The sequence below is a fragment of the Coregonus lavaretus genome (genome assembly GCF_964263955.1).
Source record: "Coregonus lavaretus genome assembly, chromosome: 23".
In the NCBI taxonomy this organism is placed as follows: Eukaryota; Metazoa; Chordata; class Actinopteri; order Salmoniformes; family Salmonidae; genus Coregonus; species Coregonus lavaretus.
Window position 1 is genome coordinate 39,559,154 of NC_140010.1, and position 144,179 is coordinate 39,703,332.

A 144,179-nucleotide genomic window follows, 5' to 3' on the forward strand; every position below is an offset into this window, starting at 1 on the left:
TTCTCCCTGTATCTTGGTCAGTAAATCGGATGGAACAAATAGATTTTGTACGGACTACCGTAAGGTAAACGATGTCACTAAGCCGGATTCATTTCCTCTTCCTCGGATGGAGGACTGCGTTGATCAAGTCGGCGCAGCTAAGTTTGTGAGCAAATTTGACCTGTTAAAGGGGTATTGGCAGGTGCCACTGACGAGTAGGGCACGTGAAATCTCTGCCTTTATTACACCTTTTGGTCTGTACTCGTATTCGGTTATGAGTTTCGGACTGCGTAATGCGCCTGCCACTTTTCAGCGACTTATGAACAGGGTTGTCTCTGGTCTGGCCGGGTGCGCTGTTTATCTGGACGATGTAGTGATATATGCAGATACTTGGGAGGAACATCTGTCCCGTATTCAAGCCTTGTTCGGACGTCTGGCTGCGGGTCGCCTCACGATAAATTTGGCTAAATGTGAGTTTGCTCAAGCGACTGTTACATACCTTGGAAAGGTGTTTGGGCAGGGTGAAGTGCGTCCTGTTCGGGCTAAAGTGGTAGCTATTGATGCTTTTCCACTACCAACTACTAAAAAGGAACTGATGCGTTTCTTGGGAATGATTGGGTATTATCGTGGTTTTTGTAGGAACTTCTCTACTGTGGTCACTCCCTTGACAGATTTGCTGAAAGCTAAGGCTGTGTACGTATGGTCTTCTCATTGTCAACAGGCTTTCGAAGATGCAAAGAGGTTGCTTACTTCAACTCCGGTACTGGCTGCTCCTCGTGTGGATTTGTCATTTACCTTGCAGGTGGATGCTAGTCATGTGGGGGCGGGTGCAGTTTTGCTGCAAGCAGATGTGGCTGGGGTTGAGAGGCCTGTTAGTTTCTTTTCCAAAAAGTTTAACCATTATCAGTTGAACTATTCGGTCATTGAAAAAGAAGCATTAGCACTTATATGGGCGCTACAACACTTTGAAGTGTATGTTGGGTCGGGTGTAGTACCTATTGTGGTCTACACCGACCATAACCCTCTCACCTTTTTGAGGTCCATGAGGTGTCCAAATCAGAGGATAATGAGATGGTGTTTATTTTTACAATCCTTCCATCTAGATGTGCGGCACATCCGGGGGACTGATAATGTGATTGCTGATGCGCTCTCTCGTGCGCCCTGTTCATGAATATTGATGTGACCGACCATTGTTTGATTTTGTCATGTTCTATCTTTCCTGTTTGTCTCCTCCTAGTCTTGGGTTCTTCTTTCCTCTTAAAGGTTGCTTCCTGTGTAAAGGTTGCTGAGGTCTGGAGAGGAGGATGATGGGTGGGGCAAGTGGAGGTGTGAACATGTACAATTTGTCGGTTTGGGACGCAGGGGCTGGTACGTTGGTCCGGGGTCCTTGTTGGTCCCCGGTCTTATGGGGGGGGGGGGTGTGATGACCCTCCCACTCTGTCTGCCATATTCTCTCTTTGCTCTTGTTTCCTTATTAGGATGCCGGTGGGCGGAGTTGGGAGGGTCGTCAGCTACATGGGAAACACCTGGGCCGGGTGTGTCCCAGCATAAATGGACCTCTTCCACATTCATTGAGGAGACTCTCTCCAGGCAGATACTTTGACTTTGGTTGTGGTATTTTTGTGGCCTTTTTGGTTGTTTGCTTTGGCACCTCTCAACACTTTTCCATATTACATTTATGCATGCAAACACTCACTTGCACTACTGATTACACACACCATTGTTATTTGATTTAGTTTACTTCAGTTAATAAATATATACTTTGAGTATTCCTTGTCTCCACGTGTCTCCCTTTTGTTACGAACTTGAGCCGGTTCGTGACACATGGCAGCAATAATGTCCATTTTTAAATGGTATTAAATCAACAGGCTTTCATAATGTGTAATTGAAATCAATAGGCCTATTCAATACCCTCGCACCTCGTCAAGGTATTAAATGGATAGGCTACATGCCTATCTAATAGAATTGTTACAAATTATTTTCGCATGAGGCTATTCAGTTGTTGCAAACATTCTCAACATTAAATGTTCATATCAGAGTGAATGTAAAAACAGAACCAAGTCGATAGAAGGTGAACTCACCCTATGCATGTTTGGATGGATCAATCCCTCTGCTGTCTGGATATAGGCCTATGCCGACAGTCCGACACCGACCTCTCAAATTCGGTCGAACCAAACACACAAAACATATAATTCCCGGAGTTGTAGGCCTAGTGTCTTTTGACCAATAATTACACTATGCACCAGTAGGTTTGATTTAGTATTCCTACAAGGCCCATAATGCTCTTAATGGGGGATTTAATATGGGAGATGTAGTGCTGACTCAGAAAGAGGCGAAGCGAAAAGGATAACTGGGCCCAAAATCGGTCTTCTCCAGCAGGTGGCGTTTTGTCGTTTTTTTTTTTTTCACTCACCAAGCGAGGAGTTTTTGTTTGGAGGTCAATGAGAGAGTGTCGAATTTGGTCAACAAAAAATGTTATGGCTTATTTGATCGAATAGAAGTGTCGTAATGCTTAGGTTGTTACGAATGTACTGATATATGTAGGACAGGTGACATCCCGGCAACTTTGAGAAAAAAACCCACTTTATATCTGAGTTGTGCCTGTTGTTCACACGCGTACCTGCCCTCTCATTGGCTAGAATGGTCCCACCTGCTCTTGCCTCCTCCCGACTGCCCTCCATTTTTTAAGAAACGAATTTTCATTGTTAGAGCGGCCACTTGAGTATCTCTGTCAATATAACGGATCATCTGTGGCTGACTGGAACAATTCAGTTTTGCTTACCTTTAAAAAAAAGCATATCTTTTTGATACACACGCACAAGGACAAAATGTTACAATGTAGCATATAGAATGCAACAAAAGCACTGGATAGGCTACTTTGTATCACTAGACCGGATTGTATATCACACTTCATCACTTTTGGGTTTAGGTTCACGAGCGATTATCGCACTGAAATTCAATTGGTCCACAACTAATCGATGTAGCATTTGAACCAATCACAGTTAACAACGAGCCCCCAGATCGCGTATCATTTTGGGACGGTTATAAAATCGAGGCCAGAAATCTCACAATACCAGGCGTGGAACCCCTTTCTCACCACACGGAAAACGACAAAGCTTTGGTTCGTTGGAAAGAAAGAAAGAAAGAAAGAAAGAAAGGAAGGAAGGAAATGCAGAGGGATGTAAGATGGCAGAGCTACAAATGTTGCTAGAGGAAGAAATTCCAGCCGGTAAACGAGCGCTCGTGGAAAGCTACCAAAATCTGTCGAGGGTTGCAGAATACTGTGAAAACAATTATGTACAGGTAAGGAAAATACATCGCTGATAAAATGTTGAATTATATGCGGAATTCGTCAGATTAGTAATGTTATAGAACTGGGTGAAACCGGGGACAGGAAATGTGGCTCTGAGACCCCAGACCACTGAACATGGACATTTAACTCTTACGGAAACAGGCTTTTGGCAATGTAAAAAAAAAAAAAAGGCTACCTCATCATTATAGGCTGAAACTGTGGTTACAGTCGCGGGCTCTATTCTCATATAACAGCCGTGTTCGGATGGTTGCATACTCTTACGACCATTCTAAACCAGCTATCTGATATAAATGTACAAAGCTGTTGAAGACTATTCAGAGGGTGTGTCGTTGTTATTACCAAGGCTTGTCACTGACTGCATTCTCTTTGATAGATAGGCTAGAACTGTAGCCTAGGCAATGCTATTCAAATTGTAGCCAGGGCAACAACCAAAAAAATGTATCGCTTTCCAAACCTAGGATATCGAATAGGTCAAATGGATTGAATCGTTTCTTCATTATAGGCTCATTATGGGCCTACTATCTATTGGCATCGTTGGGTCACTGAATGGTGTTACAAGGGCAATTCTGGTCGCTCTAGTGCAGTTTTCTTCAATGTATGCCTTGGAGAGCAGCACAGTAGAGCAAGCAAAGTAGTTCCCATCAGTCTGTATCATGCATGTAATAAATGCGTTGCTGGTCTTTCTGTTTGTTGATAAGTATAGCCGTATAGGCAGTTTATTAGCCCTGGATAGGTTTATGTGTGTATAAACGACCATTTATCCAATTTATTGGCCGACTTGGTTGGGCTACCTGAATTGTCATTATCCGAAAGAGGGGACTGCATTTTGTAAGTCGCTCTGGATAAGAGCGTCTGCTAAATGACTTAAATGTAAAATGTAAATGCATTGTGGTAGGCTACCTGTCATTCCAGATTGATGGATAAAGCATAGGCCTATGCACTTGTTTCATCCTCCGTCTTCCAGATAATTTGCTATAGTTTAATTGCGCCCCAGTAGTGGTCTAATGAAATGGTGGGAGCTGTTGTCACTGTACAAATATGAAATATTGTATGTATTTCCTGATCAACAAAACTGAATGAATAAGGCTTGAAACGACATGTATGCTTTCTAAATATAGTATAATCAAATTATAAAACGACTAACTATACGATTTAATCTTCCTTTTAACTGTAAAATACAAATGTGTATGTTTAGTGTTAGAGAAAATGTGCATATTTTCTAAAGGTCTCTATTGATCAAAACGTCTGTCCCCATCGTTGTGAACGTCTCACAGAGCTCTAGCTTGGCTTTCTGAACTCGTTAGGAACTCTCCTTTCATATCATATGACAAACAGAAAGTGTTTTTTGTTTAAAATCTATGAATTATTTTAGATTAATGGCTATAAATTGACCTCTGAATGGGCTACCATGATGAAACCACTCGCTCCTGCTGAGCTGTAAAGATTGCAGGCATGTGCTTTTTCAGTGGCTGTGATGTAGGGTTCAGCCGGGAGTGGATAGACAGTCAGAAGAGCGAATGAAATGGTACGAGGGACATCCCAGCTTCAAGTGGTTTCAGATTTCACATCCTACCTAACACAGGCTCAGAAAATATACTGTGTCTGTGGGAACCAGGGGTATCGCTCAATGCAAGCCATTTCGATCGACGGTGTCCACAGATCGATTCATAAGCAAAAATGTCAGTCGGACCCGGTACCAGAACCATGCAGGTCTTTACATCTAAGAGTATCCGTGTAGCTCAGTTGGTAGAGCATGGCGCTTGCAACGCCAGGGTTGTGGGTTCGATTCCCACGGGGTGCCAGTATGAAAATGTATGCACTCACTAACTGAAAGTCGCTCTGGATAAGAGCGTCTGCTAAATGACTAAAATGTAAGAGGATTTATTAATAGCCAGGCAATGGCACACTTTTCAGCAAATAATTGTTTGGTCAATAGGCTGTTGGTCGACTGAGATTTCTTTAGTCGAACAGTCGCAATTTTCTTCCCGCGGCGCACAAGACACCTGTCTGATTCGTGCCCGTCTCAATGGAGTAATCCATTGTGGAGGCCTCAGGGATGGCGCAGTCCATCACTCTAAGACGTGATACTGAAATTGCATATGGTTATATTATGTTAAAATAATGGTGCACTAATAAATCTAATATTATTTTATAACAAATGCGCTTTCTCCCGTGTTGGATATGGTGAGTTCGCGATTCTGAAACATAATCTTCAGTGCGCTGTAGAATTGGCGCCTTTCCCTATGTTGCTATGTGCATAATAGCAAAATTAACCATCATATTGGGATTGAGAACAATGCGGCGGAGGCAGCAGCAGAGACGAGGAAACAGCCCTTGCCTTAAACCCTATTCGGACTGGATTCGTTTTACTGGGGGTGGTCGGGTAATGTTATTATGTGCACAAGCACAAAACACCACATCTGTCATTTAATCACGTCCAAATCTGCCATGTCAGTAATGGCAGGAGAGTAACAATTCCAGCCAGAATAACCTACTGTTTTTTGGCGAACTCCAAGGTCCTCTGATAATACTAGTCCCGTGCCAATCGACATCCCTGTGTTTTGAGAGGAATGTCTGAGTTTGACAGCTGTTTTGATACATTTATTGACGTTCTGTGCATAGCCTATAAATGAAGGGCCTACATGTATCAACTTTTACAGTGAATGCTTTTGTTAATATGTTTTGTGCGTATAAATGTAATATTGCCAAATGCATCAGTAAAAAATATTGTGCCTATTTAATGTAACCCTTGCTGTTAATAGATCGCAAAGCAGCATTCAACTGACCTAAACGTTTGGAAATGATAAGTGCACATAGCCTTAAAACGCATCTCAAGTGCAAGTGCACTGTTTAGCTCACAACTGAAGGCTGGGGGGCATTTAGGATGTCTACTGTGGATCGCTAAAATATCCTAATGATTATGATCACACTTCCTCAATAAAAATATTATGGCGACACTATACCAAAGATGGTTTGGTATGGTTTAGAAACTTGGGAACCAAACTCGAGTTATCAGTTATCAGCCCTGTTATTGCCTGGACTTGTTGAAATATCTTCACGCCTAGAAAAAACTCCAGACTTCCGTCATAACTGTCAATTTATTGGGGAAAAAAGAATTACAGGGGGTAGTTTGGAAAAACGAATCCTGTCCTAATCGTCCTGTGGAATAACAGACATTCTGGGGTAATAAATACATGACCAACGTTCTCTAGTAATACTAGTCCCCTGCGAATAGGGCTTAGCCTAATTGTCGAAGAAAATTGAGGCGAGAGCAAACCCCAACTTAATTAGGTCTATAATCAATAGTCTAACTGTTAAACGTGTTTGGCTTTATAAATCGTCCATATATATCTACAGATATAAGACATATCTTTCTTCTATTGCCTGTTTGAGTGTTTGTTTAATAGCCTACTGATTCTGTGCACATCAAGCGTCTGCTTCATGCAATGGCAAAATGTCGGATTAAGCAATTTCACATATTTGGCTGTTTTTAATATTTGCTATGCTGTAATAAAGGCTTTACTATTTTTCTTGTTACAACGGACTGGTATTACTTATTTATTTAGTGTTGTTTACACTGTTCCAAACAGGCAGAAAAATAATATTGTAATCTAACAGCACCTGTTTGTCACACATAATACGCAGCTCTCACTCCTATACCCTTTTTCCTGATTTCCCTCTTATTGTTTTTATTACAATTATTATTATTATCATCATTATAATAAGTCATATCGTTATCATTAGTAGGCTTTGTATAGTAGCCTTGTATAACCACCATCGAGCTGTAGGCCTAAGAGTGCGTCCTGTTTAGTCTTAATACCGTAACTTACTTAGGCCTATATTTCAATATGTAGGCTACTGTATCAATCAATCATTTATTCGTTCATGCCATCACACAGCATACGAGACATTCATGCTTTGAAATGCAATCAAGCGTTTTAGTTTTAAAATTAAATAATAAAGGGAGCTTTGAATAATTAGCCTAAACAATAAATAAACCGCAATTCACGAATGCATGCGACTGTTTTTTTTTTAGTCTGCTGTAATAAAGGCTTTATATATATATTTTCCCCCGTTAGAACAGACTCTCTGGTAAACTTATTTATTGAGTGTTGTTTACACTGTTCCAAATGGTCAGAAAAAATCATAATATTGTAATCTAACAGCAACAGTTTGGCACACATAATTGCTCCTATACCCTCCTTTTTCTTGATCTCCAGTAGTTTCCACAACTAAGTCAAATGTCTTCCACAGATCTGACTTCCCCTTTCCCTCCTGAGCAAGAAGTAAACATTCGCCTGTTTCGAGTTTCTTTTTCATGTCCGCCGCACAGGGACGGCTTGTTCAATAGGGCGATATGGGCGACGCACTGCCAAACGGGAAAAGGAAGGGATTTTTTTTCTAATCAATTATATCACGGCAACAGCAGTTATCAGTGTTCACGTCTGATCTGCCAGCCACTAAATGTCAAATCAGGCTAAAGTCGTGCTTCAAATGGCCCCGCCCGTTTTTGGGGCGATTTCAGTCAAGTTGAAAATCGCCCAGAAGTCTCTCATAGCCTGTCATGTAAAATCTATTTTTTTCACATTTCAAAGCTTTCAATACATTCTCTATGGGTGTCTGTGGGCTTGCACTTACGCGCTTTCGTCATACGTGACGTAACGTTGAACGTAACTAAGACAATGGCGGCTAGAAGCGTCTCTGTTGCGACCTGCAGTGCGGCGTTATTTTATGTTTTTAATTTGTAGACTTAGTTTACAAACATTCTGCCAACCATGGATTTCCAGTGGTTGGTTTTGGACTGATCTTGTTGATCGTGTACATACCCGCTACGAACGGACTAAATAATGAAAACGCTGCTGGCAGCTGAATCCCAATACAGCTGGGAGACTTGGCTGGATGAGTCCCGGACAGAGAAGTGGAGCCGGCCACCTTCACCCTGGTCAGAGCGGACCGCGATCCTGGTAAGAGAGCGACTCTGTACCCCGACATTGAACTGCTTTCTGTGTCATTGCGACCTTACTATCAATTCAATTCAATTTAAGGGCTTTATTGGCATGGGAAACGTGTGTTAACATTGCCAAAGCAAGGGAAGTAGATAGTAAACAAAAGTGAAATAAACAATAAATATTAACAGTAAACATTACACTCAGAAGTTTCAAAAGAATAAAGACATTTCAAATGTCATATTATGTATATATACAGTGTTGTTACAATGTGCAAATAGTTAAAGTACAAATGGGAAAATAAATAAACATAAATATGGGTTGTATTTACAATGGTGTTTGTTCTTCACTGGTTGCCCTTTTCTTGTGGCAACAGGTCACAAATCTTGCAGCTGTGATGGCACACTGTGGTTTTTCACCCAGTAGATAAGGGAGTTTATCAAAATTGGGTTTGTTTTCGAATTCTTTGTGGATCGCTGTAATCTGAGGGAAATATGTGTCTCTAATATGGTCATACATTTGGCAGGAGGTTAGGAAGTGCAGCTCAGTTTCCACCTCATTTTGTGGGCAGTGTGCACATAGCCTGTCTTCTCTTGAGAGCCAGGTCTGCCTACGGCGGCCTTTCTCAATAGCAAGGCTATGGTCACTGAGTCTGTACATAGTCAAAGCTTTCATTAAGTTTGGGTCAGTCACAGTGGTCAGGTATTCTGCCACTGTGTACTCTCTGTTTAGGGCCAAATAGCATTCTAGTTTGCTCTGTTTTTTTGTTTGTTCTTTCCAATGTGTCAAGTAATTCTCTTTTTGTTTTCTCATGATTTGGTTGGGTCTAATTGTGTTGTTGTTGTTGTTGTTGTTGTTGTCCTGGGGCTGTGTGGGGTCTGTTTGTGTTTGTGAACAGAGGCCCAGGACAAGCTTACTTAGGGGACTCTTCTCCAAGTTCATCTCTCTGTAGGTGATGGCTTTGTTATGGAAGGTTTGGGAATCGCTTCCTTTTAAGTGGTTACTATCTGCCCCGTGAGTTCCCCCAATTGTTTGTTACCGTTGTGTACTGTTGATAATCACAAGTTTACTGGAGAACTGAGACCAAGTAGAGACTTTGGACAGGGTGGATATGGTATAATAAAGGCAGTTTATTCAGAGGTAAAGATATCTGGAATCGCGTGCACGGACTCGTGCACGTGTGTAGGTCACCTAAATCATCAGAAAAATTGCCCCTCCTGAGAATTTTTTCAGGAGCCGCCACTGCCGCCGCATCCATTTTGCTGTCGACATTACTGTGTTGGGATTTTGTAATAACCAATGTATTGATGTGATTATGATAGGCTATAGGTCAGGCCCTATTGGTCACATGCATGCGATGCTGACAGAGAGCAAGGGTTGAGGGAATAGGGAATGTTTTTCCTGAACAAATTAGGGATTTCGGTAACAGAACCTTTCAGTCAGAAACAAGTAAGAAACTAAATGGCTGAAATGATGTTGCAGCTTCAGCACGGACAGCGCAATAAACACTTGCTGTGCTGTGGTGCCTTTTCACTGCAGTAGGGAGGAGAGCGAGACAACGTGCGCCAGTCACACAGGCACCCGCTGCCATTTTTAAAAATCTGTGTGACCATCAGGCTCTTTCTTGAGTCATTTGTGTGTCTTAATGATTTAATCAAACGGTGGGGTTCAATCATCAGACAAGCTCAGTGCATATGTAGTTGGTTTTATTCAAACACATAGGGTGTGTCTGTCTATATATGGATAAATACGTTTAAACATTTCGACCAAACCATTGGTCGAAAGAACAGGACGACTCTCGGTTGACCAAGATTTTGTATAGTCGGGGACAGTCCTAAAAGACACTCACTTTCAAAAAATTATTAACACTCAACACAACCAAAAAAACTGAGTATTTAAATTGTAGTAAATTTGACTAAATTACTCACTCAAAATGTACCAAGTATAATATATTATACTTATAAATATTATTTACATATCAATAAAAAAATGATCTAAAATGTGACCTGAGGACAAAATTGAGAAAGTATGTCAAAACCCACCCAAAGTAGGCTATTTGATTGACAATGATTCTTCTGTAACAATGTAAAAATGCAAACAACTATTCAGAGACTATTTCAAAATGTAGGTAACCTCTCTCAATAAGATTTAATACAGACCAGGCCTGACACAAAAGGTAGAAATAGTAGCCTACTTTGACAACAATTCAGTGAATGCAACAAGTATTAGATAGAGACAGATAGAGAGAGAGGATACAAAACACAACAACTGTTCAGAGACAATAAAATATTTATAGGACAAATTCATAGTTCACTCTGTCACTTTAGTGTTTGCATTTAGCCTACAACATGTCATGGAACTTCTGGAAGCATGGCCCCATCCTGCAAAGTGGTACAGAACACGTAGAGCACCCAAAGGAGGTTTCTACACATCTCCCACTCTTTGCCCTGCGTCCACTCCGGATGCACACCACACACACTCTCTTGCTCTGGAACAGATATAAGTTCCGACCACTTTAAAACCAACTCCAAAACCCCTGCCAATGTCACTTTAGGCTCAGGCTGTGTGGTACAAGGGTGAATGGTGGGACTTGGGGCAGACACTGCTTTGTCCTCTCCCTCCTCCTCCTCTTCCTCCTCCTCTCCATGTTCCTCTCCATCCACTCTCCTCTCCTTCCTCTTCACTCTACTCTCCCTCCGCTCTCCTCTCGGCTCCACATCTCTATCCCTCCAATCATCTCTAACTCCTCTTCCTCCCTGCCTTTTGCTGCTGAGCCCTGACTCTCCACATCACTTCCTTCGGTTTCACTGACTTAGAGGAACAGAGTAACAGAGGGAGAGGAGAGGAGAAACAAATAGGAGACAATAGTAGTCAGGAACATAATCTCTCTCTCCCTCTCAAACTGTCTCTCTCTTCCTTCCTCTCTTTTTCTCAACCATACACATACTACTTCCTAATAAGGGGTTTCCATAATAAGTTGTGTGATACAGTTACACGCCTCCCATTCCACACACACACACACACTCTCTCTCTTTTCCAATCAACTCTTGCTTTCTTGCCTGACAGACTAACTACAGAGTTTGCCAATGTTAGCTGATTAGTCACGAAGCAGGGACAGTTTCCAAATTAATTGCATCGGTAGAAACAGAACAAAACAAGCAACTTGTTAGCTGGCTGTGTAAACAAATCTCCAACTCATCATATGAGCTCCACTGCACGGGCATCTACTACCCTAACATGACAGCTAAGCTGTCTAATAATAGGAATACTAGGCAAAGTATTCAGACCCCTTGACTTTTTCCACATTTTGTTACGTTACAGCCTTGTTCTAAAATGGATAAAATCTTTTTTTTCCTCATCAATCTACACACAATACCCCATAATGACAAAGCAAAAACAGTTTTTTTAATAGATTTTGGCAAATGTATATATATATAAAATATCACATTTACATACAGTACCAGTCAAAAGTTTGGACACACCTACTCATTCTAGGGTTTTTCTTTATTTTTACTATTTTCTACATTGTAAATAATGGTGAAGACATCAAACATAATAACACATATAGAATCATGTGGTAACAAAAAAAGTGTTAAACAAATCTTCAAAGTAGCCACCCTTTGCCTAGATGACAGCTTTGCACACTCTTGGCATTCTCTCAACCAGCTTCATGAGGTAGTCACCTGGAATGCATTTCAATTAACAGGTGTGCCTTGTTAAATGTTCATTTGTGGAATTTCTTTCCTTCTTCATGCATTTGAGCCAATTCAGACCCTTTACTCAGTACTTTGTTGAAGCACCTTTGGCAGCGATTACAGCCTCAAGTCTTCTTGGGTATGACGCTAAAGCTTGGCACACATGTATTTGGGGAGTTTCCCCCATTCTTCTCTGCAGATCCTGTCAAGCTCTGTCAGGTTGGATGGGGAGCGTCGCTGCACAGCTATTTTCAAGTCTCTCCAGAGATGTTTGATCGGGTTCAAGTCTGTGCTCTGGCTGGGCCACTTAAGGACATTCAGAGACTTGTCCCCACCTGCATTGTCTTGGCTGTGTGCATAGGGTCGTTGTCCTGTTGGAAGGTGAACCTTCGCCACAGTCTGAGGTCCTGAGCGCTCTGGAGCAAGTTTTCATCAATGATCTGTCTGTACTTTGCTCCGTTTCATCTTTCCCTCGATCCTAACTAGTCTCCCAGTCCCTGCCGCTGAAAAACATCCCCACAGCATGATGCTGCCACCACCATGCTTCACCATAGGGATTGTGCAAGGTTTCCTCCAAACGTGACGCTTGACATTCAGGCCACAGAGTTCAATCTTGGTTTCATCAGACCAGAGAATCTTTAGGTGCCTTTTGGCAAACTCCAAGCGGGCTGTCATGTGCCTTTTACTGAGGAGTGGCTTCCGTCTGGCCACTCTACCATAAAATGCCTGATTGGTGGAGTGCTGCAGAGATGGTTGTCCTTCTGGAAGGTTCTCCCATCTCCACAGATAAATTCTGGAGCGCTGTCAGAGTGACCATCGGGTTCTTGGTCACCTCCCTGACCAAGGCCCATCTCCCCTGATTGCTCACTTTGGCCGGGCGGCCTGCTCTAGGAAGAGTCTCGGTGGTTCCAAACTTCTTCCATTTAAGAATGATGGAGGCCACTGTGTTCTTGGGGACCTTCAATACTGCAGAAATGTTTTGGTACCCTTCCCCAGATCTGTGCCTTGACACAATCCTGTCTCGGAGCTCTACGGACAATTCCTTTAACCTCATGGCTTGGTTTTTGCTCTGACATGCACTGTCAACTGTGGGAGCTTGTATAGACAGGTGTGTGCCTTTCCAAATCATGTCCAATCAATTGGATTTACCACAGGTGGACTCCTGTCATGCTGTAGAAACATCTCAAGGATGATCAATGGAAACAGGATGCACCTGAGCTCAATTTCGAGTCTCATAGCAAAGGGTCTGAATACTTATGTAAGTAAGGAATTCTGTTTCTAAAATGTACCTGTTTTCGCTTTGCCATTATGTGGTATTGTGTGTAGATTGATGAGGGATTAAAAAAAAATGTCATCCATTTTAGAATAATGCTTTAACGTAACAAAATGTGGAAAAAGTCAAGGGGTCTGAATACTTTCCGAATATGAATATCTGCACCAAGCAAACATGACAAACCATAACCTAAGCCCAACGGATAAACACAAATTACTCTAGCCTTCAGTTCGGTGGCTAGTTAACTGGTTGTCTGTATGGCTAGCTAGTGAAAGTGACAGCTGAGGTTGATGCTACAGCGCAGCCCAAATATACCGCTACACACAACTTTTAGTTAGCTAGCTAGCTAGCTATAGGAAGCCGTTTCCACATGAATTACATTAGTAGAAACAAGACAAAACAACCAACTAGTTAGCTGACTATATACAGCTAAACACTGCAACTATTTCCATGAGACAGAGAGCAATCATTTGAGCTCCACCGCTGATGTGCTCGCCTGTACCAACCAAGTTATCATGACATGACAGGACTTGCTAATCTGAGAGCTATTCCCCAACTTTCACAGCATCAAACATCAACAACACCAAACATATATCTGCTGTTTACTTATTTCACTCACCTCGACATCTATCTATATATCATTGCTTTTCAAAGTTCAAGGATGTGTCTGAATCCGTATCACCAACCAATATAGATACAGCCTCTTTCACAGTGAAAAGTCATGTGCGCTTCAGCGCCGTCATTTTGAGTAATTAAGTTTTTAAAAAACATTGAAAAGCCACGCGAATACGACACAGATATTATTGTTAGAAAAACAAGGCCGTTCGCGGCCGCTATAGTAATTTTAAAGAAAGGCCGTCGACGGCCGCTATGTGTTCTAAAGAGTTAAAGTATAATATTGTTGAAAGTTCTAATGTTACTGTCCCCCACTACAACAACAAAAATACTTAAAGGGAAATTTCACCACTGTTCTATTTCACTATATATGTCAGTTAATATGTTATTAACATATCATATGTGTCCTAAAAAAATAATATTTCCTCACTACACGCAAATATCAGCGCACCAGTAGAAACAGGCCAACTACATTTCCCGGTTGTAAGCAAACCACATTATCCAGAATTCATAGCGATTTCAGGATGTAGTACCGCCCCGTGAAGGTGTATCCAGTTGATGTGAGAAATATCAAAGACAGAGGATTTCGAAAAGGAACTGAATTCTCAACTGATGGGGTTGCCATGTCGTCGAACATTGAAAAGTGATGCTGTTCCATCGATTTTCAACTTCACTTCAAAGAGGAAGGCATCCGATCAGCCAACATCAGAGCAGCAGAAAAGAAGTCAAGCTGAGGTAACGTAGCTAACGTTACCTAGCTAACTAGCTAGCGAACTACATTTGTTTACGGTGCCTTCAGAAAGTATTCATACCCCTTGATTTTGTTATGTTACAGCCTACATTTAAAATTGATTGAATTGAAATATTTTTTCACTGGCCTGCACACAGTACCCCAAAATGTCAAAGTGGATTCATGTTTTTTATAAATTTTTACAAAATAATAACCCCTTTGTTATGACAAGCCTAAATAAGTTCAGGAGTAAAAACAAGTCACATAAGTTGCACGGACTCACTCTGCATGCAATAACAGTGTTTAACATGCTTTTTGAATGACTACCTCATATCTATACCCTACACATACAATTATCTATAAGGCCCCTCATGTCGAGCAGTGAATTTCAAACACAGATTCAACCACCAAGACCAGGGAGGTTTTCCAATGCCTCTCAAAGAAGAGCACCTATTGGTAGATGGATACAAATAAAAAAGCAGACATTGAATAGGAAGGAAACTGCTCAGGGATTTCACCATGAGGCCAATGGTGATTTTAAAACGGTTACAGAGTTTAATGGCTGTGATAGGATAACTGAGGATGGATCACCAATATTGTAGTTACTCCACAATACTGACCTAATTGACAGATTTAAAAGAAGGAAGCCTGTACAGAATAAAAAATATTCTAAAACATGCACCCTGTTTGCAACAAGGTACTAAAGTAATACTGCAAAAAATGTGGCAAAGCAATTAACTTTTTGTCCTGAATACAAAGTGTTATGTTTGGGGCAAATCCAATACAACACATTACTGAGTAACACTTTTCAAGCATAGTGGTGGCTGCATCATGTTATGGGTATGCTTGTAATTGTTAAGAACTAGGGAGTTTTTCAGGATAAAAAAGAAATGTAATGGAGCTAAGCACAGGCAAAATCCTAGAGGAAAACCTTGTTTAGTCTGCTTTCCACTGGACACTGGGAGATTAATTCACCTTTCAGTAGGCCAATAACCTAAAACGCAAGGCCAAATCTACACTGGAGTTGCTTACCAAGAAGACAGTTAATGTTCCTGAGTTACAGTTTTGACTTAAATCTGCTTGAAACTCTATGACAAGACCTGAAAATGGTTGTCTAGCAATGATCAACAACCAATTTGACAGAACTTGAAGAATTTTGAAAAAAGTTATGGACATATTTTGCACAATCCATGTGTGGAAAGCTGTTCGAGAACTTACCCAGAAAGACTCACAGCTGTAATCGCTGCCAAAGGTGATTCTAACATGTATTGACTCAGGGGGTGTGAATACTTATGTAATCAAGATATATTAGTAAAACATTTTTCATGTTTTTTTTTTTACACTATAATTTTTCTTCCATTTTGACATTGCAGAGTATTTTGTGTAGATTGTTGACCAAAAATGACAATTCAATCCATTTGAATTCCACTTTGTAACACAACAATATGAATACTTTCTGAAGGCACTGTATCTAAACCAAAATCTAGCTAGCTAGCTTTCATAATACGCTGACTATACATTCCAAAGCATATCAATGTAATTAGCCAGCTGCTGTCTGGCAATGTGATTTGTAACTTTTGCAAGCGAACGTTAGCTTCGTTAGGTTACGGTAGCTAACCTTTAGCTAGCTACCTAACTACCGCAGAGGCTAATGTGACTGTGTTCTATTTAGAGTCCGATCCCATCAACATCTGCATAGACATCAACATCAAGCTCAGCACCAGGAAATAGTGTAAGTCACCTTGAAAAATCTTACTAAAATCTACTAAATCTTTCCATGACTCTATGATGAGCAAATATACTGGAGCTAGGGATGAACATGGTCTGTGTCTTGTTGTCATAGTTGGTGTGTTAACAAGTAGGCTACAACTTCTACGGTAGTTTTCTCTGTGTTATGGAGGCTTAGTTGATTGTTCATGCAAGGTTTGAAGTCTAAGTTGGAGAAAAGGAGGTATTAGTAAGGAGGGGATGGTGTGGGTGACTGGTGTCTGTTGGGGGTTGGTATTGTATGTGAAGGTTAGTATGCATGATCTATTGACATGGGGGAATGGGTGGATATAGTACCTTGTTTGAATGTGTATTAATGGGGACAAAGTAGTAAAATGTTGGCTAATCACTGACTACTGTGTGTCCTACAGACTAATCCTGCTGCTGCTGATGATGACCTTTAGTAGTACAGAGCCTGTAGACCCATTGGATCGAAGCTTTCAGCCTGGAATAAGCTCAAGCTCAACATCATCTGTCTTAGAAACAAGCCAGGACAGCCAAAGGTATTTATGAAAGCACACTACCCTCTTGAGAAAACAAAATCACCAATACACTAAACTGTCTACAAGACAAGTGCTCTTCAAACTTTTCACACCGTTGCAGTCAGTTCTTTGGCATGGGGGAGAGGGGCCGTTAGTATAGTCTTCTAACCTATTCACTCTATTGTTGGCAGTGCTTGTCTACTGAACCACACAACTAGAGGTCGAAGCAGTTGGAGGTGAAGAAAGTGTACGAGAGGCTTGTCCACCTGGCTGTGGAGTGCAGAAAGGACCAGACGGTTGTCTACAAAGAGCCTGATTCACAGCTCCTCAAACCCAACATCCCTGCCAACATTGCCACAGCGCCAAAGCCTGCTAAACCAGCTGCCATTACCCAACACAAGAAGAGGTTCACCAGCTGAAGAACATTCTGGAACCTGCCTGGAACATTCAACCAACATAACATCCATATTCAGTTAGACTGATATAGTAGTATAATATAAAATGCCTAGTATGCTCACACCTGCACTGTGGTATAGATGTTGTTAGCTGTTGTACATATGTATCTAATTATGTTTTTATATGCTTTTTTAAATTTTTATTCCAGCTGCATCAGAAAGCAATAAAGTGTTGACTTCAACTTCTGGATCAATTCATTGTGATATTTATGAAATGTATTTGGATAAACTAGCTTCAGTCTTACTGCTAAAACAAATAATGCAGGGAGTTGGTGTGTCATTTAAACTGACATTTGTTGGCAAGTGAACATGCTTCAATATAACAGTAGATTAGTCTGTCAATATAGTAAATAAGTAGACATGGCTTGTATTCAAGACTACGTTTATTTGCGCTTGAGACTGATGTGAGTTTACACAGCAGTATGCAGGAACAGTTATGGCAATGTATGACATACATACAGTAGAAGAAAAATATACTACTAACGCTTATAATAAATACTACAGTTCTACATAGGGAATACTTGCATATGGTGTGTTTGGTGGTGCAATGAGGTGTTCGAAGTCACTTTGTTACAAGGGGAGGTTGTTGTTATGGGACTTTTCACTTCTCTTGAGAGTCATCAACTTCTTTGTATCCAAGCGGTATTGTCTGTGAGAGAAAGACGAAAACGCTAGTACACATTCATGGCCAATCATTGTGTCCTGTTTGTATTCCTACTGTAGCAGCATGGTGTAGAATATGAGACATCTCCAGACACAGGTTAGCTAGCTAGCTACAACACACCGTTATAGTTACTCCAAGACTAAAATGAGTCATAAAACCAAAGTCATTCCTTTACTCTAAGCCATTATCAAAAAAATTCTCCAGTTTTGCTCTTAATGAGAGGCACTGAGGCTAGCTAGGCTAGTTATCTAGCTAGCGATAATGTTAGACTACAGTATATTTTAGGGATAGCAAATACACAGCTAGCAAGCTAAACGTGTCTAGCTTGCCTTGTAGTGGTACTAGCAAGCCCTGTCATGGACGAATCAATCACCAAATTGTACTGTACTGAACAACACTGCTTCGTTTAAAAAGTGAGCTTATATTGCTAGCTAGATACCGACAGCAAAACAACTTACTCGTTTGTCATTTGCCCTCCTGAGTCCTGGTCCAGCTGGTCTAGGCTGCCATCGCTGCTTGCTGGTCTCGCAATTATTTTTCTCGCCGTCTCAACTCCTGTTCAGTGGATTCTGGCTCAAATAGATAGGGCTGTATGTTCTTATGTAAAAGAACATCAGAAAATGTTTTGTCCTCCAGCTCTTCTTGGAAAGACGAATCATCAGAAGCAGCCATTGTAGCTCATTATTTAGCAATCTCGGATAGACAGTGCATGGTAGCATACTGTAGCTTCTGTAAAATAGTGGGACCCATCTCGTCCAAAAAGTTGACTCAAGTTTGCCAAAAAGCACCTGGATGATCATCAAGACTCTTGGAAGAACGTTCTATGGACAGATGATTCAAAAGTATAACTTTTTGGACGACATGGTTCCAGTAATGTCTGGCGAAAACCAAACTCTGCATTCCACAGTAAGAACATCATACCAAAGGTCAAGCATGGTGGTGGTGGTGTAATGGTTTGGGGATGCTTTGCTGCCTCAGGACCTGGACGAGTTGCCTTAATAGAAGGAACCATGAATTCTGCTCTGTATCAGAGAATTCTACAGGAGAATGTCAGACCATCCGTCTGTGAGCTGAAGCTGAAGCGCAGCTGGGTCATGCAGCAAGACAATGATCCAAAACACACAATCAAGTCTACATGAAAATTGCTAAAAAGCAACAAATTGGAAGTTTTGGAATGGCCTAGTCAAAGTCCAGACCTAATCCCAATTGAGATGTTGTGGCAGGACTTGAAACAAGCAGTTCATGCTTGAAAACCCACATGTCACTGAGTTAAAGCAGTTCTGCATGGAAGAGTGGGCCAAAATTCCTCCACAGTGACGTGAGAGACTGATCAACAACTACAGGAAGCATTTGGTTGGAGTCATTGCAGCTAAAGGTGGCACAACCAGTTATTGAGTGTAAGGGGGCAATTACATTTTCACACAGGGGAATTGGGGGTTGCATAACTTTGTTTATGAAATATATATGTAATTGTTGTGTTATTTGTTCACTTATGTTCCCTTTATCTAATATTAGGTTTTGGTTGAAGATCTGATAACATTCAGTATCACAAATATGCAAAAGTAGAGAAAATTAGAAAGGGGGCAAATACTTTTTCACAGCACTGTATTATTGTGGCTGTAGCAAAATGCTTGCGTTCCTAGCTCCAGCAGTGCAGTAATATCTAACAATTCACATCAATACACACAGATATAAAAGTAAAATAATTGAATTAAGAAATATAAATATTAGGATGTATCTCAAAGTAAATTGTATGCATTTTGTTTTTAGTGGATATAGGCGTTTTTTCCATGTCCCTAGGTGCTATTCATCAACTTCTATGAGAAATATAAGCCATCATTATTTTATAATCCTATTTAAAATCTCTCTTCAAAAACGTTTTTTTTAAAATGATGATTGTATTTATTGTTATTGTATTTAATATTTTCTGTGTGTCCCTGATTTGACTTTCTACCCTGTTAGTTTGTAGTACCACCTTCCGGAGACACTTGAAACCCTACCTCTTTAAGGAATACCTGGAATAGTATAATAGTGATCCTTCTACCCCCCCCTTTACTACCACTGTCTTTTGTCTAAACTAACACCTGACTTATTTAACCTGCTAGCACTTACTTGTTTAAAGAAATTGACTTATTGTGATCGAGATGTAGTTGTCCCTGATTGCACTGACTTTGCTCACAGCTGCTTGTTTGAAGAAGTGTACTTACTGTGATCAAGATGTGGTTGTCCCACTGGCTATCCTAAGTTGAATGCACCAATTTGTAAGTCGCTCTGGATAAGAGCGTCTGCTAAATGACTTAAATGTAAATGTAAATGTACTCTTCCCACAATGACATCATATTCAGGAAGTGTCCACATTTTTGGGGTGGGAAAACAACAGAGCAAAGCTAAATATAACCACTCAGTTTTATCTAGATGATTTATCTCCCCAGAGACCAAAGAAAAATCCTGATTGGATCTTTTTTTTCTCCTCAGTTTTCTCAGACATTGATATTCAAAAAATACAACAATTATTAGAAGGCCTTGATGGTTCCCCACTGATATACAGTCAGGTCCAAAATGACTGGCACCCTTGACAAAGATTATCAAAAAAGACTGTATAACATTAATAATACAAATATAGAGCTACAGGTAACTGTCAAAATAAAGGAAACACCAACATAAAGTGTCTTAATAGGGCGTTGGGCCACCACGAGCCAGAACAGCTTCCATGCATCTTGGCATAGATTCTACAAGTGTCTGAAACTATATTGGAGGGATGCAACTTGGTGTTTTGTTGATGGTGGTGGAAAACGCTGTCGCAAGCACTGCTCCAGAATCTCCCATTATTGTTCAATTGGGTTGAGATCTGGTGACTGAGACAGCCATGGCATATGACTTACATCGTTGTCATGCTCATCAAACCATTCAGTGATCACTTGTACCCTGTGGGGTCATATCCATGATAGCCAAAATAATGGCCTGCCCAGCCAATACATGACCCTAAGCATGATGGGATGTTAATGACTTCATTAAGTTAGGAACCACACCTGTGTGGAAGCACCTGCTTTCAATATACTTTGTATCCCTCATTTACTCAAGTGTTTCATTATCTTGGCAGTTTCCTGTATATTGTATGCTCAACATTTTTGGAAAATAACATTATTTTATACTAATACAATTGCTCAGAGAAAGAGATTTTGTTCAACAAGAAAAATGTACATCTCAAAAAGATAGGGGTCAAAATTTGTTTGTCAAGGGGGTTCAAGTCCAGAGACTGAGATGGCCATTGTAAAATGTTGATTTTGTGGTAAATTAACCATTTCTTTGAGGATTTTGATGTGTGTTTGGGGTTATTGTCTTGCTGGAAGACACACTTGTGGCCAAGTTTCAGCCTCCTGGCAGAGGCAGCCAGGTTTTGGGCTAAAATGTCCCGGTACTGGGTAAAGTTCATAATACCGTTGACCTTAACAAGGGCCCCAGGACCAGTGGAAGTGTATCATATTAATAAAACAAATTATGAAAAAAGTGGGGGCAGGATTAGGCACTCAGGAATGCCGTTTTGTTCAGGCTACGACAATGACGCTAACTTAATAGCAATTTGGAGATGTAAGGGTCACCCAATGGGGGCACCAGATATGCCATATTGTATAATCCAGATAAATCCAGCTGTGCAGTTGGATAGCTCGTCATCAGTGACGTCATTGGGGAGCACTACAGGTCATGTGGCCTGCTATAACACCTTTATAACCATATCATAAAAGAACACAATGCCCATTGATAAATGCCATAATCCACAATGACAGGCAAACTAGCATAATAGCTTTCTCCATAGACTTCCAGTTATTGTGCTAGTTAGCAATTGCGCTAATGCTAGTTGGCAACTTCCTTCAAACTGCACGCAGAGACATAAAGAAAATCATTGCCAAAATCCCGAACTATCCCTTTAAGGAAGGAAACACACAAGCAACAGTATTTGTCACAGCTGAGTCCCCACTTTAAACCCCCCTTCACATGAGTTATGAGTTTGTGGCCTTCAAGTCTTTTTCAGATAGTAGCAGCAGGCCAGGGGCCAGTATAAAAAAAATATGTATTCACTAACTGTAAGTCGCTCTGGATAAGAGCGTCTGCTAAATGACTAAAATGTAAATGTAAAATGTAGTATCATTAGATGATGGGGTACTAGTTCAAACGTACCAGGTTAGTATAGTGTGGGTCTCCCATCATAAAGTAGGCTACCAAATACCAAGATAAAGACTGGTTAGCCTTGGTAAAGAGTTGAAAATGAAGAGCTATAGGAGTTGGAGATTAGGAGAGTTGTACCATGTGTGTCTACCATCATAAAGTACCACCTACCATTAGTGATGGGGGAAAAAATTGATAGTTACATATCACAATATTATTGTGGACGATATTATACTGATACTTTGAGGGGGGGGGGGGGGGTGTTTTTGCTAGCTAGCGTTAGCAGGCGACCTGTTCGGAAAACAGCACATGAAATTAGTGGAACATTTGATGAGACATGAACACCACAGGTCAGTGAATCCCTGATACAACTATTGGTCTACAGGATACGAAGAGGATGGGAAAGGGGGTCAAAGAGATGTTGAGTGGGATGGTTTTTCCTGTCAATTTCCCCTGTGCAATGGATTCAGACCAAGAAGTGTTGTGTTGTAATCTACTATCTCTTAGTGATCACTATCATGAAATTACTTCAGTTGATAAACGACTTCAAACAATCGTGTCCCCTGGAGAATATTTGTATATTTTAATTACTATTAACTACAGTAGGGAGCTTTTTGTTGTGGTTTTACCTTCTTTCGTCCTATGTATTAAAGAAGTGTTGATGTATACCATCACCTACCATGAGGTTGTGACCCTACTGACTGCTCCAAACTCTTCCAATGTTATAGAGAATGTCCTCTTTGACCCTTGGATTACTAGGCCCATCTCCAATAGCAGTTCGCAATAACCCCCTTTTGGCTCTGTCACGCCTGCTCCCGCTCCCCCTCCCTGGCGCTCGAGGGCGCCAGGCTGACCATCATTACGCGCACCTGTCACCATCGTTACGCGCATCAGCGCTTTATTGGACTCACCTGAACTTCATCACTGCTTGGTTACCTCCCCTATATCTGTCTGTTCCTCAGTTTGATCCCAGTGTCTGCATTCATGTTGTTTCGTTTCCGTTGTCCAGACGCTGTCAGTGTTTTGTTCCTGTCTGATTTTTCCATTAAATGTTCGCTCCCTGCGTCTGTCCTTACAGGCTCAGCAGCAACAGGGCTAAGCTGCTCTCCATTTGGGCAGTCTGTACTCCACCATAAAAACAGTTGTACTGCAGGTCAAGTAAGATCAGTGTTCAATTTGCACTGCTCTACCTGTTCTGTGCCTTGGTGTGTTGGTTAATGGAAATATCTAACATACAAAATCTTGGGCCTACCCAATCCAGTTTGAGATGTTAGGTAATCCCACCACTGCCACCAAATGTGAGTACTTCTGTAACGTTGTGTGTGGTTTCTAAACACTCAAGCTTTGTCAAAATAGTATTTATACACTCTAAATGCACTCAACAGCCTAAATACAACATGATCCCAAATGTTTCAACAACCAAAAATTGGGACTGTGTAGCTTTTTTAGGACGTTGGTCTATGTTTAAAAGGTGTTAACACAACCTAATCCTTCTCTCTCCAACACTAAGATTTACCACTTGTCCTCAATTACCCCGAATTAGAGGTGTGGCCCCTTGCCTTGTCGACAAATAAAGCCACCAATGCAGATGAGACAGACATTCTCCCAAATTCATTCACTCAACTCAATTCACTCAGCGCCGACTAAGTTGCTTCCAATGATAACAAGGCTTTAGCCATGGTTCGATTTCTAACAAGTGCATAATGTAAGGGTACTTTAAGTCACACGTTCGTACTGTACTATTATTCAGATGAATGGAAGCATGGGAACATACAGTATATGGAGATGTCAATCACTGCTACAAGGTTCTTTCTAGATGTCTGTGTGTGCCTGAGGACATGCATACGTGTGTATGTGTGTGTGCGTGTGTGTTGCCATTGTGTATGTACAATTCTGTGCCAAGTTTGTGCTGCGATTACATTGTAAAACATAGGCTTTTTAAATGTCTGTGTTTGTGCGGGTATGTGTTGTCAGAATCTATTTGTCTGCACTGCGTGGACTTGCTTTGATGCATTGTGTACACGCAGGGCATTTTCTATTTACACAAATTCACTGCAACAGGGTCTGTTGTATCGAACCCAATCTTTCAAATACCTTGAGCGTTTGCTCTAGTCTGCCTGGAGTGCCAGATGGGAAAGGTATGCAGTTTAGGGACTGTTCTATTAATACATTAAGCCAGACAAGCTTAATCAAGCACCGATGAAGTATTTGAAATGGATTCAAATAGTATTTGAACCCAGGTCTGCTGTGTGCGTGTGTGGTGTGTAGTCTTCATGCACATCGTAGGCCTATACTTACAACGGAACTGTGTGTGGAGCAATGACTGTAGGCTCAGACAGATGGCTGTTGCAGCAGGGAGGGACCCGCTTCCTAACCAATGTCCCAGCATTCCCGGAGGCTAACGTCCCAATGTGCACCTGTTTATTCGGAAGTGGCGGTGTGAATTCCACTCTACCCAGCATGCATTGCTTGTCACCTTATCAGAAATGCCAAGTAACATATGGAGAAAAACCCTGTCCTCGTGTAGGCATAGGTATTTTTAGAGCACCGCCTAAGGGATTTTATCAATGTTTTCCTATGTTGTCTACTGGGTGAATTCGTGTTCTGTTTTGCACAAGTTTATTTGACTCTGCCTGAGTCCCCCCCCCCCTACATTGTATATCTTCTATTTCTCCTCCCTTTGTATATCTCAGTGCTTCCCCCTCTCCCTTTATATCCCCCAATCTTTCTTTCTCACTTTTCAATAAAATTCGATATGGAATCGGCAACAAATACTATATGCCAAAGCAGAAGAGTTGATGATCTTCAACAGTTTTCTGTTTTCCAAACCTCTACTCAAGTACCCCCTGCCAGTTTCATTTATTTGATGTATTCCAGTGCAAGCACACCTGAGGGGGTGCTCAAGGAAATGTTTGCAAAACACTGTTGTGGATCTATAACTCCTCTGCCTCCATTTTTTTTATGTGACCACGTTTTCCATAAACTCTGTTAAATATCTGCTCCCAATTAAAGATTCAAATATGTCTGCAGAAAGAATGGGGTGGCAGCTAAGACGACACCTTGCCTTTGAAAAAATTTATTTTGGTTATTGAACTACAGTAAGTGAAGTGGAGTTACACCTGGTAACAGAATTGCAGTAATGAAATTTCATCATGGTCCCTGAGCTGTACTACAGAAATGCATAATTATGGATATAAACGTCATTCTCTTCATGGTGATGTATCCTAAATAGGTACACAAAGGTAGAAATATGCAATATCCTCCTTTGCATATTTGGACATTATTCTACACACTGGCTATTCTTTTTATGACCTCCGCCACCAAACAAGACCACATTTGGTTGGTCCGGGCCAAACCAAATCTGAACCAATCATATTCGTCTATGTTTCACAAGTTTTAACTACTTTTCAACGTCCATGGACGTCCGGTGTTGGTCTGTGCTCAGTGGTTGAGGATGTTAGTTACAGTAAATGGAAAGAGATGGGGCTCATGGGTAGGTCAGTAAGAGCCGAGAGAGGTGGCATTAATTAGAGGGAGAGGGAAGAGAGAGAGAGCGGGAGGGAGCGAGGGGTTGTCCAGACTTTTCACACTCTTGCTTTGACCACCAGACGACAGAAAGAGAAAGAAAACAGTTATGAGCTGAACATAACAGTCTGCCAGTGGAAGGGAGGACAGTAGCAGGCGACCCAACTGTGGTTTGTGACTACTATGATTTCCCATTGTAGCCAATTCAATTGCAGAAATTCTGTTACCAATTTTTCGGGAATTCCGTTACCAATTTGGTAACAGAATTTTGAGTTTGAATCACTTAATAATTCATAAACAAATAATTCATAAATCAGTAAAAACACTATAAATAATTGGTAGGTCTACCTTTGCTTGTTACTTCTGTGAACTTTCATTATCCTTCCCCCTCATGAGGGAGAGAAATTAGAAAATATCTTAAAGATATGTGGGTTTTTGGTAATGGAATTTCAAGGCATAAGACAATGTTTTTTAAACTTACAGAAGGTAGAAGAAATTCTCCTTAACTAAATATAAGTGTTGATATTAGTTGGTAGGGGTCATTACTTCAACAGTATTGTGCTTTGATGTATTTTTAATACCTAAGACCCCTATTCCATCTGTTTAACAAGAAATCAACCATTGCTTATTCAACGTTTTTAGGATGGAAAATTGTTGAAAAATGTATATATGCCTTAAGTTCTCAAAAATATAGACTCTTAGCTTTCATTTGACACCCAATTTGACATGCTCCAATGAACTTAACATGTTGGTGCTCATGGGTCCTTTTACATGGAAATGACCATTATACAAAAAAGCTTTGTTGAATTGAATCTACAAAATGTACTGTGTAATGTTCAATGTATACAATGGTCTTTCCCCCTGCTCCAACCTATGTGTGTGGATGTGTCTTTTGGGGGGTTTGGGATAAAGCAGAAGTCAAATTTCCATTGGATCTTGTGTAGTCATCTTCATCTTCTTCATCATCTTCTAGGCACAGGACAAGAGGAAAGCTCTGGAGGAGACTAAAGCCTACACCACCCAGTCTCTGGCGAGCGTGGCCTACCAGATCAATGCCTTAGCCAACAACGTGCTGCAGCTGCTGGACATCCAGGCCTCGCAGCTGCGCCGAATGGAGTCCTCCATCAACCACATCTCTCAGGTCAGGAGAGATACACTTTAGAACTGGGCGTTATGGAAATAAATCCATATCGCAATAAATAGTCTGAATTTATGTGATAACGATGAATAGAACGATGTTTATACCATTAATGTGCACCACATGTTTTACTAATTATCCTTTAAACTACTACTATGAGTTTGATGGTTGTAGCCATCAGTTGTCCCATTAATTATCACCCATATTAGCAAACGTATTTCATTTCAAACTTCACATTTCTCTAGTATAAGCTACTTATTGAAATGAACGATATCAGCAAAATGCCTGCGATAAGTGATCGGTATGGTCGGTGTCGATAATGTTTGGTTTATCGTCCCAGCACTAATACACATACACACATACAGTGAGGAGAACAAGTATTTGATACACTGCCGATTTTGCAGGTTTTCCTACTTACAAAGCATGTAGAGGTCTGTCATTTTTATCATAGGTACACTTCAACTGTGAGAGACAGAATCTAAAACAAAAATCCAGAAAATCATATTGTATGATTTTTAAGTAATTCATTTGCATTTTATTGCATGACATAAGTATTTGATACATCACAAAAGCAGAACTTAATATTTGGTACAGAAACCTTTGTTTCCAATTACAGAGATCATACGTTTCCTGTAGGTCTTGACCAGGTTTGCACACACTGCAGCAGGGATTTTGGCCCACTCCTCCATATAGACCTTCTCCAGATCCTTCAGGTTTCAGGGCTGTCGCTGGGCAATACGGACTTTCAGCTCCCTCCAAAGATGTTCTATTGGGTTCAGGTCTGGAGACTGGCTAGGCCACTCCAGGACCTTGAGATGCTTCTTACGGAGCCACTCCTTAGTTGCCCTGGCTGTGTGTTTCGGGTCGTTGTCATGCTGGAAGAACCAGCCACGACCCATCTTCAATGCTCTTACTGAGGGAAGGAGGTTGTTGGCCAAGATCTCGCGATACATGGCCCCATCCATCCTCCCCTCAATACGGTGCATTTGTCCTGTCCCCTTTGCAGAAAAGCATCCCCAAAGAATGATGTTTCCACCTCCATACTTCACGGTTGGGATGGTGTTCTTGGGGTTGTACTCATCCTTCTTCTTCCTCCAAACACGGCGAGTGGAGTTTAGACCAAAAAGCTCTATTTTTGTCTCATCAGACCACATGACCTTCTCCCATTCCTCCTCTGGATCATCCAGATGGTCATTGGCAAACTTCAGACGGGCCTGGACATGCGCTGGCTTGAGCAGGGGGATCTTGCGTGCACTGCAGGATTTTAATCCATGACGACGTAGTGTGTTACTAATGGTTTTCTTTGAGACTGTGGTCCCAGCTCTCTTCAGGTCATTGACCAGGTCCTGCCGTGTAGTTCTGGGCTGATCCCTCACCTTCCTCATGATCATTGATGCCCCACGAGGTGAGATCTTGCATGGAGCCCCAGACCGAGGGTGATTGACCGTCATCTTGAACTTCTTCCATTTTCTAATAATTGCGCCAACAGTTGTTGCCTTCTCACCAAGCTGCTTGCCTATTGTCCTGTAGCCCATCCCAGCCTTGTGCAGGTCTACAATTTTATCCCTGATGTCCTTACACAGCTCTCTGGTCTTGGCCGTTGTGGAGAGGTTGGAGTCTGTTTGATTGAGTGTGTGGACAGGTGTCTTTTATACAGGTAACGAGTTCAAACAGGTGCAGTTAATACAGGTAATGAGTGGAGAACAGGAGGGCTTCTTAAAGAAAAACTAACAGGTCTGTGAGAGCCGGAATTCTTACTGGTTGGTAGGTGATCAAATACTTATGTCATGCAATAAAATGCAAATGAATTACTTAAAAATCATACAATGTGATTTTCTGGATTTTTGTTTTAGATTCCGTCTCTCACAGTTGAAGTGTACCTATGATAAAAATTACAGACCTCTACATGCTTTGTAAGTAGGAAAACCTGCAAAATCGGCAGTGTATCAAATACTTGTTCTCCCCACTGTACATGGGCTCAGACACACACATATGCATGTGCACACACACACACACACGGAAGCACATGCACATGACACACACACGCATGTGAGCACGCACATACACAAGCACACAGATGGAAACACATGACACACATACCTCTATCAACCACGCATCACCTGTCTAGACACACACACTTACACAGATACACAATCACACTAAAACCTCCACTCTCAGCCCTGGCACTCACACCATTGTACACACTACCAAAGATACACAACAGCACTCAAGGTGGTTTTATAGGCTCATTCACCAGCAAACAAACAATCTGCTCCACAACCATCTAGCTCAGTGTTTCCCAAACTCGGTCCTGGGGACCCCAAGGGGTGCACGTTTTGGTTTTTGCCCTAGCACTACACAGCTGATTAAAATAATAAAAGCTTGATGATTAGTTGATTATTTTGAATTAGCTGTGTAGTGCTAGGGCAAAAACCAAAAACGTGCACCCCTTGGGGTCCCCAGGCCTGAGTTTGAGAAACACTGACCTAGCTAGTAGTGCTTAATCCTCTCATATATTTCATTAGGATTGGGCTGGAGTACAAATCTGACATCTCTAATACCTGGTGTGTGTGAAACGCCCCAGTTAGAATCACCTCTATCCTTCCTGCATGCTGTGTAATTGAGTTGAGAAGTCATACAAGCCTGCCATAAAAGAGATAGCTATTGATCCTTGGGTAGGTTCAGTGTTTCATCCGCCCTAGTAATGGTACTGTAGGGATAAGCACTGAGGTGAGTCTTCTTTGTAGAGAAATGATAAATGGATGAATAAGATAACTCTGGTCTTGCAGCGATTGTGTATCATTGCTTTGGTTTCATATTGAAGATATTTCACGGAATACATATAAATTATATATATGTCGGATCCTGGTTGAAGTGATGTAGCATCCACCTTTAGTAGAGCCTGACCGATAAGGGATTTTTGGGTCTGATACCAATTTTAGGGAGGGAAAAGTCACCAATTACCGATATACAGTTGAAGTTTGAAGTTTACATACACTTAGGTTGGAGTCATTAAAACTCGTTTTTCAACCACTCCACAAATTTCTTGTTAACAAACTAGTTTTGGCAAGTCGGTTAGGACATCTACTTTGTGCATGACACAAGTCATTTTTCCAACAATTGTTTACAGACAGATTATTTCACTTATAATTTACTCTATCACAATTCCAGTGGGTCAGAAGTTTACATACACTAAGTTGACTGTGCCTTTAAACAGCTTGGAATATTCCAGAAAATTATGTCATGGCTTTAGAAGCTTCTGATAGGCTAATTGACATCATTTGAGTTAATTGGAGGTGTACCTGTGGATGTATTTCAAGGCCTACCTTCAAACTCAGTGCCTCTTTGCTTGACATCCTGGGAAAAGACCACAGAAAAAAAGACCACAGAAAAAAATGGTAGACCTCCACAAGTCTGGTTCATCCTTGGGAGCAATTTCCAAAGGCCTGAAGGTACCACATTCATCTGTACAAATAGTACGCAAGTATAAACACCATGGGACCACACAGCCGTCATACCGCTCAGGAAGGAGAAGCGTTCTGTCTCCTAGAGATGAACGTACTTTGGTGCGAAAAGTGCAAATCAATCCCAGAACAACAGCAAAGGACCTTGTGAAGATGCTGGAGGAAACAGGTACAAAAGTATCTATATCCACAGTAAAACGAGTCCTATATTGACATAACCTGAAAGGCCGCTCAGCAAGGAAGAAGCCACTGCTCCAAAACTGCCATATAAAAGCCAGACTACGGTTTGCAACTGCACATGGGGACAAAGATCGTACTTTTTGGAGAAATGTCCTCTGGTCTAATGAAACAAAAATAGAACTGTTTGGCCATAATGACCCTTGCTATGTTTTGAGGAAAAGGGGCATGCTTGCAAGCCGAAGAACACCATCCCAACCGTGAAGCACGGGGGTGGCAGCATCATGCTGTGGGGGTGCTTTGCTGCAGGAGGGACTGGTGCACTTCACAAAATAGATGGCATCATGAGGAAGGAAATGTATGTGGATATATTGAAGCAACATCTCAAGACATCAGTCAGCAAGTTAAAGCTTGGTCGCAAATGGGTCTTCCAAATGGACAATGACTCCAAGCATACTTCCAAAGTTGTGGCAAAGTGGCTTAAGGACAACAAAGTCAAGGATTTGGAGTGGCCTTCACAAAGCCCTGACCTCAATCCTATAGAAAATGTGTGGGCAGAACAGAAAAGGCGTGTGCGAGCAAGGAGGCCTACAAACCTGACTCAGTTACACCAGCTCTGTCAGGAGGAATTGGCAAAAATTCACCCAACTTATTGTGGGAAACTTGTGGAAGGCTACCTGAAACATTTGACCCAAGTTAAACAATTTAAAGGCAATGCTACCAAATACTAATTGAGTGTATGTAAACTTCTGACCCACTGGGAATGTGATGAAAGAAATGAAAGCTGAAATAAATCATTCTCTACTATTATTCTGACATTTCACATTCTTAAAATAAAGTGGTGATCCTAACTGACCTAAGACAGGGAATTTTTACTAGGATTAAATGTCAGGAATTGTGAAAAACTGAGTTTAAATGTATTTGGCTAAGGTGTATGTAAACTTCCGACTTCAACTATATCTTTATACAGTGCATTCGGAAAGTATTCAGACCCATTGACTATTTCCACATTTTATTACGTTACAGCCTCATTCTAAAATTGATTAAATAGTTTTTTCCCCCCTCATCAATCTACACACAATACCCCATAATGACAAAGCAAAAGTTGTTTTTTTGAAATTTTTGCTAATGTATCACAAAATAAAACCTGAAATATCACATTTACATAAGTATTCCAACCCTTTACTCAGTAGTTTGTTGAAGCACCTTTGGCAGCGATTACAGCCTAGAGTCTTCTTGGGTATGACATTACAAGCTTGGCACACCTGTATTTGGCGAGTTTCTCCCATTCTTCTCTGCAGATCCTCTCAAGCTCTGTCAGGTTGGATGGGGACCGTTGCTTCACAGCTATTTTCAGGTCTCTCCATAGATGTTCAATTGGGTTCAAGTCTGGGCTCTGGCTGGGCCACTCAAGGACATTCAGAGACTTGTCCCGAAGCCACTCCTGCGTTGTCTTGGCTGTGTGCTTAGGGTCGTTGTCCTGTTGGAAGGTGAACCTTCGCCCCAGTCTGAGGTCTTGAGCGCTCTGGAGCAGGTTTTCACAAAGGATCTCTCTGTACTTTGCTCTGTTCATATTTCCCTCGATCCTGACTAGTCTCCCAGTTCCTGCCGCTGAAAAACATCCCCACAGCATGATGCTGCCCCCACCATGCTATACCGTAGGGATGGTGCCAGGTTTCCTTCAGACGTGACGCTTGGCATTCAGGCCAAAGAGTTAAATCTTGGTTTCATCAGACCAGAGAATCTTGTTTCTCATGGTCTGAGTCCTTTAGGTGCCTTCTGGCAAACTCCAAGCGGGCTGTCGTGTGCCTTTTACTGAGGAGTGGCTTCCGTCTGGCCACTCTACCATAAAGGCCTGATTGGTGGAGTGCTGCAGAGATGGTTGTCCTTCTGGAAGGTTCTCCCATCTCCATCGGGTTCTTGGTCACCTCCCTGACCAAGGCCCTTCTCTCCCGATTGCTCAGTTTGGCTGGGCAGCCAGCACTAGGAAGAGTCTTGGTGGTTCCAAACTTCTTCCATTTAAGAATGATGGAGGCCACTGTGTTCTTGGGAACCTTCAATGCTGCAGACATTTTTTGGTACCCTTCCCCAGATCTGTGCCTCAACACAATCCTGTATCGGAGCTCTACAGACAATTCCTTCAACCTCATGGCTTGGTTTTTGCTCTGACATGCACTGTCAACTGTGGGAGCTTATATAGACAGGTGTGTTCCTTTCCAAATCATGTCCAATCAATTGAATTTACCACAGGTGGACTCCAATAAAGTTGTAGAAACATCTCAAGGATGATCAATGGAAACAGGATGCACCTGAGCTCAATTTAAAGTCTCATAGCAAAGGGTCATAATACTTATGTAAATAAGGTATTTCTGTTTTTAATTTTTTATAGATTTGCAAAAATTTCTAAAAACCTGTTTTCGCATTGTCATTATGGGGTATTGTGTGTAGATTGATGAGGAAAATTTAAATTTTTATCAATTTTAGAATAAGGTTGTAACAAAATGTGGAAAAAGTCAAGGGGTCTGAATACTTTCCGAATGCTCTGTATACATTATCTGATATATTGTTTTTTAGAGGTGGAATGAAAAACATACCTTTTTTACACAAATTGTGCTCCAAACAATTAACAGGTATTCTAAATGATGATTTCTTAACAAAATATGAATATGTCCATTATTTTAAGAACATTTTATTTGTGGTTTACAGGATATCCACCAAAAAGCAACTATATCCTCTATAAATATGACAGTAAATACAAAACTTGTTTAGTTTACCTTCTTAGGTACAGCTTCAAGGTCATGTGAACAAACACTTTATGGGGCCTCCCGAGAGGCGTCACTACAGACCCGGGTTTGATCCCAGGCTGTGTCACAGCCGGCTGTGATCGGAAGACCCATGAGGCGGCGCACAATTGGCCCAGCGTCGTCCGGGTTAGGGGAGAGGTTGGCCGGCCCATCGCGTTCCATCGCGTTCTAGCGACTCCTTGTGGCGGGCCAGGCACCTGCCAGCTGGACAGTGTTTCCTCTGACACATTGTTGCGGCTGTCTTCTTGGTTAAGCCAGCAGTGTATCAAGAAGCAGTGCAGCTTGGCAGGGAGGACGCATGGCTCTCGACTTTCGCCTCTCCCGAGTCCGTAGGGGAGTTGCAGCGATGGGACAAGACTGAAACTACCAATTGGATATCACGAAAAATTATTTATGGCAACCTGGCAATGAGAGTACGTTATGACAAGCACAAGCTAGCTGTTCATTACGACAATGTTTTCTTACAGAAACCATATGTACATTACACTGTTATTCAATACAAAATGTATTGGCTATACATCTTAACTGCAAATGGCATGCGCTGATGACTAAAAACATTTATGCAGGCAAATGCTTGCCACACTGGTTTTAGTCCCATGTTCTAATTTAGATAGCTAGCTAACATTAGCTACTTATCTCATCATGAGTGCAAGCACATGACCTGAATTATAGATCTGCGCCAACTGTCTTGCTTTTTGCAGACAGTTGGCGGGCCTGGACATGCGCTGGCTTGAGCAGGGGGATCTTGCGTGCACTGCAGGATTTTAATCCATGACGACGTAGTGTGTTACTAATGGTTTTCTTTGAGACTGTGGTCCCAGCTCTCTTCAGGTCATTGACCAGGTCCTGCCGTGTAGTTCTGGGCTGATCCCTCACCTTCCTCATGATCATTGATGCCCCACGAGGTGAGATCTTGCATGGAGCCCCAGACCGAGGGTGATTGACCGTCATCTTGAACTTCTTCCATTTTCTAATAATTGCGCCAACAGTTGTTGCCTTCTCACCAAGCTGCTTGCCTATTGTCCTGTAGCCCATCCCAGCCTTGTGCAGGTCTACAATTTTATCCCTGATGTCCTTACACAGCTCTCTGGTCTTGGCCGTTGTGGAGAGGTTGGAGTCTGTTTGATTGAGTGTGTGGACAGGTGTCTTTTATACAGGTAACGAGTTCAAACAGGTGCAGTTAATACAGGTAATGAGTGGAGAACAGGAGGGCTTCTTAAAGAAAAACTAACAGGTCTGTGAGAGCCGGAATTCTTACTGGTTGGTAGGTGATCAAATACTTATGTCATGCAATAAAATGCAAATGAATTACTTAAAAATCATACAATGTGATTTTCTGGATTTTTGTTTTAGATTCCGTCTCTCACAGTTGAAGTGTACCTATGATAAAAATTACAGACCTCTACATGCTTTGTAAGTAGGAAAACCTGCAAAATCGGCAGTGTATCAAATACTTGTTCTCCCCACTGTACATGGGCTCAGACACACACATATGCATGTGCACACACACACACACACGGAAGCACATGCACATGACACACACACGCATGTGAGCACGCACATACACAAGCACACAGATGGAAACACATGACACACATACCTCTATCAACCACGCATCACCTGTCTAGACACACACACTTACACAGATACACAATCACACTAAAACCTCCACTCTCAGCCCTGGCACTCACACCATTGTACACACTACCAAAGATACACAACAGCACTCAAGGTGGTTTTATAGGCTCATTCACCAGCAAACAAACAATCTGCTCCACAACCATCTAGCTCAGTGTTTCCCAAACTCGGTCCTGGGGACCCCAAGGGGTGCACGTTTTGGTTTTTGCCCTAGCACTACACAGCTGATTAAAATAATAAAAGCTTGATGATTAGTTGATTATTTTGAATTAGCTGTGTAGTGCTAGGGCAAAAACCAAAAACGTGCACCCCTTGGGGTCCCCAGGCCTGAGTTTGAGAAACACTGACCTAGCTAGTAGTGCTTAATCCTCTCATATATTTCATTAGGATTGGGCTGGAGTACAAATCTGACATCTCTAATACCTGGTGTGTGTGAAACGCCCCAGTTAGAATCACCTCTATCCTTCCTGCATGCTGTGTAATTGAGTTGAGAAGTCATACAAGCCTGCCATAAAAGAGATAGCTATTGATCCTTGGGTAGGTTCAGTGTTTCATCCGCCCTAGTAATGGTACTGTAGGGATAAGCACTGAGGTGAGTCTTCTTTGTAGAGAAATGATAAATGGATGAATAAGATAACTCTGGTCTTGCAGCGATTGTGTATCATTGCTTTGGTTTCATATTGAAGATATTTCACGGAATACATATAAATTATATATATGTCGGATCCTGGTTGAAGTGATGTAGCATCCACCTTTAGTAGAGCCTGACCGATAAGGGATTTTTGGGTCTGATACCAATTTTAGGGAGGGAAAAGTCACCAATTACCGATATACAGTTGAAGTTTGAAGTTTACATACACTTAGGTTGGAGTCATTAAAACTCGTTTTTCAACCACTCCACAAATTTCTTGTTAACAAACTAGTTTTGGCAAGTCGGTTAGGACATCTACTTTGTGCATGACACAAGTCATTTTTCCAACAATTGTTTACAGACAGATTATTTCACTTATAATTTACTCTATCACAATTCCAGTGGGTCAGAAGTTTACATACACTAAGTTGACTGTGCCTTTAAACAGCTTGGAATATTCCAGAAAATTATGTCATGGCTTTAGAAGCTTCTGATAGGCTAATTGACATCATTTGAGTTAATTGGAGGTGTACCTGTGGATGTATTTCAAGGCCTACCTTCAAACTCAGTGCCTCTTTGCTTGACATCCTGGGAAAAGACCACAGAAAAAAAGACCACAGAAAAAAATGGTAGACCTCCACAAGTCTGGTTCATCCTTGGGAGCAATTTCCAAAGGCCTGAAGGTACCACATTCATCTGTACAAATAGTACGCAAGTATAAACACCATGGGACCACACAGCCGTCATACCGCTCAGGAAGGAGAAGCGTTCTGTCTCCTAGAGATGAACGTACTTTGGTGCGAAAAGTGCAAATCAATCCCAGAACAACAGCAAAGGACCTTGTGAAGATGCTGGAGGAAACAGGTACAAAAGTATCTATATCCACAGTAAAACGAGTCCTATATTGACATAACCTGAAAGGCCGCTCAGCAAGGAAGAAGCCACTGCTCCAAAACTGCCATATAAAAGCCAGACTACGGTTTGCAACTGCACATGGGGACAAAGATCGTACTTTTTGGAGAAATGTCCTCTGGTCTAATGAAACAAAAATAGAACTGTTTGGCCATAATGACCCTTGCTATGTTTTGAGGAAAAGGGGCATGCTTGCAAGCCGAAGAACACCATCCCAACCGTGAAGCACGGGGGTGGCAGCATCATGCTGTGGGGGTGCTTTGCTGCAGGAGGGACTGGTGCACTTCACAAAATAGATGGCATCATGAGGAAGGAAATGTATGTGGATATATTGAAGCAACATCTCAAGACATCAGTCAGCAAGTTAAAGCTTGGTCGCAAATGGGTCTTCCAAATGGACAATGACTCCAAGCATACTTCCAAAGTTGTGGCAAAGTGGCTTAAGGACAACAAAGTCAAGGATTTGGAGTGGCCTTCACAAAGCCCTGACCTCAATCCTATAGAAAATGTGTGGGCAGAACAGAAAAGGCGTGTGCGAGCAAGGAGGCCTACAAACCTGACTCAGTTACACCAGCTCTGTCAGGAGGAATTGGCAAAAATTCACCCAACTTATTGTGGGAAACTTGTGGAAGGCTACCTGAAACATTTGACCCAAGTTAAACAATTTAAAGGCAATGCTACCAAATACTAATTGAGTGTATGTAAACTTCTGACCCACTGGGAATGTGATGAAAGAAATGAAAGCTGAAATAAATCATTCTCTACTATTATTCTGACATTTCACATTCTTAAAATAAAGTGGTGATCCTAACTGACCTAAGACAGGGAATTTTTACTAGGATTAAATGTCAGGAATTGTGAAAAACTGAGTTTAAATGTATTTGGCTAAGGAGTATGTAAACTTCCGACTTCAACTATATCTTTATACAGTGCATTCGGAAAGTATTCAGACCCATTGACTATTTCCACATTTTATTACGTTACAGCCTCATTCTAAAATTGATTAAATAGTTTTTTCCCCCCTCATCAATCTACACACAATACCCCATAATGACAAAGCAAAAGTTGTTTTTTTGAAATTTTTGCTAATGTATCACAAAATAAAACCTGAAATATCACATTTACATAAGTATTCCAACCCTTTACTCAGTAGTTTGTTGAAGCACCTTTGGCAGCGATTACAGCCTAGAGTCTTCTTGGGTATGACATTACAAGCTTGGCACACCTGTATTTGGCGAGTTTCTCCCATTCTTCTCTGCAGATCCTCTCAAGCTCTGTCAGGTTGGATGGGGACCGTTGCTTCACAGCTATTTTCAGGTCTCTCCATAGATGTTCAATTGGGTTCAAGTCTGGGCTCTGGCTGGGCCACTCAAGGACATTCAGAGACTTGTCCCGAAGCCACTCCTGCGTTGTCTTGGCTGTGTGCTTAGGGTCGTTGTCCTGTTGGAAGGTGAACCTTCGCCCCAGTCTGAGGTCTTGAGCGCTCTGGAGCAGGTTTTCACAAAGGATCTCTCTGTACTTTGCTCTGTTCATATTTCCCTCGATCCTGACTAGTCTCCCAGTTCCTGCCGCTGAAAAACATCCCCACAGCATGATGCTGCCCCCACCATGCTATACCGTAGGGATGGTGCCAGGTTTCCTTCAGACGTGACGCTTGGCATTCAGGCCAAAGAGTTAAATCTTGGTTTCATCAGACCAGAGAATCTTGTTTCTCATGGTCTGAGTCCTTTAGGTGCCTTCTGGCAAACTCCAAGCGGGCTGTCGTGTGCCTTTTACTGAGGAGTGGCTTCCGTCTGGCCACTCTACCATAAAGGCCTGATTGGTGGAGTGCTGCAGAGATGGTTGTCCTTCTGGAAGGTTCTCCCATCTCCATCGGGTTCTTGGTCACCTCCCTGACCAAGGCCCTTCTCTCCCGATTGCTCAGTTTGGCTGGGCAGCCAGCACTAGGAAGAGTCTTGGTGGTTCCAAACTTCTTCCATTTAAGAATGATGGAGGCCACTGTGTTCTTGGGAACCTTCAATGCTGCAGACATTTTTTGGTACCCTTCCCCAGATCTGTGCCTCAACACAATCCTGTATCGGAGCTCTACAGACAATTCCTTCAACCTCATGGCTTGGTTTTTGCTCTGACATGCACTGTCAACTGTGGGAGCTTATATAGACAGGTGTGTTCCTTTCCAAATCATGTCCAATCAATTGAATTTACCACAGGTGGACTCCAATAAAGTTGTAGAAACATCTCAAGGATGATCAATGGAAACAGGATGCACCTGAGCTCAATTTAAAGTCTCATAGCAAAGGGTCATAATACTTATGTAAATAAGGTATTTCTGTTTTTAATTTTTTATAGATTTGCAAAAATTTCTAAAAACCTGTTTTCGCATTGTCATTATGGGGTATTGTGTGTAGATTGATGAGGAAAATTTAAATTTTTATCAATTTTAGAATAAGGTTGTAACAAAATGTGGAAAAAGTCAAGGGGTCTGAATACTTTCCGAATGCTCTGTATACATTATCTGATATATTGTTTTTTAGAGGTGGAATGAAAAACATACCTTTTTTACACAAATTGTGCTCCAAACAATTAACAGGTATTCTAAATGATGATTTCTTAACAAAATATGAATATGTCCATTATTTTAAGAACATTTTATTTGTGGTTTACAGGATATCCACCAAAAAGCAACTATATCCTCTATAAATATGACAGTAAATACAAAACTTGTTTAGTTTACCTTCTTAGGTACAGCTTCAAGGTCATGTGAACAAACACTTTATGGGGCCTCCCGAGAGGCGTCACTACAGACCCGGGTTTGATCCCAGGCTGTGTCACAGCCGGCTGTGATCGGAAGACCCATGAGGCGGCGCACAATTGGCCCAGCGTCGTCCGGGTTAGGGGAGAGGTTGGCCGGCCCATCGCGTTCCATCGCGTTCTAGCGACTCCTTGTGGCGGGCCAGGCACCTGCCAGCTGGACAGTGTTTCCTCTGACACATTGTTGCGGCTGTCTTCTTGGTTAAGCCAGCAGTGTATCAAGAAGCAGTGCAGCTTGGCAGGGAGGACGCATGGCTCTCGACTTTCGCCTCTCCCGAGTCCGTAGGGGAGTTGCAGCGATGGGACAAGACTGAAACTACCAATTGGATATCACGAAAAATTATTTATGGCAACCTGGCAATGAGAGTACGTTATGACAAGCACAAGCTAGCTGTTCATTACGACAATGTTTTCTTACAGAAACCATATGTACATTACACTGTTATTCAATACAAAATGTATTGGCTATACATCTTAACTGCAAATGGCATGCGCTGATGACTAAAAACATTTATGCAGGCAAATGCTTGCCACACTGGTTTTAGTCCCATGTTCTAATTTAGATAGCTAGCTAACATTAGCTACTTATCTCATCATGAGTGCAAGCACATGACCTGAATTATAGATCTGCGCCAACTGTCTTGCTTTTTGCAGATTGCATATTTCAGAAAACTAACAAAATAAGCCCACTATCTAACATAATAGGCCCAAACAGTAACAGTTTTATTTTTGTATCAAGGACGAGTGTTCACTTTAGTGCTAGTCCAGTGTTAACACATAAGTAGCACAGATTGCTAGCTAGCTAGCTAAGCTAACAATATTGCTGGCTAAGTAGCCAGCTAACGTTAACTAAGTGAGAATGTGATGAGGACAGGGCTGCTTGCTTGGTGAAGTGTACTTTTGAATATATACTTATGCTGGCTGTGGCAAGCTACTACTCTCTCTCAAATTGTGACCTAGGGCTGAAGGATGTTCAAAATGAGATGCTGGTAGAGTGCCCTCTTCAATCAACCAATATAAATAAATGATCTCAAATGAGCAGACGTTCTTTGTTTATTCTATGTATATGATCAGCGTTTTATCTCTGGAATAAAGACCAATACAAATATTTATGTGAAAGGCTAATACCGGCCGATAATATCAATCAACTGATTTATCGGTCGGCCTCTAACCTTTAAGGCATCCATATGCTTCCCAGCCGAAACAGTTTGGAAGAGTTTGTGCATATATTATGATTACATTTTGTGACGTTTTTGTTCGTTTTGGACTTCAGTAAGGTTTTTTTAGGCTGTTCGGGCACACACATTTCTTTCTATAAGCAAGCCGAAGGCGGTAGGTGAAGTCTACACCCCTTTGTCGGTGATTGGTCAACAGTAGGGATTCTTCATTTTTACATTTACATTTACGTCATTTAGCAGACGCTCTTATCCAGAGCGACTTACAAATTGGTGCATTCACCTTATAGCCAGTGGGATAACCACTTTACAATGTTTTGGCTTGGCCATCATTTGCAAATAAATTCATTAAAAATCCTACAATGTGATTTTCTGGATTTTTTTTTCTCATTTTGTCTGTCATAGTTGACGTGTACCTATGAAGAAAATGACAGGCCTCTCTCATCTTTTTAAGTGGGAGAACATGCACAATTGGTGGCTGACTAAATACTTTTTTTCCCCACTGTATTTTCCATACGCACAAAAAGCTTATTTCTCTCAAATGTTGTGCACAAATTTGTTTACATCCCTGTTAGTGAGCATTTCTCCTTTTCCAAGATAATCCATCCACCTGACAGGTGTGGCATATCAAGAAGCTGATTAAACAGCATGAACAGGTGCAGCTTGTGCTAGGGACAATACAAGGCCCTCTAAAATATGCAGTTTTGTCACACAACACAATGCCACAGATGTCTCAAGTGTTGAGGGAGCGTGCAATTGGCATGCTGACTGCAGGAATGTCCACCAGAGCTGTTGCCATGTTCATTTCTCTACCATAAGCCACCTCCAACGTTGTTTTAGAGAATTTGGCAGTACGTCCAACCGGCCTCACAACTGCAGACCACGTGTATGCCGTCATGTGGGCGTGCGGTTTGCTGATGTCAACGTTGTGAACAGAGTGCCCCGGGGTGGTGGGGTTATGGTATAGGCAGGCATAAGCTACGGACAACAAACACAATTGCATTTTATCGATGGCAATTTAAATGCAAAGAAATACTGTGACGAGATCCTGAGGCCCAATCTGCCCTGCCAAGCACTCATAGAGTGAAACTGAGAAAAATGAATTGTAGGCAGATCATTGGAGATGTGGTTATCTGGTGTCTTACTATGAGGTAATTCTTTATTCATATTGATGCTTTCCACTGAAATGACCTTTGATCCTGGATAGCAGTTTCTGCCTTCTTGCTTGGTACAACCACTGGAATACGTTTACATTACAATTTTTTTTTTATACAAACTTGTGTTAGTATATTTATTTGTATGTGGCTGTCATTGTCATATAGTTTGATACTTGTATCAACAAAGAACAATAAATAATACCAAGGTTTACTGTAGACACTGCAGCCCAAAGCTCAGTGAAACCAAGGTAAAAGGCAGTAACTGACATGAGGGATGCCAGTTACTGCCTTTTTCCTTGGTTTCACTTGAACTTTTTGCAGTTACTGCAAACATGACCCCCATTTTCTCCATAATACAACACAATGGAGGCCGGATATTGGTTCACATGATAAAGCATGTATTTAATGTATACAAAATGTAAATAGCTCATTTATTAACAAATGTGCAGTTACTGCTCCTTTGCTTGGTAGGGCAGCATTGTGAGGCCCATTGTTTTGGTTTTCCAAGCGAAGGTCTTTTAAGGGAGTATGCAAGCATACTCGTTCAGTTCGCCTAGCCGACTTCGGCTTGGCGCCAGCCGAACTGAAGCATGCTGATGCCTTTAGTGCAGGAGGTGAGATGAGTGGACGATTCAGGTGTTTTACGGTCTGGTTGGGACTACTACTACCAATGAGGCTTTCCAGGGATTGGGATTTCCAACCCTAGCTTTGAGGGGATTAGGGTGGAAAAAGTCATAGGACACTTGGTGAGAGATGAATTCCTATCAACAGTTTATAGCAAAATCCCCCCAGAGTCTTGATAAAGCGGACCAGTCTTGACCAACTAAAGGCCCATCTCTCAACTGTCACTCCAGGGATCCCTCTATTAACAGTTGAGCATGAGATGGCTTGAGACTGGTTTTTACTCATGAACATATGAAAAGTTAATATCTAACTACTGGTAACTGAATTATCTAATGTACAACGACAATTCAGTTAAATACTGTTGTCTACAGTAGGCCTATTTGTTTAATTTTTTTTGTCACCAATTATTATAATTTTTTCAAAGTCAGGCTTTTAGTCAAGCCACCTGCTTAAACAACAGTACATAATCATGAATGACAATGTTTTAAATCAAAATGAGCAATTATTATTATCTCTTGAAATAACCTTTTTCTCTTGGAGAAAGAAATATCTTGAAAAAATTGCCAATGCTGTTGTACATTTCAAAGATATTCCAAGTTTCACATGCTATTGTTGGGTAAAAACATTATTTTCTCTACTGTTGGGAACATTTTCTGTCAGGATTACGTGAGACTTGCACATACATGTGAAGGTTTAAAACATCAGGAATGTGGGCAGACTGACCATAATAAAAAGGGCAAGCTAACATGAAGCAACTTTTGTTGTTTTGACTGAGCGAGTTGCTTCGGAAACCATAGTGTTTAGTGTAACCATGGACAACCAGGGAAAATCTGAGCTGCGACCAGCCCTCTAATAGGGCTTAATTCAAAATTGATTACATTGATTTTTGTTTCTCACCGATCTACACACAATACCCCAGAATGACAAAATGAAAACATGTTTTTAGAAATGTTTGCACATTTATTTAAAATAAAACACAGAAATATCTAATTTACATAAGTATTCACACCCTGAGTCAATACTTTGTTAAAGCAGTTTTGGCAGCGATTACAGCTGTGTTTTTTCTGGGTAAGCTTTCCACACCTGGATTGTGCAACATTTGCCCATTATTCTTAAAACATTCTTCAAGCTCTGTCAAATTGGATGTTGATCATTGCTAGACAACCTTTTTCAGGTCGCCATAGATTTTCAAGTAGATTTAAGTATAAACTGTAACTTGGCCACTCAGGAACATTCACTGTCTTCTTGGTAAGCAACTCCAGTGTAGATTTGGCCTTGTGTTTTAGGTTAATGCCCTACCGAAAGGTGAATTCATCTCCCAGTGTCTAGTGGAAAGCAGTATTGCTTTAGTGCCTTGTTGCAAACAGGATGCATGTTTTGGAATATTTGTATTATGTACAGACTTCCTTCTTTTCACTCTATCATTTAGGTTAGTATTGTGGAGTAACTACAATGTTGTTAATCCATCCTCAGTTTTCTCCTATCACAGCCATTAAACTTTGTAACTGTTTGAAAGTCACAATTGGCCTCATGGTGAAATCCCTGAGCGGTTTCCTTCCTCTTCGGCAACTGAGTTAGGAAGGATGCCTGTATCTTTGTAGTGACTTGGTGTATTGATACACCATCCAAATTATAATTAATAACTTCACCATGCTCAAAGGGATATTCAATGTCTGTGTTTTTGTTTTTTTACCGATCTACCAATAGGTGCCCTTCTTTGTGAGGCATTGGAAAACCTCCCTGGTCTTTGTGGTTGAATCTGTGTTTGAAATTCACTGCTCGACCGAGGGACCTTACAGATAATTGTATGTGTGGGGTACAGAGATGAGGTAGTCATTCAAAAATCATGTTAAACACTATTATTGCACACAGAGTTATTATGCAACTTATTATGTGACTTGTTAAGCACATTTTTACTCCTGAACTTATTTAGGCTTGCCATAACAAAGGGGTTGAATACTCATTGACTCAAGACATTTAAGTTTTCATTTTTAATTAATTTGTAAAAATATCAAAAAATATATAATAAAAAGGCTGTAACACAACAAAATGTGGAAAAAGTCAAGGGGTGTGAATACTTTCTGAAGGCACTGTATATCAAGACACAGACAATATTGAGTTTGAGTTGGTGGCCCCATGCCAAAGACTAAAAACAGAAGGCGGAAGACAAAGGAAAACAGACATTATATTACTGTTTCCCAAACGTGTCTCTCTAAAAAGCATCACTAATGCCCCGCTGGTAATGAAGTCAGAGTCTGTGGCTGCATCCCAAGTGGCACCCTATTACTTTTGACCAGGGCAGGGCTCTGGGCAAAAGATGTGCACTATATAGGGAATAGGGTGCCATGTCAGACACAGCCTGTGTCTGGCTTACAGTCTGGGATGTGTGTGCGATTCTCTTCTCTGCATCAGTTAGCTGATGACCATAGACACTCACACACACACAGACAGACAAAAATCGGTGCAATGAGGCATGAGAAGGTGGCGTGCCTCCCTATACACATGTAGACCCCCTGCTACCCCCTCTATCCCCCCGTCACTACCCATATACACCAGTAACTGCCACATGGCTCATAGACCAGACATTGAGACCCAGAAATGAGGCAGTACACTCAGGTTTGAGGCAAGTTTAACCCACCAAGTGGACTACACGACAAACCTTACCAGTCCTCTTGACCCCTGGTATTTCAATTGTTAAAAATAATCATTATAGTCATCTTTCAGTGAATTCTTCTGCCGTCAAAAATTCAAGGGGAAACCCTGCATTCATGTTGAGAACAATAAACTGTACCAGCAACACCAACGTTTCTGTTCAGTCATCTATCTATGATCCCCCCTCTCTTTACTTTGACTCATAGATTCAGTCAACAGTCCTCTGATTAACTCATTAATCTTTTCCATGACTCACTGATTCATCCATCTCTACGATGACCCACCAGCCTTGACATTGCCTTTCTGTGTAGAAGGATTTGGCTGCGTTCACAATTGGAATTGAAAGTGATTGGACAAATCCTCTCAACATTTCCCATCCAAAGACATGCCTGGAATTACAATGCATCACTCTCGGAATTCTCGCTCTATGATTCGGTCCTTATCCTATCCATAACATCATTCCTTGCCAACAGTGAGAGAGAGAGGGGGAATGACCTCTGGAAGAATTGGCGGGAAAAATAGATCTAAAAAAAATCATGGTCCGATGTTGAAGGGTGGCATTTCATCAACAGAGATTTCTGGGACAACACTGTGATGTGCTGGCTGTTAGTTAACATGTTCATAGAGTGGAGTTGCCATCTGTTCCTGGGGAGATAGCGGGCTTTTAAATACCAGCCAGATGTTTATCACAGTAACTGTTGCTAGAGAGAGAGAGCTGTGCCCTCAAAAGTTAGATTGCATTAGCTGTGTCTAGACACTCTCAAAGCAGTCTGTACCTAAACTTACTGTAGGTTGAGCATAGAGCATGGTGCTTGCAACGGCAGGAAGGTGGGTTAGATTCCCATGACCACCCGTACGTAAAATGTATGCACGCATGACTGTTAGTCGCTTTGGATTAAAGTGTCTGCTAAATGGCATATGTTATTATTATTATGATGATTCAGCAGATCTTATCTGTTTGTGGTAGGCAACCAAATTAAGATCCAATCTACATTGTTCCAGAGAGTCAAATGAACTAACTGTCTATTAAAGATCCCTTTATCTCTCACTTGTTCTCCATCTCTAGCCCCTACAGCAATGGAATCACTAAAGAGTAGTTAACGAGTTGGATGAACAGTGACTGAAGTGTGACCTCATTGCCCAGGGTCACACACACACACATACATACACACACACACACACACACACACACACACACACACACACACACACACACACACACACACACACACACACCATCCAACCCCCCCTCCCCTCCACTCTCACACACACACATCATCTTTCTCTTACTGACTGAAGTGTGACCTAAATGTCCTTCATCTATCGTTCATAAGAATCAACCCTCTGAGGTTCTAACAGGAGACAGACAACCTGCTGCGAGATCATATAATTGATGACTGTAATATAAAAGGATATAGGGGTCACTAGCAGTTTCAACGGACCTAGATGGAGTAGGAGCGGTCTTTCGAATGGTCTCCAGGGTGAAGGTAGTGTTCTTTGCTCGTGTTCATTAAAGCACACAGTAGGAAAACATTTTGCAACAAAAAACGACACGTCCAGTGCAGTTATTGGACACGCCCAGGCAGTCCTTCCCTGTTTCAGTACATTTCTTCCGTTTAGTGCCTACTGAACACGGCCCTGGACGCACGGAGTGCACAGATTTTTGTTCCAGTCCAACACACCTGATTCAACTTACCAACACCAACTAATCATCAAGGCAGTGTATGAGCCAGTTGAAGTTTAATCAGGGTGTTAATACTGGGCTAGAACAAAAACCTGCACACTGTGGGTCCCCAGATCCAGGATTGTAGAATACTGGGTTAGAAAGGAAGCTGTACTGTATATGTAAACCCCTAAGGGCCACTAAATGTGAAATACTGTTGTTATAGTCCATCAGTATGAATAGTTTATAAGCTTTCTTATTGCTGCCGTAAAAATGACTTCATGGAGGTATTAAACAGTCATAGTAAAATGTAATGATTTAAGACTGAAGTAAAAATCTATAACAAACACGCAAAACATATGACAGTGTAAAGTCACTGTAATTACATTTAGCAGAGCACTCCTTCCTCTTTCTTGCTTCTAATCCTCCCCTCTCGCTCTCTCTCTCTCTCTCCCTCTCTCTCTCCCTCTCTCTCTCTCTCTCTCTCTCTCTCCCTCTCTCTCTCCCCCCTCTCTCTCTCTCTCTCTCTCTCTCTCTCTCTCTCTCTCTCTCTCTCTCTCTCTCTCTCTCTCTCTCTCTCTCTCTCTCTCTCTCTCTCTCTCTCTCTCTCTCTCTCTCTCTCTCTCTCTCTCTCTCTCTCTCCCTCTCTCTCTCCCTCTCCATCCCTCCATTCAGACGGTGGACATCCACAAGGAGAAGGTGGCACGGCGAGAGATCGGCATCCTGACCACCAACAAGAACACGTCACGCACGCACAAGATCATCGCCCCAGGCAACATTGAGCGGCCGGTCCGGTACATCAGGAAGCCCATCGACTACACGCTGCTGGATGACGTGGGCCACGGTGTCAAAGTAAGAGTCCCCTATGTTTGGGGGCGGCAGGTAGCTTAGTGGTTAAGAGCGTTGTGCCAGTAACCGAAAGGTCGCTTGTTCTAATCCCCAAGCCTACTAGGTGAAAAATCTGTCGATGTGCCCTTGAGCAAGGCACTTAACCCTAGTCGCTCTGAATAAGAGCGTCTGCTAAATGACTAAAATGTAAATGTATATTTAAAAGAAAAAGCCACAGTGTCAAAATAAGAGCCCCCCTCTCTGTCTGTGTTTCAAAGTAAAAGCCACAGCGTCAAAGTAAGAGCCCCCCCCCCCCCCCCCCCCTCTTAAAGTAAAAGCATCCTCAGCCCTAGTGCCTGATACTGACATTTTCAGGAAAAAAACCTATTCTGTATGTAATACTGCAGTGACGTCGCCAGTATCCATGCTGGCTTCGGCTTACACCCTTCATTGCATTGATCAACTGGAGTCATTAATTAGTTAGACATCATTCTCAGATGTGTACTAGTCCTTGTATAAATCAATTTCCCTGAGAGGCAAACACACAATTAGCACCAGATTCACACCTGGAACAGTCATGTAATTGGTCTGTCTAGCCATTTTATTAAAATGTAATTACTTCCACTTAATTAAATCAAGCTAATCAATAAACTGCCCTTTTAGTTAATGAAGTGCAGTAGGGCGTGTGAAGATTTAACATAACACTGTAGCTGTCAGTGTAGTAGGCGAAGCCATCAGTGGTTACAAGCTTGGCTCCTCTAACCTCTGTCGGTGTCCAATAATTCTATGAGGTTACCAGCTGGGAAGTCTGTGTGTGCTGGGGTGTACGAGCATGTGTGTGTGTAGACAAGTGTGTAAGAGCGAGACCGACAGAGCACGATCTGACGGCATCATATCCCCCATGAATTGTGGGAAAATAATCTTTCAGCGCTCTTCCGGCTCCGTCTTCACTTTTATTCTCCCTCCCTTGGATCTCTCTCTCTCTCTCTCTCTCTCTCTCTCTCTCTCTCTCTCTCTCTCTCTCTCTCTCTCTCTCTCTCTCTCTCTGAGCTTGTTGTGTGTATTGGTTGCTGCCTGTCATTGATAGTCATTTATTTGCCATGGTGTGCTATGCATGAATGAATCGCTCTATTACTCTTGCTGTGACTGTGTCTTATGTTAGATAATGAGTTTGTTTGTTGATATTCTTCTAACATCCGCTGCAAAGCAATTCTAACCAAAAGAGGCCCTATTCACACATTTGTCTTAGTCTCATGATACAAATGGATTGAGAATTTGCAGCAATACAAATTAGCAAAAGGATACATGCATATGGTATGTAGAATATCTGTCCACTATATTGGGGTTTCCTATAGTGACCAAATTTACAATATGACTTCTCGGTCTACACTGTGGTACTGTAGTATTAATGTATTCCAGCTACTCAATAACACAAAGAGGTCATGACCCCCGATGACATCATATGGGGTATTTTTCTTCTGACCTTTTCTTCTTATCTTTTTGACTACAAAACGAACAAAAGTTTAAAAATTTTCACATATGTAGAAACTAGTAAGTCGCTGAAGATAATGAATATGATGTTAAAAAGTGGTGAAGTGCGCCTTTAAGATAGCTTTCTGTAGCAGACACAGGAAACCATTCAGATTCATGCTTCTCAGGACTCAATAGTGCAATGTACTGAATCTGGTGCACCTCCATTTTGATTTCTCGGGTTTCACTGTGTCTACTTCACGGCTGACAGTCAGACAGAGAGGGAGCCCTCTCAGATTTCCCCTTTCTCCACCGAAACACACGTGTGTGTTAATAATTCAGAGCCATTGATATCAGCCCAGTGCCAGTACAGCCACACTAGTCTGATGTATGTATATGTGTGTGTGTGTGTGTGTGTGTGTGTGTGTTTAGGTGCATATTCCATTAAATATACACATTTTAATGCTGATGAGGCCCGAATGGTTGGATGTGTGTGTGTGTCTTTGGATGTATGTTTAAGCAGACTTGTGTAGAATGAGTACCGTGTGTGTGTGTATGTTATGTATGGGATTGGTGAAAAATCTGTCGATGTGCCCTTGAGCAAGGCACTTAACCCTAATTGCTCCTGTAAGTCACTCTGGATAAGAGCGTCTGCTAAATGACTAAAAATTTAAAAATGTAAAATGTGTGTGTGTGTGTGTGTGTGTGTGTGTGTACCTCATGTACTGTATGTATAAGTGTGTGCGCGTGTGAACAGCTCATTAGCCCAGCTTATTAGCCCAGCTTATTAGCCCAGCTCATCCTCACAGCCTATTTCCCTCTCGTTAGGGCAGGAGAAGTCCCCAGGGGCTCACCTTGGACAATGAATACCAAATCACTCTCCTCGCATCCCGGTTACCATGGTATCCCCCCCACCAGTCATTACTGACAGACAGTTGCCCCTGGAGATGGAGGCGTGTGTCAGATACTTCCCCCTACAAACACATCCAAAGTGACAGCCGAGGGAGCTTCACAACAATTAGGAATCAGGAGACATTTTAGAGTGACAGAGTAGTCGACTGTCACCAGTTACTGTAAACGCAAGTCATGTATTAGATCTCACTGACTGGCTGACTACTACAGCTAGCTTCCAGTAGAATCCAAGTCAGGCATTTGACAGACTGAACTGTGAGCTATCTCAATTAGGGAGCAGGATTTAACGGGAGCTAGCAATCGGGGGGCCAGTATGAAAATGTATGCACTCACTAACTGTAAGTCGCTCTGGATAAGAGCGTCTGCTAAATGACTAAAATGTAAATATAAAATCAATATTAGGTGTTGGATAAATAGAACCATCTGATATCGTCAAATAGGAGTCAGAGGTTACAGTTCGATATTCAGGCTAATTCATGGTCGTAATCATTGAGAACTCAAGTATTAACTCTATTTCTTTTTCAATTATATTTTCACTATATTCCTAACTAGAATAGTTACAAAATAATACTCTCTAATCCAGGGGTTCCGAAATGTTTTTTGCACACAACTCAAAATCCCCTGTAGCTCAGTTGGTAGAGCATGGCGCTTGCAACGCCAGGGTTGTGGGTTCGTTTCCCACGGGGGGCCAGTATGAAAATGTATGCACTCACTAAGTGCATGTAAGTCGCTCTGGATAAGAGCGTCTGCTAAATGACAAAAATGTAAAATTGATACTAGAAAATGCATGGTACCCCACTTGGAAAAATAATATTCCCTAGCCCTCGTGTTGTCCTCCCAAATGCCTTACGCCTTTTGTCCTCTGGGGTCAAAAATGACCCCGCCTGGTTTGACTGTTTATAAAGCATACAGTATACATTTTCAATCAATTCTGTGTTACATCTTTAGTCTTACTTCTGTTCAACCCATTACTAGAATTTTTTTCATTTGTTTTGGAATTTAGAGCCAATAGACCTTGTTTACATAAAAGTATACCCTGTTTTTAAGTAAAAATACAATGAAACTATGAATTATTTTGACCTATTATTATTTTGACTATTTGACTTATCACTGAGTGGTATTTGTAAAAGTTTAGTGAGGATGCTGTTTTTGAATCATTTTATTTTTATTAATGACAGCCCATAATCACACCTTTTGTCCTCTGGGGTCAAAAATGACCCCGCCTGGTTTGACTGTTTATAAAGCATACAGTATACATTTACAATCACTTCTCTGTTTCAACTTTTCAGTCAACTTTATTCCAACTTATTACCTGACATATAACACATGTTATAATTCATTTCCAAAACATTTTCAACTTCAAAACCTAACTTTTTAGTCTGAATGAGCCCTCAGTTGCATGCGAGGCAGGTAGTAATGGCGTGATCTTTGCAGATGTATGCATTGCATTTTTGGCACATTTTGGATGTTTTGAAATCACTTCGGCGAGGGCAGAATTTGCACCTACTCCTTTTGGGTAATGGGCGAGGAAGGGCTGGTCGGCATGAGGGAACTGGGAGAGGGGGAGCTGCTGCAGAGGTAGAGCTGGAGGAGACCTGCTGGATCTCCTTAACCAATTTGACAGCGGCTGACGTGCGGGGAATAACCTTGCGTCGCTTGATGTGAGGTATCACCAGTTGTCGCCCAAGCTCCTCCATGAAGAGCCTTCTCTTGTTGTACTTTCCCTGATTCCAGGCTGGCTTGATTTCAGACCATAGGACAAAAGAGTTGTATGCAGACACGTCGAGAATGTTGTAGAAGACAACGAGTGGCCAACGGGCTGTCATTCTTTTGCACGTGTACACACTGGTAACTTTGTCAAGGTTATCAACACCACCTTTGTTGTGATTGTAATCTTCAATGATTTTGGGCCTTTTGTCATCCCTGTTGCTCACAGCAGCATCCCGATGCAGAGTGCTCATCAGATGAAAAAATTTCTGTTTTTTGGGGTGATATGACACTAGAGCATGGGTCTCGGTGAAGGCAAACTTCGATGAGAACCGTGCCCGGTCCTTTTTTGACACCAGAGCAGGGGGAAGCTCAGGCTTATTCCTCCGTACTGTTCCCACCATGTACAGCTTTCTTTTCAGCAGCTGCAAGCCAAGAGCATGTGAAGTAAAAAAGTTGTCACAGGTGATTGTTTTCCCCCGGAGACCTTCTGTCATGTCAAGGACAACTCTCATGCCCTGATTTTTTTCTGACTGCGCACCAGCCGGTTTGCCAGTGTATACCTGCATGTTCCATGCATAGCTAGACCTGGCATCGCATGCTACCCATATTTTTATCCCATATTTCCCTGGTTTACTCGGGATGTACTGTTTGAATGGACAGCGACCTCTGAAGGGGACCAGGCGCTCATCCACAGTCACATCAGTACCTGGATCGTACATCAACGGCAGGAGAGACACCCACTTGTCCCATACATCTCGAATGGGAGCAAGTTTGTCTCGTGCACGGCGATTTTCTCTTGTGGCTTTATCATCAAATCTAATCACTCTTGAGATTTTATGAAACATCTTGAGTGTCATGGTAGCACGGAAAATTGTCCTACCAGACTCGGCATGCCATAAACTAGATGTAGCTTCCTTACTAGATCGGTACACGCCAGCAAGAATCAACACACCCACATATGCCTGCAAGTCCATTTGATCCATCTTTCTCCACTTGTTGCCATAAACGCGTTGCCCCTCCTTGTTTGTCATGCTCAGCACTGCGTCTTCAATAGGCTTTGGCAGAAACAGGTCAAAAGTGGACTTTATGTCATCAATCCGAAAACCTTGCATATGCAGTTGGACCATGGTGGCTTGTATCTCTCTCTGCTGTCAACATGCGTCGTCGGTCACTGGGAGGGATGGAAGACCAGATCAATGTTTCATCCTTTGACTGGAAATATTCTTCCATCTCAGCTGGGTCCTCTTCCTCAGATTCTACCTCATCTGTTGATTCTTCATCTTCATCATAATAGATGATGTCCTCCACTTCTGACACTTCTTCCATTTCAACTTCAGATTCTACCTCATCTGTTGATTCTTCATCATAATAGGTGCAGTGCTCCACTTCTGACACTTCTTCCATACCAGCTTCAGATTCTACGTCATCATCACGTTCATCCATTTCCTTATATTCATAATCATCTTCCATTTCTGCAGCAGGAGATGTGGGGGAATCTTCGGAGGAAGAAGTAGCATGCTGTCTGTATGTTGGATCTATCACCTCATCATTATGTTCCTCCTCTTCTGACCCTGAACCCTCTTCATCAGTTGATTCATCCTCATTATGTGCAGCATTGTCCTCCTGGTCATTATTTTCTTTTATTTCAAAAATTATCTTGCAAGCCTCCTGTGCATTATAAAACTTCTGCCTCCTCATTGTGCTGCCTGTCTCTCTCAGACTATAATGTGAAATGCCCAAACACCTGTGAGAAAATACTTTTTTGTTGTTGTTGTTGTCATAACCATTGCTTGACCCCACACATCAAAGAAACATGATCAAAGATGTTTTGCCAAGCAGTATGTAAACTTTGTGCTGCGGGGTCTTTTTGACCCCAGAGGACAACAGAAGTTATTACATTTAGTAAAACACCCATAATTCAATCAAATTACTTCAAATTTGTTTGAATCATAAAGAGCATAGTATTAAACAACTACCGTTATTTTCAGACCAATTGATGAATAAAAAACATATTTTGTCGGCAAAAGATTTAATTTGGGGTCAGAATGACCCCAGGACAACAGGAGGGCTAGTTAACGCTGTGTTCATATTCACTCAATTATATGTCCCGCAGGCTGTCCCAACACACAATAATGACATGATAGCACATTCTAATAGTGTAAAAGGCCCTTAGTTAACACTTAAAGGTTGTTTTCTATACCCATTTGAAGATAAAAAAGTTATCAGGGAGCCCCGTTTCAATTTCAGGGTACCTCACATGGGGTCCCGATCCCAAGTGGTCCTCTGTAGCTCAATTGGTAGAGCATGGCGCTTGTAACGCCAGGGTAGTGGGTTCGATCCCCGGGACCACCCATACGTAAAAATTTATGCACACATGACTGTAAGTCGCTTTGGATAAAAGCGTCTGCTAAATGGCATATTATATTATTATAAGTTTGGTAACCACTGCTCTAAATACTGAGCTGTCTTTGTGGTGATGCTCCCTGCTTTTAATCAATGAGCACAAGTGTTAGTCATCTTTCTTGTCTTAACCAATAAGCACAAGAGTTCTTACTCTGTCTCCTCCAGCGAGCCCAAGTGTTACTCCTTAGGTCATACTCTCCTGCTACTCTTAACCAATGAGCACTGCTGTTGTTACTGTAGTTCTCACTCTGTCTCTTCTCTTAACCAATGCGCATGTTGTTTTTTTGTCTCTTTTCTCTTTTTACTGCCTGCACTCAGTGGCTTAAAGCCAAGGTAAGAGCTGCGTTTCTCTCCCTACCCATGATGCTTTGGGCCTCTAAGCCCCCATTACTCTGGATCGCCTCATTTCGTAACATCAGTATATGTTGTATGTATATTAAAGCTTTATGAGATAATGTAGTCCTAATATAAGGTCCTTGTTATGTCTCCAAATTATCTAAATTATCTCTCAATTAAACAATACAGATACTTGTTATCAATATTGACCATCCATTTTATACCATCACAAGCTAAATGTTAACTATAAACTGCGCCATACTGTAATGGGATACTTGCACAATGCAACATACAGTAATTGCCTTTGTAAAGGGTTGAACATCAGTAGGCCACCTATGACTGATTATCCATGTTTTTCTTTTTTTATAGCAACATGGCAACAACCAGCCAGTGAGGGGAGGAGGAGGGGGGACATTATCGAGGACCAATCCACCGACACAGAAACCCCCGAGCCCGCCCATGGCTGGTCGTGGAACTCTTGGGTATGGTAACCAGAAAATGTGTGTGTGAGTGTTTGAGCTTGTGTTGTGCTGATGTACTCTTAAGTTATTGTTGTGTTTGTGCACGTGTGTGTTTTCTTAACGTGCAAAATGTTATTGGTGTGTGTTGTGTTGACATGCGCTTAATGTTCTCCATGTGTGTGTCCTCTCCAGGCGAAATAAGACCCTGGAGCCAGTCAAGCCTCCAACGGTGCCCAACGACTATATGACCAGCCCAGCACGACTAGGCAGCCAGCACAGCCCTGCACGCACGGCCTCCCTCAACCAGAGACCCAGGACACACAGGTAACACACACTGCCCACCCCTAATTTGCAGTGGGCCATTGGTGTGTTTGTGCCCAGGTGTGTGTGTTAGTGTGTTTTACACCTTTCAAACCAAGACGTTGTGAAGCCGACTTTAGCGTGCCGCCAACTTTTTGCCGACTTTTCTTTATATCTGAAAGGTATTGCCGGCAACAAAGCCTGCATGGTTGACCAATGAGCACAGTTCATCTTGTCAACCAATCAAACAATGTTTTAATGACAACATTCGAGCTGACAACAACCGGGACTGCTGGTTTCTACACACGGTAGGGGGATTTCTCTCGCAGCCTTCATTTGATTAAAAACCAAGCATAGCCTCCCCTCCCCTCAATGAAGGCTGGATTTTTTTGTCCTGACCAATGCGTTCGCCAAGTAGCCAAGCTTATCAATAAAGGGTTTGGCTGGTGAGATTGCTTTGAAATAATTATTGATCGCCAAAGCTTTATTAAAATATCAAGTTTGTGAGCAGCAAAACAGTGAGGACATCCCCTTTTTACCTGTAGGCCTTCATTATTGTATCTAGCTCCAGTTTTTTTCCTTTAACAATTGCTTGTTTTTTGTTTCATATGATTAAAAACCAAGCCTTCCGCAGGCTACCCTTACTGTAGGCCTTGAATCGGCAACTGGCGGCCCGCCGGCCCCGGACTCAGTTCGGGGTTTCAACTTACTTTTGAGAGTTATATTAATAGAATACACAAGGTGCAATTTCGAAATGTGGTTGTGCATCAGCAGTCACTTAATTAGCCCATGTCAGCATTTTTTCTTTTTAGCTTGGTAAGTTAGTCCATTATGTTTATAAGACATTACATTTGGGAGCTGTATAACGTTGAGTGGACATTCCACCTTTCTCTTGATATCGGATATTTATCCAGCTTCTGTGAAAACTTTGGATGTGGGTAAAACCCTCCAGTCTTAGTTGCCTTAATATTATATGCCCACGGGGAGCAATTACAGTGCTTGCAACTGTATTGAGACATAGCCTATTTAAAACAAGTTGTTGTTTTGTTTTTATTAGAATTTGATTATAATTATTCACTGTCTTTTTAGGCCTTATCAATAGTAAATGTTATCTTGCCTATTGACAACATTTGGCATACCCATGGCTTAGCCCCTATATCAGTGCGAATGCTATGTACAGTTGAAGTCAGAAGTTTACATACACTTAGGTTGGAGTCATTAAAACTTGTTTTTCAACCACTCCACAAATTTCTTGTTAACAAACTATAGTTTTGGCAAGTCGGTTAGGACATCTACTTTGTGCATGACACAAGTAATTTTTCCAACAATTGTTTACAGACAGATTATTTCACTTATAATTCACTGTATCACAATTCCAGTGGATCAGAAATGTACATACACTAAGTTGACTGTGCCTTTAAACAGCTTGGAAAATTCCAGATAATTATGTCATGGCTTTAGAAGCTTCTGATAGGCTAATTGACATAATTTGAGTCAATTGGAGGTGTACCTGTGAATGTATTTCAAGGCCTACCTTCAAACTCAGTGCCTCTTTGCTTGACATCATGGGAAAATCAAAAGAAATCAGCCAAGACCTCAGAAAAAATATTGTGGACCTCCACAAGTCTGGTTCATCCTTGGGAGCAATTTCCAAAGGCCTGAAGGTACCACGTTCATCTGTACAAACAATAGTACGCATGTATAAACACCATGGGACCACGCAGCCGTCATACCGCTCAGGAAGGAGACGCGTTCTGTCTCCTAGAGATGAACGTACTTTGGTGCGAAAAGTGCAAATCAATCCCAGAACAACAGGACCTTGTGAAGATGCTGGAGGAAACAGGTACAAAAGTATCTTTATCCACAGTAAACGAGTCCTATATCGACATAACCTGAAAGACCGCTCAGCAAGGAAGAAGCCACTGCTCCAAAACCGCCTTAAAAAAGCCAGATTACGGTTTGCAACTGCACATGGGGACAAAGATTGTACTTTTTGGAGAAATGTCCTCTGGTCTGATGAACAAAAATAGAACTGTTTGGCCATAATGACCATCGTTATGTTTGGAGGAAAAAGGCAGCGGCTTGCAAGCAGAACACCATCCCAATCGTGAAGCACGGGGTGGCAGCATCATGCTGTGGGGGTGCTTTGCTGCAGGAGGGACTGGTGCACTTCACAAAATAGATGGCATCATGAGGAAGGAAACGTATGTGGATATATTGAAGCAACATGTCAAGACATCAGTCAGGAAGTTAAAGCTTGGTCGCAAATGTGTCTTCCAAATGGACAATGACCCCAAGCATACTTCCAAAGTTGTGGCAAAATGGCTTAAGGACAACAAAGTCAAGGTATTGGAGTGGCCATCACAAAGCCCTGACCTCAATCCTATAGAACATGTGTGGGCAGAACTGAAAAGCGTGTGCAAGCAAGGAGGCCTACAAACCTGACTCAGTTACACCAGCTCTGTCAGGAGGAATGGGCCAAAATTCACCCAATTTATTGTGGGAAGCTTGTGGAAGGCTACCCGAAACGTTTGACCCAAGTTAAACAATTTAAAGGCAATGCTACCAAATACTAATTGAGTGTATGTAAACTTCTGACCCACTGGGAAAGTGATGAAATAAATAAAAGCTGAAATAAATCATTCTCTCTACTATTATTCTGACATTTCACATTCTTAAAATAAAGTGGTGATCCTAACTGACCTAAGACAGGGAATGTTTACTAGGATTAAATGTCAGGAATTGTGAAAATCTGAGTTTAAATGTATTTGGCTAAGGTGTATGTAAACTTCCGACTTCAACTGTATGTATTTCCATATTCAAGCCATGCAATTACTTAGAATAATGTGGACTGCTAACATTCTCAACATATTGAGCAAAGATAGCTCATAATTCCTGCAGTGAAAATAGCAAAAATATTTTCTGACACCCCTGGACCTATAGCGCTACCGCCAGTGCTAAGATTGACCATTGCGTTAGGTTTGTTAAAATAGAGCCCATTATGTTCTACAGCTGTACTGTGATAGGAGCTCACGCTGACAATATAATTACAGATTGTCTGACACTCTCTCTCTCTCTCTCTCTCTCTCTCTCTCTCTCTCTCTCTCTCTCTCTCTCTCTCTCTCTCTCTCTCTCTCTCTCTGTGTGCAGTGGCAGCAGTGGGGGTAGCGGCGGGCGAGAGAATAGCGGTGGCAGCAGCATAAGTGTTCCTCTGGCCGTGCCCACTCCCTCCCCTCCCAGCCTGGGACCATGTGAGCCCAGCGATACATCTCCTTTAGCTTAGCTTTGTATTTAACTAGCCATTCTGTTATTGTAGCTTCTTTGCTAGCTTAGTATTTAGGTGCCCATTCTATTGAATTAGCTTCTCTTTTAGCTTAGCTTAGCATTTATACTTCCATTCTGTTTGCTTCTCTGTTAGCATTGTTTAGTTCAGCATTTAGCTGTCCATTCTGTCTAATTAGCTTCTCTGTTAACTTATTGGTAGCGTAGCATTTTTGCCCTTTCATTCTGTTAGCTTATTATTAGCCTTTCTGTCTAGCTTCTCTGTTAGCTTAGCATTTAGCCTTACATTCTGTCTAGGATCTCTGGTACCCTATCTTAGAATTGAGACTTCCATTTTGGTACCTTTTCTTCTCTGTTAGCTTAGCATTTAGCTTTTCATTCTGTTATCTTAGCTTCTCAGTTTCTTTAGCTTAGCATTTAGCTGTCCTTTCTGTTTGACCAATCTTATTCCTTTAGTGTAGCATCTCCTACTTCTATCAGTCCTGCTTCTGGTTTGTCTTCAACTTAGCATGTGTCTGTTTATTGTGTCAGCTAATCTTTTCATATGCATACGCTTAGCTGCCTATTTGTTCTGTCAATTTCGCATCTCTTTTGGCATACAGTAGTGTTTGTCTGTTTGTTTTAGCCTCATATTATGCATCAGTTTTCCAAACAATTCAGCTGTCCATTTAGATCTAGATTCACATGCATATTTTGATGAGATTTTGGCAGCACAGTATAGCTTCTCATTGAACTCTTTTTTCTGTCTGGTTGGTTGTTGCACTCAGTCACACTAGCCACAGCTGAGTCGCTTCCATCCAACCACACACTAAATAAGTGTGGTTAACACAGGGCCAACTTCAGTGAATTCACTAACTCACTCACTCTCCTTTCCCTACCTTCTTTCTCCGTACCTCTCTCCCCACCCCAACAACCACAGTGTCAGCAGCAGTCCCCCAAGGCCCAGGCCTGGGTCCCATTCCCATGTCCCAGTTTGGCACCATCTCGCGGCAGGTCTCCCGCCACAACTCCACCACCACCTCAGCCTCCATGGTGTCGGCCACGGGTACCTACCGCCGAGCGCCCTCCGGCACCTCCCATTTCTCCATGTCCCAGCAGCCCCACCTCAACGGGGGCCCCGCCTACCCCCAGAACTCAGGTAAGACCATGGGAAGAATTTTCATTGGATTATGGTTGAAGTAATGTTATGTCCGACCAAAGAACAACGTTAATAGACCGTAGTTGGATTATGGTTGAATGTTTGTGTCCGACCAAAGAGCAACATCAATACACCGTCGACTCAGTGTGTGTCCTCGATATGAGTCAGTTTGAGGTAGCTCACTTTAGTTGCAGCTAAAAGAGAAATAGAACATTCTGAGAAGTGGAAGACATAAATCCACACACACTCACATTAGCAGTCAGACAAAGGGAAATCCAGGACACACAAATACACATGCCGACATTAGCTGTCAGACAAAGGGAAATCCAGGACACACATATACACATGCCGACATTAGCTGTCAGACAAAGGGAAATCCAGGACACACAAATACACATGCCGACATTAGCTGTCAGACAAGGGGAAATCCAGGACACACATATACACATGCCGACATTAGCTGTCAGACAAGGGGAAATCCAGGACACACATATACACATGCTGACATTAGCTGTCAGACAAAGGGAAATCCAGGACACACATATACACATGCCGACATTAGCTGTCAGACAAAGGGAAATCCAGGACACACAAATACACATGCCGACATTAGCTGTCAGACAAGGGGAAATCCAGGACACACATATACACATGCCGACATTAGCTGTCAGACAAGGGGAAATCCAGGACACACATATACACATGCCGACATTAGCTGTCAGACAAGGGGAAATCCAGGACACACATATACACATGCCGACATTAGCTGTCAGACAAGGGGAGATTTAGGACGAGCGTCGCAAACGTAAAACCAAGGCATACTGTCAGTACCGCTGTTTTTTTTTTTTTGTTGGTCAGTACCGCTCTGACACGTAGCGTTGACCCATAAGAGGTAGACTAGTCTGGGGCGGGGAGACAGTTACTGATTTATGTGTCTGAAGGCAGCTCTATGGCCGTGAAATAAATCAGACATGACTGGTTGCGAGACCATTTCATTACTGCTGATTTATGCCCCGGAAGTCAGAGAAGAAAACCACCCTCATGATGATGTCTCACCCTCTATGACAGTGGTTTTCAACCATTGTGCCGCAAAACTTTTCCTAATCTTGATAACACACGCTTATAAACGTGACCTGTGGAATGAATGTGGGATTTTGACTTGGGGGCACCAGTGTCGCTAGAAAGAAAATCTATCAGATAATACATTGAATGGCACACATGGTTACATCTGTATCGTTGTTTCAAGTCCGGTTCACTGGAGCTGTTGTTACATTTGGATAATTTGAGGGGCGCGTATCATGAGCAAAGTAATTAGTATCATTTTACTTCGCCTGTGAGAACCATTAGCACAGGCAAGTGTGATGAGGCTTAGCAGTACCACAACCTCTGCCATAGAAACAAACCGAGCATGGCTTTGTGTCTGTGGATGCACCTTTACAATACAGAAAACCGCTCGTCTCTAGACCTTTCCGTTCAAAAATAAGACCTATTTTACCGGAGCTACATGTTTTTCTTTCTATCTGAGATTTGCGGGATGCTCTTAAAGCGGTACACACAAATTAACCATCAGGACTAGGCCTAAGGAACTATGAAAATAGTTGAAATACACCCAGTTTAATCTATGAAAAATGGTTGTCACAGAAAAGTCATGATTTGCAGTATGGATCAGATAAGATGGAGGTCATTAACACTTAATAAATTATTAGGAAAAGTTTAGGTGTGCCACATAATTTTTTATCCCATCAATGTGTGCCACGGTTAAAAAAAGGTTGGGAACCAGTATGAAAATCTATGCACTCACTAACTGTAAGTCGCTCTGGATAAGAGCGTCTGCTAAATGACTAAAATGTAAATGTAAAATGTAACCACTGCTCTATGACATCATGCCTTTGGGTGGGAACAATCATTACAACACTGTACTGGGGTTAGGGTGAAGTTCATTCAATGAAGGGAATAATCATTGTCTTACGATATGAGTGATGCCACCTGTCGGAAAACAAAGGAGCGTCATAAAAAATGTGTTTTTTTTAACTGAAGCACAGAAATGCACAGTGTAGCTGTTTGCATTTTATTGCACAGTAAACTAGAAGTTGGTATTATTACACAATATGTTTTTGCCACTTATTTTAAATAATTCCTATAACATTGGGACTACTATGTATGAAATGGTACCTCATGGTGTTCATTTCAATGAATCCCAAAGAAACCGAGGACATTTGGTAATAATAATTGGTAAAACTAAATTGTTACCACACAAATAAACACTGTCTATAGGATACTGTGAAATATCATGCTACCATGCAGAATGTTGTTGTTTGTTTACATAGCCAGTGGGCAAAACTGGTTGAGATAACATCAAAATAACCTCATTTCAACCAGTTTGTGGTTGTAATAAGATCATTTCAACCAGCTTGTGGTTGTAATAACATCATTTCAACCAGCTTGTGGTTTCACCTTACAGTGAAATGCTTACTTACAAGCCCTTAACCAACAATGCAGTGTCTATTTTTCACTTAACACTTATTTTTCTTAAAACTGCATTGTTGGTTAAGAGCTTGTAAGTAAGCATTTCACTGTAAGGTCTACAGTGCCTGTTGTATTTGGCACGTGTGGCAAATAACATTTGATTTGATTTGAATAACATAATAACGTCATTTCAACCAGCTTTGCCTGAAGGGTAGGTTTTGGTGTCTATGAGCTAATGGGGTCGCAACGTCCCACACTGCATTTCTATTCGCCTAGCTTTCCTATTGTCTTGTTACAGAACCGCACTTTGTATATCAGTAAATTGCAAGCCACTATCATAGATAAAAGCTTTGGCTATCAGGTCAAGTGGTTGAATTGAGAGAATAAAATACTCTAAGCGGGTATGCACGCTTACTGCTTTGTTTTGCTCTGACAAGCATATTTTTCATCTCCCTATCTCTCTCTCTCTCTCTCTCTCTCTCTCTCTCTCTCTCTCTCTCTCTCTCTCTCTCTCTCTCTCTCTCTCTCTCTCTCTCTCTCTGGTATGTCCATCTGTCTGCCTGTCTGTGTTGCTGCTACTAGTGTCTGTGGCTCCTCCCCCTCCTATGGTCCAGCTGACTCCTCAGATTCCTCTGACGGGCTTTGTGGCCAGAGTGCAGGAGACCAGTAAGTAACACACACGCACACAAGCACACACACACACACACACACACATTATGTTCTTCTGTCCTCTTGGGGACCTAAAATTAATTTATATTTAAAATCCTATTTTCCCTAACCCTAAACCTACACCTTACCATATCTCTAACCTTAACCCTAACCCAAACCCTAAAACTAAACCTAACCCAAAACCTAACCACTAACCAGTAACCCTAACCCAAACCCTAAACCTAACCACTAACCAGTAACCCTAACCCAAACCCTAAAACTAAACCTAACCCTAAACCTAACCACTAACCACTAACCCTAACCCTAACCCAAACCCTAAAACTAAACCTAACCCTAAACCTAACCACTAACCAGTAACCCAAACCCTAAAACTAAACCTAACCGTAACCTAACCACTAACCGCTTACCCTAATTGTAACCCTAAACCTAACCCCTGAGCTTAAAATAGCCTTTGTCCTCATGGGGACGTGGGAAATGTCCCCATGAGGGAGAATTGTCCTTGTTTTACTATCTTTGTGGGGACATTTGGCGATTTTAGGTCCCCACAAGGATAGAAGAACCAACACACACACACACAGGTAACAGCACCACTCCCTCAGCCTTACATTTCACACTGTCACCTATTAGTGCTCTTTTATGCTGTCTCTGTCATGTCTTTTTCCTACGCTGGCTACTGCCTTTAGACACACCCCTCCGATGTTTTGTCTGTTGCCATGGTCACTGAGAGACAGTGGCGAGGGTTATATGGTTCTATCTTTGTCCTCTGAAAACACGTGACTTAACGTTTGGAAAACTGCATAGTGTCAGCCAAGTCAAACACGGTTTTAATCAGACTGGGCACGTCTCAGGGACCCTCCCAATCCCTAGCTGTGTCCTTGTCCAGGTGACTTTAGTCATTAATCCAGCTTTCAAATGACAGTTTCATCCTTACTTTCCTTATTTTGCATATGCATTTCACCTCGAGGAGCCCAACTAGCCATATCTGAACAACTGTGTGTGTCTCATACATATAATAAGAGAAGACACTGCGTTCTGTCATGCCATCTGCTGGACAGTATCGGTCATCACACGTCTAAAAGATCAGGCTCATGCATGGCATAGAATAGAATTGAATAGAATAGACAAGAATATTGGTATAATAGAATACAATGGCGATAGAATAGAATACCGATAGAATATAATAGAATGAAATAGAATACTGGTAGAATACAATATACACTGAGTGTACAAAACATTAGGAACACCTTCCTAATATTGAGTAGCACCCTCCTTTTCCCCTCAGAACAGCCTCAATTCGTCGGGTCATGGACTCTACAAGGTGTCGAAAGCGTTCAACAGGGATGCTGGCTCAATGCTTCCCACAATTGTGTCAAGTTGGCTGGATGTCCTTTGGGTGGTGGACCATTCTTGATATACACGGGAAACAATTGAGTGTTAAAAACCCAGCAGTGTCTCAGTTGTCTCAAGGCTTAAAAATCCTTCTTTAACCTGTCTCCTCCCCTTCATTTACACTGATTGACATCAATAAGGGATCATAGCTTTCACCTGGTCAGTCTATGTCATGGAAAGAGCAGGTGATCCTAATGTTTGGTACACTCAGTGTATGTGAATTCATGTTTTGTTTGTATGATGTTAAGGAGCAGCACACTGGTGGGGGCAGTTTGAAGTTATTGAAGTTATTTTTTCCGTTTGGCGTGGCGGAGCTAAGACCATTTCAGAAATGTTGTTAATTAGCTTTTATTGTTTAAAGAAATTATGAAAGAGATTGGTGTGTTTTTTCACTATCTAATCATGGCATGGAGTTGTTCAATGACAGACATGTATTTGTTTAAAATCTATCACTTGATGGTTTCATTTCAGAGAAACATTAGTTTTTTGCAAAATGCTATATATCTGCCTCACTGTCAGAGAAATAAGTAGTACTGCTAGGTATTACACAGTCAAATGTAACAAATAACTACATTTTTAATAAAGAAATGTACAAATTATACATTTGTGACATCAATATAATTATTTGTAAAGAATTATCATTCAATACAGTAATATGAGATCTGTGTGTAAAACAGTTACATTTGACATTTTAGTTATTTAGCAAATGCTCTTATTCAGAGCGTGTTACAGTGAGTGCATTCATCTTAAGATAGCTAGATGAGACAACCACATATCACAGTACAATATACAGGATAAAAACATTCCATTCCAGCTAAACATTGGATATATAGCATTTAGCAAATAAACATCTAAACTCTATGAATACAAAATCTGAGAACAGTAATATTTTACACAAACATTAAGTTAACCCATAAGAAATTATTTCTGATGAAAAAACACAAATGTGAAAAATTTGTGGATATAGCGTTTTGAAAATAAACTTCCTATAGAGCTGAATTTTTCCTGTTTTGCTAGAATATATACAGTGGGGAGAACAAGTATTTGATACACTGCCAATTTTGCAGGTTTTCCTACTTACAAAGCATGTAGAGGTCTGTAATTTGTATCATAGGTACACTTCAACTGCGAGAGACGGAATCTAAAACAAAAATCCAGAAAATCACATTGTATGATTTTTAAGTAATTAATTTGCATTTTATTGCATGACATAAGTATTTGATACATCAGAAAAGCAGAACTTAATATTTGGTACAGAAACCTTTGTTTGCAATTACAGAGGTCATACGTTTCCTGTAGGTCTTGACCAGGTTTGCACACACTGCAGCAGGGATTTTGGCCCACTCCTCCATACAGACCTTCTCCAGATCCTTCAGGTTTCGGGGCTGTCGCTGGGCAATACGGACTTTCAGCTCCCTCCAAAGATTTTCTATTGGGTTCAGGTCTGAAGACTGGCTAGGCCACTCCAGGACCTTGAGATGCTTCTTACGGAGCTACTCCTTAGTTGTCCTGGCTGTGTGTTTCGGGTCGTTGTCATGCTGGAAGACCCAGCCACGACCCATCTTCAATGCTCTTACTGAGGGAAGGAGGTTGTTGGCCAAGATCTCGCGATAAATGGCCCCATCCATCCTCCCCTCAATACGGTGCAGTCGTCCTGTCCCCTTTGCAGAAAAGCATCCCCAAAGAATGATGTTTCCACCTCCATGCTTCACGGTTGGGATGGTGTTCTTGGGGTTGTACTCATCCTTCTTCTTCCTCCAAACACGGCGAGTGTTTTGTCTCATCAGACCATATGACCTTCTCCCATTCCTCCTCTGGATCATCCAGATGGTCATTGGCAAACTTCAGATGGGCCTGGACATGCGCTGGCTTGAGCAGGGGGACCTTGCGTACGCTGCAGGATTTTAATCCATGACAGCGTAGTGTGTTACTAATGGTTTTCTTTGAGACTGTGGTCCCAGCTCTCTTCAGGTCATTGACCAGGTCCTGCCGTGTAGTTCTGGGCTGATCCCTCACCTTCCTCAAGATCATTGATGCCCCACGAGGTGAGATCTTGCATGGAGCCCCAGACCGAGGGTGATTGACCGTCATCTTGAACTTCTTCCATTTTCTAATAATTGCGCCAACAGTTGTTGCCTTCTCACCAAGCTGCTTGCCTATTGTCCTGTAGCCCATCCCAGCCTTGTGCAGGTCTACAATTTTATCCCTGATGTCCTTACACAGCTCTCTGGTCTTGGCCATTGTGGAAAGGTTGGAGTCTGTTTGATTGAGTGTGTGGACAGGTGTCTTTTGTACAGATAATGAGTTCAAACAGGTGCAGTTAATACAGGTAATGAGTGGAGAACAGGAGGGCTTCTTAAAGAAAAACGAACAGGTCTGTGAGAGCCGGAATTCTTACTGGTTGGTAGGTGATCAAATACTTATGTCATGCAATAAAATGATAATTAATTACTTAAAAATCATACAATGTGATTTTCTGGATTTTTGTTTTAGATTCCGTCTCTCACAGTTGAGTGTACCTATGATAAAAATTATAGACCTTTACATGCTTTCTAAGTAGGAAAACCTTCAAAATCGGCAGTGTATCAAATACTTGTTCTCCCCACTGTATATGTAGGAGTTTTTCCTGGTCAGGTCACATGGTCAGGAGAAACGCTAGGCCATAATATAGAGAAATAGTAATGGCGTCTTTTTGTAGGGACTAACTCCGCCATGGTTTGTTGGACAAAGCCTAAATGAATGGCATTTTTATAGGGTTTTTGGATAAATGCCGAAAATAAGGTCTATGTGATAAACAAAGATTTAGGAGATATTGTATGTTTTGTTCTATGAGATAATATTCATCAGCTAACGTCACTTTTTGTGAATTTTTAAGCATTTATGTAATTTTAAAAAGCACATAAAGCATAAAGGTCATGTTAACTGACTGATATTATCTCATAGAACTAAACGTATAAGCTCTGCCAAGCCTGTGTTAACCTCACACATTACTTTCAGCGTTTATCCCAAAACCCTATTTTTTCCCCATTCATTTTTCCCATAGGAATGGCTGAACGAATCAGAGGTAACTCATTTCCGTTTTTTAGGACTACAAGCTGGCGAGCTCTATTGATGTCACACAAAGAAATAGAATTACTAGAACAGACTTCCCTATGAAATTGTCCTTCCATAATGTCACATTTATTTTCCTCTCCCCTTCTGTTCAGTAACAGACAGCCCGGCCCCCCCTCCACCGCCCCCTCCCGAGGACGTGGTCATGTTTGAGGAGCCCTCGCCCCCTCCCCCGCCCCCGCCCGTGGACTACCAGGGGGATGAGGAGGCGGCCGTGGTGCACTACAGTGACCCTTATGCTGACGGAGACCCCCACTGGGCCCCCAAGGCCTACGTAGAGAAGGGTGAGTTTGACTGTTACCCCCCGGAACTTCAGCGACGTCATACAAAGACGAGTCACTGACACCAGTTTGAGCATGATTTACGTGCTGTTATAAGCTTCTTTTAAATGGCGCAAACAAATGTCTGTGGAGACAAAGAATCAAGCTTATCCAAAACCAATTTAGTAGTTTAGGACAGTTACAGTACAGATGCTACTAAGGGACACCCACAAATTGTGAATCTTGGGTGTAGGCCTACTATACTATTTCTTGAAGTAATTATTTCACGTACAGCCCTATTTCCACCAGTTGTTCTCCCTCAGTCTATGGTCAGGTCATTATTATCAAAGAGAACGTGTTCTCAATAATTTACCTGGTTAAAAAAAGGCAATGAATAAATAAATCCAATGTATTTTACAGTGGTGGCTATTTACGACTACTCCAAGGACAAGGAGGACGAGCTGTCCTTCATGGAGGGCTCCATCATCTACATCATCAAGAAGAACGACGACGGCTGGTACGAGGGCGTCTGCAACGGTGTCACCGGCCTCTTCCCCGGCAACTACGTAGAATCCATCATGCACTATGCAGACTAAGGGCGGCCATTTTGACAGTGCAAAAGCGCCAGGATGTTACCAAAAAGCAAAGTGCTGAGTTTAGTATTTGAAACGATAAGGTAGCTTTTAGTAAGATGTCGGCATTTGTTTTGCACAGTCAAATTGTCCTCAAAGACCCCCCATCTCCACACAGCAAAATATCAATCTTACTTTTACAGAAAAAATATAAGAACGAATAAACAAACGAATGAACGTAAAGAAGTGCATTACGACATGTGTGACCGAATGTTTGTTTTTGTCAGTGTCCAAATTGCAGATGTTAAAAAAGAAGCTAAATATTATATTTACTATGCTATATGTTGGAGGGAAGGGTGGGTGGGTTTGGGAGGTGGGCCAAGGGATAGGGAATAGGAGACGTCAAAGCGGTATACTGAGTATTGAATGCAAAAAGATATGACCGTTCATTTGCTTATTTCTGGTGAAGTTATTATTTCGTTTTATATACTGTATATACTGTAATGTGAGAAGCTGCCAGTTTGTGTGTCAGTAGTGTTTTACCTGTGAGTTTCCATCTGAGTCTTTTGAGTGGTCAATGGTAAGCAAAGTTGTGCCAGGGATGATTTTACTCAATCTTATTTTGTCATTTTTCAGGTATTCTTTTATTTTTCTATTTTAGTGCCATTTCTACCCTCAGTTTAGCCAATTGTCACTTGATATTATGTTGTTTTTTATGTTAAAAATAAATGATATAAAAATAAATATTTGTTATGCTGTCAGGCTACTGTAGCAAATGTTTCCTGAAATGTGCTTAAGTCGGCAAAACGTGAAGAAACTGATTAATGTACTTTTTACTCCATCATGGTTCCATTGTGTTGGAATGTCTGCACTGATTAGTTCTCAATGGCTTTTTATATGACTTCAATTATATGGCTTTGATTGCAACACACGGGTTGTGTTCAGGCTATCCAACTGTTGCATTATCATTTTTTGTTATATCCTTGCTTTGTCAGTGGGCTCTGGTTAGGTGCTTATCTTTGGTATTTGATAACCATTATCACCTACCATCATCAACACAACCTCAAAACAAGGACGCAAGACTGTCAAAAAATGGTATAGGCTACTAGCCTACTTATTGAGCAGTACAGAGTGATTTGTAACAATGGTAAACGTTCAATCTTGAATGTAACCTTGCTCTGTCATTTCTATCACAATGAATGTAGGAAATTCAGCGGTGCATTGTGGACTCAAATGTATTAAAATGATTGTGTTTGAAAGATGCAGACACATTTGTGCCACACATTTATGATGAAGTAATATTCCACATTTTATTGGAAACATGACATGATGACATTATGACTAAATACTTCCATGCAAAGATGTAGGTTGCTTGTGGTTGGATGGCCTTACCTCTTACATCCTGGCATTTGAGTTGTATTTTTCATGAGTCATTAGTGATGTTACAAATAGGTTACGGTTATGACAATAGGTTTTGTTTGTGACCACATGGAGTAGGCGTTATGACGTACAGACAAGTTAAAGCTTGCCACGTGCACTTGTGTGGAAGACAATAATGCCAACATATTCAACATGAACAGTATTCAACCTCAATGTACAATGTATGCATGACTACATGCATACATAAAATAAAACATTACATTCTTTACTGAGAATAATAATTTGCCACTACATCCAGTTAGTTATTGACTGTACTTTTAACTCTTCCATCATTTTTGGTCATTTTTGTGAGAAAAAACAACTTTTTCTACCTAAGCAGTTTTAGCATTTCATTTTGTTGTTTAGAAATACTTTGTCTGAGACATGGTTTGGTAGCAGTGTGTATTTTGATTTATTTATATTTTCCTAGAAAAATATCATGAGACAACCACTCACACGCAGCAGAACTTTGTATGTATGTTTACCACTAAAACGTAAAACAGTTCAGGGCACCAGGGCTCAAGGCGTCTTGATTTTATGTCTGTTTTCTTATATGAAACGTGGAAAAAGTGATTATCTGTAACTTAAATGTTCATGTGAACAGAATCTGATATGTGTCTTCTTTCCTCTTGGTTTGTATATATAATGTGTTAATTGAAATGTATGTACAGTCCTTTTGTAATAAACAGCTCGCCGAAACAACAAATGAAGCTGGTCTTTGGTGGGTGATTTCTCTTTGGGACAGTTAAAGAACAGCATTGGAAATCCAATGACTTTCTATGGCTTTTTGACAAACAAATTAACACCCAATATTACTGCCCTTAAAGCCACACACACACACACACACCAGTGGAGACTCCTCAGAGGAGGAAGGGAAGGACCATCCTCAGTGAATTTCATAAAAATACTGAAACATTAAAAAAGTTATCATTTTTAGATAAAACTATACAAAATATACAGTAGTCACATGTCACCAAATAAGTGATTAAAACACACTTTTGCAATGAATGTCTACAGTAGCCTCAGCAGCACTCTGTAGGGTAGCACCATCGTGTAGCCTGAAGACATCTAGCTTCTGTCCTCCTCTGGGTACATTGACTTCAATATAAACATAGGAGGCTCATGGTTCTCACCCCCTTCCATAGACTTACACAGTAATTATGACAACTTCCGGAGGACGTCCTCCAACATATTAGAGAGCTTGCAGCATGAACACCTCCCGAATGGCGCAGTGGTCTAAGGCACTGCATCGCACAATTGGCCCAGCGTCGTCCAGGGTAGGGGAGGGAATGGCCGGCAGGGATGTAGCTCAGTTGGTAGAGCATGGCGTTTGCAACGCCAGGGTTGTGGGTTCGTTTCCCACGGGGGGGCAGTATGAAAAAAATTACAAATAAAAAAATAATAATGTATGCACTCACTAACTGTAAGTTGCTCTGGATAAGAGCATCTGCTAAATGACTAAAATGTAAATGTGATGAACTGACATGGTGTCCACCCAATCAAAGGATCAGAGAATGAATCTAGCACTGAAATCATAAGCCACAGCTAGCTAGCACCGTAGTTCATAAAATGTGGTGAGTAGTTGACTCAGAGAGAAAGAAAGATAATAGTGAAACAGTTTTGAACAAATTAATTTCTTCCAAATTAAGTAGACACAAGAGAGAGCAAGAGAGAGAGAGCTAGCTATATTTGGTTGTATTTTTTTAAAACTTTCACTTTTACTAGTTTTTGCTAGTTTAACCTACTCAAACAGAGAGGGATGCTATGTTAGCTAGCTGGCTATGGCTATTCAACACTGAAACTCTTCCAAGTCAAGGAAAGCTTTTGGTTTTATTAATTTATTGCCTCCGGGGCCCGCTGGTGTAACTGCTAAACTGCTTATGCAGCTAGCTAGTTTAGCCTACTCATACACCTGGCTCAAACAGAGAGGGATGCTATGTTAGCTAGCTGGCTATGGCTATTCAACACTGAAACTCTTCCAAGTCAAGGTAAGCTTTTGGTTTTTTTCATTTATTGCCACCGGGGCCCGCCGGTGTAACTGCTAAACTGCTTTCTGACTGTACACTGTACTGCATGATTGTAGTGGGTTTACTAACGCGTTAGTTCTAGTATTCTAGTTGACTATGACGTAACAATGATGTAGGCTGTGTGTAGCGGTTAGCAGTGATGATATGAAGGTTTGGCATGGAAAGTGTTTTTAGACTGGTCACAGACAGCTGATGTGTTGTGCACTGAAGTCCACAAGTGAAGGGAAAAGGTGAGAGGAGGAGAGCGTGTAGATAGTTGTGAGAAGGAATTATATATACAACGAGCGAGGTGATCATGCTGTTTTTATGTGGCTGCTATGAAAGTTAACTGTTTGCGTATGATCAGGGGTGTACTCATTCCGCAGATTCTGTTGAACGGAAGCAAACGGAACGAAACGGGGATAAACATACCTGGATATGTCCAATAGAAACTCTCATTTGCAACTGTTGGACTAATGATTATACCCTAGATCAGCTAGATGCAGCCAAGAGTGTGCAAGGCGGTATTGAATGTGTCACTGTCTGTCACTTTGATTACTCAAAATAATTCCGACCTATGCACCTACATTGTAAACTTTCATTCATAGGTTAGGTTGTAGGAACCTAATTGGTACAGGGAAAATTAGAGTATCATGTAATAGCCTAAACCTATCGATGTTACATTGAGCTGGGTGAAAGGAATATGAATGACAGTCATCCAATATGCTGTAATAGAAATAAGGCCATGCTCATAAAAAATTAGCATCCTCCCTCATCTTAAACGGCACCGACCACCACTGACACACACACACACACACACATGACTTAACCACTTTATTGCAAATACTAACCATAGCAACTCTACATTTGTAAGATCAATGGCCAACAATAAGGTTCATTGTCAACTATCAGATAGTAACAGGAGTTTGAATGGTAGACATACTGTATATTAAGCACTATGCCAAAGGCATGTTTATCTGCCAGTCAACATGTAATAATACTATAGGGATTGATCTAGCTTAGCCCAGTTTACCTCCATTTTCGAAAAGGGAGTGGCTGCGTGACGAAAAAGCTTAATACCAACATACTGCACATCTTTGTCTGGTTACAATGACAGCAAAGAATGCCTTTCCAGTGGCATAGCGGTTGTTTTGGAGCAGTTTTGCCTTGAAGGATGGGCAAAAATCCCAGTGGCTAGATGTGCCAAGCTTATAGAGACATACCCCAAGAGACTTGCAGCTGTAATTGCTGCAAAAGGTGGCTCTACAAAGTATTGACTTTGGGGGGGGGGGGGGTGAATAGTTATGCACGCTCAAGTTTTCTGTTTTTTTGTCTTACTTCTTGTTTGTTTCACACACAAAAAATATTTTGCATCTTCAAAGTGGTAGGCATATTGTGTAAATCAAATGATACAAACCCCCCAAAAATCCATTTTAATTCCAGGTTGTAAGGCAAAAAAAAAATATAAAATGCCAAGGGGGGTGAATACTTTCGCAAGCCACTGTATACCCCCCTCCCCACCCACACGAAAGGTTAAGAAGTTAATGTCAGGGGGAAGGTAGCCTAGCGATTAAGAGCATTGGGCCAGTAAGCGCAAGGTGAAAAATCTGTCAATGCACCTTTGCCCAAGGCACTTAAACCTAATTGATCCTATAAGTCACTCTGAATAAAAGTGTCTACTATATAACTGACATTTTAATGTTATAAACGTCAGGCAAGGCTGTGACTAGGTGGTAGTTCCACGTGATGAAAGCCTACAGGCCAGGCTCCAGTCCATAATTGCCGTCTCCCCTGCTATTAAGCAGTTTTGTTGACAGGGGTACAAACAACTCTTTATATCTGTTCAGCCTGCATATAGAGTACCACAGTATGAGTCATAATACCAATAAAATCTAGCGGTCAGGCTTCCCGAGTGGCACAGCTTTCTAAGGCACTGCATCGCAGTGTTGAGGCATCACTACAGCCTGGGGTTCGGTCACAGGCTGTGACCAGGAGTCCCATAGGGTAGCGCACAATTCGCCCAGCGTCTTCCGGGTTAGGGGAGGGTTTGGCCGGGGGTGCTTTACGTGGCTCATCGCGGTCTAAGGGACTCCTTGTGGCGGGCCGGGCGCCTGCAGGCTGACTTCGGTCGTCAGTTGAACGGTGTTTCCTCCGACACATTGGTGCAGCTGGCTTCCGGGTTAAGCGAGCGGGTGTTAAGAAACGCGGCTTGGTGGGTCATGTTTCGGAGGACGCATTACTCGACCTTTGCCTCTCCTGAGCCCGTTGGGGAGTTGCAGCGATGAGACAAGATCGGAATCATGAAAAAGGGGGTAAATATAAAAAAAATACTAGCGGTCAAACAAGGAAATGGTTCCAATCGTTGTTTCTACCATTCATTTTTCCCATAGGGGATTTTAGAAACACTTAAAATATGGGCTGTGTTTCGTGTAGGCTTACCCTGGTGTGACGTTTTTATAACCGTGTAAATCTCTCTAGGACAAGGTGACTTTTATCAATATATTTGCCTGTATTTACCCCCAGAAATGAAATGTTAATTAGCTGTGAATGTGGCTATCATAAAGAACTACAAACGCCACGATGATCTGGACGAGACTGCCAAATCGAGGCAAAGGTAAGAATCTCTGGATTAACTATCTAATGTTAGCTACATTTAGTAATTAATAAATTGGCTACATTTCTTTAAATTGACAATTCTGTGAACTGTCCTGTGCACATTCTAAATTGGCACAATACCTGTTAGCAAAGGTGTCAGCTAGAGATGACATGCAGGAGCTTGCAGGGATTTGTATTCTTGCAAGTCTACTTTGATGCTAATTAGCATTTTCGAATCTGAGAGTAAATAGAGCCCAATATATTGATAAAAGTCACCTTGTCCGAGAGATTTACATGGTTATCAAAACTTCACGCCAGAGTAAGCCTACACGAAACACAGCCCTTATTTTATGTGTTTCTAAAATCCCCTATGGGAAAAATGAATGGTGGAAAATTGATTGGAACCATTTCCCTGTTTGACCGCTAGGTTTTATGGGTATTATGACACCTCCACTGTGGGGCTCTATTGGCACCATGTAACGCCTCCTAGATGGCGTCAGCTGGAACTCTGTGTTCAGTGCATGTGTGGGGTCAGATATGACCTTTCTGGCCTGTCTGATGATGGTCTCCTCGAAAATGTCCTGGAGAAACGAGGGAAGTGTCATGCCTATAATATTCCCTGCTGTCTTGGTCAGTTTCAAGATTTGGGCTTTTAGCTGCACTGTCAGGTTACCAAACCAATATAACAATGCCGTAGCATTGGATTGATTCAATGGTGGATCTATAAAAGACAAGCCTGATCTTCTGGTTGACTCCATAGACCCTAAAGTCAACGCAGGAAGTGCAAGCGCTGTTGGATGCATGAGCACACGCTCTCCACATGGGTGCACGAGCAAAGCCCACTGTCAATGTGGACCCCCAGGTACTTGTATGAGTTCGCCTGCTTAATGTTTTTTCTGTGTACCACTATGGGGCTGTGGTCTCCAATGGACATAGAGTCAAGGATCATCTCCTCAGTTTTTTTCAAATTCAGCTGAAAGTGATGTTCATCACACCATCTGATGAATCCTTCAATCTCTTTCCTGTAGCCGTTGGTGTCAGAGCCTTTGTTTAAGAGTCAGAGGACAGCGGTTTGGTCTGAGAACAACCACGTAGTTGTTGTGGTGCCTGCAGACGCAGTAGTTTGTGTACAGCGTGAAGAGGATAGGGGACCTTGGTGGAAGCACCGTTGGCAGCCATTATAGGTGTGAATCATTTTGATAAAGATTAGTATTGTGGTGGCAGAATCATGTTATGGGTATGCTTTTTACCGGCAGAGTTTGTTAGGATCAAAATAAATATGAAAATAGCAAAGGACAGGTAAAAAGTTAGAGGGAAACCTGCCATAGTCTTCTGAATACCTAACCCTGCGATAGTTATATTTTTTTGTGGAACAATTACACAAATTCTAATGCCAAAGATAAACCAGAATGGCTTTCCAAGAGGTGTTGAGTGTTCCTGAATGGTCTAGTAGTCTCAGTCCTGACCTAAATCTGCTTGAAAATAAGTGACAATCATTGAATATTATTGTCCATCAATGATTCCCAACCAAATTTACTGAGCTTGAGTAATTTTGACAAAAACCCTAAGAGTTGTGCAAGGTTAATAAAATCTTATTCAAAATTATTCACCGCTGTAATGGCTGCCAAAGGTGCTTCCACCAAGTATTAACTCTGGGGTGTGAAGACATACACAATCAATACATTTTAATTTCTTAAAATGTTCTATAAATGTGCTTTCACTTTGAAAAAGAGGAGTACGTTTTGTAGATCTATAGGAAAATAATCAAATGTAATCCCTTTTTTTTAATGTGAAGACTGTGCAAAATGTGAAGACTGTGCAAGGCATACAGTATGTAGCCTTTCACTAGCGACTGTATGTAGGAGCATACAAATTCCATCGTGCCCGCAAAAAGGTCATTATCATATAATTTTTTTGATAAAAAAGTGGAATTATTGATATCGATAATTTGATTTTTAAATATAAAAACATCTAATTACTGATATAATTGTAGTAATTATTGATATAAAAAATACAATTATTAATATAAAAATGATATGAATATGTTAAAATGGCTTTCCATAATGCTTGGTACCTTTGATTATCTCGTGATCTCAACAAAACATCTTCTGTTATTTAGTGATCCATAGGCGAAATTGTTACGGGGGATGAGGGGACATGCCCCCCCCCCCCCCCCCCCCCCGCAATATTCTAAATAGGTTGATTCGTCCCCCCCAATAATTAATTTAAATAAAAAATTGTAAAAAAAAAAATATATATATACATTATTTTTTTAAAAACTGTGTTAGAGCTGTCAAATCCACAAGTGGCTGCCGGCATTCAACCTAAAGCGGACATTACCATTGGCTGCACGGAGTCGCATAAACAGAAATCCCATGCAGCCTTGTTTACAAGTTCAAACACTGGAATGTGAGATGTAATCTACACCTCCATTAGGATGATAGAAATTCTCATTCTTTTGTTTAATAATTTTTTTATTTGAGCGTAATTATTTCTATATAGCCTGCATTTTCTTGTTTGGAACCATTGGAATGGGTGTGGCTTCGTAACAATGATCGCAAGAGCAGCTGCTCACCGATTTAACGGCTCCAACGCAGTTCCACCTCTGACACCGCCAAAACATCCGCCATGCGGGTGTCTGCCTTCGCGGGTTAACGCTTGATCTGATTGAATCTAGGCCCTAGGTCTTATTAATTATGCTATATTAAATACAGAAATAACCCAAGAACATGCATCATCAGTCATTGGTTTGGAAATGTCTTCATTACATTCCGTTGTCCAATCATGTAATTTCAGATCAGTTACTTCAAGAAAGGAAGGAAGGGTGTGTTTTATTGGAGCAGGGCCCGTCACCTCCAGAGGGTTCTATTTCAGGAAGCATTGTCCATGTAGACTGGGCCTGCCTGTCTGTAGGTAGGTAGGTTGAGAACGTCCTATGGTAGTCATGGGTGGGCATTGAGGGGGTGGAGCTCCTTCCCTAGACCCCAGAGCCCCAACCAGCAGGGGGCGGGGGAATAAAGTCTGGGGGGGGTTCAGGGAGGTACTCCTGAGGGGTGTGTCCATTTGCCCTCGCTGTTGCTGAAGAGAGGAAAACAATATTTATTATTTAGATTATGTTTTGGGGTTGACCATATTATTTTCTGTGTCTGTGTGTTTGTGTGTTTGTTTTTGTTTAACTATCCTTGTGGGTACCAGAAATCCTCACAAGGACAGTAAAACAAGGAATATTTGGGCACGAGGAAAATTGCTATTTTAGGCTTAGGGTTAAGGTTAGGGGTTAGGGTTAGGTATCGTTTTAGGGTTAGGGTTATGGTTATGGTTAGGTTAAGGGTTAAGGTTTAGGGAAAATATTATTTTGAAAGGGAATACATTTTTGGTCCCCACAAGGATGTGTGGATGTATGAAAATGTATGCACTCACTAACTGTAAGTCGCTCAGGATAAGAGCGTCTGCTAAATGACTAAAATGTAAAATGTAAATGTAATTGTGTGTCACCTCTGTGCACAGTAGAAGGTGTGGAAGGGCTGGAGGCAGGCAGACTAGTCAGATGCAGAGTGGAGGTGATGGTTGAGGCTCTCCTCATTGCCGTCTGGTAGTTCTTGTACAGGGTGGTCCCATACTAAACAAAGATAGATAGGTACACACAACATACAGTGGCGTGAAAAATTATTTTCCCCCTTTAAAATGTTCTCAACTTTTGCATATTTTTGATACTGAATGTTATCAGATCTTCAACCAAAACCTAATATTAGATAAAGGGAACCTGACTGAACAAATAACACAACAATTCAAATCAAATCAAATTGTATTTGTCACATGCGCCGAATACAACAGGTGATCACAACCTTACCGTGAAATGCTTACTTACAAGCCCTTAACCAACAATGCAGTTCAAGAAATAAAATTACAAAGCAATAACAAGGCTATATACAGGGGGTACCAGTACCGAGTGAATGTCTGGGGGTGCAGGTTAGTCGAGGTAATTTGTACATGTAGGTAGGAGTAAAGTGACTATGCATAGATAATAAACAGCGAGTAGCAGCAGTGTAAAAACAAAGCGTGGAGTGTCAATGTAAATAGTCCGGGTGGCCATTTGATTAATTGTTCAGCAGTCTTATGGCTTGGGGGTAGAAGCTGTTAAGGAGCCTTTTGGACCTAGACTTGGCGCTCCGGTACCGCTTGCCGTGCAGTAGCAGAGAGAACAGTCTATGACTTGGGTGACTGAAGTCTTTGATAATTTTTTGGGCCTTCCTCTGACACCGCCTGGTATAGATGTCCTGGATGGCAGGAAGCTTTGCACCCGTGATGTACTTGGCCGTACGCACTACCCTCTGTAGCGCCTTACGGTCGGATGCCGAGCAGTTGCCATACCAGTCGGTGATGCAACTGGTCAGGATGCTCTCGATGGTGCAGCTGTATAACTTTTTGAGGATCTGGGGACCCATGCCAAATATTTTCAGTCTCCTGAGGGGGAAAAGGTGCTGTCGTGCCCTCTTCACGACTGTCTTGGTGTGTTTGGACCATGATAGTTTGTTGGTGTTGTGGACACCAAGGAACTTGAAACTCTCCACTACAGCCCCATCAAAACCTGCTCCACTACAGCCCCATCGATGTTAATGGGGGCCTGTTTGGCCCTCCATCCGACGAGTGTCAGAGCCGGTGTAGTAGGATTCAATCTTAGTCCTATATTGACGCTTCCTGTTTGATGGTTTGTCTCTGTGCATAGCGGGATTTCTTATAAGCGTCTGGATTAGTGTCCCGCTCCTTGAAAGCGGCAGCTCTAGCCTTTAGATAGATATTACAGTTTTTAATGTCCCGTTGGTAGGATAGTCTCGACCGTAGATCATCCAGTTTGTTTTCCAGTGATAGCACGTTGGCCAATAGAACGGATGGTAGTGGCGGTTTACTCACTCGGCTACGGATTCTCACAAGGCACCCCGACCTTCTCCCCCTGTATCTCCGTCTTTTCTTCACGCGAATGACAGGGATTTGGGCCTGGTCTCCGGGAAGCAGAATATCCTTCGCGTCGGACTCATTAAAGAAAAAATCTTTGTCCTTCCTCCGAATCTGCCTCCTCTCCTTGTTCGGGCAGGCTTCGGAGTTCGTCTTCACCGGCCTTCTAGCCACTGTCGCTCCATATCTCATCATTCCATTTGTTTTGTCTTGTCTATTACACACACCTGGTTCATATCCCCTCATTAGTACATGTATAAGTGTTCCCTCGGCCCCCCATGTCCTTGTGGGTGATTGTTTAATGTGAGGAGAGAGTAGCTTGGTTGTATTGCCGGGGTATATTTTCCCTGTGTGCCTGTTTTGCACGCTGGACTGTTTGACGCTATCCAGCGTAACTCTGTACTATGGAATAAACTCTGTATTCTGTGATTTACCCTCCTGCGCCTGACTCCTTCAAATCACCTATCACAGCTGTTCTGATGTAAGAAGCTCTTTTCGGTCATAAGAGACGGTAGCAGCAACTTTATGTTCAAAATAAGTTACAAACAATGTGAAAATACTAACAAAATAGCACAGTTGGTTAGGAGCCCGTAAAATGGCAGCCATCCCCTCCGGCGCCTTTATTAATTACATACAATCACACTACCACCAACATGCTTGACCGTTGGTATGGAATGCAGCGTTTGGTTTTCGCCAGGCACAATGGGACCCATGTCGTTCAAAAAGTTATACATCTGTCCACAGAACATTCTTCCAAGAGTCTTGATGATCATCCAGGTGCTTCCAGGTGCTTTTGGGCAAACTTGAGTCAAAATTTTGGATTACATGAATCCCATTATGCCTGGCGAAAACCAAACACTGCATTCCACAGTTAGAACCTCATACCAACGGTCAAGCATGGTGGTGGTAGTGTGATGGTTTGGGGATGCTTTGCTGCCTCAGGACCTGGACGACTTGCCTTAATAGAAGGAATCATGAATTCTGCTCTGTATCAGATCATTCTACAAGAGAATGTTAGGCCATCAGTCTGTGAGCTGAAGCTGAAGCGCAGCTGGGTCATGCAGTAAGACAATTATCCAAAACAGACAAGTCTACATGAAAATGGCTAAAAAGCAACACATTTGAAGTTTTGGAATGGCCTAGTCAAGTCCAGACCTAATGACTTGACTAGGCCATTTGATGGACTGATTCTCCCGATTCTTAAAAAATAAACATTTATTGATTGCTTTTGTTTGTGCTTTTGTTTGACTAGATGACCATTTGGTTTGCTCAATTTGAATTGATTGCTTATGGTTTTTAATTGTTTATTTTTAAATGAATGATTATAAAATGTTGACTTATTTGACATTCTACCTGTAAAGAATTTGGAAAAAAACAAACAAATACAATGACCCCAGTCCTACCTACCTACAGATGATGGAACTCTGCTCATTTAGCATTTCTCCAGTCGGTTTCCCCAAGGAGAAAGCATCTACACTACTGTTCAAAGTTTTGGGGTCACTTAGAAATGTCCTTGTTTTCGAAAGAAAAGCAATTTTTTTTTGTCCATTAAAATAACAACAAATTGATCAGAAATACAGTGTAGACATTGTTAATGTTGTAAATGGCTATTGTAGCTGGAAACGGCTGATTTTTAAGGGAATATCTACATAGGCGTACAGAGGCCCATTATCAGCAACCATCAGTCCTGTGTTCCAATGGCACGTCGTGTTTGCTAATCCAAGTTTATCATTTTAAAAGGCTAATTGATAATTAGAAAACCCTTTTGCAATTATGTTAGCACAGCTGAAAACTGTTGTGCTGATTAAAGAAGCAATATAACTGGCCTTCTTGAGACTAGTTGAGTATCTGGAGCATCAGCAATTGTGGGTTTGATTACAGGCTCAAAATGGCCAGAAACAAATAACTTTCTTCTGAAACTCGTCAGTACAGTGAATACTATAGTATTTATACCATAGTATACTATAGTATTTTTTCATGTGGGAGTTGCTAGGACCATGCTGGAAAGAATAATGTGAAAGGAATATAACCAATAACTGAGCCAGCACAGTTCAGGTTGGCAAGATAGTGTGAAAAGGGTCTAAATAAAGTCTCACCTTGGCTACTCTGATGGAGTTGACCCAGAGGGAGAGAGTGTGCTCATCATCACAACACAGGAATCGGATGTATTGGGACTCCTTCTGGATCTGAGGATGCTGAAGGGAAAAGAACAGAACAAATGATATTGATGGTAAGCTCTGCTCTTAGAGCAAAATCTCCTGTGCGTCTGTCACAAAATACAGTTGTTGTCTTAGCTCTCTCGAATAACACCTGTGATTGCTTTGTGCCTCTCTCCCATGTCAATATGCCTTGCCTATTGCTGTTCCGGTTAGTTCTTATTATACAATTTCACAGTAGAGCCCCCAGTCCCGCTCAACCAGCCTCAGGGAGCTCCTTTGTCCCACCCCCCATACACGCGGAGACCGGCTCAATCGATGCCTCCAGTGATGCTATCTTGTTTATAGTTACCCAACGCTTAGGTTTACCTCCACTGTAATCATATCCTTCCATATCATTGTCTGTACATAATGCCCTGAATCTATTCTACAATGCCCGGAAATCTGCCCCTTTTATTCTCTGTACCCAACGCACTAGAAGACCAGTTCTTAAAGCCTTTAGCCGTATCCTTATTCTACTCCTCCTCTGTTCCTCTGGTGATGTAGAGGTTAACCCAAGCCCTGTAGCCCCCAGTATCACTCCTACTCCCCAGGCGCTATCATTTGTTGACTTCTGTAATCGTAAAAGCCTTGTTTTTTTGCATGTTAACATCAGAAGCCTCCTCCCTAAGTTTGAGTTACTCACTGCGTTAGCACACTCTGCCAACCCTGATGTTCTAGCAGTGTCTGAATCCTGACTTAGGAAGACCACCAAAAACTCTGAAATGTCCATCTCCAACTACAACATTTTCCATCTAAATAGGACTGCCAAATAGGACTGTAGAGATAGCCTGCAGAGCTCTATCATACTATCCAGATCTGTGCCCAAACAGTTTGAGCTTCTACTTCTGAAAAATCCACCTCTCCAGAAATAAGTCTATCACTGTTGCCGCTTGCTACAGACCCCCCTCAGCCCCCAGCTGTGCCCTGGACACCATATGTGAATTGATTGCCCCCCATCTATCCTCAGATTTCGTACTGCTTGGTGACCTAAACTGGGATATGCTTAACACCCCGGCCGTCCTACAATCTAAACCAGATGCCCTCAATCTCACACAAATTATCAAGGAACCTACCAGGTTCAACCCTAAATTCGTAAACATGGGCACCCTCATAGATATCATCCTGACTAATTTACCCTCTAAATACACCTCCACTGTCTTCAACCAGGATCTCAGTGATCACTGCCTCATTGCCTGCGTCCGTAATGGGTCCGCGGTCAAACTACCACCCCTCATCACTGTCAAACGCTCCCTAAAACACTTCAGCGAGCAGGCCTTTCTAATTGACCTGGCCCGGGTATCCTGGATGGATATTGACCTCATTCCGTCAGTAGGGGATGCCTGGTTGTTCTTTAAAAGTGCTTTCCTTTCCATCTTAAATAAGCATGCCCCATTCAAAAAATTCAGAACTAAGAACAGATATAGCCCCTGGTTCACCCCAGACTTGACTGCCCTTGACCAGCACAAAAACATCCTGTGACGTACTGAATTAGCATCGAACAGCCCCCGCGATATGCAACTTTTCAGGGAAGTCAGCAACCAATATACACAATCAGTTAGGAAAGCAAAGGCTAGCTTTTTCAAACAGAAATGTGCATCCTGTAGCACTAACTCCAAAAGGTTTTGGGACACTGTAAAGTCCATGGAGAATAAGAGCACATCCTCCCAGCTGCCCACTGCACTGAGGCAAGGAAACACTGTCACCACCGATAACTCTACGAGAATTTCAATAAGCATTTTGCTACGGCTGGCCATGCTTTCCATCTGGCTACCCCACCAGCTCTGGTTCACCAACTACTTCTCAGATAGAGTTCAATGTGTCAAATCGGAGGGCCTGTTGTCTGGACCTCTGGCAGTCTCTATGGGGGTGCCACAGGGTTCAATTCTCGGGCCGACTCTATTCTCTGTGTATATCAATAATGATGTCGCTCTTGCTGCTGGTGACTCTCAGATCCACCTCTACGCAGACTGTGTTAACAAACCTCTAAACGAGCTTCAGTGCCATACAACACTCCTTCCGTAGCCTCCAACTGCTCTTAAACGCTAGTAAAACTAAATGCATGCTCTTCAATCGAACGCTGCTTGCACCCGCCTGCCCGACTACAATCACTACTCTCGGTGGGTCTGACTTAGAATATGGGGACAACTACAAATACCTAGGTGTCTGGTTAGATCGTAAACTCTCCTTCCAGACTCACATTAAGCATCTCCAATCCAAAGTTAAATCTAGAATCGGCTTCCTATTTCGCAACAAAGCCCCCTTCACTCATGCTGCCAAACATGCCCTCGTAAAACTGACTATCCTACCGATCCTTGACTTCGGCGATGTCATTTACAAAATAGCCTCCAACACTCTACTCAGCAAATTGGATGTAGTCTATCACAGTGCCATCCGTTTTGTCACCAAAGCCCCATATACTACCCACCATTGTGACCTGTACGCTCTCGTTGGCTGGCCCTCACTACATATTTGTCGCCAAACCCACTGGCTCCAGGCCATCTATAAATCACTGCTAGGCAAATCCCCGCCTTAGCTTAGCTCATTGGACACCATAGCAACACCCACCCATAGTATGCGCTCCAGCAGGTATATCTCACTGGTCATCCCCAAAGCCAACACCTCCTTTGGCCGCCATTCCTTCCAGTTCTCTGCTGCTAATGACTGGAACGAGCTGCAAAAGTTTCTGAAGCTGGAGACTCTTATCTCCCTCAATAACTTTAAGCATCAGTTGTCAGAGCAGCTTACCGATCACTGCACATGTACACATCCCATCTGTAATTAACCCACCCAACTACCTCATCCCCATATTGTTATTTATTTTGCTCATTTGCACCCCATTATCTCTATTTGCACATCTTCTTCTGCACATCTATCACTCCAGTGTTAATACTAAATTGTAATTATTTTGCACTATGGCCTATTTATTGCCTTACCTCCATAACGTACTACATTTGCACACACTGTATATAGATTTTCTATTGTGTTATTGACTGTATGTTTTGTTTTATCCCATGTGTAACTCTGTGTTGTTGTTGTTTTTATTGCACTGCTTTGCTTTATCTTGGCCAGGTCGCAGTTGTAAATGAGAACTTGTTCTCAACTGGCTTACCTGGTTAAATAAAGGTGAATTAAAAAAATATAAATAAAATGAATGCCTGAACATTCTCATACACTCAAAATAAATGGTGAGTAAAACATAAAGGCTCTAATTTGAACCATAACTTTGTTGCCTGTTTGAAATCAAATCACTTATTTGATGATAAACTCTTCTTTTACAAACTTTTTGACTTTACACTTAGAAACAAGCTATCTAGAACCTAGAAGGGTTTTTCGGCTGTCCCCATAGGATAACTTTTTGAAGAACCTTTTTTGGTTCCCGGTAGAACTCCTTTGGTTCCAGGTAGAACCCTTTTGGGTTCCATGTAGGCCCCTTTCCACAGAGGGTTCTACATGGAACCCAAAAGGGTTCTACGTGGAACCAAAAAGGTTTCTCCCTGGAACCAAAAAGGGTTCTTCCTGTGGGGACAGTTTTAGAACCCTTTTGGAACCCTTTTTTCTAAGAGTGTAGAGGATTATTTATTTTTTAAATGGACAGAAATCAATTCTGGTCATATGTTGTTTTTATGAATCATACAGATTAAATATAAGCTACAATTCAAGGTAAACAGTAACTTAAGTTAACTTCTGTAATGTACCTTTAAAAACAGATACAGTGGGGGAAAAAAGTATTTAGTCAGCCACCAATTGTGCAAGTTCTCCCACTTAAAAAGATGAGAGAGGCCTGTAATTTTCATCATAGGTACACGTCAACTATGACAGACAAAATGAGGAAAAAAAATCTAGAAAATCACATTGTAAGATTCTTTATGAATTTATTTGCAAATTATGGTGGAAAATAAGTATTTGGTCAATAACAAAAGTTTCTCAATACTTTGTTATATACCCTTTGACACAGGTCAAACGTTTTCTGTAAGTCTTCACAAGGTTTTCACACACTGTTGCTGGTATTTTGGCCCATTCCTCCATGCAGATCTCCTCTAGAGCAGTGATGTTTTGGGGCTGTCGCTGGGCAACACGGACTTTCAACTCCCTCCAAATATTTTCTATGGGGTTGAGATCTGGAGACTGGCTAGGCCACTCCAGGACCTTGAAATGCTTCTTACGAAGCCACTCCTTCGTTGCCCGGGCGGTGTGTTTGGGATCATTGTCATGCTGAAAGACCCAGCCACGTTTCATCTTCAATGCCCTTGCTGATGGAAGGAGGTTTTCACTCAAAATCTCACGATACATGGCCCCATTCATTCTTTCCTTCACACGGATCAGTCGTCCTGGTCCCTTTGCAGAAAAACAGCCCCAAAGCATGATGTTTCCACCCCCATGCTTCACATTAGGTATGGTGTTCTTTGGCTGCAACTCAGCATTCTTTGTCCTCCAAACACGACGAGTTGAGTTTTTACCAAAAAGTTCTATTTTGGTTTCATCTGACCATATGACATTCTCCCAATCCTCTTCTGGATCATCCAAATGCACTCTAGCAAACTTCAGAAGGGCCTGGACATGTACTGGCTTAAGCAGGGGGACACGTCTGGCACTGCAGGATTTGAGTCCCTGGTGGCGTAGTGTATTACTGATGGTAGGCTTTGTTACTTTGGTCCCAGCTCTCTGCAGGTCATTCACTAGGTCCCCCCGTGTGGTTCTGGGATTTTTGCTCACCGTTCTTGTGATCATTTTGACCCCACGGGGTGAGATCTTGCGTGGAGCCCCAGATCGAGGGAGATTATCAGTGGTCTTGTATGTCTTCCATTTCCTAATAATTGCTCCCACAGTTGATTTCTTCAAACCAAGCTGCTTACCTATTGCAGATTCAGTCTTCCCAGCCTGGTGCAGGTCTACAATTTTGTTTCTGGTGTCCTTTGACAGCTCTTTGGTCTTGGCCATAGTGGAGTTTGGAGTGTGACTGTTTGAGGTTGTGGACAGGTGTCTTTTATACTGATAACGAGTTCAAACAGGTGCCATCAATACAGGTAATGAGTGGTGGACAGAGGAGCCTCTTAAAGAAGAAGTTACAGGTCTGTGAGAGCCAGAAATCTTGCTTGTTTGTAGGTGACCAAATACTTATTTTCCACCATAATTTGCAAATAAATTCAAAAAAAATCATACAATGTGATTTTCTGGATTTCTTTTCTCAATTTGTCTGTCATAGTTGACATGTACCTATGATGAAAATTACAGGCCTCTCTCATCTTTTAAGGTGGGAGAACTTGCACAATTGGTGGCTGACTAAATACTTTTTTCCCCCACTGTAATTGTCAGACATGGTTCTGCAAGTAACTGATATGAATATTAAACAACCAACACTGAAAAGCCACCAAAGTACCTGTCAAACATGGGAAAACCATACTATCCACATACTTTTGAATTAACATAAATATAAAATATTTCCAACGTGGTCTCAGGGCAAATCGTATTATTCTGTACGTAAATCTATGACACTCAATTTAGTATGCTATATACATTATGCATTAATAGTGGTATCATATGTCTCACACGGTCATACAATAGCATACGGATTGGATGATCAACTTATCATACATCTTGGGCAGGTATAGTATTATACGTCTTTCTTTGAGACCAGGTTGCTTGTTCCACTGTAACAACAAATGAGAATTATGGGGACCATTTACATTGGCGGTTAGGGGAACAAACGACAAAGGTTAGGTTAATTTACGAAAAAAGATTAGGGGAACTAAAACGACAAAGGTTAGGGGAATTTACGTAGAAGGTTAGGCAGAGGAGTATGGAGGACTAAAAGTGCCACAATTAAATAAATAAATACACCATTAAATAATTACTTAAATGTGTCATTAATTAATTAAAATTAGAATTAAATACATAAATGTGTTATTAAATGTGTCATTAATTAATTCAAATACCGATTCATTTTATGTAAAATACATATATAATAATTTCACTATTTACATTTACATTTCATGGTCCTGCGTTGGAGTGCTTCCTGAATTACTTAAAACTGTCAAACTGACCCATCAAAAGTTGGTAGGCGGAACCTAACGCCTGATTGGTTACCCTCTGCATCAAGCCAAGACAAATCAATTCCGGATAATGTCAGCAGGTCCTGCTTCTACATCCTCTGCTAAGTTTAAAATGTCTCTAACCAACTCCCTGGAAAGTTCACGGAGATCCTCCATTGTCTCTATCCAGGTTGGCCTACTCTACTTCAGACCAAAGCAATGGATCAGACTAGATTCGCGTTAGCCCCGCCCACTGACTTTGATGGGTCAGTTTGACAGTTTTAAGTAATTCATGAATCACTGCAATGCAGGATCATGAAATGTAAATGTAAATAGTGAAATAATTATATATGTATTTTACATAAAATGAATCGGTATTTGAATTAATTAATGATACATTTAATTACACATTTATGTATTTAATTCTAATTTGAATTAATTAATGACACATTTAAGTAATTATTTAATGGTGTATTTATTTATTTAATTGTGGCACTTTTAGTCCTCCATAGAGGAGGCTGGTAAGGGGAGGACGGCTCATAATAATGGCTGGCATGGAGTAAATGGAATGGTAACATACACAAGGAAACCATGTGGTCAGTGTGGCTAAATATAAGCGTGAGGAAGAGGCAAAGCGAGAGGATTAATTCCGCCCAATATCTGTCTGCGCGAGAAATAAAGCGATGAGAGAGAGGGTCGTATTTGATCAACAACATTTTTTTATTGCTAATTTGCTACGTGAGACTTATTTGATCCAATAGAAGTTTCGTAATGTTTAGGTTGTTACAAATGAACTGATATAAATGGACGCTTTTGAAATTCCGGCAACTTTGAGAAAAAATATTTTATATCGGAGTTGTATCTGTTGTTCACACACGTAAGTGCCCTCTCATTGGCTAGAATGTTCCCACCTGATCTCACCTCCTCCTGCCAGCCTTCCTTCTTTGTGGACATTCATCTCCTAGCAACCAATTCCATGAGCAGCAGCACTTAAGAAGAGGCCCTCCTTAAATTGCAATTTTTGTAAAAACAAAGTATTTTATTGCATTGCTGTGTTCTGTCCATCTAGTAGAAATGGTTCTTGCAAGACTCATCTGCTGAATCATCAGGCAACTCAAGGAAGGAATAGGATAGGAGGACTATAAATCCAACAAGGACAACAATAAGAATTAGGACATAGATAAACAAACACAAAACCAACAGAGGGAGAAAGAGGAAGGATTATAAGGAAACAAGCATTCAGACGAGCAAACAACCAAGCAAAAGAGCACTTGGAAAGGAGGTAGAAACATTCCGAACATTGAGAGAGTATCTTAATTTATGTGTAATGTGTTGATTAATTGGAAAACACATTTAATATCTTTATTTGTATAATTCATAAAAGTGCATTCATCAAGAGGCACATGCACATCATTCTAGAGCAGTGTCACCATGGAGATGAATATGGATGCATTCTCTAAGCATTTTTTTCAGAGACCTTTCCATCACGTATCCTGAAAATGTTATAAGTGAATCAGGAAAAAATAAATTCAAAAATAAATTGCTAAGAGAATCCCCAAAGGCTTGATCCTAAAAGCAAACAAGGAAATAAAAGGAGACCTTTCGTTCTACATGGATTATCCTAATGCTTGGCACACAGCTCTCCACAAGACCAACAATGAACTTAAAATGTCAGAAAACAGAACATTGAGGCAACTGTGCATTGATTCCACCCCTAAATGTAACATTAATATTTATAATAACGGCACTGTGATGGTTCAAGTTTCGGAGACCAGTCTGGATCAATTTGTCCACTACTTTGACCAAATAAAACCTCTTGTTGCTGAACTTAAAACCACTCCACTGTCACTACCTACAACAGCCTCCACTCCCTCTGTGCCCCAGTATGTAGTCCCCAGTGTCCCTCTCCCTCCCTCGCCTGCAGCAGACATAGCCCTGAGCATGCCTCTCTCACACGTGACACCTGCAGTACCACAGCATCTTATAGAGGAGGAGATCAGCCTGGTGCGTCGTCAGCATAGGGATGAGATCCGGGAGCTGCAGTGTACAATGAAAAATGTTGAAAAGGACAACCAGGCTCTCAGGATGGAAGTGCGCAGACTTAGAGAGGAACTGTCCGGCACAGCCAACACCAGCCACATGCACGACCTCCAGAAGGAGCTACAGTACACCATCCACTCTACAAAGAGTCCCACAAAAACCCAGGATCAGGCCAACAGCTGAATCAGAACCCACCAACCAAGCCAACCAACCAACCAACCCAACCAAACTTTGCACAAATAAAAAGGTGACAAAGTTATGGTGCCCCACAACAGAGAGAGCTATGGAGCTCTTGACTGTGGCCCAGCTTGGCTCCCCGAGCCATATCATAATTCACACAAGGACCAATGACCTGCATGCCCAACAGGAGAGGGTGGCCACATCACTAAGGGGAGTGATAGAGAGGGTCTCCACCATCTTCCCCCTTGCGAAGATAGTAATATCTACCCTGCTCCAGAGGAGAGACTTCCACCATGCCACCATCCAGAGGGTAAATGCCAGCCTCTCTCGGTACTGTGTGCTATGGGCCAACGTACACCTGGCCCACCATCCCACCCTCAGCCTGCAATGTGTTTATGACAATGTACACCTGTACAAAGAGACAGTCCCTACCTTCGCCAGGACGTTAAAGGATGTTGCTCTGGGTGGCCAGTCCACCTCACCCCACAGGAGCAGCAGACCAGCCACCAACTCCCTGAGACAAATCAGATGCTCCTTTAGACCTGTATCTGGAGGCACTTCACAGAGACTGGAGAACAGCCAGCAACACTGCCCCCCACACCACCCTCTACCACTTCTCTCCCAGGAACTGTATGCAGACACACTGAGCTATGCCCAAGCCATACATAGTAAAGAGGCCCCATGAAGAGTTTGGAGCATCGCCGGCCACACTGCCCTCCACACCACCCTCTTTAATTCCCCCTACAACCTCCCTCCCATGCTACCAGACCCGGTCCTTCACAGCACAGCTCTACCAGACCTGACCAATCACAGCACAGCTCTACCATACCAGGCCCACCTCAACTCAGCCCAGCTCTACACAGCACCGACCACTACCCTAGGGTCTGGCAAAACTCTGTTGAGGGTAGTGCACCACATGATGCAGTCCACGCCATGTATCATTCACATCATCAGCCTACATATGCTGAGAGTTTGGAGCTTTGCCAGCCACACTACATACCATACCACCCTCCTCAATTCCCCTACAACCTGTTAGCTCTTATGGGAATGAGCTGAATACCCCCATGACTTTAAATATCATTGAGAGCTTGGGCTAATGCACCTAAATGTGAGAAGTATGATTTAAAAAATTTACACAATTGACATTTGGGTACAGGACTAGTGTCCTGACATTCTGGTTCTCTCGAAAACATGGTTAAATGGTTCTGTATCTGATAAAGACATTGAAGTAAGTGATTATAATGTATTTAGATGTGACATATTACAGAAAGGGGGAGGAGTGGCCATATACAGTGAGGGGAAAAAAGTATTTGATCCCCTGCTGATTTTGTACGTTTGCCCACTGACAAAGAAATGATCAGTCTATAATTTTAATGGTAGGTTTATTTGAACAGTGAGAGACAGAAGAACAACAAAAATCCAGGAAAACGCATGTAAAAAATGTTATAAATTGATTTGCATTTTAATGAGGGAAATAAGTATTTGACCCCCTCTCAATCAGTGTCACGAATTCAGCCGAGGCTGCCCCTCCTCCTTGCTCGAGCAGGCTTCGGCGTTCGTCGTCACCGGAGTACTAGCTACTACCGATCCATGTGTCTATGTTCGACTTGTTTTGTCTTTATTGGTCACACCTGTTTCCCATCATGTAGTTATGTCTTCCCTATTTAACCCTCTGTCTCACACTGTGTGTTGTGCGTGTTTGTTCATGTTTTGGTTGTCGTTAGTGTGCGGGTTTGTTCCTCCCTGCGTGGAGGTTTTGTTCATTCATTTACCTACGAGTAAAGTATGCTTTTTCGATTAGCTCTGTGTCCTGCGCCTGACTTCGTCTACCGCATACACTGACGCCTTGACAGAAACACAGAAACACGCACCATAATATGGAGTCAGCAGGTACAGCAATGCCAGCCGGATCGATGGAGGAACGCGTCCAACAACAAGCGGCCATGATCCAGGCTCTCGGCACCGCTATGGACCGAGTGGTGAATACCATGGAGCGATGGGAGAGAGGAGGTATCCCTATACCTCCTCCAATTACACCACCACCAACACCACTGTTCACCTCTTCACCATCTGGGTCCAGTGGGATTCGGCTCTCGCTCCCGAGGGCATATGACGGTACAGCTGCCGGGTGTCAGGGTTTTCTGCTCCAGGTAGAGCTCTACCTGGCAGCCATCCACCCGGCTCCCTCGGGATACGAGAGCGTGTCCGCCCTCATCTCCTGTCTGTCCGGTAAAGCGCTCGAGTGGGCCAACGCTTTAGGGTGGTATTTGATCATCCACCAGAGGGGAGAGCGGCGGGTGAGCGTCTATTCCACCTCAGACAGGGGAAGAGGAGTGCGCAGGAGTTTGCACAGAACTTTCAAATTCTGGCTGCCAGCGCAGGATAGAATGAGAGGGCCATCATCGACCACTACCGTTGCAGCTTAAGGGAGGACGTTCGTCGGGAACTGGCCTGCAGGGACACCAACCTAAACCTGGACCAACTGGTGGATATGTCAATCCGACAATTAACCGGATAACCTGTTGGCCACCCACGGACGTCCGGATCAGGGGCCGTCCATTCCATCCCCCAGCACCTCCGACCCTACCCCTATGGAGCTCGGAGGTGCTGCTCTTAGGGAGACCGGTAGAGGGGCCGTCCCCTGCACCAACTGTGGCCGCAGAGGACACACTGCTGGTCGGTGCTGGGGAAGGTCTTTAAGGAGTCGAGACAGTAGGCAGAGCACTGGTGGACCGTTCCAGGTGAGTAGGCACCCAACTCACCCAGATCTCCCTGTTGCGCATATGTGTCTAGATGTTGTATTTCCAGAGTTTTCTTCCCATTCCCAGCATAAGGCGCTAGTAGATTCAGGCGCAGCTGGGAACTTTATTGATCGTCAGTTTACCCGTAGGTTAGGGATTCCTATTGTGCCAGTTGATGTGCCCTTCCCTATACATGCCCTAGATAGTCGTCCTTTAGGGTCAGGTTTGATTAGGGAGGTCACAGCTCCACTCTGGATGAAGACGCAGGAGGGGCATGAGGAAACAATTAGTCTTTATCTAATTGATTCTCCTGCGTTTCCAGTGGTGTTGGGGCTTCCCTGGTTAACCTCTCATGACCCCACTATTTCATGGCAACAGAGGGCTCTCAAGGGATGGTCTAGTCAGTGCTCGGGGAGGTGTGTAGGTGTTTCTGTAGGGGCAACTACGGTGGAAAGTCCAAACCAGGTTTCCACCATGCACATTCTGCCTGAATATGCCGATTTGGCTCTCGCCTTCTGTAAAAAGAAGGTGACTCAATTACCACCCCATCGGCAGGGGGATTGTGCGATAAACCTCCAGGTAGGCGCTGCACTTCCCCGGAGTCACGTGTATCCTCTGTCACAGGAAGAGACGGCGGCTATGGAAACACATGTCACCGAATCTCTGAGGCAAGGATACATTCGGCCTTCCACTTCCCCTGTGTCATCGAGTTTATTTTTTGTGAAGAAGAAGGATGGTGGCTTACGCCCGTGCATTGACTACCGTGGTCTTAATCAGATCACTGTAAAATACAGCTATCCACTACCTCTGATTGCTAGTATGACGGAGTCATTGCACAGGGCGCGCTTCTTCACGAAATTGGATCTCAGGAGCGCGTACAACCTGGTGCGTATCCGGGAGGGAGATGAGTGGAAGACAGCATTCAGTACCACCTCTGGTCACTATGAGTACGTCGTCATGCCATACGGTTTGATGAATGCTCCATCAGTCTTCCAATCCTTTGTTGATGACATTTTCAGGGACCTGCACGGACAGGGTGTAGTGGTGTATATACAGTGGGGAAAAAAAGTATTTAGTCAGCCACCAACTGTGCAAGTTCTCCCACTTAAAAAGATGAGAGAGGCCTGTAATTTTCATCATAGGTACACGTCAACTATGACAGACAAATTGAGAAAATAAAAATCCAGAAAATCACATTGTAGGATCTTTAATGAATTTATTTGCAAATTATGGTGGAAAATAAGTATTTGGTCACCTACAAACAAGCAAGATTTCTGGCTCTCACAGACCGGTAACTTCTTATTTTAGAGGCTCCTCTGTCCTCCACTCGTTACCTGTATTAATGGCACCCGTTTGAACTTGTTATCAGTATAAAAGACACCTGTCCACAACCTCAAACAGTTACACTCCAAACTCCACTATGGCCAAGACCAAAGAGCTGTCAAAGGACACCAGAAACAAAATTGTAGACCTGCACCAGGTTGGGAAGACTGAATCTGCAATAGGTAAGCAGCTTGGTTTGAAGAAATCAACTGTGGGAGCAATTATTAGGAAATGGAAGACATACAAGACCACTGATAATCTCCGTCGATCTGGGGCTCCACGCAAGATCTCACCCCGTGGGGTCAAAATGATCACAAGAACGGTGAGCAAAAATCCCAGAACCACACGGGGGGACCTAGTGAATGACCTGCAGAGAGCTGGGACCAAAGTAACAAAGCCTACCATCAGTAACACACTACGCCGCCAGGGACTCAAATCCTGCAGTGGCAGACGTGTCCCCCTGCTTAAGCTAGTACATGTCCAGGCCCGTCTGAAGTTTGCTAGAGTGCATTTGGATGATCCAGAAGAGGATTGGGAGAATGTCATATGGTCAGATGAAACCAAAATATAACTTTTTGGTAAAAACTCAAGTTGTCGTGTTTGGAGGACAAAGTTGCATCCAAAGAACACCATACCTACTGTGAAGCATGGGGGTGGAAACATCATGCTTTGGGGCTGTTTTTCTGCAAAGGGACCAGGATGACTGATCCGTGTAAAGGAAAGAATGAATGGGGCCATGTATCGTGAGATTTTGAGTGAAACACTCCTTCCATCAGCAAGGGCATTGAAGATGAAATGTGGCTGGGTCTTTCAGCATGACAATGATCCCAAACACACCGCCCGGAAAACGAACGAGTGGCTTTGTAAGAAGCATTTCAAGGTCCTGGAGTGGCCTAGCCAGTCTCCAGATCTCAACCCCATAGAAAATCTTTGGAGGGAGTTGAAAGTCCGTGTTGCCCAGCGACAGCCCCAAAACATCACTGCTCTAGAGGAGATCTGCATGGAGGAATGGGCCAAAATACCAGCAACAGTGTGTGAAAAACTTGTGAAGACTTACAGAAAACGTTTGACCTGTGTCATTGCCAACAAAGGGTATATAACAAAGTATTGAGAAACTTTTGTTATTGACCAAATACTTATTTTCCACCATAATTTGCAAATAAATGCATTAAAAATCCTACAATGTGATTTTCTGGAAAAAAAAATCTCATTTTGTCTGTCATAGTTGATGTGTACCTATGATGACAATTACAGGCCTCTCTCATTTTTTTAAGTGGGAGAACTTGCACAATTGGTGGCTGACTAAATACTTTTTTTCCCCACTGTAGATGACATTCTCATATACTCCACTACACGGGCCAAGCATGTGTCCCTGGTGCGTCAGGTGCTTGGTCGACTGTTGGAGCATGACCTGTATGTGAAGGCGGAGAAATATCTGTTCTTCCAAGAGTCCATCTCCTTCCTAGGACACCGCCTGTCTGCGTCAGGTGTGGAGATGGAGATGACCGCATTTCGGCCGTGCGTAATTGGCCGACTCCAACCACGGTGAAGGAAGTGCAGCGATTCTTGGGTTTTGCCAACTACTACCGGAGGTTTATCCGGGGCTTTGGTCAGGTAGCGGCTCCCATTACCTCCTTGCTGAAGGGAGGACCGGTGCGTCTACAGTGGTCAGCTGAGGCAGACAGGGATTTTGGTCATCTGAAGGACCTGTTTACTTCGGCTCCAGTGCTGGCTAATCCGGATCCCTCCTTGGCCTTCCAGGTTGAGGTGGACGTGTCCGAGGCTGGGATAGGAGCTGTACTGTCTCAGCGCTCGGGTACGCCACCAAAACTCCTCCCCTGTGCTTACTTTTCTAAGACGCTCAGTCCGGTGGAGCGCAACTATGATGTGGGGGACCGGGAGCTGTTAGCTGTGGTTAAAGCTCTGAAAGTGTGGAGGCATTGGTTGAACCTTCACCAGGCAAGGTGGGCCATGTTCTTCACTCGTTTTGTGTTTACGCTTACTTACAGACCAGGTTCCCAGAACGCTAAGGCAGACGCCCTGTCCCGACTGTATGACACAGAGGAGAGGTCCATTGAGCCCACTCCCATACTTCCGGCGTCGTGTCTGGTGGCACCGGTGGTGTGGGAGGTTGATGCAGACATTGAGCGGGCGTTACGTACTGAGCCCACTCCCCCCTAGTGTCCAGAGGGTCATATATACGTGCCGCTCTAGGTTCGCGATCGATTGATCTATTGGGCTCACAAGTCACCCTCCTCTGGTCATCCTGGCATCGGTTGGGCAGTGGGAAGTACTGGTGGCCCACTTTAGCTAAGGACGTGAGGGTTTATGTTTCCTCCTGCTCGGTGTGCGCCCAGTGTAAGGCACCTAGACACCTGCCCAGGGGGAAGTTACAACCCCTACCCGTTCCACAACGGCCGTGGTCCCACCCATCGGTGGATTTTGTTACGGACCTTCCCCCCTCACAAGGGAACACCACGATCCTGGTTGATGTGGATCGGTTTTCTAAGTCCTGCCGTCTCATTCCTATGCCAGGTCTCCCTACAGCCCTACAAACTGCTGAGGCCCTATTTACACACGTCTTCCGGCACTACGGGGTACCTGAGGATATTGTGTCGGATCGGGGTTCCCAGTTCACCTCAAGGGTCTGGAGGGCCTTCATGGAACATCTGGGGGTCTCGATCAGCCTGACCTCAGGTTTTCACCCCGATAGTAATGGGCAGGTGGAAAGAGTCAACCAGGATGTGGGTAGGTTTCTGCGGTCATATTGCCAGGACCGGCAGGGGGAGTGGTCGGGTTATATCCCCTGGGCAGAGATGGCCCAAACCTTATTCCGCCACTCCTCTACTAACCTTACTCCTTTCCAGTGTGTGTTAGGTTATGATAGAATAATTATTAATGACTAATTATTACACCCTGAAACTGTGTGAAATGTGTTAGAATGTGTGAGTGTAGGACCAGTAAAGACTATGACATTGAGCTACTATTTAGCAATGTGAGTAAGAGTTAGACCAGACAACAAAGGACAAGGAGAACTGTCTACAGACAACTGAGAAACCAAGATAACTGAGGAATTTAGGGAGGAGAGAAACTGTTAGGCTTGAAAGAGTGTGTGTGTGTGTATGTGTGTGTGAACTGATGGTCAGGAGAGCAGTTTTAAAGTGGAAAACTACAGCCCGCCTAAAGAGGGGAGGGATTTTTGTATGACGTGTGAGTATAAAAGATGGACTCTGAAATTGTGATGGCAGAATTGTGAAGGCCGGAATCCAATACCTGCCTCTGTCATTCCAGGTTAACTCTGAAAACCGTCGACGGGCGAATGATACATTCGTAAATAGAAAGTCCTGCCCTTTGACTTTAAGGGTTAAGACAGGCCAGAGTACACCTGATTAATGACAGAGACGGTGACGGAATCCAAACCTACATTGAATCTCGGCTGCAAGGATAAGGTCAGTAGTCTTTATTCATTACTTGGTGAAATTGATTTGAGAACTTGCTAAAATATTGACTGAGGGTAACGTCATAATTTAAAGTAGCAAATTGATCAATGCGTAGCCATTTTAAGGTAGCCAATTTAAGGTTGTAGCCGGTAGCCGATTTAAGGTTGTAGCCAATTTAAGGTTGGTGGGTCCGTAACGACTCACGGTAATAGGCCAATTACCAAAAGAAACTACCCTGCATTCAGAGAACCTGTAGTAGATTATAGAACAGTAATGTTCAGCAAATAATCCGGGATAAAGAAATACAGGGAGGGGTGTGAAGTGAAGAGAGGGTTAATATAATTGAGTAAATTTGGACGGTTAAGATCACTAGGAGAGGGAGAACCCATTTCTGTTGTATGAAACTGACGGAATTGTCAACATTACATTTGAGGGGATAAATTCCTCTGTAACGGTGTGAGATAATTCTGAGGGACTAGTCAAGACTACATATACAGGAAGGGGTGATTCCAATTGTTGTGTGAAACTGTTTTGAATAACTTGTTATATAGAAGAGGTGGCTAAGGGATATTTAACAGTACCAGCCATGGGAGGCAAATCCTCACAAGAGGTCCCAGAATTTACTGGGGACGAGAAATACATGGAAATTGGAGACAAACGAAATGTGTATTATGGACCTAATTGAAAAAAATAAAAAAATAAAAAGGCTTTACTGGGCGTCTTGAGAGAGCTTTCCCTGAATGAGGGATACCTGTTGCTAGTCAATTGTACTAATCTTCGATTACTTTAATGGGATAGAAGTAAGTTGAGGTATTATCAAATGTTGTCAGCAGGTTTAAAACACTTCTCTGGTCCCAGTCAGCTGTCAAAAGAGGACGTTTCGATAGATAGAGATCTACTTATAGAGAGCTACAGTAGGGCCCCAATTAAGGAAGTTCACAGATGGGTGAAGCAAGGCGCAGTAAATAAGGAAGGAATATGGGTCAAAGACAGCTTACCAATTCACCCGAAATTACTGTTTAGAAATGCTGCAATATTGACACACGGGCAGAGCCATGGGCAGAGCCATGTGACAACGGGAGGGATGGATGGTAGAGCAGATTAGACAACACTTTGTTGCATATGGGATTACTAATTATAAAAAAAAAAAAAAAAAACTTTTGTTCAAGACGTGTTATCTGTGCTCAAAATAATCACCAGGGCAGACAAAGGGCACCTCAGGGTGAGTATCCTCCGGCTAAGTACCCCTTCCAGCAATTGGAAATGGATTTTATAGAGTTATCACAGAGTGAAGGGAAGAAATGTAGAGTAACCCCAGATAAAGATGGGTTATCCCCCTTTGAGAAAGTGTTTGGAAGACCTTACAGAATGCCACATTTGGCAGGACCAGAACAGGCAGACATAGAACTAGAGAATACACTAGCAGAATACATGAGAAAATTGTTCGTTAACCATACCCTTATTTCTAAGAATTTGTGTCCTACATGAGAATTAAAGGAGAAGGTGATTCATAGTATATAACCTGGAGACTGGATGTGGATCCAATCGTTGAGGAAAAATGATTGAAAGCAGCTACGCTGGGAGGGACCATACCAAGTCCTATTGGTAACTGCCTTCGCTATAAGAATAGCTGAGAGAGCCACTTGGGTCCACGTTACCCACTGCAAAAAGGTAGGCCCACATACCAACACCGTTGAACACACACAGATTTAAAGAGAAGAACTGACCCACTAGGGTTCGGGGGTAAACTCGGTTAACGAAGAAACCCTACCCCGACCTTTCATCACTGTGGGGTGTTTATAGAGGTGTGGGTATGGGGAAGTACCAGGCAGGTGGGTCAGGGACAGGATTGGGATGGCGGTTTTGGGGATTTTTGGGGACTCTGAGCTGCATCATCATGTTAACCAAATTATGGATTAATCCAGGTCAACCTAAACAGGGAAATGATGCACTGATTAGATCTCGTAGAAATACTGAAACCAAGAAAGACTATTGGGGGAATGATTATTTTAATAGTTAAAGTCAGTTTAGGACAAGATGGGGATTCAAGATACCATTCGACTTCTCCCATGAAGAGATAGGAGGTTTTGGGGGCTTTGGTAAGAAGGGGGTGTGTACAAGAAAGTTAGGTCCTAGAAGGTATGGGAAATACATTTGCACTGGGGAACGCTCATGTCCCTGGGCAAGGGTGTTTAAACATACCTGGGGAACATACTATGAGAATGGAATGGACGCAGCACACCGATGGGGAATTAAACAAACCCATGATAAATGTAAAACGGAACTGGTGATAACGGTAAAGTCAATTATGCAAGATGACATAGCAAGGAACTATTGGGCCTGTGTTGATGATTTCGGGGCAGATATATGTTTGAGGCTCATTTTTCAGGAGAGAAATGAATCTTCCACCTCCAAGACACATCAGCAGGTAGATCCAATGTTATCACCAGAGGTATCAACAAATAGTTTAATACCCCTTGGAAGGCCCTCAGAAGGAATCCTAAATAGCACTAAACCACCAAGGGTAGAATATTTATTCTTGCAGGAAATGAACCAAGGAGAAGTAGAAGGAATTTCAAATGAGAACTTCTGGGTAAGGTGGATGAACTACACAGCTAGGGTGTTGGGTCAAACTAATTGTTATGCCTGTTCAACAGGTAGGCCAACCCTTCTAACTGCACCTATGCCTCAGACCATGTTCTCTTGTGTGATAGATTTGGGATCAAACCAAACCTTACCTAATTGTTCTGATATTAAAATAACCACTCTTAAAAAGGATAATACTAAGGCACCCCAATTCACCATGAACCCCAGAGATTATCAATGTTATAGACACCAAAGTAATGCGAATCACAGATCAAATTGGAGAAGGGTTTACAACAAAGTTTTTCTGGTGGGTTACAATTGATAAAAATGTTGACTGGATTAATTACATCTACAAAGGTTCGTTAATTAGACAAGGGATGCAGTGAAGAGAATCTCAGGCCAACTATCCGCCACCTCACTCATGACCTGCAGAATAGTTTGGTTCTCGAAATGCTTTTAGCAGAGAAGGGCGGATTTACAAGATGGTGGGAGGTCATTGTTGTATGTTTATTCCCAACAATACAGCCCCAGATGGTACAGTAACTAGAGCACTGGCAGGTCTCACTACATTAAGTAAAGAATGGGCTGAGAACTGGGGGGTGAATACATCAATGACTGGTTGGTTTGATCAAATGTTTGGTAAATGGAAAACTATTGTTGTAACTATTTTAGGCGCGGCCATCGCGTCTATGGGTATGCTTGTTCTTTGTGGATGTTGTCTTATTCCCTGTGTCCGAGGGTTGGTGAGCAAGGCGTTGGAGCATGCAGTTTCCCAACAGATGGTGAGATACAGCCCAATCCCGGACTCCAACCTAAGGAATGAAGAATATGACCCACCAGGCTTGGTGGAGGACGACGACGACGATTCAGATAGTTTGAGACTGGATGTTTTCCTAGAACTTTAAATGTCTAGTTTAAAAGTTATTGTAATGATTTTTTGAGTATTAAAGTCTTGTTTTAAGTATGATGTACTAGTTAACCGATGTTGCAGGATGTGATGAAGCAAATGTTCTTCACTATAGGCTTAGACTGTTGTTTCCAGATAGTGGGTAAACAGGTTAGGTACCATTGCTAAAGAGTAACGTTACACTTTTAATCATGGGGTAACCCTGATGAACCTGTATTGAATGAGACAATTTTTTATGTTTTTATATGCAAATCAACTTATATGCTTCAATGTGTGTGATTCATTTCTATAACAACATATCTTTTGTGAGTATGCGTGTAATATTTAGTCAAAGGGTGGATTGATAGAATAATTATTAATGACTAATTATTACACCCCGAAACTGTGTGAAATGTGTTAGAATGTGTGAGTGTAGGACCAGTAAAGACTATGACATTGAGCTACTATTTAGCAATGTGAGTAAGAGTTAGACCAGACAACAAAGAACAAGGAGAACTGTCTACAGGCAACTGAGAAACCAAGATAACTGAGGAATTTAGGGAGGAGAGAAACTGTTAGGCTTGGAAGAGTGTGTGTGTGTGTGTGTGTGTGTGTGAGAACTGATGGTCAGGAGAGCAGTTTTAAAGTGGAAAACTACAGCCTGCCTAAAGAGGGGAGGGATTTTTGTATGACGTGTGAGTATAAAAGATGGACTCTGAAATTGTGATGGCAGAATTCTCAATGAATAAATCTCTGAATAAATCTCTGACTATGCAGACCGGGACTCAGCCTTTTGGGAGACGCACAGAGACACTGAAATAGTTTGTTAAATAATTCTCATAACAGGTTATCAGCCGGTCCTGGCACCTTGGCATCAGAGCCAGATCGAGGATCCTGCGGTGGATGAGTGGTTTCGGCGCTCGGAAGAGACCTGGAGCGCTGCTCATGTACACCTGCAGCGGGCCATCAGGCGACAAAAGGCGCCGATCGTCACCGCAGTGAGGACCGGGTCTGGCTCTCGACCCGAAACCTGCGCCTTCGCCTGCCCTGCCGGAAGCTGGGTCGGCGGTTTGTGGGGCCATTTCAAGTCCTGAGGAGATTGAACGAGGTTTGTTATAGGTTAAAGCTTCCTCTTAATTATCGTATTAACCCCTCTTTCCATGTTTCTCTCCTCAGGCCGGTAGTAGCTGGTCCACTCCAGGAGTCTGAGGTACGGGAGGTTCCTCTGCCCCCACTGGACATCGAGGGGGCACCGGCGTACTCAGGCCGGTCCATCTTGGATTCAAGGCGTCGGGTGGGGGGCCTGCAGTATCTCGTGGAGTGGGAGGGGTACATTCCGGAGGAACAGTGCTGGGTCCCTAGGAGGGATTTCCACCGTAGTCATCCGACTCGCCCTGCTCCGTGTCCTTCTGGCCGTCCCAGAGGCCAGGTTCGGCGCACGGCTGGAGCCACGCGTCAAGTGGGGGGGTACTGTCATGAATTCAGCCAAAGCTGCGCCTCCTCCTTGCTCGGGCAGGCTTAGGCGTTCGTCGTCACCGGAGTACTAGCTAATACCGATCCATGTGTCTATGTTCGACTTGTTTTGTCTTTATTGGTCACACCTGTTTCCCATCATTTAGTTATGTCTTCCCTATTTAACCCTCTGTCTCACACTGTGTGTTGTGCGTGTTTGTTCATGTTTTGGTTGTCGTTAGTGTGCGGGTTTGTTCCTCCCTGCGTGGAGGTTTTGGACACAGAGCTAATCGAAAAAACGTACTTTACTCGTAGGTAAATAAATGAACAAAATTTTATCCAAAGCGACTTACAGTCATGTATACATTCTTTTGTGTATGGGTGGTCCCGGGGATCGAACCCACTACCTTGGCGTTACAAGCGCCGTGCTCTACCAGCTGAGCTACAGAGGACCATAGTGCACTGCGCTTTATTACGGGCAACAATTTTATAATAATAATAATAATAATAACAATTTTAGTACTCATCACTGCATTCTCTACCAGAAAGTTGGTTGGCCCTCTTTGATATCGCGTAGGTTCCCCCTCAGGAGACTGAAAAGATTTGGCATGGGTCCTCAGATCCTCAAAAAGTTATACAGCTGCACCATAGAGAGCATCCTGACTGGTTGTATCACTGCCTGGTATGGTAAGTTCTCGGCCTCCGACCGCAAGGCACTACAGAGGGTAGTGCGTACAGCCCAGTACATCACTGGGGCCAAGCTTCCTGCCATGCAGGACCTCTATACAAGGTGGTGTCAGAGGAAGGCCCTAAAAATTGTCAAAGACTCCAGCCACCCTAGTCATAGACTGTTCTCTCTGCTACCGCACGGCACACGGTACTGGAGTGCCAAGTCTAGGTCCAAAAGGCTTCTTAACAGCTTCTACCCCCAAGCCATTAGACTCCTGAACAGCTAATCAAATGGCTACCCAGACTATTTGCATTGTCCCCCCCCCCAACCCCCACCCCCTCTTTACGCTGCTGCTACTCTCTGTTTATTATCTATGCATAGTCACTTTAACTCTACCTACATGTACATATTACCTCAATTACCTCTGTACCGGTACCCCCTGTATATAGCCTCGCTACTGTTATTTTTACTGTTATTTTACTGCTTTTTTTTTAACTTATCTATTGTTTACTTAAGACTTATTTTTCTTAAAACTGCATTGTTGGTTAGGGCTTGTAAGTAAACATTTCACTGTAAGGTCTACACCTGGCGCATGTGACAAATACAATTTGATTTGATACATTGCTATGTTTTCATTTATAAAGCCCTTTTACTAAAAGTCCCACTGTACCTAACATCTTTACTAAACTTTAGACATACGAGTTACCACACCCGGTCTCAGGGATGGTTAGCGCTGGAAATTCCTTTGGTCTCTACTGAGTTAGGTAAATCAGCTTTTCTTGCACCTTATTTGTGGAACAATCTTCAAAATGTTCTTACATTTTATGTTTTGGTGCCTCTAGGGCAGGGCTGCCCAACCCTCTTCCTGGAGATCTACCTACCTGTGGGTTTTCAGTCCAACCCTGATTTAACACACCTGATTCTACTTATTAGCTGCTCAACAAGACCTTAACTAGCTGAATCAGATACGCTAAATTAGGGTTGGACTGAAAACCTACATGACAGTAGATCTCCAGGAAGAGGGTTGGGCAGCCCTGCTCTAGGTCAATTCAGAAGGCTGATTGAGGACCTTATTACAGACTATCTTGTCAATATAATAGATCATATTTGATATAAGTTATTTCTCGTGAACTTCATGAACCTACATTCACTTCCTTGCTGGTGTGACCTTACCATGAGAACCACCACTATCATAAACTTGTGAGGTGAAATCGTAGAGAGAACATGGGGGCAGATCTGGGTTCACAAACTATGTCAAATTATTTCAGATACTTTAGCTGGGCTTGATTAAGCTTGCCTGGCGCAATGGAACCAATAGAATAGTAGCAAAAGGGGAAACCCCGCCCATCTGGCACTCTAAGCAGGCTAAAGCAAACGCTCAAAGTATTAGAAAGATTTCAAATAGCATTTGAACCCAGGTCTGGTGAGAACATAGGGGATGAGCAGTAAATTGTAGTTGGTGTAGTAAAGACCATCAGACACAGCTCAACCAAGCTGCAAGGTTCTAAGTACCCGACCCCAAACATTATTTTAAGGGAAACCACAACCCAGCATGTGTCAGAGCTACTTTGCACTTCAACCAACTGACACCTCACTCCCCCTGCTTTCGTTCTCTGTCTGAGAAAATCCTATTCTGGGCAGGGAAAGTTTTCCTTATTAAAATGCCTCCTTGACGACTGACATCAGGTCATTTAAGTTGACCCCCTGTCTGTCTCTCTGTCTGACTGTCTCTCTGTCTGTCTTGTATTCTTTGTCTCTCTTGTTCCTCACAACAGCTAGTTTTGTGTGATCCTTCAGAGATCACTGTGGGAAACGTGTGTCTGCCTGTGTGTGGTGGCGCCTTGGCAATGTGTTAAAGTAGTTGCAGTGCACAACTTCCTGTCGAACACATCTAGCCTATATTTAAACATGCAAATATTCTGAATGATGTTTTCAGCTTATTTTCTTCCATGCTGGCTCTCAAAACTTTGCATTTTTAAACGTTTCAAAGGTACAGTATTGAGGTGGAAATGTATTTTTCCCATAACATCAGACTATCAGTCTTCAAACAGTTTTTAACAAATCGATTTGAGCTTCAGTACACTAAATGGCACAAACATGGACACCCCAAAAACACGGACTTTCCACCCAGTTAGTCTAAACCCTGAAGCTCTCTGTCTGGGTTCTATAAGAGCTTTACAGAGCAGTTAACCCCCAAAATTGCTCCAGGACCATTGCACTGTGACTGCTTTCAGCCTGATAAAGATGTGTGTGTGTGTTACATTTTACATTTGAGTCATTTTAGCAGACGCTCTTATCCAGAGCGACTTACAGTTAGTGAGTGCATACATTTTACCCCGTCTGTTACCTCAGGGATTTGATGGGAGAAGAGCAGAAGACAAATGTCCACTGTGACAAAATGATAACATCCTGTTATTCTTTCCTCCAAGATGGATGGCCTACCTTGAGGATGAAGCAGAAATCAGTTGGTGCTTTGTATTTCTGTTTGTAATCAGTGGTGGTGTAGATGTTGACTTTGTCAAACTGAATGAAGCACGCCAGGTCCCTGGATGTCTGCCAAGGGAGAAAAACATGAGAAAACCTGAATAAGTAGACTTTAGGTCATATTGTTGCTGTCTGATGAAAACATCTTATCTCTAAAACAGAGACTTTTCAGGAGTTGTAAAAATTACCATATTTTCCCATTAACAAACATAGAATTATGAAATTCAGAAGCTATTTTGAATAAATGTTCTTGGTCCTAGAGTCATGAAATGTTCAGAGTACATTGAGGGTTGTCACTGCTTTCAAGAAAAATAAAGAAAATAAAAAAGTTGGTAACAAATGGAGTTACTAGATTCTCATCAGACAGCGACGATATGGATCATATTATTGGAGATCCAGTGAGTAAGGATTTCCTAGTGTAGTGTTTTAGTCTGAAAGGTCCCAACATGAATGAATGTGTGCACTGTGGACTTCCTGAACCAATTGTTTTTAACCGTTTTACCTCCAGTTTTGCAGACACAAAATATACGTCTATATATTAGTTCATAAACTGCCTATACAGTATACTGTATGTACAAGACTATGTAATGACAAGATGTTTACTCAACTTGACGAAGGCCAAGCAGCCGAAACGCATCAGAGTTTGTCATCTTTGTTTCCATTGAACATAACATACAAATAATTTTTTATGTAATTTTAAAAATCAATTAATTATATGAAGAATGCCTTGATCCTCCTTTCTTTTTGCTGTGAGATCGATTTGATGGTCATTATGTCACCTCCTGTACCTTTGTTTTTCCTTTAGGCACATAGTATATTCCAGAAGCCCTGAGCAGGAAGTAGCGACGTTTCCACGATTTCTTCCCGTCCTCTCTCAGATACAGCAGCCCCTCCAGGTCTGGGACGATGAGAGAAGGACCATCGACATTTTCCTGGATTCAGAAATAGAAAATAAGGTGTGTGGAAGTGTTTGAGGGTTTGGATAAGCCTGATTTTCTCAAGAGGAAGGAGAACTCCTTCAATAAAATATTGGTACAGTAAATATGTGTACTGTATAGGCTACAGAGAAGACTACAGGTGTGTTTGTGATGACTCACCTTTAGCAGAAGTTCCTTATGGCTTTCTTTTATCTCATTCATACATTTTTTGTCTTTCTTCCATAGGTAGAATATCTTGAAGTTGATGTGAAATGACAATGTCAGCATAGGGATATCAATAATGGAACTAAAACAAAGAGCTTGGTTGCCAGTTTGTCTTTACTTAAAATCTTTTGTTTGGTTAAAACGTTGGCAGAAGTAGAGACAGCTCATTGGCTTAAATTAGAAAGCACAGTTAACTGCACTATTTTGTGTGAACTCTGGGTCATGTTCATATGGGCACGCAACGGAAAATGTTTTAAAGATTTCTGCAACAGAAAACAAAAATGATTTTTTGGGGGGTGGGTTGGAGAAGTTTTTCAGTTTGGTGCTTAATGTTTGGTGCCCAGGTGTCTACTGTACTCACCTGGGGGTCTTTGAAGAAGAGATATTTGTTGGGTCTCAGAAGGAAAATTATTTTGTTTTTACTGTCTCGTGTCCATGCAGAAAGAGGCTCCACTAGATATTCATGGTCTTCAAACCCCCTTTCTGCAATTAGAACAAAGAGGCGCTTCATTGCTTTATGAAAATGATATACATCAATCATACAATATCATATCTTAAATCATACCTACAATATACTACATGACAAAAAGTATGTGGAGACCTGCTCATCGAACATCCCATTCCAAAATCATGGGCTTTTAATATGGAGTTGGTCCCCCCTTTGCTGCTATAACAGCCTCCACTCTTCTGGGAAGGCTTTCCGTGTTGGAACATTGCTGCGGGGGACTTGCTTCCATTCAGCCACACAAGCATTAGTGAGGTCGGGCACTGATGTTGGGCGATTAGGCCTGGCTCGCAGTCAGCGTTCCAATTCATCCCAAAAGTGTTCGATGGGTTGAGGTCAGGGCTCTGTGCAGACCAGTCAAGTTCTTCCACACCGATCTCGATAAACCATTTCTGTATGGACCTCGTTTTGTGCACGGGGGCATTGACATGCTGGAACAGGAAAGGGCTTTCCCCAAACTGTTGCCACAAAGTTGGAAGGACAAATCAAATCAACCTTTTTACATCAGCAGATGTCACAAAGTGCTTATTCAGAAACACAGCCTAAAACCCCAAACAGCAAGCAATGCAGATGTAGAAGCACGGTGGTTAGGAAAAACTCACTAGAAAGGCAGGAATCTAGGAAGAAACCTAGGGAGGAACCAGTCTCTGAGGGGTGGCCGGTCCTCTTCGTCTAGAATGTCATTGTATGCTGTTGCGTTAAGATTTCCCTCCACTGGAACTAAGGGGCCTAGCCTGGAACATGAAAAACAGCCCCAGACCATTATTCCTCCTCCACCAAACATTACAGTTGGCACTATGCATTGGGGCAGGTAGCATTCTCCTGGCATCCGCCAAACCCAGATTTGTCAGTCGGACTGCCAGATGGTGAAGCATGATTCATCCCTCCAGAGAACGCGTTTCCACTGCTCCAGAGTCCAGTGGAGGCGAGCTTTACACCACTCCAGCCGACGCTTGGAATTGCGCATGGTGATCTTAGGCTTGTGTGCGGCTGCTCGGCCATGGAAACCCATTTCATGAAGCTCCTGACGAACAGTTCTTGTGCTGACGTTGCTTCCAGAGGCAGTTTGGAACTCGTTAGTGAGTGTTTTAACCGAGGACAGACGATTTCTACTCGCTACGCACTTCAGCACTCAGCGGTCCCGTTCTGTGAGCTTGTGTGGCCTACCACTTTGCGGCTGAGATGTTGTTGCTCCTAGAGGTTTCCACTTCACAATAACAGCAGCTCTAGCAGAGCAGATATTTGACAAATTGACTTGTTGGAAAGGCAGTATCCTATGACGGTGCCATGTTGAAAGTCACTGAGCTCTTCAGTAAGGCCATTCTACTGCCAACGTTTGTCTATGGAGATTGCATGGCGGTGTACTCAATTTATTCACCTGTCAGCAATGGGTGTGGCTGAAATAGCCGAATCCACTCTTTTGAAGGGGTGTCCACATACTTTTGTATATATAGTGTACTTTGACCGCACGTGATTGAGCTTGCTTGGTGCAATGGAACTAATGGAAGAGTCTAAAAAGCGCAAACCTGATCCAACTGGCACTTCAGCCAGGCTCAATCAAATGCTCAAAGTGTTTGACAAAAAACAAATACCACCTGTACTCATGGGGCGGCAGGTAGCTTAGTGGTTAAGAGCGTTGTGCCAGTAACTGAAAGGTCGCTGGTTCTAATCCCCGAGCCGACTAGGTGAAAAATCTGTCGATGTGCCCTTGAGCAAGGCACTTAACCCTAATTGCTCCTGTAAGTCGCTTTGGATAAGAGCGTCTGCTAAATGACTAAAATGTAAATGTAATGTAAATGACTCAGGTCTGGTGTGTGTGAGCCTCACCAGTCTGCAGCTCGTGGTTGGTCTCACACAGGCTCCAGTCCACGCTGCAGTCGCAGTGGGTCTTCTCAAACAGATTATCCAGCACGTCCCTGACCGTCTGTCTCTCGTCCACCATCAGTGTCTTGGAGCTGCCGTCGCTCATCATCACCTTCACCACCAACTAGCAGGAGGTACATACAAATAGCCATAGAAATATCATTACTTATTGGGTACACTCAATATGACTGCTGGCCCACAGAACGCTGACTTGATTGGGGATTGCCATTCTAGTAATTAACAATTATTACTAGAAAGAATTGCATATAGCATTTTTATCCAACTCAAAGTGCTTTGAAGGATACAGGGGTAGCTCATATCCTCACAATGTGAAGCTGTTATAGCTGGTTTAGTGAAATCAACCCAATATACCTTCTTAAATTTGGCTTCTTTTAGCTTCTCCAGAGCCAGCTTGATTTTGTCAGTTTTGGCTTGTGCTTCGGCCTCTCCCTGGAAAAATGTTGGTATATTGTTTGATTAAAAGAGCAGGAATGTAAAAAAGTGCTAAACCCACATGAAAAAATACTACAGTTTACTATAGAAAACTACAGTACTTACTGTAGAATTCTATAGTAAACTGTAGTATAATATAGAATACTATACTACACACTGTAGTATCCCTCGATCATGTGTTGTACTTACTATAGAATGCTGTGGTATACTGTAAAATACTATAGTAAATACTACAGTATTAACCAAAAAAAAACACTGTAGTAAATACTACAGAAATGTCATCAAAAACACACTATTTTGTTTAACTATAGTAAATACTACAATATCTTATTTGCATATACTCCGGTAATTCGCAATTTCTGCCACCCATAACTGAGAAACCTACATGCTGCGTATAGACCATATATTGTGTTCCGTACAGGTTATAGAAAAGAGCAGAAGCTCTGAACTATCCGTTCAGACCTCAGTCAGTAGGTTTCCTGAAGGAGAAAGCCTCCACTTCTATGTCAAAGATAATAAAACAAATAAACTACAGTAATGTCTGCAATAACACTACAGTAAATACTTCAGTATACTAAGTCCCTAAAAACACAACTACAAATACTACAGTATAATACAATCTGTAAAAACCCTACATTCAAAACTTTAGTATATACTACAGTTTTACAGTATTTTTATACTATAGTTAACTGTAAATACTACAGTATAATACAGTATACTACACTATACTACAGTAAATACTACAGTATTCACTGTAGTGTTTTTGTGCATTTTAAACATAAATAGTTGAGACCTGAAGACTTGCATTAGCTCCCCTGGCTAATGCCTAGGGTAACACAGTCACAGTTACCGGTAGAAGTGGTTTGGGGGGTTCAGGAGGTAGAGCGGATGAGGAGTACGCCAGTGATGACATTTGGGACAAGGAGATAGGTGCTCTGACATTTTGTTGTGGGGTGGAGTAGCCGGACTTGTGCTGCTGTGTGTGGACATGTCCCGTCTTAGTTGCGTTCAGTCTCTCCTCTGTCTCTGCCAAATCTGACCCCAGATCAGCCATCAGAGCATCCAGGTCCTGATCCTCTAGCTCATTTAGAGATTCTGCCAGAGAGGAAGATGGGAGATGAGGGGGAGGGGTTTATCTTATCAACTAGGGATGAGGGTAAGATGTGATAACACAACCACTTCCCTTCTTATGAATACTTTTACCTTTCTAACTCATGTACTAGTCAAATGTGCTTAAAAAGGTTGCTGTTGGCAAGCAGGACTTAAAATATTTACAATATTTGTCATATGCATCAACTCTTAATTGTAAACCAGGTAGTTCGGGTCCTTGATACTGATTGGCTGAAACAGCATTTCAGCCGTGTGTATGAAAATAATAAATGCCGACGTTCTGTACATTACACTCTTAGAAAAAAAGGTTCCAAAAGGGTTCTTTGTCTGTCCCCTCTGTGGAAAGGGTTCTACATGGAACCAGAAAGGGTTCTTCAAAGTGTTCTCCTATGGGGACAGCTGAAGAACCCTTTTAGGTTCTAGATAGTACCTTGGAAATAATGTACGACGCAGCGGGATGAGGCGGAGCTGAGTCCTTTTGCGGAGTTCATTTTTCCAAGGTAATGTACAGAACAAAGGCGTTTATCCCGCTAATACCACAGTTGCCAAAGAAAACAATGATAAAGCACACATTTACCGATATAAATAAAATGTTTTCGTTGATATAAAAAAATGCATAAGGTAATTCATACTTTGTCATCTTTTGGTTGTTAGAGACGCGACCCAGTCGTTCGTTCGAATAGCTATATATCTAGAGACGTGACCCAGTTGTTTGTTTGATTAGTTCTATATCTAGGGACGCGACAAAGTCGTTAGTTCGATCACTATGCAGGCTGGTAATGTTCTCTCGTCATGTAGCCTAGCTCATCCCTTGATTGCACATGTGCACTTCTAACTAGATAACGCGACCCAGTTCGTTCTATATGTTCCATTGCAATGCTCGCTGGCAACGTTCTTATCCCTTGCTTGTTAGCTAGCCAAATAGCTACGGTTAACACAGTCACAATCTCTCAGCCAGAATAACAGCAAAGTAGCTGCATTTGCGTTTGTTTAAGCTGTGTTCTATTGACATTCATTTGGATACATCCATAAGGAGCTGATGATGTCCGATTTTGCCTGGCATAGCTTGAAAAGTTTGCCTTCTCATCAGGACACTCGACACTGTTCATTACAAGGAGATCGCATTGCATATCAAACACTAGGCTAGAAGCTAGCTAAATAGTTTGTTGCTAGCGAGCCTGCAAATATGACAACTGAATTAAAAACAAATCAATGCTAGCTAGACTAGCTAGCTAGCTAAGTTTTTCCTTATTGCAACTGCATTTACAATGTATCCAATTTGTATGTGGTTGTTGGTTTAGGTTTCTGTAACTTTGTACAGTAAAGTACAGTCTGCATGTGTAGGCGCATATTGCATCATGATTGCAAGGTGTCCCGATATGTTTTCCAACTGTCCCATTATCTGGTTTTAATGGCCATTCTAGAATCAGAAACGACTATTCAACAATGCTGTGGTATAACAGACATTATAAACTGGGTGGTTTGAGCCCTGAATGCTGATTGGCTGATAGCCGTGGTATATCAGACCATATACCACAGGTATGACAAAGCATTTATTTTTACTGCTCTAATTACGTTGGTAACCACTTTATAATAGCATTAAAGCACCTTGGGCTCCCGAGTGGCGCAGCGGTCTAAGGCACTGCATTTCAGTGCTTGAGGCGTCACTACAGACCCCCTGGTTCGATTCCAGGCTGTATCACCACCGGCCTTGATTGGGAGTCCCATAGGGCGGCGCACAATTGGCCCAGCGTCGTCCGGGTTTGGCCGGTGTAGGCCGCCATTGTAAATAAGAATTTGTTCTTAACTGACTTGCCTAGTTAAATAAAGGTAAAATAAAAAAAATAAGGGCTGAATGCTGATTGGCTTGCGTCGTGCCTAATAACAGCCCTTAGCCGTGATATATTGGTCATGTACTACACCCCCTCGTGCCTTATTGCTTAATATATTGGTCATGTACCACACCCCCTCGGGCCTTATTCCTTAATTATAAACTGGGTGGTTCAAGCCCTGAATTCTGATTGGCTGACAGCCACAGGTATGACAAAACTGTTATTTTTACTGCTCTAATTACGTTGGTAAACAGTTTATAATAGCAATAAGGCACCTCTGGGGTTTGTGATATATGGCCAATATACCACGGCTAAGGGCTGTGTCCAGGCACTCCGCGTTGCGTCGTGCATAAGAACAGCCCTTAGCCGTGGTATATTGGCCATATACCACACCCCCTCTGGCCTTATTGCTTAAATATACCACAGGTATGACGCAAAAATACTTGTTTACTGTTCTATTTATGTTGGTAACCGGTTTACAATAGCAGTAAGGGACCTCTGGGTTTGTGGTATATGGCCAATATACCACACCCACTTGGGCCTTTTGCTTCAAGATAACATTTCCACTGTTTGCTGATGTAGTGTTGCTTTATGTTTCTCACCGTTCAAATCTGTGAACCCAATAGAGAAGTTGTTTTCTCTCTGTGAGCTGGATGACATTTCTGAGGGCTCCATTTCATACCCAAGACTCTGTTAAAAAAATTGTTTCAGATGAAGAGTTTGCGTACAGAGATTTTAGTACAGGACCAGATAGAAACTGTATGTTTTACATAACACTAAAGCAGATAGAGAACACTCCAACAATGTGTGCAACATTTTTACATTAATTCTAAGAAAACCCTCCAGAAAAGTATTCTTCAAGGACCTTCTCGAAGACATTTCTAAGCTGTGCAGAACACAATCATAATTAAAACATAATACTTTGACTGCAAAAAAAAAAGCTGGTGCAGTTATTCAATCTGTTATGTAATGTTTTCATAAACGTCCCCAGTAGGCAACTCATACAGTGGGGAGAACAAGTATTTGAAACACTGCCGATTTTATCATAGGTACACTTTAACTATGAGAGACGGAATCTAAAACAAAAATCCAGAAAATCACATTGTATGATTTTTAAGTAATTAATTTTCATTTTATTGCATGACATAAATATTTGATCACCTACCAACCAGTAAGAATTCCGGCTCTCACAGACCTGTTAGTTTTTCTTTAAGAAGCCCTCCTGTTCTCCACTCATTACCTGTATTAACTGCACCTGTTTGAACTCGTTACCTGTATAAAAGACACCTGTCCACACACTCAATCAAACATACTCCAACCTCTCCACAATGGCTAAGACCAGAGAGCTGTGTAAGGACATCAGGGATAAAATTGTAGACATGCACAAGGCTGGGATGGGCTACAGGACAATAGGCAAGCTTGGTGAGAAGGCAACAACTGTTGGCGCAATTATTAGAAAATGGAAGAAGTTCAAGTTGACGGTCAATCACCCTCGGTCTGGGGCTCCATGCAAGATCTCACCTCGTGGGGCATCAATGATCATGAGGAAGGTGAGAGATCAGCCCAGAACTACATGGCAGGACCTGGTCAATGACCTGAAGAGAGCTGGGACCACCGTCTCAAAGAAAACCATTAGTAACACACTACGCCGTCATGGATTAAAATCCTGCAGCGCACGCAAGGTCCCCCTGCTCAAGCCAGCGCATGTCCAGGCCCGTCTGAAGTTTGCCAATGACCATCTGAATGATCCAGAGGAGGAATGGGAGAAGGTCATGTGGTCTGATGAGACAAAAATATAGCTTTTTGGTCTAAACTCCACTCGCCGTGTTTGGAGGAAGAAGAAGGATGAGTACAACCCCAAGAACACCATCTCAACGTTGAAGCATGGAGGTGGAAACATAATTCTTTGGGGATGCTTTTCTGAAAAGGGGACAGGACGACTGCACCGTATTGAGGGGAGGATGGATGGGGCCATGTATTGCGAGATCTTGGCCAACCACCTCCTTCTCCCAGTAAGAGCATTGAAGATGGGTCGTGGCTGGGTCTTCCAGCATGACAACGACCCGAAACACACAGCCAGGGCAACTAAGGAGTGGCTCCGTAAGAAGCATCTCAAGGTCTTGGAGTGGCCTAGCCAGTCTCCAGACCTGAACCCAATAGAAAATCTTTGGAGGGAGCTGAAAGTCCGTATTGTCCAGCGACAGCCCCGAAACCTGAAGGATCTGGAGAAGGTCTGTATGGAGGAGTGGTCCAAAATCCCTGCTGCAGTGTGTGCAAACCTGGTCAAGACCTACAGGAAACGTATGATCTCTGTAATTGCAAACAAAGGTTTCTGTACCAAATATTAAGTTCTGCTTTACTGATGGATCAAATACTTATGTCATGCAATAAAATGCAAATTAATTACTTAAAAATCATACAATGTGATTTTCTGGATTTTTGTTTTAGATTCCGTCTCTCACAGTTGAAGTGTATCTATGATAAAAATTACAGACCTCTACATGCTTTGTAAGTAGGAAAACCTGCAAAATCGGCAGTGTATCAAAAACTTGTTCTCCCCACTGTATATCATAAACAGTCTATAGAACTGGGCCACCTGCCGACCTGCAGATGATCTCCCCTGGCACATAACTGAACCCTGATGAATTTAGAGAGAAACTTATGTTTTCATGTTCGAAACCATGCTCAATGAGATGTTTAGCCCATTGAGTCATGGGGTAGGAAACCTTGGATGGATTCTGTGGTCTGTTGGTCTGCATGCTCCCAGAAAGTAATCAAAATGATGAATCAATCCAATCATGGTCAAAATTGAAAATGTAAATTCAGGAAGAATGATTAATTTGCATAAGACTGTAGACAGTGACACAATATTTGTGGCTCTTCAAAAGCATGGCTGCCAATATGAGGTTTAATTGGCATAAATACCCATTCCGTAGTGTTCGATTTAAATGTAATGCCATTTGGTCTAAGGACCACTCCTGTCCTTACAGCTACATTCATTAAAGGGGATGTTCCATATTTGATGGTGCCTCACCCTGAAAGTAGTCTATCGGCCAGGAGAAACTGTAATCCATAGTTTGGTTTTCTTTACATCCACTACAAACTTCAGCTAACATTATCCACCACTAGCAACTAAAAATCAATGGAAGTGATATGGCAGCATCAAACCAAATATTGTGTTGATTTAGTCATGACATTTTTCAAATTGCTCGGTTGTCCCTATCACTTCCATTGATTGTTAGCTAGCGGTGGCTAAAGTTAGCTGTAGTTTGTAGTGGCTGTTTACTGAAAACCAAGCCATCGATTACAGTTTGTCCTGGCCCATAGACTACTTACAGGGTGAGGAACCATCTAAGATGAAGTTGTAAAATACTGATATTCCCCTTTAAGAGGAGTTTACTGCTGAGTAAGATGTACAATGCACATAGGCCTTAGCCAGGATTCTATTAATGGCATCTAATGTTTCATCTGGCAAGCCACATACTGTACATACTAGTGTCATGGAGGGCCACATTGCTTGAGGACACCTTGCTATGACTTTAAAATCCATGACTTGTGTCCATTACTCAAACCAGATAATGTTTCTCGTCATTCACTTTACTTTATACAATTTATTTGACAGGGACAATGCAGAATAATCAACACCTCCTGTAAATGTTCCAGATTTAGCCCAAAGGCTAATTTCCCTCTGTAGTCCCTGGGTTACACCACGACACTGATGAGTCTCAACAAAAATGACTTTACCACAGCTGTTGATGTACACTACCAGTCAAAAGTTTGGACACACCTACTCATTCAAGGGTTTTTCTTTATTTTTACATTGTAGAATAATAGTGAAGACATAAAAACTATGAAATAACATATACGGAATCATGTAGTAACCAAAAAGTGTTAAACAAATCAAAATATATTTGAGATTTGAGATTCTTCAAATAGCCATAACATTTTGAAAATAAAGAAAAACCCTTGAATGAGTAGGTGGGAACAAACTTTTGACTGGTATTGTACGTCTGGTTTGTTCATTTCTGGTAGAACACTTCTGATGAATCAGGGGAAGTGTAGTTTATAAATAAGAGTGGTCCCAGTGAGAACTCACCTGTGCTAAGTGGTCCATCTCTCCCAGCAGGTCAGTGAACATGGAGTCTATATCATCCATCTGTTACAAATAACAAGCAGCCATATTTTAGACAAACGTCTACACACTAAAAGGCCATCAATGAGCCTTACATACATAAACATGACATCATTGATGTTGACATAAACACTACGGACCATTATTGTGGCAGACAGAGAATAGGCCTACACGACCAATGCCACTTCAACTTGTAAAATCATGATTAAAGGGATAGTTCAGCCATATTACAAATGTACATATTTGTTTCCCAACCTTGAAAGTGGTCTATGGACAAAGAGAGGCATTAATCCATCCTTTGCTTTTTGTTATACTAGCCAATGCCAACAACCGCTAATATTAGCTATTTCTAACCAAAAACCAAATGTAAGTCAATGTGCCCCAGTTAGCATGTTGTAAATGTCATGCCCATAGTACCACAGGGAGTCTGCAATGTGACAGTGTGGTATGTGACAGCTAATGCTTTTCGATCTGTTCCCAAATTAATATAGGTGGTTCAGAGTTCGTTTTGATATTTTTTTGGGTGTGGGGGGACAAAATCAACATGCACGCGATGGAGCACGCGCGCGAGCGGTGTGGTCAGTATGTAAGTGAAAAATGCACCAGTACATGTGTAGCAGGCAGCTCTGGCCAAATGGATCATCTCTCCAAGTATGCCGTTCAGATACGAGCACAGTCTCGCCAAAATTGAGAGGCCTTCTACGACCATTACTAGTTTTTTTTTTTTTTTTTTGCACTGGCTCAATAGACTCTACCCACACACAGAGTACTACACTGACACTCCAACGCACACACACACACACACACACTAAATATGCTCACACACACATGCATATTGACGCCACACACACACACACACACATACACACACTTTTTCATACGCTGCTGCTATTCTTTTGATTATATATGCTGATTGCCTCGTCACTTCTTCCCCTACCTACATGTACAGTCGTGGTCAAAAGTTTTGAGAATGACACAAGTATTGGTCTTCACAAAGTTTGCTGCTTCAGTGTTTTTAGATATTTTTGTCAGATGTTACTATGGTATACTGAAGTATAATTACAAGCATTCCATAAGTGTCGAAGGCTTTTATTGACAATTACATTAAGTTTATGCAAAGAGTCAATATTTGCAGTGTTGACCCTTCTTTTTCAAGACCTCTGCAATCCACCCTGGCATGCTGTCAATTAACTTCTGGGCCACATCCTGACTGATGGCAGCCCATTCTTACATAATCAATGCTTGGAGTTTGTTAGAATTTGTGGGGTTTTGTTTGTCCACCGCCTCTTGAGGATTGACCACAAGTTCTCAATGGGATTAAGGTCTGGGAAGTTTCCTGGCCATGGACCCAAAATGTTGATGTTTTGTTCCCCGAGCCACTTAGTTATCACTTTTGCCTTATGGCAAGGTGCTCCATCATGCTGGAAAAGGCATTGTTCGTCACCAAACCTTTCTTGGATGGTTGGGAGAAGTTGCTCTCGGAGGATGTGTTGGTACAATTCTTTATTCCTGGCTGTGTTCTTAGGCAAAATTGTGAGTGAGCCCACTCCCTTGGCTGAGAAGCAACCCCACACATGAATGGTCTCAGGATGCTTTACTGTTGGCATGACACAGGACTGATGGTAGCGCTCACCTTGTCTTCTCTGGACAAGCTTTTTTCCAGGTGCCCCAAACAATCGGAAAGGGGATTCATCAGAGAAAATGACTTTACCCCAGTCCTCAGCAGTCCAATCCCTGTACCTTTTGCAGAATATCAGTCTGTCCCTGATGTTTTTCCTGGAGAGAAGTGACTTCCTCACTGCCCTTCTTAACACCAGGCCATCCTCCAAAAGTATTTGCTTTACTGTGTGTGCAGATGCACTCACACCTGCCTGCTGCCATTCCTGAGCAAGCTCTGCACTGGTGGTGCCCCGATCCCGCAGCTGAATCAACTTTAGGAGACGTCCTGGCACTTGCTGGACTTTCTTGGGCGCCCTGACGCCTTCTTCCCAACAATTGAACCTCTCTCCTTTAAGTTCTTGGGCAGCAGGTAGCTTAGTGGGTAAGAGCGTTGTGCCAGTAACCGAAAGGTCGCTGGTTCTAATCCCTGAGCCGACTAGGTGAAAAATCTGTCGATGTGCCCTCAAGCACTTAACCCTAAATGCTGGATAAGAGCGTCTGCTAAATGACTGAAATGTAAATGTTAACAGAGGAAGATGATTTCATGCACCACCCTCCTTTTAAAGCTTCCAGTCTGTTATTCTAACTCAATCTCAATCAGCATGACAGAGTGATCTCCAGCCTTGTCCTCGTCTCACCTGTGTTAACGAGAGAATCACTGACATGATGTCAGCTGGACCTTTTGTGGCAGGGCTGAAATGCAGTGGAAATATTTTTTGGGGATTAAGTTCATTTTCATGGAAAAGAGGGACTTTGCAATTAATTGCAATTCATCTGATCACTCTTCATAACATTCTGGAGTATATGCAAACTGCCATCATAAAAACTGAGGCAGCAGACTTTGTGAAAATCAATATTTGTGTCATTCTCAAAACATTTGACCACGACTGTACATACTGTATTACCTCAACTACCTCGTAGCCCTGCACATTGACTCGGTACTGGTACTCCTTGTATATAGTGCATTCGGAAAGTATTAAGACCTTTTTACACATTTTGTTACGTTACAGCCTTATTCTAAAATGGATTGAATAAAAATAAATCCTCTACATCTACACACAATACCCCATAATGATAAAGCGAAAACAGTATTTTAAATTCTTATATAAAAATGTAAAAACTGAAATATACATTTACATAGGTATTCAGACCCTTTACTCAGTACTTTGTTGAAGCGCCTTTGGCAGTGATTACAGCCTCGAGTCTTCTTGGGTATGACGCTACAAGCTTGGCACACCTGTATTTGGGTAGTTTCTCCCATTCTTCTCTGCAGATCCTCTCATTTTAAGGTCTCTCCAGAGATGTTCGATCGGGTTCAAGTCCGGGCTCTGGCTGGGCCACTCAAGGACATTCAGAGACTTGTCCCGAAGCCACTCCGTGTTGTCTTGGCTGTGTGCTTAGGGTCATTGTCCTGTTGGAAGGTGAACCTTCGCCCCAATGTGAGGTCCTGAGCTCTCTGGAGCAGGTTTTCGTCAAGGATCTCTCTGTACTTTGCTCCGTTCATCTTTCCCTCGATCCTGACTAGCCTTCCAGTCCCTGCCGCTGAAAAACATCCCTCCAGCATGATGCTGCCACCACCATGCTTCACCATAGGGATGGTGCCAGGTTTCCGCCAGACATGACACTTGGTATTCAGGCCAAAGTGTTCAATCTTGGTTTCATCAGACTAGAGAATCTTCTTTCTCATGGTCTGAGTTTCTTTTAGGTGCCTTTTGGCAAACTCCAAGCGGGCTGTCATGTGCCTTTTACTGAGGAGTGGCTTCTGTCTGGCCACTCTACCATGAAGGCCTGATTGGTGGAGTGCTGCAGAGATGGTTGTCTTTCTGGAAGGTTCTCCCATCTCCACAGAGGAACTCTGGAGCTCTGTCAGAGTGACCATCGGGTTCTTGGTCACCTCCCTGACCAAGGCCCTTCCCCCCAGTTGCTCAGTTTGGCTGGGCGGCCAGCTCTAGGAAGAGTCTTGGTGGTTCCAAACTTCTTCCATTTAAGAATGATGGAGGCCACTGTGTTCTTGGAGACCGTCAATGCTGCAGACATTTTTTGGTACCGTTCCCCAGATCTGTGCCTCGACACAATCCTGTCCTGGAGCTCTACGGACAATTCCTTCGACCTCATGGCTTGGTTTTTGCTCCGACATGCACTGTGGGACCTTATATAGACAGGTGTGTGCCTTTCCATATCATGTCCAATCAATTGAAATTACCACAGGTGGACTACAACCAAGGTGTAGAAACAGCTCAAGGATGATCAATGGAAACAGGATGCACCTGAGCTCAATTTCGAGTCTCATAGCAATGGGTCTGAATACTTTTTTAAATTCATTGTAGAATAAGGCCGTAACGTAACAAAATGTGGATAAAGTCAAGGGGTCTAAATACTTTCCAAATGCACTGTATAGCCTCGTTATTGTTATTTTATTGTATTACTATTTCCTTTTATTTTAGCAAATGTTTTTCTTACTTTTTAACTCTGCATTGTTGGGAATAGGCTCGTAAGTAAGTATTTCACAGTAAATTCTACACCTGTTGTATTTGGCGCATGTGGCCAATAAAATTGTATTTGATTTTGAAAATAGCATAAGGATGCCACATGTGGTCTGTGGGCATGTTACTCCTGCACTGACACACTAAAGTGACACACTAAAGGAGAGACAAACAGGCCAATGCAAATTAGGCCAATGCCTAATCATCAACAATGATTTAGTGTGCATAGAGAGATACAGTGGTTCTCGATAGGCTACATATGTTGAACGTTCTTGTGGTCAAATGGTCCCTCTGTTTTATCATTGTTTTATAACTGTTTTATAATTGAATACAAAATCAATTACTGGCTGCTGCTGTAGAAAGACGTGTTCACGTTAAAGGGGTAATCTTATTCATTTAAAAGTCCAGAGTGGATGTACCAATCCCAGATTGCCCCTTTAACCAAAGATGGCTGTTGAAGTATTTCTTAACTGTTCAATGAGCTGTATTTGTGAGTATTGTACAATACTGTATAACTTTTTATTCACATTGCATCATTGCATGAAAATAATACAATGCCCAATATGAGTAAGTTCAATGTAACAACCACATAATTGTCTTTGGCAGTACTATGAAGAAGCATTAAAGCTCAAAACTTCAACCTTGAAAGAGTGTAAATCTAGACAGTAAGATAACATAACATACAATGACACTACAAGTAATGCTAAGCATCTATTCACAGACGTATTAAGGAAGCAAAGTCATGTCATTAAAGATAAAGATTAACAGCATCCTGTCAAAAAACCAGAGCGCTTACCTTTCTAGTCTAATGATCTCCTGAATTACTCTTCGGTAATAGATTAGATATTATATATTTACGTACATGCACCTTGCACATATGGGGTTGAATTGTAAATGGTATGAATACTGAGACTGACTGATAAGGGCTCTATTTCCTGTTCTATGCGAAAGTTCACCTTCTCACTGTCACATGACTCAGGAAGAGGCTTGGTTTGTAGCTAACCATGAGGTGGCTTCCTCTTCTTGTCTCCTTAATCTGCACTGGTCTGAAGACGCAGGATAGGTGCCAACAAAATGGTGGACGCTTACTGTGAATTTGCTTGGGCTTGTCCATATTTGATAGAGGATTTAATATTCAGTCTGAAAATTGAAGGTGTCTTTTAATTTTACTATAGGTTGTCTTAAAGCGGCAATCAGCAGTTCAAACAATAACAAAGCAACACCCCACCACTGTTTCGCTGAAAAGCTGAGGGATGGGGTTGGAGAAATCATTTTCAAATTGATAGACAGAGAGCTATGGATGCAAGGACTGACCATCCATGATATCAAAATTATAGTTTTAACAAAGTTTTGAGGCTATACAGGTTTTGTTTACATTTTCTTTGTTTACAAACATGGTGTAAAACAAGCTTTATAGCTGACCGGAGCTGGACTAGACCCCGGTGGAGCGGACTGCTCTGGCTCCGGAGTGGAACAGCTGACCGGCACTGGATCAGGCACCGGTGGAGCGGACTGCTCTGGCTCCGGAGTGGAGTAGCTGACCGGTGCTGGACCAGGCACCGGTGGAACGAGCACGGGCCATGCCGGACCGGACAAACGCACCACTGGTCTGGTGCGAGGAGCAGGCACGGGCCGGATCGGACTAGGAACACGCACCACTGACTTGGTGCGAGGGACAGGAACGGGCCGGGCCGGACTGGCGACACGCACCACTGGCTTGGTGCGAGGAGCAGGAACAGGCTGGGCCGGGCTGGCAACGCGCACCACTGGCTTGGTGCGAGGAGCAGGAACAGGCCGGGCCGGGCTGGCGACGCGCACCACTGGCTTGGTGCGAGGAGCAGGAACAGGCCGGGCTGGGCTGGCGACGCGCACCACTGGCTTGGTGCGAGGAGCAGGAACAGGCCGGGCCGGACTGTGGAGGCGGACTGGAGGTCTGGAGCGGAGAGCTGGCACAACCCGTCCTGGCTGAATGCCTACTTCCGCACAGTATGTGTGAGGCATCAGCACAGGACGCACTGGGCTGTGCACGCGCACTGGCGATACAGTTCGTAGAACTGGTGCAGGATATGCGGGACCGAGGAGGCGTACTGGAGACCAGGAGCGTTGAGCCGGCACACCCCGTCCTGGCTGGATGCCCATCTTCGCACGGCACGTGTGTGGTGCAAGCACAGGACGTACAGGACTGTGCCGGCGCACTGGCGACACAGTACGTAGCTCCGCATAACACAGAGCCTGCCCAGTCATACGCTTCCTCGCGTGAGTACGGGGAGTTGGCTCTGCTCTGACACTAGGCTCCACCAACCACCCCATGTGCCCCCCCCAAAAAAAATTATTGGGGCTGCTTCTCGGGCTTCCTCCTCGACCGGCCTCCTCCGTGTTGCTGTTGCACCTCTCCTGCCTGGGCATCTACCTTAGCCCATGGTCCTCTCCCCGCAAATATCTCTTCCCATGACCACAAATTGAACACCTGTGACATGGCTATTTGCTCCGCCTGGGCACGCTGCTTGGTCCTCGTTTGGTGGGATCTTCTGTCACGCTCGTTGAATGACGGGACAGACCAAGGCGCAGCGTGATATACGTACATGTTTATTAAACTTAATAAACACAACGACAAAACAATAAACGAAACGAAACGTGAAGTCCTAAGGTAGACACAACAAACCTTAACCGGAACAAGATCCCACAACTAGACAGTGCCAATAGGCTGCCTAAGTATGGACCCCAATCAGAGACAACGAGCGACAGCTGCCTCTGATTGGGAACCACACCGGCCAACATAGAACTAAACATACTAGACAAGCCACATAGAAAAAGCACAACAAGAAATATACACACCCTGACTCAACATATAAGCGTCCCCTGAGTCAGGGCGTGACACTGATGGGGTACGAAGGTTGAATTAAGCTCATGAGGCATTTTTAAGTTACATTCTTCAAGAATCCATGGGTACATATCATTAATTTAAGTAAAAAAATGTATGTACAGTGAGGTATTCAGAAGTTATTCATACCCCTTGACTTATTCGACATTTTGTTGTGTTACAGCCTGAATAAAAAATTGATTAAATTGATTTGTTTTCTCAACAATCTATATACTCCATAATGACAAAGTGAAAACATGTTTTTTTTTAAATATTTGCAAATTTATTGAAAATGAAATGAAATACAGAAATATCATTTACATACAGTGCCTTCAGAAAGTATTCTCACCCCTTGACTTGTTCCACATTATGTTGTGTTAAAAATAATTCAATTTAGATTTTTGGGTCACCGGCCTTCACACAATACCCCATAATGTCAAAGTGAAATTATGGTTTTATAAATGTTTACAAATTAATAGAAAATATAATACTGAAATGTCTTCAGTCAATAAGTATTCAACCCCTTAGTTATGGCAAGCCTAAATAAGTTCAGGAGGAAAAATGTGCTTAACAAGTCACATAATATGTTGCATGGACTCACTCTGTGTGTAATAATAGTGTTTAACATGATTTTTTAATGACTACCTCATTCCTGTACCCCACACATACAATTATCTGTAAGGTCCCTTAGTCGAGCAGTGAATTTCAACCACAGACCGGGGAGGTTTTCCAATTCATCGCAAAGAAGGGCACCTATTGGTTGATCGGGGAAGAACAAAACAGACATTAAATATCCCTTTGAGCATTTTCTAGCATGGTGGTGGCTGCATCATGTTATGGGTATGCTTGTCATTGGCAAGCATACGCACAGGGAAAATCCTAGAGAAAAACCTGGTTCAGTCTGCTTTCCACCAGACACTGGGAAACAAATTCACCTTTCAGCAGGACAACAACCTAAAACACAAGGCCAAATATACACTGGAGTTCCTTACCAAGACGACTTCGAAGTGGCCTAGTTACAGTTTTGACTTAAATCGGCTTGACAAGCTATGGCAAGACTTGAAAATGGCTGTCTAGCAATGATCAACAACCAACTTGACAGAGCTTGAATAATTTTTAAAAGAATAATGTGCAAATATTGTACAAACCAGGTGTGCAAAGCTCTTAAGAGACTTACCCAGAAAGACTCACAGCTGTAATCCCTGCCAACGGTGATTCTAACATGTATTGACTCAAGGGGTTGAATATTCTAATCAAGTTATTTTAGTGTTTTTATTTAAAAAAATGTTTTGCCAAATGTTGACATTTTTCTTCCACTTTGACATAATAGAGTATTTTGTGTAGATCGTTGAATCTTTTGGGGGGCTGCAGGTCATGAACAAATATTGTGCTTATCACCCTCGACAGCAGTCAAGCAATGCATTCCGCCAAGAGTCGTTCACAATCTAGTCCGGTTGCGGCCACAACTAGACCTAATTTCAAATTTATCAAGAAATACTCTTATTTGTATGCCTAGCAATCAACAAATGTGCATTGTTTAAAGCACACTTTTACAAGTCTCAGTCACAATTGACAGCTCCATTAAGCCCCGTATGGTGAATGACGTGAATGAGAGGCTTTTAGAGTCATGACTATTTTGAGTTTTCAGTTCATTGTTCGCAGGCCCCCAGTGTCCGGTCTAGAGTGTGAAGTCACAAGTTCTGCTGGTCAGCTACTGCGTAGCAATCTAGCAGTGCCAAAAGCCCATGTCTGCCCTAGAAAGCCTATGTAAATTTTGATCGCCAGTACGGACGTTTTGGGCTCTAAAATGTGTTTATTATGAACACGTTCGATCCCCACGGTGATCGGTCAAAAGTTTGGACACACCCACTCATTCAAGGGTTTTTCTTAATTTTTACTATTTTTTACATTGTAGAATAATAGTGAAGCCATCTAAACAATGAAATAACACATATGGAATCAGGTAGTAACCAAAAAAGTGTTAAACATATCAAAATATATTAATATTAGAGATTCTTCAAAAGCCATCCTTTGCCTTGATGACAGCTTTGCACACTCTTGGCATTCTCTCAACCAGATTCATGAGGTAGTCACCTGGAATGCATTTCAATTAACAGGTGTGCCTCCTTAAAAGTTAATTTGTGGAATTTATTTCTTTTTTAATGCGTTTGAGCCAATCAGTTGTGTTGTGACAAGGTAGGGGGGGTATACAGAAGATAGCCCTATCTGGTAAAAGACCAAGTCCATATTATGGCAAGAACAGCTCAAATAAGCTAAGAGAAACGACAGTCCATCATTACTTTAAGACATGAAGGTCAGTCAATACGAAACATTTCAAGAACTTTGAAAGTTTATTCAAGTGCAGTCGCAAAAACCATCAAGCACTATGATGAAACTGGCTCTCATGAGGACCGCCACAGGAATGGAAGACCCAGAGTTACCTCTGCTGCAGAGGATACGTTCATTATAGTTACCAGCCTCAAAAATTGCAGCCCAAATAAATGCTTCACAGAGTTCAAGTAACAGACACATCTCAACATCAACTGTTCAGATGGGACTGTGTGAATCAGGCCTTCATGGTCGAATTGCTGCAAAGAAACCACTACTAAAGGACACCAATAAGAAGAAGAGACTTGCTTGGGCCAAGAAACACGAGCAATGGACATTAGACCGGTGGAAATGTGTCCTTTGGTGTGGATGAACGGATGATCTCCACGTGTAGTTCCCACCGTAAAGCATGGAGAAGGAGGTGTTATGGTGTGGGGGTGCTTTGCTGGTGACACTGTCTGTGATTTATTTAGAATTCAAGGCACACTTAACCAGCATGGCTACCATAACATTCTGCAGCGATACGCCATCCCATCTGGTTTGGGCTTAGTGGGACTAACATTTCTTTTTCAACAGGACAATGACCCAACACACCTCCAGGCTGTGTAAGGGCTATTTTACCAATAAGGAGAGTGATGGAGTGCTGCATCAGATGACCTGGCCAGCAAAATCCCCTGACCTCAACCCAATGTAGATGGTTTGGGATGAGTCGGACGGCAGAGTGAAAGAAAAGCAGGCAACAAGTGCTCAGCATATTTTTTTCTCATACAATTTAAAAAACAAGTCGCTAGGTGTAGGCAAGGCCATATGCAAATAGGTAAACTGGGTTATGACTAAAGAGTTAATCAGGGTGATTTTTCCACAAATAGATAGGTATTTTCCTTCCATGGTAGCAAGAGCTTATCTATTTTTGCTAACTTTCTATAAAAATGTATTGTAGTGAGGTCATTTCTTTCTTTCGGGATATGAATACCGAGTATGTCTACTTCACCGTCAGACCATTTTATTGGTAAACTACACCATAATGTAAAAGTGGTATATTTATGTGATCCAATTCGTTATATAGGACACTTATCATAATTTGGTTGTAATCCAGACAGGTTAGAAATCTATGAGGCTGTGGAGGGATCCAAATTGTGGATTTAAAAGAAAACATGAATCATCAGCGTACAATGTCACCTTAGTTTTTAAGCCCTGAATTTCTAGCCCCTTGATATTATTATTGGAACTGATTTTAATAGCTAACATTTCGATGGCCATAATAAATAGATATGCCGATAGTTGACAACCTTGTTTTACTCCTCTTGACAGTTTAATACTTTCTGAAAAGTAGCCATTATTTATTATTTTACACCTAGGGTTACTATACATAACTTTAACCCATTGTATTAGAGATTCTCCAAACTCGAAATATTCCAGGCATTTATATATAAATTCCAGTGGTACTTTATCAAAAGCCTTTTCAAAGTCAGCTAAAAATACCAGGCCTGGTTTCCCAGATTTTTCATAGTGTTCTATTGTTTCCAGTACTTGTCTTATCTCCAATGTATCGTCCATGTGAAAAAAACCTGTCTAATAATATCCAACAATAACTTTTTAATTCTATGCATTTTGGCTTGGTGCGGGGAGCAGGCTCGGGCTGTACCGGACTGGGAACATGCACCACTGGTCTGGTGCGAGGAGCAGGAACGGGCCAGGCCGGACTGGCGACACGCACCACTGGCCTGGTGCGAGGAACAGGAACGGTCCGGGCCGGACTGGCGACACGCACCACTGGCTTGGTGCGAGGAACAGGAACGGGCCGGGCCGGACTGGGAACACGCACCACTGGCTTCGTGCGAGGAACAGGAACGGGCCGGGCCGGACTGGCGACACGCACCACTGGCTTGGTGCGGGGAGCAGGCATGGGCCATACCGGACTGGGAACACGCACCATTGGCTTGGTGCGAGGAACAGGAACGGGCCGGGCCGGACTGGTGACACGCACCACTGGCCTGGTGCGAGGAACAGGAACGGGCCGGGCCGGACTGGCGACACGCACCACTGGCTTGGTGCGGGGAGCAGACACGGGCCGTACCGGACTGGGAACAAGCACCATTGGCTTGGTGCGAGGAACAGGAACGGGCCGGGCCGGACTGGGCACATGCACCACTAGCTTGGTGCGAGACGCAGGCACGAGGTGTACAGGACTGGGAACTGACGTTAGAGATCTCTGACTGTACCAGTCTTTCACTCTCCGCGCCCAGTCCTCCTCCCGTGAGGACTCCTCCCTGAGCCTCATGAGTGCAGTGGTCGGGACTCTTCACCATCGATCCCCGACCACACATTTAGCCCCCCCCAAAAAAATATTGGGGCTGTCTCTCGGGCTTCCTCCTCGGCCGGCGCCTTCTGTGTTGCCGTTGCTCCTCTCTAAACCGGGCCTCCACTGTCTCCTCCCAAGGACGGCGATCCATCCCAGCCTGAATCTCCTCCCATGTCCAGGATCCCTTTCCGTCCAGGATCTCCTCCCATGTCCAGGATGTCTGCTCCTGGGCACGCTGCTTGGTCCATTTTAAGTGGGATCTTCTGTCACGTTCGTTGAAGGATGGGTCAGACCAAGGCGCAGCGTGAAATGCATACATGTTTATTTCAACGATAAACACACGAACAAAACAACAAACCAACGTAACGTGAAGTCCTCAGGCTAAACACAAAACAAGCCTACACACGGAACAAGATCCCACAACAACTGATTGCCAACAGGCTACTTAAGTATGATCCCCAATCAGAGACAACGAGCGACAGCTGCCTCTGATTGGGAATCACACCCGGCCAAACATAGAAACACACAACCTAGAGTGAGAACATAGAAATAACAACATGGAACTCCACACCCTGACTCAACATACTAGAGTCCCATACGTCAGAGCATGACAATTGCTCACACAATTCCTATTTGGCACAAAATTTAAAAACTAACTGGGAATCAAAATGGAATACCCATACTCCAATATTTCACAATAATACCTTGTGATCTGGAGGCCGGCCTTTTGCATCACCCCAATGGTCCAAATGTGGAATCCGTACCCTTGCCGATATCATGGACAGTAATGGTTTGAGAACATTCCAAGATTTGAAAGATACATACCAGGCAACTCCTTTTTTCTATATTTACAACTTAGGTCAGCTATCCTGACCTAGATCTTATTCAAAAAATGACCTAGGCTCCCGAAAGGACTTATCTCTATAATATATAAACAACTTTTGGAAAGCTCATATTCTGAATTAGCTATTAAAAAAGTATGGTCCACAGCTCTAATTGAATCTTAACAATCCTTTAACTGGAACAGAATATGGAAACATATGATCTTGGCATCCCGTAATCCGAACCATAAATGTATTCATTTTAAATTTGTTCACAGACTATTTAACACCAAGGAAACGTTTTACGATGGAATTGGCCCCAACTCCCAACTGTTCACTGTGCCCCCTAAATCAGGTAGGCATATTCCTTCATTTGATGTGGGAGTGCCCTGCAGTTAAATGCTTCTGGGGCAAAGTAAAACAAATATTTTCGAAGTGCATGAATGCAAATATTCAATGCTTTGCATCTATTATGTTACTTAACAATGATAGCTCCTTGAATCTCTCAACCAATCAGAGATGATTACTGCTGGCAGGCAGATGGCAATCACCTCACTCTCTCCCAATTCGCCAGTGGATACAGTTACTATTAGAAGTTATAGCGTTATAATTATCAACAGCGAGAATGAATGGTGCTAGTCAAGGAACATTTGAGGCCTGGACAAATATACTTGACTCGGTAAAGAATAATCTCTGCTAAAGCCCAACACATACAATTGAAGTTGGAAGTTTACATACACTTAGGTTGGAGTCATTCAAACTCGTTTTCAACCACTCCACAAATTTCTTCTAAACAAACTATGGTTTTGGCAAGTCTGTTAGGACATCTACTTCGTGCACTTTGTGTAATTTTTCCAACTATTGTTTACAGACAGATTATGTAATTTATAATTCACTGTATCACAATTCCAGTGGGTCAGAAGTTTACATACACTAAGTTGACTGTGCCTTTAAACAGCTTGGAAAATTCCAGAAAATGATGTCATGGCTTTAGAAGCTTCTGAAAGGCTAATTGACATCAATTGAGTCAATTGGAAGTGTACCTGTGGATGTATTTCAAGGCCTACCTTCAAACTCAGTGTCTCTTTGCTTGACATCATGGGAAAATCAAAAGAAATCAGCCAAGACCTCAGAAAAACAATTGTAGACCTCCACAAGTCTGGTTCATCCTTGGGAGCAATTTCCAAATGCCTGAAGGTACCACGTTCATCTGTACAAACAATAGTACGCAAGTATAAACACCATGGGACCATGCAGCCGTCATACCGCTCAGGAAGGAGACACGTTCTGTCTCCAAGAGATGAACGTACTTTGGTGCGAAAAGTGCAAATCAATCCCAGAACAACAGCAAAGGACCTTGTGAAGATGCTGGAGGAAACAGGTACAAAAGTATCTATATCCACAGTAAAACAAGTCCTATATCGACATAACCTGAAAGGCTGCTCAGCAAGAAAAAAGCCACTGCTCCAAAACCGCCATAAAAAAGCCAGACTACGGTTTGCAACTGCACATGGGGACAAAGATCATACTTTTTTTGAGAAATGTCCTCTGGTCTGATGAAACGAAAATAGAACTGTTTGGCCATAATGACCATCGTTATGTTTGGAGGGAAAAGGCCCTGTAGTCCTCTGTAGCTCAATTGGTAGAGCATGGTGCTTGTAACGCCAGGGTAGTGGGTTTGATCCCCGGGACCACCCATACGTAAAAATGTATGCACACATGACTGTAAGTCGCTTTGGATAAAAGCGTCTGCTAAATGGCATATTATTATATTATTATAAGCACAGGGGTGGCAGCATCATGCTGTGGGGGTGCTTTGCTGCAGGAGGGACTGGTGCACTTCACAAAATACATGGCATCATGAGGAAGGAAAATTATGTGGATATATTGAAGCAACATCTCAAGACATCAGTCAGGAAGTTAAAGCTTGGTCGCAAATGGGTCTTCGAAATGAACAATGACCTGATAGATTCATTATTAATGACTAATTATTACACCCTGAAACTGTGTGAAATGTGTTAGAATGTGTGAGTGTAGGACCAGTAAAGACTATGACATTGAGCTACTATTTAGCAATGTGAGTAAGAGTTAGACCAGACAACAAAGGAGAGCTGTCTACAGACAACTGAGAAACCAAGATGAAGGGGCCTCCCAATTTAGGGAGGAGAGAAATTGTTAGGCTTTTTCAGAATATTGTGAGAACGGCGATAACTGAGGAATGCAGGGAGTAGGCTATGATAAGAAAGTGTGTGTGTGTGTGTGAACTGATGGTCAGGAGAGCAATTATAAAGTGGAAAACTACAGCCCGCCTAAAGAGGGGAGGGATTTTTACATTTACATTTTTACATTTTAGTCATTTAGCAGACGCTCTTAACCAGAGCGACTTACAGGAGCAATTAGGGTTAAGTGCCTTGCTCAAGGGCACATTAACGTCATTTAGCAGACGCTCTTAGCCAGAGCGACTCACAAATTGGTGCGTTCACCCTATAGCCAGTGGGATAACCACTTTACAATTTGGGGGGGGGGGGGGGGGTTAGAAGGAATACTTTATCCTATCCCAGGTATTCCTTAAAGAGGTGGGGTTTCAAATGTCTCCGGAAGGTGGTGAGTGACTCCGCTGTCCTGGCGTCGTGAGGGAGCTTGTTCCACCATTGGGGTGCCAGAGCAGCGAACAGTTTTGACTGGGCTGAGCGGGAGCTATGCTTCCGCAGAGGAAGGGGAGCCAGCAGGCCAGAGGTGGATGAACGCAATGTCCTCGTTTGGGTGTAGGGACTGATCAGAGCCTGAAGGTACAGAGGTGCCGTTCCCCTCACTGCTCCATAGGCAAGCACCATGGTCTTGTAGCGGATGCGAGCTTCAACTGGAAGCCAGTGGAGTGTGCGGAGGAGGGGGGTGACGTGAGAGAACTTGGGAAGGTTGAACACCAGACGGGCTGCGGCATTCTGGATGAGTTGTAGGGGTTTAATGGCACAGGCAGGGAGCCCAGCCAACAGCGAGTTGCAGTAGTCCAGACGGGAGATGACAAGTGCCTGGACCAGGACCTGCGCCGCTTCCTGTGTAAGGCAGGGTCGCACTCTCCGAATGTTGTAGAGCATGAACCTGCAGGAGCGGGTCACCGCCTTGATGTTGGCGGAGAACGACAGGGTGTTGTCCAGGGTCACGCCTAGGCTCTTCGCACTCTGGGAGGAGGACACAGCGGAGTTGTCAACCGTGATGGCGAGATCATGGAACGGGCAGTCCTTTTTGTATGACGTGTGAGTATAAAAGATGGACTCTGAAATTGTGATGGCAGAATTCTCAATGAATAAATCTGTGACTATGCAGACCGGGACTCTGTCCGTTTCTTAAATCCCAAAAGACTTACAACCTTATGGGAGACGCACAGAGACACTGAAATAGTTTGTTAAATAATTCACATAACATGACCCCAAGCATACTTCCAAAGTTGTGGCAAAATGGCATAAGGACAACAAAGTCAAGGTATTGGAGTGGCCATCACAAAGCCCTGACCTCAATCCTATAGACATTTGTGGGCAGAACTGAAAAAGCATGTGCGAGCAAGGAGGCCTACAAACCTGACTCAGTTACACCAGCTCTTTCAGGAGGAATGGGCCAAAATTCACCCAACTTATTGTGGGAAGCTTGTGGAAGGCTACCCGAAACGTTTGACCCAAGTTAAACAATTTAAAGGCAATGCTACCTAATACTAATTGAGTGTATGTAAACTTCTGACCCACTGGGAATGTGATGAAAGAAATTAAAGCTGAAATAAATAATTATCTCTACTATTATTCTGACATTTCACATTCTTAAAATAAAGTGGTGATCCTAACTGACCTAAGACAGGGAATTTTTCCTATGATTAAATGTCAGGAATTGTGAAAAACAGAGTTTAAATGTATTTGGCTAAGGTGCATGTAAACTTCCGACTTCAACTGTACATACAAACAATAGATTTTTACTTTCTTTGCTTTCAGACACACAGGGAATGGGTGGTATGAGAAAAGATTTCTCTGGTCGTCGGGAGGAGGGGGGGGGGGGGGTCTGGGGGATAATTGACAAGCAACACTAGTTGCTTGGGGGATGGGAAGGGGGTGGGGGGGGGGGTTGGATAGAGAAATGTTGGCTGGGTGGGGTTGGGGGAATGGCATGGGAGTTTGGGGGTGGAGGCTGACTTTTTTTTTTTTTTTTTTTATATTGAACTTATTATTACTTAAACTCTGTATGTACAGTGGCTTGCGAAAGTATTCACCCCCCTTGGCATTTTTCCTATTTTGTTGCCTTACAACCTGGAATTAAAATGGATTTTGGGGGGGTTTGTGTCATTTGATTTACACAACATGCCTAATACTTTGAAGATGCACATTTTATTTTTTTGTGTGAAACAAACCAGAAATAAACAAAAAAACAGAAAACTTGAGCGTGCATAACTATTCTTCAAGGCAAAACTGCTCCAGCTCCTTCAAGTAGGATTGGTTCCGCTGGTGTACAGCAATCTTTAAGTCATACGACAGATTCTCGATTGAGGTCTGGGCTTTGACTAGGCCATTTAAGACACTAAGACATTTAAATGTTTCCCCTTAAACCACTCGAGTGTTGCTTTAGCAGTATGCTTAGGGTCATTGTCCTGCTGGAAGGTGAACCTCCATCCCAGTCTCAAATCTCTGGAAGACTGAAACAGGTTTCCCTCAAGGATTTCCCTGTATTTAGCGCCATCCATTATTCCTTCAATTCTGACTAGTTTCCCAGTCCCTGGGAAAACATCCCCACAGCATGATGCTGCCACCACCATTCTTCACTGTGGGGATGGTGTTCTCGGGGTGATGAGAGGTATTGGTTTGCGCCAGACATAGTGTTTTCCTTGATGGCCAAAAAGCTCAATTTTAGTCTCATCTGACCAGAGTACCTTCTTCCATATGTTTTGGGAGTCTCCCACATGGCTTTTGGCGAACAGCAAACGTGTTTGCTTATTTTTTTCTTTAAGCAATGGCTTTTTTCTGGCCACTCTTCCGTAAAGCCCAGCTCTGTGGAGTATACGGCTTAAAGTGGTCCTATGGACAGATACTCCAATCTCTGCTGTGGAGCTTTGCAGCTCCTTCAGGGTTATCTTTGGTCTCTTTGTTGCCTCTCAGATTAATTCCATCCTTGCCTGGTCCGTGAGTTTTGGTGGGTGGCCCTCTCTTGGCAGGTTTGTTGTGGTGCCATATTAATATAATATGCCATTTAGCAGAATATTCTTTCAATGTTTTTATAATGGATTTAATGGTGCTCTGTGGGATGTTCAAAGTTTCTGATATTTTTTTATAACCCAACCCTGATCTGTACTTCTCCACAACTTTGTCCCTGACCTGTTTGGAGAGCTCCTTGGTCTTCATGGTGCCGCTTGCTTGGTGGTGCCCCTTGCTTAGTGGCTTAGACTCTAGGGCCTTTCAGAACAGGTGTATATACACTGAGATCATGTGACAGATCATGTGACACTTAGATTGCACACAGGTGGACTTTATTTAACTAATTATGTGACTTATGAAGGTAATTGGTTGCACCAGATCTTATTTAGGGGCTTCATAGCAAAGTGGGTGAATACATATGCACGCACCACTTTTCCGTTATTAATTTTTTAGAATTTTACTTCATCAAATTTGACTATTTTGTGTATGTCCATTACATTAAATCAAAAAAAAAAACATTTAAATTACAGGTTGTAATGCAAGAAAATAGGAAAAACGCCAAGGGGGATGAATACTTTTGCAAGCCACTGTATTTCTTACTGTTTTTCTTCTTTTGAGTGGCAGCCCACGGGTACATGTTACCTACACTGAATATATTAATTCAAATGGATATTGTACCTATACCCCCCCCAAAAAAGTAAAAAAATAAGATTTATAATAAATCATTTAAAAAATAGTAATTACTTACATTTGCTTCCATCCTGATATTTTTATCAGCCATCTTTCTTGAAGCAACTTTCGAGCCTTGGGTCGCAGAGCTTCATGGGAGTTTTGAGTACCACTCAGCAGGAAGTCAGCAATTCGATTCGCTTCGTCTGGAGGGCCAACTAGAGGGCTGAAAATGCACTACGCCTCGCTCAAAGTTGACTGGGGACACCACTCCGGCTTTAATTGTGGTCCGTGGGACTACATCAAGCTTGTGACTTTACAAACTTGTTGGATGCATTTACAGCTTGCTGCCACCACCATGCTTCACTGTAGGGATGGGGCCAGGTTTCCTCCAGACGTGACGTTTGGCATTCAGGCCAAAGAGTTCAATATTGGTTTCATCAGACCAGAGAATCTTGTTTCTCATGGTCTGAGAATCTTTAGGTGCCTTGTGGCAAACTCCAAGCGGGCTGTCATTTGCCTTTTAACCTGTTTGGTAACATCGCTAATAGACCAGACTCTAACTAGAGGCAAGAGACAGAACTAGTCTGTTTAGTAACATCGCTAATAGACCAGATGCTAACTAGAGGTAAGAGACAAAACTAGTCTGTTTGGTAACATCGCTAATAGACCAGACGCTAACTAGAGGCAAGAGACAGAACTAGTCTGTTTGGTAACATCGCTAATAGACCAGACACTAACTTGAGGCAAGAGACAGAACTAGTCTGTTTGGTAACATCGCTAATAGACCAGCCGCTAACGAGAGGCAAGAGACAGAACTAGTCTGTTTGGTAACATCGCTAATAGACCAGCCGCTAACGAGAGGCAAGAGACAAAACTAGTCTGTTTGGTAACATCGCTAATAGACCAGACGCTAACTAGAGGCAAGAGACAGAACTAGTCTGTTTGGTAACATCGCTAATAGACCAGACGCTAACTAGAGGCAAGAGACAGAACTAGTCTGTTTGGTAACATCGCTAATAGACCAGCCGCTAACGAGAGGCAAGAGACAGAACTAGTCTGTTTGGTAACATCGCTAATAGACCAGCCGCTAACGAGAGGCAAGAGACAGAACTAGTCTGTTTGGTAACATAGCTAATAGACCAGACGCTAACTAGAGGCAAGGGACAGAACTAGTCTGTTTGGTAACATCGCTAATAGACCAGACACTAACTAAAGTCTATTAATCTAAAGTGGAAGTTGGGAGAGTTATATTTGAGTGTTTAAGTGAAACGTGAGGGAGGCCCCGCTCTCTTGCTTTCCCAGATGCTTAGTTAATTTCATTCTGATCTCCTTTGCATTATTGTAGCCTTTTCTGTAGCCTGTCAACTATGTGTCTGTCTATCCCTGTTCTCTCCTCTCTGCACAGGCCATACAAACGCTTCACACGGTGTGGCTGCTGCCACTCTAATCTGGTGGTCCCTGCGCGCACGACCCACGTGGAGTTCCAGGTCTCCGGTAGCCTCTGGAACTGCCGTTCTGCGGCCAATAAGGCAGAGTTCATCTCAGCTTATGCCACCCTCCAGTCCCTCGACTTCTTGGCGCTGACGGAAACATGGATTACCACAGAAAACACTGCTACTCCTACTGCTCTTTCCTCGTCTGATCATGTGTTCTCGCATACCCCGAGAGCATCTGGTCAGCGCGGCGGTGGCACAGGAATCCTCATCTCTCCCAAGTGGACATTCTCTCTTTTCCCCCTGACCCATCTGTCTATCTCCTCATTTGAATTCCATGCTGTCACAGTCACTAGCCCATTCAAGCTTAACATCCTTGTCATTTATCGCCCTCCAGGTTTCCTTGGAGTGTTCATGATTGTAATGAGCTTGACGCCTTGATAAGTTCCTTTCCTGAGGATGGCTCACCCCTCACAGTTCTGGGTGACTTTAACCTCCCTACGTCTGCCTTTGACTCATTTCTCTCTGCCTCCTTCTTTCCACTCCTTTTCTCTTTTGACCTCACCCTCACACCGTCCCCCCCTACTCACAAGGCAGGCAATACACTTGACCTCATCTTTACTAGATGCTGTTCTTCTACTAATCTCACTGCTGTTAAGTTGTGTCAATTCAAATCTGGTATAGGAACAAAAAGAGGTCAATACACGTCTTCTAAAATAGACTAGTATTTTAATTAATGCAAACACTTGAATTGGTAAATATGATGTTCGTATATACGGGCCCACTGAAAAACCACGCAGGGCAGTCAGAGAACTGAGCCATTGTTATAAGTTCTTCTTTAAATACTCTGACAGAGATAGTTCCTGCTCCAAGCAGGCCTATCAGAGTAGAGACTGAGCGTGGTTTAGACTTACTCAGCCTATCGTTGGCGCACAGGCTGGTCCCAGCCCCTTGGCGCTTCACTGTTGCCAGGCATTAGTTGTTATCTCCACAACTTGTCTCGAGTCAGCAACCTCAGACATCTTTGTAGCAGAACACATGTCCTTGAGCGGTTTAACAAAGAGGCAGTGTGTGTGTATGTGAGACACAAGTCTTATCTCATCCTACCCCCTAACAGTTCCTCACATTAATCACAGCTTGTTATGTTAAACAATCTATATCAGTACAGCACAAACCTATTATGTTTAATCATTAATGTATTCTTTCTAAGCTAGGCATCACATCTAGTTATAAGAAAATAGATGCCCACACTGCAACTCCCCTCCAAGTCTCAGACCACTACTTCGTATCCTTTTCTCTCTCGCTCTCCTCCAACACTACTCACTCTGCCCCTACTCAGATGGTAATGTGCCGTCGCAACCTTCGCTCTCTCTCTCCCGCTACTTTCTCCTCTTCCATCCTATCATCTCTTCCCTCTTTTAAATCCTTATCCCTCCAATCTCCTGATTCTGCCTCCTCAACCCTCCTCTCCTCCCTCTCTGAATCTTTTGATTCTCTATGTCCCCTATCCTCCCGGCCGGCTCGGTCCTCCCCTCCTGCTCCGTGGCTTGACGATTCATTGCGAGCTCACAGAACACGGTTCCGGGCAGCTGAGCGGAAATGGAAGAAAACTAGACTCCCTGCGGACCTGTCATCTTTCCACTCCCTCCTCTCTACATTCTCTTCCTCCGTTTCTGCTGCTAAAGCCACTTTCTACCACTCTAAATTTCAAGCCTCTGCCTCAAACCCTAGGAAGCTCTTTGCCACCTTCTCCTCCCTGCTGAATCCTCTTCCCCCTCCCTCCTCCCTCTCTGTGGATGACTTCGTCAACCATTTTGAAAAAAAGGTTGACGACATCCGATCCTCATTTATTAGAGTAAGACTTTTAAGCAGGTCAACATTCACAAGGCCGCAGGGCCAGACTGATTAACAAGACGTGTACTCCGAGCATGTGCTGACCAACTGGCAAGTGTCTTCACTGACATTTTCAACATGTCCCTGACTGAGCCAACATGTTTCAAGCAGACCACCATAGTCCCTGTGCCCAAGGACACTAAGATAACCTGCCTAAATGACTACCGACCCGTAGCACTGACGTCTGTAGCCATGAAGTGATTTGAAAGGCTGGTCATGGCTCACATCAACACCATTATCCTAGAAACCCTAGACCCACTCCAATTTGCATACCGCCCCAACAGATCCACAGATGATGCAATCTCTATTGCACTCCACACTGCCCTTTCCCACCTGGACAAGAGGAACACCTACGTGAGAATGCTATTCATTGACTACAGCTCAGCGTTCAACACCATAGTGACCTCAAAACTCATCACTAAGCTAAGGATCCTGGGATTAAACACCTCCCTCTGCAACTGGATCCTAGACTTCCTGACGGGCCACCCCCAGGTGGTAAGGGTAGGTAACAACACATCTGCCACGCTGACCCTCAACACGGGGGCCCCTCAGGGGTGCATGCTCAGTCCCCTCCTGTACTCCCTGTTCACCCATGACTGCATGGCCAGGCACGATCCAACACCATCATTAAGTTTGCCGACGACACAACAGTGGTAGGCCTGATCACCGACAACGATGAGACAGCCTATAGGGAGGAGGTCAGAGACCTGGCCGTGTGGTGCCAGGATAACAACCTCTCCCTCAATGTGACCAAGACAAAGGAGATGATTTTGGACTACAGGAAAAAAGAAGAGGACTGAGCACGCCCCCATTCTCATCGACGGGGCTGTAGTGGAACAGGTTGAGAGCTTCAAGTTCCTTGGTGTCCACATCACCAACAAACTATCATGGTCCAAGACAGTTGTGAAGAGGGCACGACAAAGCCTATTCCCCCTCAGGAGACTGAAAAGATTTGGCATGGGTCCTCAGATCCTCAAAAAGTTATACAGCTGCACCATCGAGAGCATCCTGACTGGTTGCATCACCGCCTGGTATGGCAACTGCTCGGCCTCCGACCGCAAGGCACTACAGAGGGTAGTGCGTATGGCCCAGTATATCACTGGGGCTAAGCTTCCTGCCATCCAGGACCTCTATACCAGGCGGTGTCAGAGGAAGACCCTCAAAATGGTCAAAGACTCCAGCGACCCTAGTCATAGACTTTTCTCTCTGCTACCGCACGGCAAGCGGTACCGGAGCGCCAAGTCTAGGTCCAAAAGGCTTCTCAACAGCTTCTACCCCCAAGCCATAAGACTCCTGAACAACTAATCATGGCTACCCGGACTACTTGCACTGCCCCCCCACCCCCACCCCATCTTTTTACGCTGCTGCTACTCTGTTAATTATTTATGCATAGTCACTTTAACTATACCCACATGTACATTTTACCTCAACTACCTCAACTAGCCGGTGCCCCCGCACATTGACTCTGCACCGGTACCCCCCTGTATATAGCCTCCCTACTGTTATTTATTTTACTTCTGCGCTTTTTTTCTCAACACTTTTTTGTTGTTGTTTGATTTTGCATTTTTTTTATTTTTTATAAAAAAGTATTGTTGGTTAAGGGCTGTAAGTAAGCATTTCACAATAATGTCTACACCTGTTGTATTCGGCACATGTGGCAAATAACATTTAATTTGATTTGATTTGATTTGATGCCGCCAGTCAAGACACTCTCAATGGTGCAGCTGTAGCACTTTTTGAGGTTCTGAGGGCCCATGCCAAATCTTTTCAGCCTCCTGAGGGGGAAGAGGCGTTGTCGTGCCCTCTTCACAACTGTGTTGGTGTGTTTGGACCATGATAGGTCCTTAGTGATGTTCACACCGAGGAACTTGAAGCTCTTGACCCACTCCACTACAGCCCTGACGATGTGAATAGCTGGCGTGCTCATCCCTCCGTTTCCTGTAGTCCACGATCAGCTCCGTTGTCTTGTTGACGTTGAGGGAGAGGTTGTTGTCCTGGCACCACACTGCCAGGTCTCTGACTTCCTCCCTGCAGGTTGTCTCATCGTCGTTGGTGATCAGGTCTACCACCATCGTGAAGGTGTTGGAGTTGTGCGCAGCCACGCAGTCGTGGGTGAATAGGGGTACAGGAAGGGACTAAGCACGCACCCCTGAGGGTCCCCCGTGTTGAGGGTCAGCGTAGCGGATGTGTTGTTGCCTACCCTCACCACCTGGGGGTGGCAGGTAGCCTAGCGGTTAAGAGTGCTGGGCCAGTAACTGAAAGGTCCCTAGTTCGAATCCCAGATTCAGCAAGGTGGAAAAATCTGCCGTTTTCTCCTACTGCTCCCTGGGCGCCGATGACATGGATGTCGATAAGGCAGCCCCCCGCACCTCTCTGATTCAGAGGGGTTGGGTTAAATGCGGAAGACACATTTCGGTTGATTGCATTCAGTTGTGCAACTGAATAGATTTATTTTTCCTGTCAGGAAGTCCAGGAAGGTGTTTAATCCCAGGGTCCTTAGCTTAGTGATGAGCTTGGAGGGCATTATGGTGTTGAATGCTGAGCTGTAGTCAATGAACAGCATTTTCACGTAGGTGTTACTTTTGTCCAGGTGGGAAAGGGCAGTGTGGAGTGCAATAGAGATTGCATCATTTGTGGATCTGTTGGGGCGGTATGCGAATTGGAGTGGGTCCAGGGTGTCTGGGATAATGGTGTTGATGTGAGCCATGACCAGCCTTTCAAAGCATTTCATGGCTACAGATGTGAGTGCTACGGGGCGGTTCCTGCCTTTCTAGGGAGTTTTTCCTAGCCACGGTGCTTCTACATCTGCATTGCTTGCTGTTTGGGGTTTTAGGCTGGGTTTCTGTATAGCACTTTGTGACCTGCTGATGTAAAAAGGGCTTTATAAATACATTTGAATGATTGATTGATTGATTGATTGATTGATTAATTAATTCAAGGGGGCCACTCTTGAAGTTTTCATCTCATTTGTTTTTTTACTATTACTTAGATTTGTGTTTTAAAGGCTAACGCTGCGCACTTAAACTTGCAAAGCTGCCATTTACCCCTCAAATTGAGTATTTTGATAGTACTTAATTTTGTCTCGACCTGTTAAAATCTCATATGTCTGACCCTGTTTGTCACGCCCTGGCTCCGGGGACTCTAGTATGTTGAGCCAGGGTGTGAGTTTTCATTTGTTTATGTTCTAGTTGTTGTATATCTATGTTGGCCAGGGTGGCTCCCAATCAGAGACGGCTGTAGCTCGTTGTCTCTGATTGGGAGTCATACTTAGGTAGCCGTTAGGCATTCATTATTTGTGGTTTCTTGTTCCGTGTTGGTTTGTTTATGTAACCAGGGACGTCACGTTTCGTTTTGTTGTTTTGATCGTGTGATCATTCTAATAAATAAAATGTTCGCATTCAACGCTGCGCCTTGGTCCTCCTCTATGAATGACGATCGTGACAGAAGAAACCACCAAGATGTGACCAAGCAGCGTGTCCAGGAGCCATCGCTAGGGAGATCCCTAACAGATCTCCTTCGCCTCCTCGACTGGGTCAAGCCGAGTGAGGAAGAGAAGGGCTTGACATTGTGGCAGAAGGGCGAAAGGCTGGCGAGGGACATGGAGACCTGGTCCACGGGTAGGGGAGACGCACAGAACATTTTTAGGGGGGGGCTAACGCCGTGGACGACGGGCCAGCAGGAGACCGCGGCAGAGCGGCCCAGCGGATTGGCAGAGGAGGCCGCCAGGTTACGGGGGCCACTGGTCGAAGAGGGGGTGGAAGATGTAGAGGCACGGCGAGAGGTACTAGCGTGTGTTGCCAGTCCGGTCCGGCCTGTTCCTGATCCCCACGTAGGGCCAGTGGTGTGTGTTCCCAGTATGGTCCGGCCTGTTCCTGCCACTCGCACCAAGTCTACGGTGCGCATCGCCAGCTCGGCCCGGCCCATTCCTGCTCCCCGCACCAAGTCCGTGGTGCATTTCGTCAGCCCTGTCCGGCCCGTTCCTGCTCTCCGCACCAAGTCTGTGGTGCGCGTCGCCAGCCCAGTCCAGCCCATTCCTGCTCCCCGCACCAAGTCTGTGGTGCGTTTCGTCAGCCCTGTCCGGCCCGTTCCTGCTCTCCGCACCAAGTCTGTGGTGCGCGTCGCCAGCCCAGTCCGGCCCATTCCTGCTCCCCGCACCAAGTCAGTGGTGCGTTTCGTCAGCCCTGTCCGGCCCGTTCCTGCTCCCCGCACCAAGTCAGTGGTGCGCGTCGTCAGCCCGGCACGGCCCGTTCCTGCTCCCCGCACCAAGTCAGTGGTGCGCTTCGTCAGCCCGGTCCGGCCCGCTCCTGCTCCCCGCACCAAGTCAGTGGTGCGTTTCGTCAGCCCGGCTCGGCCCGCTCCTGCTCCCCACACCAAGCCAGTGGTGTGCGTCGTCAGTCCGGCACGGCCCGTGCCTGTTCCACCGGTGGCGGGTCCGGCACCGGGCAGGTGCTGCGTCACGCCGGAGCTAGAGCAATCCGCTCCACCAGTGTTCAGTTCAGCTCTGGTAAGCAGGGCCAGACCGGACCAGGGGTACTTTGGGGGGTTAGAGAAGGAGTGGGGGTCATGTCCGGAGCCGGATCCGCCGCCGAGGCGGAGTGCCCACCCGGTCCCTCCCCTGTTGTATTTGGTTGGCGCGGTCGGAGTCCGCGCCTTTAGGGGGGGGTACTGTCACGCCCTGGCTCCGGGGACTCTAGTATGTTGAGCCAGGGTGTGAGTTTTCATTTGTTTATGTTCTAGTTGTTGTATATCTATGTTGGCCAGGGTGGCTCCCAATCAGAGACGGCTGTAGCTCGTTGTCTCTGATTGGGAGTCATACTTAGGTAGCCGTTAGGCATTCATTATTTGTGGTTTCTTGTTCCGTGTTGGTTTGTTTATGTAACCAGGGACGTCACGTTTCGTTTTGTTGTTTTGATCGTGTGATCATTCTAATAAATAAAATGTTCGCATTCAACGCTGCGCCTTGGTCCTCCTCTATGAATGACGATCGTGACACTGTTATTGTGAAAAAAATAGTTGGAAACAGATAACGCCCCCTGTCGAGGTCTCCAATTAATTTAGCCATGGAATTGTGGCTTCAGAATCAAGCTAATAAAACATTCTCAATAAAAAGGATGTTGGACTGTGTTAGAAGAATAAATAGCAAGGAAACTGATAGATTAATTATTAATGACTAATTATTACACCCTGAAACTGTGTATAATGTGTTAGAAATGTGTGAGTGTAGGACCAGTAAAGGCTATGGCATTGAGCCACTATTTAGCAATGTGAGTAAGAGTTAGGCCAGACAACAAAGACAACTGAGAAACTAAGATAAAGAGGCCTCCCAATTTAGGGAGGGGAGAAACTGTTATGAAAACATGGTGCAGAATATTGTGAGAACGGCAATAACTGAGTAATGCAGGGAGTAGGATATGTGTTTGTGTGTGTGTGTGTGTGTATGAATGTGTGTATGCATGTGTGTATATGTGTGTGTGTGTGAACTGAAGGTCAGTAGAGCAGTTTTAGAGTGGAAAACTACAGCCCGCCTACAGAGGGGAGGGATTTCTTTTTGTATGACGTATGAGTATAAAAGATGGACTCTGAAATTGTGATGGCAGAATTCTCAATGAATAAATATCTCTGACTATGCAGACCGGGACTCTGGCCGTTACTTAAATCCCAAAAGACTTACAACCTTTTGGGAGACGCACAGAGACACTAAAATAGTTTGTTAAATAATTCACATAACAGCTTGGTCCTTCTGAGCCGGACTCCAATACCCTGTTTCTGTCATTCCAGGTAACTCTGAAAACCGTCGACGGGCGAATGATACATTCGTAAATAGAAAGTCCTGCCCTTTGACATTAAGGGTTAAAACAGGCCAGAGGACACCTGATTAATGACAGAGACGGTGACGGAATCCAAACCTACGTTGAATCTCGGCTGCAAGGATAAGGTCAGTAGTCTTTATTCATTAACTTGGTGAAATTGATTTGAGGACTTGCTAAAATATTGAAAAGTAGCAAATTGATCAATGCGTAGCCATTTTAAGTGAAATGTGGGGTTGACTGTCAGGAATTATCAAGATTACATTGTGAGGATAGACTCCTCCGTAGAGTAGGAGATAATTCTGGGGGACTAGTCAACCTGGTGGTGGGTCCATAATGATTCACGGTAATAGGCCATTACCAAAAGAAACTACCCGGTGTTGAAATAGAAGGAACTATTAAAAGTACACCTATGGGATGTAACCTGTAAGAGATTATTGAACAGTCAACAAATAATCCGGGTTAAACAAATACAAAAAGTACACCAGAAGGAATTAAAATAGCATGTGTGAGAAATAGAATATTAGTAAAGTCAAAAGTCACAAACAACTGTAGATTTTGCTGTAACTCTATCCGTTCTGGAGCCTTATAGCAAGGAAACATTGTAAATCAAATGTTATCTCGTGCTTTCATAATTAAGAGTCACTAACAGTACGTTTTGATTGATTTCATTTATTTTACAATGTAAAAAAATTAGACAGCCTTACGTCATTTTGTGTTTTGAGTACCTTACAAACTCACAGTGGGTACAAAATTGGAGGCTCCCCTGGGATGCATACAATGCAATGTACAGGCAAGCGTTTGTTAAGCCTCTTTACCAGGATGCTCATACTAACCCTCAGCCCAGAAGTGCACAGGTACTGTACCATATACTATCATTCAACCACAGCGCGGTGGCACGGCTACAAGCGACACGCAGAAAGCAAACCCAAGGTCCGTTACCGCGAAGGTGT

At 42.9% G+C, this 144,179-nt stretch overlaps 2 protein-coding genes across 2 annotated transcripts; one reads left to right on the forward strand and one right to left on the reverse strand.

The window, feature by feature from the left end:
• The first annotated feature begins 3,066 nt into the window (after positions 1–3,066).
• On the forward strand, positions 3,067–67,964 carry LOC311150452 (abl interactor 1-like). The gene is made up of 10 exons (XM_084187951.1): positions 3,067–3,282; positions 26,582–26,749; positions 47,130–47,306; positions 54,483–54,595; positions 54,767–54,898; positions 58,025–58,125; positions 59,076–59,294; positions 62,343–62,426; positions 67,025–67,213; positions 67,610–67,964. Exons 1-10 carry the CDS (start codon positions 3,166–3,168, stop codon positions 67,783–67,785), a joined length of 1,476 nt encoding a protein of 491 aa, XP_084044077.1. The 5' UTR covers positions 3,067–3,165; the 3' UTR covers positions 67,786–67,964.
• Positions 67,965–76,647: 8,683 nt separating this feature from the next.
• On the reverse strand, positions 76,648–120,816 carry LOC311098610 (amyloid beta A4 precursor protein-binding family B member 1-interacting protein-like). Its single transcript, XM_084139142.1, has 13 exons — positions 120,739–120,816; positions 115,765–115,824; positions 112,271–112,358; positions 109,577–109,821; positions 108,646–108,723; positions 108,238–108,397; positions 106,267–106,388; positions 105,861–105,935; positions 105,552–105,695; positions 104,722–104,832; positions 80,831–80,929; positions 77,277–77,400; positions 76,648–76,859 (listed from the first exon to the last, which is right to left on the reverse strand). Exons 2-13 carry the CDS (start codon positions 115,822–115,824, stop codon positions 76,759–76,761), a joined length of 1,407 nt encoding a protein of 468 aa, XP_083995268.1. The 5' UTR covers positions 120,739–120,816; the 3' UTR covers positions 76,648–76,758.
• Positions 120,817–144,179: the final 23,363 nt, after the last annotated feature.

Bases quoted from the DNA above. Each gene is read 5' to 3' on its own strand.
- LOC311150452 (XM_084187951.1), top strand. From the start codon at position 3,166: ATGGCAGAGCTACAAATGTTGCTAGAGGAAGAAATTCCAGCCGGTAAA. The intron at 47,307-54,482 runs GTAAGAGTCCCC...CTTTTTTTATAG, and splicing joins ACGTGGGCCACGGTGTCAAA to CAACATGGCAACAACCAGCC. The intron at 54,596-54,766 runs GTATGGTAACCA...TGTCCTCTCCAG, and splicing joins GCTGGTCGTGGAACTCTTGG to GCGAAATAAGACCCTGGAGC.
- LOC311098610 (XM_084139142.1), bottom strand. From the start codon at position 115,824: ATGGATGATATAGACTCCATGTTCACTGACCTGCTGGGAGAGATGGAC. The intron at 109,822-112,270 runs GTGAGAAACATA...CCTCTCTGGCAG, and splicing joins TGGGTTCACAGATTTGAACG to AATCTCTAAATGAGCTAGAG. The intron at 106,389-108,237 runs GTGAGGCTCACA...TTCTAATTGCAG, and splicing joins CAACCACGAGCTGCAGACTG to AAAGGGGGTTTGAAGACCAT.